Below are 129136 nucleotides of genomic sequence, written 5' to 3'. Positions count from 1 at the left end.
CCGAGGCGATCTGCGTCTGAAACGCTAACACACTCGACATGCTGCTCACCTCCTACAAGCCCTTAATAAACCCGTTATTAACCTCTAACGAGCGCTTACAGGAGCTTCTGTTTTCTACACCAAATAATAAACGGGCTGGCCATGTGACGTCATCAACACTGAAAGGACCCCTCAGGACCCCTAACTAGAAAATAAAACACACACACAAGGGTCACGGTGTTTAATTAAACACCTGGAGCTTAATAAATCTTCTCCACACTAAGTACTCAATAATAAAAATGAAAATAAATAATTTTATTATCATACGAAAAAAATCAAGTCATTTCATTCAGGCGCTTAAGTATGACACCTGCGTTGTACCACATGACCACAGCTTCGGGCACCACGTGCCTGATTTCAGCCAATAATAACACTCTAAGTGGAGACGTCACACGAGCAGTTCGGTACAGGAACAGCTTCAGTTATCACACCGTAACATCCACTTCCGCTACATCCTGCACCCCAAGGACCCCTTTGGTGGCTTTCGTATCCGCCTGATTTTAAATAAAAAAAACCACCAACGTTTTAAAATGTAGCGGTTTCCGCTATAAAGACTAAACAAGAGACTATAAAGGGACAATAAAGGGTGTTTTCTCGCAGGGACTACTGACTGGTTGGTTGGTTACTTCAACTGTTTTGATCTTTTTTAACCATCTGAGCTGGTCAGCTCTCTGTGCTCTGTGTACACTGCCATACTGTTTTTTTTTTTTAATTAAAAAAATCAATAATTCACTCAAGCCATTTGTCAAATCAAGTTTTTTTTAATCCAATGTCGTAAAACAGGCTGAAATTAAAAATATTATATATTGTGAACCTCAAACATTTCAAAAGAGCTATAATTAACAAAATGCAATACAGTAAAAAAAATAAATAAATAAAACACTAATGATGTAAAACATCGATATATCGATTAGTGATCGGCGCTTTTTTTTCTCGATGTGGCTTTGAAACATTGATGGTTTAAAATTAAACTTAAATTTGTGTAATTTGCGTTTGCTAGCTTATTGCCTGGTGTAATAGCTTTGAAAGGCCACAAGGGGGAGACAAAACACAGCCTGTAGTTATAAGTGCGCACCATCACTCCTCTGACGCGTAATACAGCGCCGTCTAGTGGCTTTTCCTGATATGACACCATCTGTGTGGTTTTAATAGTGTACATGGACAACTGCTCTATGGAGTTAAGAATGTGCAGCAGCAGCCAGTATTTATATTTGGAAAATTACCGATAAAATCAGTAATCACTGGGAAAATTTCCCAGTTATCGATACAATACCAGGCTTATAAAACACTGATAAATAATTAAGAAAACATTAGCTAGATACAATCTAATACAGATAACTAGAAAGCTTTGTTTTATCAGTTAGCCATCACTTAGAGACTTATTGTATCTCATGGTTCAGTTGATCTATAAAATTATTGACAGTATGTAAGTAAAGTCAGTAACTTGGTACAGAGCTAAGGCAATTTATTTAGGACAGTGATATACAAACCTTTATCGCTGTGTCAGGTCAACCCTGTGTGACACACCTGAAGTGTTCTGATTCAGTACAGTTAGTACTTATAATCCAGCAGCTGCGTCAGCCAGATTCAACTGGTCATCGCACAAATTTTTGATGGGAATCACACACACACACACACACACAAACACACACACAAGAGCGGATTCATTCGAAAAAATTAGCATGTAATATCTGCTAACATTAACCACACCTTGGAAGTCGTAGCAGTGGGCACATGACAGCAAATTTGGCGACGATTCTAATTCTGTTATTTTAACTGTTAAAACTAGGCTGTGTTTAACTATCTAATTCTGGAATATCAGGTTTCTAACAGGGAAAAAAAAATCCACCAAAACAAAGGGTTGTAACAACAACAACCCAGCCTTTATGTTATTCAAAAGTTGGGTTAACATAATGTGAAACAGCCCAACAAAATGACCCAACCCGCTCAACACAGCAACTGGGTTATGTAAATAACCCAACACTTTTTAGAGTGCATGAAATTTTAAAGGTTTATAGTTACATTTACTGTTGTGGAACGTCCAAGAAACAAGTTAGTTCTTGCTTTCGATAAACAGTCATTCCCTCACCAGCCTCGCTCTTTTCTCTCGCTCTTTTAATGTCGTGGCAAATACTTCTGCAAATCAGAATAAGAAAAATGAGTTACAAAGACAAGGGGTTCTGGATGCCAAAAATCTATAGACTTTATTGAATCAGACAACAAAGCCGAGATGGTCTGCAGAGCATCTGATTTACATAATTGTGGCCCATGCTTTTATACAGTTCTAAAACAATAATCTCATCGGATGGAGTTTTCTCTTTTTTCTTTTAACCTGCCTCTCACCCCAATCATTTCACTGTCCCCTTATCTTAGTTTTAACCGCGGCGAGAGTTCAGTCAGTTTATTTTTTCAAAAACAACATTAGCCTTCACCTTAAAAAACAACATCTTCAAGGTCACAGCAGTCCGTTCTCACAGAAACATCCCTGCAGGACCACAGGCCTAGAGTCACCCTTCTAATGCACCAGAAATGGTTCAGTGTAGTATATAAATGAAGCTCTGAAAGTTAATACATGAGGTGATTTAAGGTCACTTTTCAATACTGTTGCATAGATACTGATTGATATAATACTGATTAACAAATGATATTGATATAGATAACAGGAAATTCTCCATATTAACAATGCAGATTGCTTTAAAAAATATATATAAATAATAAATTTATAAATAATAATGAAAATTATTCTAATTGTACATAGAACGGGAACAAGACACAGGTGAAAGCAATGAAACCAATTACAACAAAGAAAACTAAGGTTGGGCGACATCTAGTGGGGAAAAAAGACATAACACAACAAAAAACACAGAAAAAGGATCAAAACTCTGACACTCTAGGTTGGATCATTGTAATGCCTTACTGTCTGGATGTTCCAGTAGATGCATAAACAAGCTCCAGTTAGTCCAGAATGCAGCAGCCAGAGTCCTTACTAGAACCAGAAGATATGACCACATCACCCCTATCTTATCCACACTGCATTGGCTTCCAATCAAATTTCGTATTGATTATAAAATACTACTTTTGAACTATAAAGCACTGAATGGTCTCGTGCTGCCGTACATGAGCGAAATTTGGTTTTTTATGATCGGCCACGCCTACTCAGATCAAAAGGTGCAGGCTATTTGTTGGTACCTCGAATAGTGCGTGCTACAGCTGGGGGTAGAGCTTTCTCTTACAAAGCCCCAAAGTTATGGAACAGCCTTCCACTTAGTGTTCGGGGCTCAGACACAGTCTCAGTGTTTAAGTCTCGGCTGAAAACATATTTGTTTAGTCAAGCCTTTTGTGAATAGTTTTTTCTTAGGTACAGGGGCAGATCTGGAGGGTTCACAGGCATAGAGTGTTGTGGTGAACTGGGATGTTTGGATGCTGTCGCCCCCCCCCACTCTCACGCGTTCACTCAGGTTTGTTGAAGGTGGAGTGGCTGGCTGCTTTATGTCCCAGGACTCCCTCATGTCTGTGTTAGCTTCTGGCTCTCCCTTTTAGTTATGCTGTCATAGCTAGTCTAGCCAGAGTCCCTGCTTGCACTCTTGACAATTAGCATACCTAATAATCTGTGTCCCCCCAAACCCCCACCCCCATTTGATAACTTCAACAAAATAGACTTCATGTGAAAGCTGTGATGAATTTCCTGGTTACACGATCGCACTATTTGTTCATGTAGTACACAGTTATAGAAGGTAGCAGAGGGAAAAGGTGATTACTGGGGTTCGAAGTGTCCTTTATTATATTTCTGGCCCGTCATATGCATCTGGTACTGTAGATGTCCTCAAGAGATGGCAGCTGTGCACCGGTGATTTTCTGTGCCGAGTCGATGACTCTCTGCAGAGCTTTTTTGTCAGCCACCGTGCATCCAGCAAACCACACCAGAATTCCATTGGAAAGTATGCTTTCAACTGAGCAGTGGTAGAAGGACACAAGCAGCTGCCGGGTCAGGTTAGTTTTCCTCAGCGTCCTCAAAAAGTACAGCCGTTGCTTTGCTTTCTTCACCAGGGATGTTGTGTTTGCAGTCCACGTGAGGTCATGAGTAATGTGAATGCCAAGAAATTTAAAGGTGGTCACCCTCTCCACCATTTCTCCTCCAATGTACAGGGGGACTGGTTCATCCTTCTGTTTCTGAAAATTGATAATAAGCTCCTTTGTTTTGGAGGTGTTGAGTGCCAAATTGTTGATGATGCACCAATCTGAGAGTAGATCCACCTCCTTCCTGTAAGCAGATTCGTCACCGTTTGATATTAGCCCCACGACAATTGTGTCGTCCGCAAATTTAATTATTGAGTTTGAGATGTGGGTTGGAATGCAGTTGTGGGTATAAAGTGAGTAGAAAATAGAGTAAAGGACTCTAGCCTTGTGGAGCTCCAGTGCTGAGAGTCAAGGTGGAGGAATGATGGTTCCCCAGTCTGACAGACTGTGTGCGGTCTGTAAGAAAGTCCTTGATCCAGAGACATATGTAATCGCTGATTCCCAGGTTAAGCAGTTTGGTGACCATCCTGCTGGGGATGATAGTATTAAATGCAGAGCTAAAGTCCACAAACAGCATTCTTACATATGTTCCTGGATGCTCCAAATGATTCAGCGCAATATGGAGAACTGTATTGATGGCGTCATCAGTTGACCTGTTTGCTCTATAAGCAAACTGATGTTGATCCAAAGATGGAGGAATGCTTTAATGTGCTTGAGTATGACCCTCTCAAGGCACTTCCTCACAGTGGAGGTGAGAGCCACAGGTCTGTAATCATTAAGGCTGCTGATATCTGTTCTTTTGGGGATAGGCACAATTGTGGCAGACTTAAGGCAGTTGGGAACAGTGCATGTTGATAGGGAGAGGTTAAGGATGTCACAAAAAACCTCTGCCAACTGATGTGCGCAGTCTCTTAGTGCCCTCCCTGGAATGCCGTCTGGACCAGCCGCCTTCCTAGGATTGACCCTGCGGAGCACATTCCTAACCTCAGCTGTGCTGACAGAAGGTGCTAGTTTGTCAGTGGATGGTAACAGTGCAGACTCAGTCTCATCCATATTGACTTCAAAGCAGGCAAAGAAGTGATTTAGTTCCTCTGAGAGTGAGTCGCTGGTGCTGGTGATGCTTAGACCTGTGCTGCCTTTGTAATTAGTGAGGTGCTCGATGCCCTGCCATACTCGCCATGGGTCCCCACTCCTGAAGTGGCTTTCAATTTTCTGTCTGTAGGCTGCTTTTGCCTTTTTGATGCTCTTCTTCAAGTTGGGCCTGGCTGTGCTGTACAGTTCAGCATTATCAGACCTGAAGGCTAAGTCACGGTCTCTCAGTCGGAGCTTAACATCATGTGTCATCCATGGTTTGTTGTTTGGATAACATTTAATTTTTTTTTCAATCGTGACACCATCAATACAGAACTGTTGGTAGGACAGGACAGTAAATGTGTAGTCTCCTACGTTCTGTTGTGCAAATAGGTCCCAGTTGGTGCATTCAAAAAGATCTTGAAGTTGCGTGGAAGCCCCCTCAGGCCAAGTCTTAATTGTTAAAACAGATGGCTTTGTTTTCTTGATAAGAGCTTTGTATGCAGGAGTGAGAAAGAGGGACAGATGATCAGACTGACCAGTGTTGGGGAGGGTTATTACTTTGTATCCATCCTTTATGATGCAATAGATATGATCCAAGACATTATGTCCTCTTGTGGGGCACGTAATGTGCTGGTGAAATTTGGGAAGTATAGTTTTTAGATTTGCTTGATTAAAGTCTCCTGCTATAATGACAATGCCATCAGAGTAGCAGGTCTGCAATTTATTGATGGTTGCCAACAAAACTTCCAGTGCCTGTTTGGTGTTGGCACTTGGTGGAATATACACAGCCATAACATTTATGGCATTTGGCAGACGCCCTTATCCAGAGCAACTTACATGTATTGCATTTATACAACTAAGCAGTTGAGGGTTAAGGGCCTTGCTCAAGGGCTCAGCAGTGGCAGCTTGGTGGTGCTGGGAATTGAACTCATAACCTTCTGATCAATAGCCCAACATCTTAACCACTGGGCTACCACTGCCCTAATCACAATAACAACAGTGAACTCCCGTGGCAGGTAAAAAGGCCGGCATCTAAGTGTTAGATACTCTAAATGCGGCGAACAATGTCTGTCCATAACGGTAGCATTTCTACACCACTCGTTATTAGAGTAGATGATCAGCCCCCCGCCTTTGCTCTTACCGGAGAAGTCGTTCCTGTCGGCTCGGTGCGCTGTGCGGCCTGCTAGCGTGGTAGCATCATCTGGGATCCCCGAGTGGAGCCATGTCTCTGATATAATTATTAGGGACCAATCTTTTACTGTTTTCTTCGCCGATATGATCAGTTCCAGTTCTTCCGTTTTGTTGTTTAGTGACCTGACATTTGTGAGGAAGATGCTAGGCAGCGCTGGCTTAAGGGGCGCTCTCTTTAGCCTTGCTCAATGGCCCGCCCGACAGCCCCGCTTTTGCCTGCGTTCCCTGCGCCACCTTCTGCGTTTTCTGGACGGTATGATGATCCACGGAGACCCCGCTGGACGAATGATCTCCTCCGGAAATTGTTCATTGTCAAAAAGATAATTCTTGTTAAAGTCCAACTCGGAGCACGACACTCCGATATTTAAGAAAACATCTCGGTTGTATGTAGAGTTGCTGATCAACATACAGACACATGTAACAAACAAAACAAACAAAAAACACCGAGAGCGCAAAGCTGCTGCGTACATGCGCGTACATGTGCGCTGCCATAGTCTGCCATATTAGTATTATATCAAAAATGTGACCACCACTATTACGTTATGATTAACCCCTACTGAATTTAGAATGGACACAACCGCTGTTCTCAGAGGGTCTTCTGGGTTATCAAAATTAATATTAAAGTCTCCAACAATTAATGCTTTGTCTAAAGAAACCAGGTGGAATCCGCAAATTCACAAAGGAATTCAGAATATGGCCTTGGGGGTCTGGAAATAATAATAATTAGTGGAATTGACTGGGTAGACTTTTTTTTGTTATTATAAATAACTGTGACACCTCGTCCTCTGCCAGTTAGATAGGGCTGATGTATATAACTGTATCCAGGAGGACTAGCTCCATTTAATGCTACATATTTATTTGGTTTAATCCACGTTTCTGTTAAACACAGTATATTAAACTCCTGATCAGTAATAGTTTCATTAACAATAAGCACTTAGATGTAAGAGATCTAGTAAGTGAGTGAGTGAAGTGACATGTGGTGACCCATGCTCGGAATTTGTGCTCTGCATTTAACCCATCCAAGTGCACACACACACAGTAGTGACCACACACCCAGAGCAGTGGGCAGCTCCATAAGCCTAGCAGCGTATTTACTTCCTGTGAACACTGAGGAAATCACATCTCCCACCCAACATCCTCACCATGTTCTACAGAGGGACTATCGAGAGCATCCTGAGCAGCTACATCACTGCCTGGTTTGGGAATTGCACCATTGCGGATTGCAAGACCCTTCAGCGGATAGTGAGGACATCTGAGAAGATCATCGGGGTCTCTCTTCCCTCCATTGCAGACATTTTACCTCGCGCTGCATCCACAAAGCCACCAGCATTGTGGATGACCTCACACACCCCTCTCACACACTCTTCACCCTCCTGCTGTCTGGCAATAGGTACCAAAGCATTCGGGCCTCATGACCAGACTGTGCAACAGTTTCTTTCCCCAAGCCATCATACTCCTCAATACTCAGAAACTGGACTGAAAGAACACACACACATACACATACACACATAACTGTACATCCTCCAGCCTCCTTGCAGTTTATTGCACATTACATTATGCTGCTACAAATATTTGTTATACTGTACATATCTTATATTCTCTACTAGGCTGCTACTTCTTATGTTTACACCTATTTCAGCAACTTATATTGTACTCTTTGCACTATTGTCACTGGATTCACTTTCTAATAGAACTGTGTACTGGTCGGCGCTGCACTGGGACTTACTGAGCCCATTGTCTATCCCAGTAGTCATTGTACTGTCTTCTGCACATGTTTGCACTGGTGCATTTTATGTATAAATTTATGTAGTCCCTTGTAGTTCTGTGCTGTTCTGTGTTTGTCCTATGTAGCCCCTTGGTCCCGGAGGAACGTTGTTTTGTTTAACGATGTACTAACTGGCTGTATATGGTTGAAATGACAATAAACGTCTCCAGGTTACGTATGTTACCATGGTTCCCCGAAGGAACAAGACGCTGTGTCCAAACGCAATGGGAACGCCTTCAGCGTGACCATGCTCTGAATCACATGTGTAATCAGTCCAATGGATGGGCGAGACATCACGGGCGGGGTGAAGTAGCGACCAGGAAGCTTAAAAGCACATGCGGTGGATACAGCGGCAGCTTCGAGAATGAAGCAAGCGCTCACAGGGATGCCGGAAGTATGGCACTGAGACGCAGCATCTCGTTCCCTTGGGGAACCATGGTTACATACGTAACCTGGAGACGTTCCCCTTCAGGAACTCGAGCTGCATCGAAAGGCTATGGGAACGAGTATGCCCATGCCACCAGACTTACAAATCCCTGCCAAGTGTGGAAGAGCACAGCTAGGGTGAGAGAACAAAACAGCACAGAGTGGCTCACATGTCGAGGCCATAGAACCCGACGAAAGTCAGGGGCACGGACCAACCCACAGCGTTGCAGATGTCCCGCATAGGGACACCTGCCAGAAAGGCCTTGGAGGCCGCCACACTTCTAGTGGAGTGAGCCTTGACTCCTGAGGGTGAGGGGAGATCAGAGGACTCATAGGCCAGACAGATGGCATCCACGACCCACCAGGCAGCTCTGAGGACGTATGCGTCCAGTGCTCACACTGGACACATACAGTTAAGCCGCTGCTGGTCGGGCTCCCGAAAGGGGGGAGGACAGAAGGCCTGGAGTACGACAGGCCGTGGTGTAGAGGAGGGAAATTTTAGGTGTGTATCCCACTCGAGGGTAGAGAAACGCTTTGGCCAGACCGGGCGCAAAGTCTAAAAGAGAAGGCCACTGAGAGGGTCTGTAGATCCCCAACTCTCTCGAGAGAAAAGAAAAGAGGACAGAAAGCCTCCAGCAACACAGCCAGGTCCCACGGAGGGGCACGAGATGGTACTGGAGGCCTCAGCCTCAGCGCACTGCGGAGGAAACGTAACTAGGGGGTGCCTGCCCATAGACTGACCACCGTGAGGGGCGTGATAGGCCGCAAAGGCCGCCACGTGGACCTTCAAGGTGGAGAGGGTCAACTCTGCAGAACCTGCAGGAACTCCAGCACTGTACCAACTGGGCAGTTAACTGGGTCGAGCTGGCGGTCTCCGCACCAAGAAGTGAAAAATTTCCACTCAGGGCGTAGAGTTTCCTCGTTAAGGGAGCTTTGGATTGGAGAATGGTCTCAACAACATTGGTTGAGAGACTGGAAGCTACGAGTTGTGCCCCCCCAGAGGTCACACCCACAGCCTCCACAACTCTGGGCAGGGGTGGAAGCCCGCCTGTGAGAGGAGGTCCCTCCTGACGGGGATCTCCCGTGGAACACAGTCGAGGAGGGAAATCGGGTCCGAGAACCATACTCAGCCCGGCCAGAAAGGGGCTACTAAGAACAGAAGGACCCCGTCCTGGCGCACTCTCTCCAGAGCTCCCGGGAGCAGAGCAATCAGGGGAAAGGCGTACAGACGAAGCCTCTGCCAGGTCTGTACATGGCATCCAGTCCGAGAGGAGCTGGATGAGAGAGAGAGAACCAGAAGGGACAGTGCAATATCTCCTGAGTCACAAACAGATCCACCTGAGCCCGGCCAAACACTCTCCATATCTGCTTCACCATCTCAGTGTGAAGTCTCCATTCCCCAGGCCTCAGCCCCTGCCTCGACAACATTTCTGCTCCCATATTGAGATGCCCAGGAATGTAAACTGCTCCCAACAGGAGGAGTTTCCCCTGGGACCACACAAGGTTCTGGTGCGCCAGCCTGTAAAGGGGGGCGCTAATGCAGACCTCCCCATGACAACCACCTCTGTGTTGTCGGTGCACACCAACACATGGCGAACTCTTAGATCCGGAAGAAAGTGTTTCAAAGCTAGAAACACGGCCATCATCCCCAGGCAGTTAATGTGCCACGTGAGATGGCGGCTGCTCCATGGACTGCGGGCTGAGCGGCCACTCATGACCGCTTCCCAACCAGTGAGAGATGCGTCTGTCACTAGCATTACGCGGCGACAAGGAGCTCCAGCACCGGGCCCTGAGACAAGAACCAAGGTTTCCTCCACATGTCTAAGGCACGTAGACATCGATGCGTGACCTTGATCATGCGAAGTGGGTTTCTCCTCGGGGAGAACCCCTTGGTCTTGAGCCACCACTGTAGGAGTCTCATGTACAGCAGGCCAAAAAGTATCACGTTGGATGCAGCTGCCATCAAACCCAGCAGTTTCTGGAACTGCTTTGCAGTGAGTGACTGGCCTTCTCTCACTCTCGTGACTGCTGTGAGGATCGACCAATCCGAGCAGGAGACAGACGTGCCTGCATCGTGGTCGAATCCCACACCACGCCCAGATAAGTGGTTCTCTGTACTGGAGAAAGCACACTTTTCTTGGCGTTTAGTCTTAACCCCAGCTCTTCATGTGGGCGAGAACGACTCGATCTCGATGCCGAACCGCCGCCTGCTCCAATTGAGCTAATATTCAATTCAATTCAATTCAATTTTATTTGTATAGCGCTTTTAACAATGGACATTGTCACAAAGCAGCTTTACAGATATAAATGGATCCACAAAAATATATTGTAAATATTTGAATTTATCACCGTGAATCAATGAAAATGAGCAAGCCAGTGTATTATTGTGTACTATAAGGACAAATAGTGCAATTGTGCAACCAATAAATTCATCACAGTTTTTGTAAGAAGTCCGGCTGGTTGAAAATCTATCCACTGTCCACTGATGGAGTCCTGAGTATGAAGTTGCTCGTGGCAACTGCAGCCCCAAAGCCACTACAGCAATCGCAGTCCCAAGCCATTACAGTACAGCTCCCCATATGTGATCCCCAAGCCATCTCCACAGCCCACAGGTGGCACCATCCCCAGCAATCCAAACAGTTCTTCAGGCAGTCCATATGGGGCCACCCCCAGCAGCAGCGAGCGAACTCAACCGATGAGAACTCCAACCAGAAGTAGGGCATCAGGATGGGTCAAGCAGCGAGGAGGAGCTCAAGGGGTCAGGATCACTGGCATCACTGGCATCTCAGGAGTAGCGTGTGTAGCTCGACAGAGAGTGAGGGAGAGAGAGAGATGGAGAGAAAGGAAGAGATTGTTAGGTGAGCTTTTGTCCTCTAATGGTTAAGCACGATGTACTTTGCATGCAGAGTGCAAGCAGGGACTCCGGCAAGACTAGCTATGACAGCATAACTAAAAGGGAGAGCCAGAAGCTAACACAGACATGAAGGCACCCTGGGACATAAGGCAGCCAGCCACTCCACCGTCGACAAACCTGAGTGAACGCGTAAGAGTGGGGGGGGGGGGGGGGGGGCGACAGCATCCAAACATCCCAGTTCACCACAACACTCTATGCCTGTGAAACCCTCCAGACCTGCCCCTGTACCTAAGAAAATTATTCACAAAAGGCTTGACTAAACAAATATGTTTTCAGCCAAGACTTAAACACTGAGACTGTGTCTGAGCCTCGAACACTAAGTGGAAGGCTGTTCCATAACTGTGGGGCTTTGTAAGAGAAAGCTCTACCCCAGCTGTTGCCCGCACTATTCGAGGTACCAACAAATAGCCTGCACCTTTTGATCTGAGTAGGCGTGACGGATCATAAAAGACCAAAAGTTCGCTCAGGTACTGTGGCGCGAGACCATTTAGTGCTTTATAGGTCAATAGTAGTATTTTATAATCAATACGAAATTTGATTGGGAGCCAATGCAGTGTGGATAAGATAGGGGTGATGTGGTCATATCTTCTGGTTCTAGTAAGGACTCTGGCTGCTGCATTCTGGACTAACTGGAGCTTGTTTATGCATCCACTGGAACATCCTGACAGTAAGGCATTATGAACTAATTTTTCTGCATCGTGTAGTGACAATATATTTCTTATTTTAGCAATATTTCTGAGATGAACGAAAGCAATCCTAGTTATATTATCTACATGAGCTTCAAAAGAAAGACTAGAGTCGATAATCACACCAAGGTCTTTTACTGCTGCACATGATGAAACAGAAAGGCCATCCAGAGTTATTATGTAATCAGAAAGCTTACTTCTAGCTGCATGTGGTCCTAGTACAAGTACTTCTGTCTTGTCAGAATTAAGTAAGAGAAAGTTAATAAGCATCCAGTTTCTCAGTCAGTCACAGTCAGTCATATTTATTTATAAAGCACATTTAAAAACAACAGCTGTTGGCCAAAGTGCTGTACAAAATTCAAGCATATACCAAAAATACAAAAGTAAACATAGAACACAGCAACAGATAGTACACTACAGTTATGCCACTGCGCTTACTTATGACCATATGCAACAGTAAATAAATAAGTTTTAAGAAAAGACTTAAAATCAGCACATGTTGGTGCAGTTCTTATATAGGGGGGCAAATTATTCCAGAGCTGTGGAGCGGCCACTGAAAAGGCACGATCTCCTTTTGATTTCAAGCGTGACCTTGGAACAGTCAACTGAAGACTATTAGTTGATCGAAGTTCCCTGGAGGCATTACAGTGGAACAGAAGGAGATCGGAGATATATGAAGGAGCCAGTCCATGCAAACCCTTATAAACAAACAACAATGTTTTAAAATGGATACGATATTTAACTGGGAGCCAGTGGAGAGAGATCAACACTGGTGAAATATGTTCCCTCTTCCTTGTTCCAGTTAACAATCTAGCAGCAGCGTTTTGAACAAGTTGAAGACGTGACAATAGAGACTGTGAAACACCCAAGTATAATACATTACAATAATCTAATCTGGATGAAATAAAAGCATGTATTACAGACTCCATGTCTCTTAATGTTAAGAATGACTTCATCTTTGCAATATTCTTTAGCTGATAAAAACAACTTCTAACCACAGCATTGATCTGTTTGTCAAAAGTCAAAGCAGAGTCAAAAGTAATGCCTAAATTTCTAACATGTGAATGAAGATTACTAGATAGAGGTCCCAGTTTACTGGCTACAACCTCTGTAAAAGCAGGGGAGCCAAAAATTAAGACCTCAGTCTTAGACTCATTTAACTGGAGGAAGTTGGCAGACATCCACTGTTTAACATCTCTCAGACAATCAGACAGACACTGTAAACTGGAGACATCCTTAGGATGCAAGGGAACATAACACTGAGTATCATCTGCGTAACAGTGGTATGAGACATTGTGCTTCTTGAATATAGCATACAAAGGAAGCATGTATAAAGAAAATAAAACAGGACCCAGAATTGAGCCCTGTGGAACCCCATACAAAACTGGTGCACAAGATGATGAATATTTGCCAGTCTCTACCGAGAAAGTTCGATCATTTAAATAAGATACAAACCAATTTAAAGCATGACCTTGTATCCCAATTTGCTCCAAGCGATTTAAAAGAATGCCATGATCAAGAGTGTCAAATGCCGCACTAAGATCCAGCAAAATTAAAACTGCACAGTTGCCGGAATCGACAATCAACAATAAGTCATTTAATACTTTTAGCAATGCAGATTCTGTACTGTGTTGAGGTCTGAAACCAGACTGATATTTATCGAAATTACCATTTTCCTGTAGAAAAGAAGAGAGCTGATTAAACACAACCTTCTCCAAGACTTTTGATAAAAACGGTAATTTAGAGATGGGGCGGTAATTATTTAAAACTGTTGGATCAAGATTTGGTTTTTTGAGTAGCGGCTGCACAGTGGCATGCTTAAAATAAGATGGGACTATTCCACTGATTAAACTGCTATTAATTATAGACAATAAACTAGGACTAATAATGTCGAGTGTCTCTAATAAAAGACGAGGAGGAACAACATCCAATGAACAAAATGTGGGCTTCATTTTATGAATAATTTGCACCAGGTAACTGTGAGACACTGGAGTAAATTCATATAAATATGTAGGAGTTGATGTGGACTGAGGGAAGTCCAAAGAGGAAGGAACAATACATGATCTTATAACATCAATCTTGTCAGTAAAAAACTTAAGAAAGTTTTCACAGGCCATAGGAGACGGATCAGGATATAAATTAGACATAGGATTTAGCACACTATTAATAGTATTAAATAATATTTTTGGACTATGAGCGTTTTTAGCAATGAGATCAGAGAAATAATTCGCCTTTACAATCTTAACAGTTTTTTGATATTGAATCATACACTCTTTAACGCAATCATATGATATTTGTAATTTATCCCTCTTCCACTTCCTTTCCGCTTTTCTCCATTTCTGTCTAATCGCCCTAGTTTCATCATTAAACCAAGGATGTAAACAACTTCTAGGTTTTTTCAATTTAAAAGGGGCAACAGCATCAAGTATATTTAAACATAGCCCATTAAACTTATAGACTAACTCGTCAGGATTAGCTCCAAGACAGTTAGACTCTATTTCATGAGTTGTAGGGGAAATAATATACGCATCTAAAAATTTTCCAGATGTAGATGAGTTAAAAGAGCGAGAATACTGGCCTACCGAGGCACGGTGTGGTACCGAACTAGGAACGACTATGTTAAAAATAATAAACTTATGATTAGACAGAAAAAATTCTTTGGTACCTACATCATTGACTAAAAGGCCATAAGATAGGATTAAATCAAGTGTGTGCCCTTGGTTATGAGTGGGACCAACAACCGATTGTATAAGATTGAAGGTGTCAATAATTTGTAGAAACTCTTTAACCATAGGCTTCGAAGGACAACAAACATGTATGTTAAAATCACCCAGTATCAAAAGCCTATCTGCATTCGGCACAACAGAGGATAAAAAGTCTGAAAACTCACTTATAAAATCCTTATTGTACTTGGGAGGTCTATAAACAAGTATACACAACAGTGGATTACAGCCGTCCATCTTAAATAACTGAACTTCAAAACTAGAAAACAATTCTGAGGCAAGTAGACGGCATTTTAAATTATTTCTATAAATAGTAGCTAATCCCCCACCACGACCGACTGACCTTGTCGTGTTAAAAAAGTTATAATCTTTAGGACAAACTTCAGAGAGTGGACCAAGCTCACCAGCATTTAGCCACGTCTCAGTCATAAACAAGAGGTCCAACTCATGAGATAAAATTTGTTCATTAATTGCAAATGTCTTGTTTGAGATCGATCTTACATTTAGCAACGCCATCCTCACTTCAGTGAAGTCCGTTTCATGATGAGTGGATTGATGGTAATATGGAATAGGATTGTGATGATGCTCCGACGACGAGGAATAATCCAATGAACGAAGGTTCCGGGGATTTACTCCTCTTCTACAGACCCGTAGTCTAGAAGAAGTACTCCTTGACGAGAGCACTGATCCTAGTTGTTCCGGATAAACAGACACGGCACCACGCTTGAGAGACCATGAATACGAAAACCGGCCATGGTCACAGCTGGAAGCCAGACTCCGAGAGTCCGCATGACTCGGGCCTCCAAGCGACGATGCGCGGAGGTACCTCCTCACGCGTACCAACACACCACCGCGTGTTCCCCGTTTCCGATAACGTTTCTTCCTCTGATGATATTCGCAGTCCGGTAAGCGACATATTTCAGATGGCAACATAGACAGGAACGGGGGATCAGGAAACTTGTACCCTCCGTGATTTGAATCAGAAACAGTTTCTACGATCCTTCGTAGATTAAGAAGAAACGAACGATCGTAAGCAAGCACTGTGGTAACTTTTTGTGCAGATGTGGACACAAACAGGACAAATATACTCAGTAAAGAGAACACAAACACCAGGCGACGGCTTGCCAAACTCCACACTGGCGCCATCTTGCTCCACTAATTAGTTTCTAATGTCTTTTACACATTCCTCAACTTTATTAAGCTGGTGTGTGTCATCTGGCTTTGCTGAAACATACAACTGTGTGTCATCAGCGTAACAGTGGAAGCTAATACCATGCTTACGGATAATTTTGCCCAGAGGTAGCATATATAGAGAAAAGAGCAGCGGGCCTAAAACAGAGCCTTGCGGGACACCAAACTTTACCTTAGCATGAGAAGAGAAGTCACCATTTACGTTTACAAACTGATAACGATCAGTCAAATAAGACCTGAGCCAGGAAAGGGCTGTTCCCTTAATGCCTACTACATTTTCTAGTCTATTGAGGAGAATAGCATGATCAATGGTATCAAAAGCTGCACTAAGGTCAAGCAGCACCAGCAAGGAGACACAACCCTGATCAGAGGCCAGTAGTAAGTCATTTACAACTTTTACCAGTGCTGTATCTGTGCTATGATGATATGTGCTATGATCAACCAATCGTTGATATAATTCAGTATACGGATGTCCTGGAGTCGCAGAGGAGCCAGAGCAGCATCCACACCTTTCGTGAAAGTCCGGGGTGAGAGTGCCAGGCCGAAAGGAAGAATTTGATATTGGTAAGCTTCGCCCCCAAAAGCAAACCTCAGAAACTTCATGTGTTGGGGAAGGACGGATTTTGGAAGTATGCGTCTTTTGATCAATCATGAGACACGACTTGTTTAATTGTGAGCATCCTGAACTTCAGTCGCATGACTGAGCGGTTCAATTGACGCAGATCTAAACTGGGACGCAACCCTCCATCCTTCGTTGGAACGATGAAGTACCAGCTGTAGAACCTGGACTCTCTTTTGTGAGGAGGGACCACCTCGATGGCCTCCTTCCTCAAGAGAGTGTTTACTTCTTGTTCCATTACCAGATCCTGCTTGGGGCCCACAGAGTGGGAAGAACCCCGGAAAAACAAGGCACTGGAGAACCCAATTGGATTAGGTAGCCTCTCTCTACAATATGCAGGACCCATTGAGACACATTTGGCAGAAGTTCCCACGCTGCCAAATAGTCTACTAAGGGAATCAGTCTCTCAAGCCTGACCTCTGGTGTAATGAGAGCGGCTAGCTCAGTGCCCTGAAGCGGCGGACCGGCAGGGGACGACCAAACTAGCTGCTCTGGAGACCTCCAAAGTGGTAGCGAGCCTCTAAGTACCGCTATGTTCCCGGGCGGAAACTGAGAGAAACGCTCGCCGGAGACTGCTGCGCCCTGAAGCACCATGGGTGGCAGGGTTGGCAGATCGATCTCCTGAGGGCACTGAGGAGAGATGGGCACTGTATGATGAGATGTACACCACTCTTCCCCAGAGGGGCCTGCCCTCATAACTCCTGGGCCACTAGCGTCAGCACTTCTAGGCCGAGGTCTATTTAGACAGAAGACCGGTCCGCAGAGCCGGTTTCACCTTAGAAGACCCCGGCCTTGTTTTTGTGCCTCCTGGTATGAGGCACTGGTACACGGAGGGGGCTGCTCCCGCCCGGCAGCCCCAAGAGCTAGAGAGCAGCGGGGGAGGAACCGCCGGCTTGTCTGAGCTCGGAATGATGAAGTACCGGCTGTAGAACCTGGACTCTCTGTCATGAAGAGGGACCACCTCAATGGCCTCCTTCCTCAGGAGAGTGTTTACTTCTTGTTCCATTACCAGAGCCTGCTCAGAAAAGTAGGAAGAACCCCGCAAAAATGAGGCGCTGGAGAACCGAATTCGGTAGCCTCTCTCTACAGTATGCAGGACCCATTGAAACACATTTGGCATAAGTTCCACGCTGCCAAATAGTCTACTAAGGGAATCAGTCTCTCGAGACTGACCTCTGGTGTAATGAGAGCAGCTAGCTCGGTGCCCTGAAGCAGCGGACCGGCAGGGGACGGCCGAACTATCTGCTCTGGGAACCTCTGAAGAGGTAGCGAGCCTCCCAGTACTGCTACATTCATGGGCGGAAACTGAGAGAAGCGCTTGCCAGAGACCGCTGCGCCCTGAAGCACCATGGGTGGCAGGGTTGGCAGAACGATCTCCTGAGTCTAGAAAGGCCTCTCCCAAGAAAGAAATGTAGGTTCTGGCGTGGAGGTGGCGGCTCCTCAAAGAGAGCCTTCCGGGAGCGAAGCACACACAGTGGCAAACGCACGCAATGCGGGCTCCGCTCCTAAGCAGACAATGCACAGACCGTGTGTATCCCCACCCGTAATATAGCGCTAGCAGGGAGAAACACCCCGCCTAAAATGCTGCCTGTTCTCGCCTCATGTTTTGCCTTTTTGCGAGCTTTAGTCTTGCCGCGGCAAAAACGAAACCACATAAAAGGACCAGTGGATCTGGCGGATGAGGAAGAAGAAAGGGACTCGCCTGTCTCCATTCCCTCCACCAAATCCATTTGCGAACCCCACAAGTGTAACCGCCGCTCTGCCTCGGCAGAAGCGGGGCCAGCACCGCGAGGAACGCTGGTGAAGGCTCCCTCCTCAAAGAGAGCCTTCCAGGAGCGAAGCACACGCAGAGGCAAACGCTCGCAATGTGGGCAGCCGGCTCCCTCGAGAGCCGGCTCTGCGTGCTTTGCTCCTAAGCAGACAAAGGCATAAAGCTGCCCGCTCTCGCCCTCATGTTTTGTCTTTTTGACATAATGCTTTGAGAGACAAACAATACAAAATCAGACTGACACACACAGAGCGCTTGCTGAATGACAGAAAGCTGCCGCTGTATCCACCGCTCGTGCTTTTAAGCTTCCTGGTCACTACGTCACCCCGCCCGTGACGTCTCACCCATCCATTGGACTGATTACACATGTGATTCAGAGCATGGTCACACTGAAGGCATTCCCATAGCGTTTGGACGCAGCTTGAGTTCCTGAAGGGGAACTCCACTTGACCTGACTTCATAAACACACACTCAACAGTTAATTGTTATTCCACAGATACATATGTACATTGCACACTTATATATACATGTAGAACTCCAGCATATATACATACACACTGATCTATTTTATTGCTCTATTATTTCTATTTTTTAACTCATATATATTTTTTTAAATTTTATACCACTGCTGATGTATAGGTATTTATGGAAATTCTTTTCTTTTCTTTTCTTTACTTCCACTCATCCAATTGCACACTTGTTTGGGTTTGCTATTAGTGCTGCCCATCTCAATGATCTCAGGACAGCCCTCAGATTCTGAATGTGTCACTACCAATCATTACTATAAATAATAATGTCATCCAGATAGGCGTAGGCTGAATGCAGATGGAGGATTCTGTCCATGAGTCCTTCAAACATCACTGGGGCTCCAAACAACCCAAAAGGAAGGGTCAGGAATTGGTGTAAACCAAATGCAGTGGAAAAAGGCCATTTTCTCACAAGATATGGGAGTCAAGGGGATCTGCCAGTATCCCTTTGTCAAATCCATTATTGAGCCACACCTAACTGATCGAGCAGTTTGTCGATGCATTGGATACATGTCAAATTTAGACACAGCGTTGACTTTTCTAAAGTTCATACAGAACCGGACCGAAGCGTCTGCCTTGGAAACAAGGACCACCAGACTGGACCAGTCACTGTGGGACTCCTCAATTACCTTGAGTTTGGTCTTGAGCTCCTGCACCACCTGTACCACTTGTTTTTTGTGTTAACCATTTTTTTTCATGTTGCTGATTTCCATTTTTATATAGAATTTTCTGTATGTATAGTTTATAATGTCCCTTATATTTCAGACCTCATTTGACATTTTACTTATGGGCCTCTTCGTTCCTTCAACCAGTGGGTCTTGTCCATGTTTAAAATTGATTATGATTCTGCATTTCATACATTGCCACTTGAAAGGTCAGTTAAGAAGAAAATGAAGAATGCATTCAGTTGAAGTAACTAATTATTTTAATAATATGAGGAGAATAGTGCTTCAAAGGCGTTGATATGACATAGCATAACAAGAAGCACATAATATAACATATGGCACAGTGGTTACTTGATATACTGATAAAGTGCATATGTAAATAAATACAGTTTTACAGAAATAACATATATCCCTCTATTTGAAATGAAATGTAGAGTACTGATTTTTTATTTGAGTAATAATTTAATAAATTAACATAAAATACGATTAGAAAATAAATTAGAAAAATAAATAAAAAATTTCATGATATTGCATATTCTTAAATTATGTTGTATTTCATTAATTTCATATATATCCTGTATAGGTCCAGCAATACAGGTACAGGATGTAATACATGGTAGAAAGCTTTAAATGATTAGAGATACTTCAAAGAATTAACATGTTTACAGATTTAATTTTCACTAAATTATCTCTATGTAGTATGGAAGAGTATTTCTGCTTTTGTACATCAAGACAGACACTGTAAATTGATAACTATAGTTGAGAATGTATTGCATGTTGTGCTTTAGAAGAGGCTGCTGTGAGTTTGATACTGAACATTGTATGACCGTCGCCTACGCCAGCGTCTTCTAATTCCTGCACAGCATCCACAAAGAATACACTGCAGGAAAAATAAAATTAAGAAAGCGAGGTTAATAAAAATACAAACACTTTGGATGGTCACTTTGGCTATAATGAGTATATTTAAATTTTGAATAATGCACTATACCACTAACTGACTAAAACACTAGAGTATACTCACACAGAGTAGAATCCAACATGGCAGAAGAATGAGGACTATACCACAGGGGATAACGAAGCCCAGGATCCATGCAGCCCCTGTGTACGTGCTGTTTCCAGGTTTTGTGGTGGGCTGAATAGTCACAAGAGGAGGAAATGTATAGTACACCAGACCACTTTCTTTGAGTATTTCATAAAGAAAGTTACTTGGTGACTGAATATCACTCTCTCTGAAGACATATACTTCATTAGCCATGATCACATTTCCAGTGAGATTACACCTAAAAGGAATAAAAAAACAAAATAAAATTAACCATGACCTTAAAATAATATTATTTCTCACTATCTATATACTTTAAATATTGCTAATGGAATAAAGGAGGGGGATCACTACATACGTGAAGTTTGCCTGTGGGAAGGTAAACTGTGTGCTCTGTGGCCTAGTCAGGATTGTATTCATCTGAAATTTAAAAAATGTTAATTAAACAAATTATAGCAGCGACAGCATCATTATTTTTATACCAAATGTGGAAAAAAACTAATTGAATTGAAATTTCAATTTGGGATTAAAAGTAATTTTATGACCCAGTACAATAAATCTAGCTCACCAGGATGTTGATTTCTTCTTGTATTAAGCCATAGGTGTGGTTGTTAAAATTTGCATCACATTGAGCAGATGCATTAACATCGCTGATCCTGAATGCCATTTCCAAAGTGAATGAGTTGCTGCCCGTTTCTAAAAGAGAGATGGGTGGAGTTAGGAAACACATGATGAAGAAATGCTGGAAGATTATTACTTCCAATATTGAATTAGTCATATATACTTGGTTAAATATTTTTAAAGAGGGGTCTTCTTAGACCATGGAGAACATATGTTTTTAATCAGAGATAAGAGAAGTCTAATCAGGAAGGAGACTCACTTGTATAGGTTATGTTCTGTACGATGACAGGTTCATTCAGTTTCTGTATTGCAATATCACGCTCTCTTCTGATCTTTGATTCCAGCTTTTCACTAGCGGCTTTGAGAACCGCAGCCTCGGTAGGTACATTGATCAAGTTAGTGAATACCAATCTAATATAAATGTACACAGTTAGGAGTCTGAAACAAGAGAGAACATAAAAAGTTACTGAGAGAATAAAGAGAACAGAGAAAATATCCTGTTTCAGTAAGGTTAAACAAATTAAGCACACAACAATTTTAGATTTGTTGAAAAGACTAATATGTATATTTGACATTGTGTAAATGTGACATGGTAACTCCTGCACTGAAACAGTTCTACATATGTTTTACCGTGTGTAAAACAGAGCTGCATCAGATTTATAGAAGCAAATTGATCTTACGTAAGAATGAAAGAAATTACACTTACCTTGTGTTGGCAGATCCTGTAGTGTTTGCCACAGTGTTTATTATTGGTGGATCTTTTACAGATGGACCTAGAAATGATCAAGTGTTATTGAAAGGTGAAGTTAACAGAAGATGCATAGATTTACAACCAGGTAGGACCAAATATGATGAAATGTGTTGTGGGGTAACATACCACTGTCTTTCCCAAGTGCTCCATATTGGAAATTATATTCCATATAACCAATAACTTGACTTCCTGAGCTCCTGTTTAGAAGAGGAGAAAGCAATGTCAGGATACAAATTACTGGAAAATATAGCAAAAATTTGAGAATAGAAATATCTCATACTTCAACTTACAAGAAGTTTGAGGTGTTGGGTGCAAAAGTTTTTGCATCAGTTCCATTTAGAAGTGTGTTTACCTGGAGAGAAAAAATGACATGACATTGATTTGTGAGGTAGGTTTTAAGGATCTATTACACATGTAACTTCTGTTTGAAGGAAAATATTCTGCTATGCCCTTGGTGATGTACACTCACAGGGTTGAGCTGAGTCTATGACGATTTACGTTAAGGAAAGAAAGGGGTTAAAGGTGAAAATAAGTAGTGATGGGAGGAACGCTATCTGCTATGCACATGGTGATGTACACTCACAGCGTTATTGATGATGCTCTGCACTTGGGTGTAGGTGTCGTTCCTGAGGTTAGGGTTCTTGGGAATGCTGACGTTGCTGATGCTGAATGTAATGTTAACTGCATAGGAGGTGTTTGAAATTTCTGTGGAAGAAATCAAATGTGAATCAACGTGATTGAATGTGTTTCAGATTCCATTAGAAAGGGACAAAGAATTGTTAAAGTGGATTGTGCAATACAAAAGGAAAACATACTGTCATAGGTGCAGTTCTGCACTGTTACAGTCTCAGTGAGGTTTACAGGTGTAGAAATCAGAAGAGCTGCAATAGCACTGGGAACAGGACTGGAGTCGTTGAAAACCAGCCTGACGTAGACCACTGCTGATCCATTGCTAGAGAAACACAGCATCATGTTGTATATCAGTAAAAATTCAGAATTTAGAAATGCATCACAGATGGTAATGGAAATGTAAATCTTGCTTAAACATCCATGAAAGAAATTACTCGTACGTCGTGGACGGAGATCCTGGAGAAGTCTGCACCGGAGTCGTAGTTGGATTAACCTTTGCAGATGTGTCTACAACAGAACAATTTTTAGTGAGAGGGTAAATTAATGGAACATAAATATGTTGAGAATCCCTAACCCTAACCCTAACCCTAGAAAGGTTATCAAATTGTGGTGTAACCTACCATTGACAGGCTGATTGATGACGTTTAGTAAATTGTATTCCATGTAACCATTAACTTGATCTTCTGAACTCCTATAAGGAGGAGAAAGCAATATTGTCATGATACAAATGACTTGACAATAAGAATTTCACAGAGTAAATTCAGAACTGCAATCTTCTGCAGGAACTTACGTGAAGTTGGAGGTAGTGGGTTCAACTGGATCTGCACCAGATTTATTTAGAAGTGCGTTTACCTGGGGAGAAAAATCAAGATATTTTAATGTTAATATTAACTGTCCTGACAAATGTAATTGCACAGCATCAGGCTTCCTACAACGAGCAACTGACTGTTCAGTCAGTATTTAATCTTTTGCTGAAAACTGAAAAAGCTTTCAACTTGCATCTGTGAAGACATGAAAGAATTCTTCTTCTCATTATAATTAATATTATGAGTCATTTCCCACACCACAGCTGAGTCTATGACGATTTACGTTAAGGAAAGAAAGGGGTTAAAGATGAAAATAAGTAGTGATGGGAGGAACGCTATCTGCTATGCACATGGTGATGTACACTCACAGCGTTATTGATGATGCTCTGCACTTGGGTGTAGGTGTCGTTCCTGAGGTTAGGGTTCTTGGGAATGCTGACGTTGCTGATGCTGAATGTAATGTTAACTGCATAGGAGGTGTTTGAAATTTCTGTGGAACAAATCAAATGTGAATCAACGTGATTGAATGTGTTTCAGATTCCATTAGAAAGGGACAAAGAATTGTTAAAGTGGATTGTGCAATACAAAAGGAAAACATACTGTCATAGGTGCAGTTCTGCACTGTTACAGTCTCAGTGAGGTTTACAGGTGTAGAAATCAGAAGAGCTGCAATAGCACTGGGAACAGGACTGGAGTCGTTGAAAACCAGCCTGACGTAGACCACTGCTGATCCATTGCTAGAGAAACACAGCATCATGTTGTATATCAGTAAAAATTCAGAATTTAGAAATGCATCACAGATGGTAATGGAAATGTAAATCTTGCTTAAACATCCATGAAAGAAATTACTCGTACGTTGTGGACGGAGATCCTGGAGAAGTCTGCACCGGAGTCGTAGTTGGATTAACCTTTGCAGATGTGTCTACAACAGAACAATTTTTAGTGAGAGGGTAAATTAATGGAACATAAATATGTTGAGAATCCCTAACCCTTACCCTAACCCTAGAAAGGTTATCAAATTGTGGTGTAACCTACCATTGACAGGCTGATTGATGATGTTTAGTAAATTGTATTCCATGTAACCATTAACTTGATCTTCTGAACTCCTATAATGAGGAGAAAGCAATATTGTCATGATACAAATGACTTGACAATAAGAATTTCACAGAGTAAATTCAGAACTGCAATCTTCTGCAGGAACTTACGTGAAGTTGGAGGTAGTGGGTTCAACTGGATCTGCACCAGATTTATTTAGAAGTGCGTTTACCTGGGGAGAAAAATCAAGATATTTTAATGTTAATATTAACTGTCCTGACAAATGTAATTGCACAGCATCAGGCTTCCTACAACGAGCAACTGACTGTTCAGTCAGTATTTAATCTTTTGCTGAAAACTGAAAAAGCTTTCAACTTGCATCTGTAAACACATGAAAGAATTCTTCTTCTTATTATAATTAATATTATGAGTCATTTCCCACACCACAGCTGAGTCTATGACGATTTACGTTAAGGAAAGAAAGGGGTTAAAGATGAAAATAAGTAGTGATGGGAGGAACGCTATCTGCTATGCACATGGTGATGTACACTCACAGCGTTATTGATGATGCTCTGCACTTGGGTGTAGGTGTCGTTCCTGAGGTTAGGGTTCTTGGGAATGCTGACGTTGCTGATGCTGAATGTAATGTTAACTGCATAGGAGGTGTTTGAAATTTCTGTGGAAGAAATCAAATGTGAATCAACGTGATTGAATGTGTTTCAGATTCCATTAGAAAGGGACAAAGAATTGTTAAAGTGGATTGTGCAATACAAAAGGAAAACATACTGTCATAGGTGCAGTTCTGCACTGTTACAGTCTCAGTGAGGTTTACAGGTGTAGAAATCAGAAGAGCTGCAATAGCACTGGGAACAGGACTGGAGTCGTTGAAAACCAGCCTGACGTAGACCACTGCTGATCCATTGCTAGAGAAACACAGCATCATGTTGTATATCAGTAAAAATTCAGAATTTAGAAATGCATCACAGATGGTAATGGAAATGTAAATCTTGCTTAAACATCCATGAAAGAAATTACTCGTACGTTGTGGACGGAGATCCTGGAGAAGTCTGCACCGGAGTCGTAGTTGGATTAACCTTTGCAGATGTGTCTACAACAGAACAATTTTTAGTGAGAGGGTAAATTAATGGAACATAAATATGTTGAGAATCCCTAACCCTAACCCTAACCCTAGAAAGGTTATCAAATTGTGGTGTAACCTACCATTGACAGGCTGATTGATGACGTTTAGTAAATTGTATTCCATGTAACCATTAACTTGATCTTCTGAACTCCTATAAGGAGGAGAAAGCAATATTGTCATGATACAAATGACTTGACAATAAGAATTTCACAGAGTAAATTCAGAACTGCAATCTTCTGCAGGAACTTACGTGAAGTTGGAGGTAGTGGGTTCAATAGGATCTGCACCAGATTTATTTAGAAGTGCGTTTACCTGGGGAGAAAAATCACGATATTTTAATGTTAATATTAACTGTCCTGACAAATGTAATTGCACAGCATCAGGCTTCCTACAACGAGCAACTGACTGTTCAGTCAGTATTTAATCTTTTGCTGAAAACTGAAAAAGCTTTCAACTTGCATCTGTGAAGACATGAAAGAATTCTTCTTCTAATTATAATTAATATTATGAGTCATTTCCCACACCACAGCTGAGTCTATGACGATTTACGTTAAGGAAAGAAAGGGGTTAAAGATGAAAATAAGTAGTGATGGGAGGAACGCTATCTGCTATGCACATGGTGATGTACACTCACAGCGTTATTGATGATGCTCTGCACTTGGGTGTAGGTGTCGTTCCTGAGGTTAGGGTTCTTGGGAATGCTGACGTTGCTGATGCTGAATGTAATGTTAACTGCATAGGAGGTGTTTGAAATTTCTGTGGAACAAATCAAATGTGAATCAACGTGATTGAATGTGTTTCAGATTCCATTAGAAAGGGACAAAGAATTGTTAAAGTGGATTGTGCAATACAAAAGGAAAACATACTGTCATAGGTGCAGTTCTGCACTGTTACAGTCTCAGTGAGGTTTACAGGTGTAGAAATCAGAAGAGCTGCAATAGCACTGGGAACAGGACTGGAGTTGTTGAAAACCAGCCTGACGTAGACCACTGCTGATCCATTGCTAGAGAAACACAGCATCATGTTGTATATCAGTAAAAATTCAGAATTTAGAAATGCATCACAGATGGTAATGGAAATGTAAATCTTGCTTAAACATCCATGAAAGAAATTACTCGTACGTTGTGGACGGAGATCCTGGAGAAGTCTGCACCGGAGTCGTAGTTGGATTAACCTTTGCAGATGTGTCTACAACAGAACAATTTTTAGTGAGAGGGTAAATTAATGGAACATAAATATGTTGAGAATCCCTAACCCTTACCCTAACCCTAGAAAGGTTATCAAATTGTGGTGTAACCTACCATTGACAGGCTGATTGATGACGTTTAGTAAATTGTATTCCATGTAACCATTAACTTGATCCTTTGAACTCCTATAAGGAGGAGAAAGCAATATTGTCATGATACAAATGACTTGACAATAAGAATTTCACAGAGTAAATTCAGAACTGCAATCTTCTGCAGGAACTTACGTGAAGTTGGAGGTAGTGGGTTCAACTGGATCTGCACCAGATTTATTTAGAAGTGCGTTTACCTGGGGAGAAAAATCAAGATATTTTAATGTTAATATTAACTGTCCTGACAAATGTAATTGCACAGCATCAGGCTTCCTACAACGAGCAACTGACTGTTCAGTCAGTATTTAATCTTTTGCTGAAAACTGAAAAAGCTTTCAACTTGCATCTGTAAACACATGAAAGAATTCTTCTTCTTATTATAATTAATATTATGAGTCATTTCCCACACCACAGCTGAGTCTATGACGATTTACGTTAAGGAAAGAAAGGGGTTAAAGATGAAAATAAGTAGTGATGGGAGGAACGCTATCTGCTATGCACATGGTGATGTACACTCACAGCGTTATTGATGATGCTCTGCACTTGGGTGTAGGAGTCGTTCCTGAGGTTAGGGTTCTTGGGAATGCTGACGTTGCTGATGCTGAATGTAATGTTAACTGCATAGGAGGTGTTTGAAATTTCTGTGGAAGAAATCAAATGTGAATCAACGTGATTGAATGTGTTTCAGATTCCATTAGAAAGGGACAAAGAATTGTTAAAGTGGATTGTGCAATACAAAAGGAAAACATACTGTCATAGGTGCAGTTCTGCACTGTTACAGTCTCAGTGAGGTTTACAGGTGTAGAAATCAGAAGAGCTGCAATAGCACTGGGAACAGGACTGGAGTCGTTGAAAACCAGCCTGACGTAGACCACTGCTGATCCATTGCTAGAGAAACACAGCATCATGTTGTATATCAGTAAAAATTCAGAATTTAGAAATGCATCACAGATGGTAATGGAAATGTAAATCTTGCTTAAACATCCATGAAAGAAATTACTCGTACGTTGTGGACGGAGATCCTGGAGAAGTCTGCACCGGAGTCGTAGTTGGATTAACCTTTGCAGATGTGTCTACAACAGAACAATTTTTAGTGAGAGGGTAAATTAATGGAACATAAATATGTTGAGAATCCCTAACCCTAACCCTAACCCTAGAAAGGTTATCAAATTGTGGTGTAACCTACCATTGACAGGCTGATTGATGACGTTTAGTAAATTGTATTCCATGTAACCATTAACTTTATCTTCTGAACTCCTATAAGGAGGAGAAAGCAATATTGTCATGATACAAATGACTTGACAATAAGAATTTCACAGAGTAAATTCAGAACTGCAATCTTCTGCAGGAACTTACGTGAAGTTGGAGGTAGTGGGTTCAACTGGATCTGCACCAGATTTATTTAGAAGTGCGTTTACCTGGGGAGAAAAATCAAGATATTTTAATGTTAATATTAACTGTCCTGACAAATGTAATTGCACAGCATCAGGCTTCCTACAACGAGCAACTGACTGTTCAGTCAGTATTTAATCTTTTGCTGAACACTGAAAAAGCTTTCAACTTGCATCTGTGAAGACATGAAAGAATTCTTCTTCTAATTATAATTAATATTATGAGTCATTTCCCACACCACAGCTGAGTCTATGACGATTTACGTTAAGGAAAGAAAGGGGTTAAAGATGAAAATAAGTAGTGATGGGAGGAACGCTATCTGCTATGCACATGGTGATGTACACTCACAGCGTTATTGATGATGCTCTGCACTTGGGTGTAGGTGTCGTTCCTGAGGTTAGGGTTCTTGGGAATGCTGACGTTGCTGATGCTGAATGTAATGTTAACTGCATAGGAGGTGTTTGAAATTTCTGTGGAAGAAATCAAATGTGAATCAACGTGATTGAATGTGTTTCAGATTCCATTAGAAAGGGACAAAGAATTGTTAAAGTGGATTGTGCAATACAAAAGGAAAACATACTGTCATAGGTGCAGTTCTGCACTGTTACAGTCTCAGTGAGGTTTACAGGTGTAGAAATCAGAAGAGCTGCAATAGCACTGGTAACAGGACTGGAGTCGTTGAAAACCAGCCTGACGTAGACCACTGCTGATCCATTGCTAGAGAAACACAGCATCATGTTGTATATCAGTAAAAATTCAGAATTTAGAAATGCATCACAGATGGTAATGGAAATGTAAATCTTGCTTAAACATCCATGAAAGAAATTACTCGTACGTTGTGGTCGGAGATCCTGGAGAAGTCTGCACCGGAGTCGTAGTTGGATTAACCTTTGCAGATGTGTCTACAACAGAACAATTTTTAGTGAGAGGGTAAATTAATGGAACATAAATATGTTGAGAATCCCTAACCCTAACCCTAACCCTAGAAAGGTTATCAAATTGTGGTGTAACCTACCATTGACAGGCTGATTGATGACGTTTAGTAAATTGTATTCCATGTAACCATTAACTTTATCTTCTGAACTCCTATAAGGAGGAGAAAGCAATATTGTCATGATACAAATGACTTGACAATAAGAATTTCACAGAGTAAATTCAGAACTGCAATCTTCTGCAGGAACTTACGTGAAGTTGGAGGTAGTGGGTTCAACTGGATCTGCACCAGATTTATTTAGAAGTGCGTTTACCTGGGGAGAAAAATCACGATATTTTAATGTTAATATTAACTGTCCTGACAAATGTAATTGCACAGCATCAGGCTTCCTACAACGAGCAACTGACTGTTCAGTCAGTATTTAATCTTTTCCTGAACACTGAAAAAGCTTTCAACTTGCATCTGTAAACACATGAAAGAATTCTTCTTCTCATTATAATTAATATTATGAGTCATTTCCCACACCACAGCTGAGTCTATGACGATTTACGTTAAGGAAAGAAAGGGGTTAAAGATGAAAATAAGTAGTGATGGGAGGAACGCTATCTGCTATGCACATGGTGATGTACACTCACAGCGTTATTGATGATGCTCTGCACTTGGGTGTAGGTGTCGTTCCTGAGGTTAGGGTTCTTGGGAATGCTGACGTTGCTGATGCTGAATGTAATGTTAACTGCATAGGAGGTGTTTGAAATTTCTGTGGAACAAATCAAATGTGAATCAACGTGATTGAATGTGTTTCAGATTCCATTAGAAAGGGACAAAGAATTGTTAAAGTGGATTGTGCAATACAAAAGGAAAACATACTGTCATAGGTGCAGTTCTGCACTGTTACAGTCTCAGTGAGGTTTACAGGTGTAGAAATCAGAAGAGCTGCAATAGCACTGGGAACAGGACTGGAGTCGTTGAAAACCAGCCTGACGTAGACCACTGCTGATCCATTGCTAGAGAAACACAGCATCATGTTGTATATCAGTAAAAATTCAGAATTTAGAAATGCATCACAGATGGTAATGGAAATGTAAATCTTGCTTAAACATCCATGAAAGAAATTACTCGTACGTTGTGGACGGAGATCCTGGAGAAGTCTGCACCGGAGTCGTAGTTGGATTAACCTTTGCAGATGTGTCTACAACAGAACAATTTTTAGTGAGAGGGTAAATTAATGGAACATAAATATGTTGAGAATCCCTAACCCTAACCCTTACCCTAGAAAGGTTATCAAATTGTGGTGTAACCTACCATTGACAGGCTGATTGATGACGTTTAGTAAATTGTATTCCATGTAACCATTAACTTGATCCTTTGAACTCCTATAATGAGGAGAAAGCAATATTGTCATGATACAAATGACTTGACAATAAGAATTTCACAGAGTAAATTCAGAACTGCAATCTTCTGCAGGAACTTACGTGAAGTTGGAGGTAGTGGGTTCAACTGGATCTGCACCAGATTTATTTAGAAGTGCGTTTACCTGGGGAGAAAAATCACGATATTTTAATGTTAATATTAACTGTCCTGACAAATGTAATTGCACAGCATCAGGCTTCCTACAACGAGCAACTGACTGTTCAGTCAGTATTTAATCTTTTGCTGAAAACTGAAAAAGCTTTCAACTTGCATCTGTGAAGACATGAAAGAATTCTTCTTCTCATTATAATTAATATTATGAGTCATTTCCCACACCACAGCTGAGTCTATGACGATTTACGTTAAGGAAAGAAAGGGGTTAAAGATGAAAATAAGTAGTGATGGGAGGAACGCTATCTGCTATGCACATGGTGATGTACACTCACAGCGTTATTGATGATGCTCTGCACTTGGGTGTAGGTGTCGTTCCTGAGGTTAGGGTTCTTGGGAATGCTGACGTTGCTGATGCTGAATGTAATGTTAACTGCATAGGAGGTGTTTGAAATTTCTGTGGAAGAAATCAAATGTGAATCAACGTGATTGAATGTGTTTCAGATTCCATTAGAAAGGGACAAAGAATTGTTAAAGTGGATTGTGCAATACAAAAGGAAAACATACTGTCATAGGTGCAGTTCTGCACTGTTACAGTCTCAGTGAGGTTTACAGGTGTAGAAATCAGAAGAGCTGCAATAGCACTGGGAACAGGACTGGAGTCGTTGAAAACCAGCCTGACGTAGACCACTGCTGATCCATTGCTAGAGAAACACAGCATCATGTTGTATATCAGTAAAAATTCAGAATTTAGAAATGCATCACAGATGGTAATGGAAATGTAAATCTTGCTTAAACATCCATGAAAGAAATTACTCGTACGTTGTGGACGGAGATCCTGGAGAAGTCTGCACTGGAGTCGTAGTTGGATTAACCTTTGCAGATGTGTCTACAACAGAACAATTTTTAGTGAGAGGGTAAATTAATGGAACATAAATATGTTGAGAATCCCTAACCCTAACCCTAGAAAGGTTATCAAATTGTGGTGTAACCTACCATTGACAGGCTGATTGATGACGTTTAGTAAATTGTATTCCATGTAACCATTAACTTGATCTTCTGAACTCCTATAAGGAGGAGAAAGCAATATTGTCATGATACAAATGACTTGACAATAAGAATTTCACAGAGTAAATTCAGAACTGCAATCTTCTGCAGGAACTTACGTGAAGTTGGAGGTAGTGGGTTCAACTGGATCTGCACCAGATTTATTTAGAAGTGCGTTTACCTGGGGAGAAAAATCAAGATATTTTAATGTTAATATTAACTGTCCTGACAAATGTAATTGCACAGCATCAGGCTTCCTACAACGAGCAACTGACTGTTCAGTCAGTATTTAATCTTTTCCTGAACACTGAAAAAGCTTTCAACTTGCATCTGTGAAGACATGAAAGAATTCTTCTTCTAATTATAATTAATATTATGAGTCATTTCCCACACCACAACTGAGTCTATGACGATTTACATTAAGGAAAGAAAGGGGTTAAAGATGAAAATAAGTAGTGATGGGAGGAACGCTATCTGCTATGCACATGGTGATGTACACTCACAGCGTTATTGATGATGCTCTGCACTTGGGTGTAGGTGTCGTTCCTGAGGTTAGGGTTCTTGGGAATGCTGACGTTGCTGATGCTGAATGTAATGTTAACTGCATAGGAGGTGTTTGAAATTTCTGTGGAACAAATCAAATGTGAATCAACGTGATTGAATGTGTTTCAGATTCCATTAGAAAGGGACAAAGAATTGTTAAAGTGGATTGTGCAATACAAAAGGAAAACATACTGTCATAGGTGCAGTTCTGCACTGTTACAGTCTCAGTGAGGTTTACAGGTGTAGAAATCAGAAGAGCTGCAATAGCACTGGGAACAGGACTGGAGTCGTTGAAAACCAGCCTGACGTAGACCACTGCTGATCCATTGCTAGAGAAACACAGCATCATGTTGTATATCAGTAAAAATTCAGAATTTAGAAATGCATCACAGATGGTAATGGAAATGTAAATCTTGCTTAAACATCCATGAAAGAAATTACTCGTACGTTGTGGTCGGAGATCCTGGAGAAGTCTGCACCGGAGTCGTAGTTGGATTAACCTTTGCAGATGTGTCTACAACAGAACAATTTTTAGTGAGAGGGTAAATTAATGGAACATAAATATGTTGAGAATCCCTAACCCTAACCCTAACCCTAGAAAGGTTATCAAATTGTGGTGTAACCTACCATTGACAGGCTGATTGATGACGTTTAGTAAATTGTATTCCATGTAACCATTAACTTGATCCTTTGAACTCCTATAATGAGGAGAAAGCAATATTGTCATGATACAAATGACTTGACAATAAGAATTTCACAGAGTAAATTCAGACCTGCAATCTTCTGCAGGAACTTACGTGAAGTTGGAGGTAGTGGGTTCAATAGGATCTGCACCAGATTTATTTAGAAGTGCGTTTACCTGGGGAGAAAAATCACGATATTTTAATGTTAATATTAACTGTCCTGACAAATGTAATTGCACAGCATCAGGCTTCCTACAACGAGCAACTGACTGTTCAGTCAGTATTTAATCTTTTGCTGAAAACTGAATAAGCTTTCAACTTGCATCTGTAAACACATGAAAGAATTCTTCTTATTATTATAATTAATATTATGAGTCATTTCCCACACCACAGCTGAGTCTATGACGATTTACGTTAAGGAAAGAAAGGGGTTAAAGGTGAAAATAAGTAGTGATGGGAGGAACGCTATCTGCTATGCACATGGTGATGTACACTCACAGCGTTATTGATGATGCTCTGCACTTGGGTGTAGGTGTCGTTCCTGAGGTTAGGGTTCTTGGGAATGCTGACGTTGCTGATGCTGAATGTAATGTTAACTGCATAGGAGGTGTTTGAAATTTCTGTGGAACAAATCAAATGTGAATCAACGTGATTGAATGTGTTTCAGATTCCATTAGAAAGGGACAAAGAATTGTTAAAGTGGATTGTGCAATACAAAAGGAAAACATACTGTCATAGGTGCAGTTCTGCACTGTTACAGTCTCAGTGAGGTTTACAGGTGTAGAAATCAGAAGAGCTGCAATAGCACTGGGAACAGGACTGGAGTCGTTGAAAACCAGCCTGACGTAGACCACTGCTGATCCATTGCTAGAGAAACACAGCATCATGTTGTATATCAGTAAAAATTCAGAATTTAGAAATGCATCACAGATGGTAATGGAAATGTAAATCTTGCTTAAACATCCATGAAAGAAATTACTCGTACGTTGTGGACGGAGATCCTGGAGAAGTCTGCACCGGAGTCGTAGTTGGATTAACCTTTGCAGATGTGTCTACAACAGAACAATTTTTAGTGAGAGGGTAAATTAATGGAACATAAATATGTTGAGAATCCCTAACCCTAACCCTAACCCTAGAAAGGTTATCAAATTGTGGTGTAACCTACCATTGACAGGCTGATTGATGACGTTTAGTAAATTGTATTCCATGTAACCATTAACTTGATCTTCTGAACTCCTATAAGGAGGAGAAAGCAATATTGTCATGATACAAATGACTTGACAATAAGAATTTCACAGAGTAAATTCAGAACTGCAATCTTCTGCAGGAACTTACGTGAAGTTGGAGGTAGTGGGTTCAACTGGATCTGCACCAGATTTATTTAGAAGTGCGTTTACCTGGGGAGAAAAATCAAGATATTTTAATGTTAATATTAACTGTCCTGACAAATGTAATTGCACAGCATCAGGCTTCCTACAACGAGCAACTGACTGTTCAGTCAGTATTTAATCTTTTGCTGAAAACTGAAAAAGCTTTCAACTTGCATCTGTGAAGACATGAAAGAATTCTTCTTCTAATTATAATTAATATTATGAGTCATTTCCCACACCACAACTGAGTCTATGACGATTTACATTAAGGAAAGAAAGGGGTTAAAGATGAAAATAAGTAGTGATGGGAGGAACGCTATCTGCTATGCACATGGTGATGTACACTCACAGCGTTATTGATGATGCTCTGCACTTGGGTGTAGGTGTCGTTCCTGAGGTTAGGGTTCTTGGGAATGCTGACGTTGCTGATGCTGAATGTAATGTTAACTGCATAGGAGGTGTTTGAAATTTCTGTGGAAGAAATCAAATGTGAATCAACGTGATTGAATGTGTTTCAGATTCCATTAGAAAGGGACAAAGAATTGTTAAAGTGGATTGTGCAATACAAAAGGAAAACATACTGTCATAGGTGCAGTTCTGCACTGTTACAGTCTCAGTGAGGTTTACAGGTGTAGAAATCAGAAGAGCTGCAATAGCACTGGGAACAGGACTGGAGTCGTTGAAAACCAGCCTGACGTAGACCACTGCTGATCCATTGCTAGAGAAACACAGCATCATGTTGTATATCAGTAAAAATTCAGAATTTAGAAATGCATCACAGATGGTAATGGAAATGTAAATCTTGCTTAAACATCCATGAAAGAAATTACTCGTATGTTGTGGACGGAGATCCTGGAGAAGTCTGCACCGGAGTCGTAGTTGGATTAACCTTTGCAGATGTGTCTACAACAGAACAATTTTTAGTGAGAGGGTAAATTAATGGAACATAAATATGTTGAGAATCCCTAACCCTAACCCTAACCCTAGAAAGGTTATCAAATTGTGGTGTAACCTACCATTGACAGGCTGATTGATGACGTTTAGTAAATTGTATTCCATGTAACCATTAACTTTATCTTCTGAACTCCTATAAGGAGGAGAAAGCAATATTGTCATGATACAAATGACTTGACAATAAGAATTTCACAGAGTAAATTCAGAACTGCAATCTTCTGCAGGAACTTACGTGAAGTTGGAGGTAGTGGGTTCAACTGGATCTGCACCAGATTTATTTAGAAGTGCGTTTACCTGGGGAGAAAAATCACGATATTTTAATGTTAATATTAACTGTCCTGACAAATGTAATTGCACAGCATCAGGCTTCCTACAACGAGCAACTGACTGTTCAGTCAGTATTTAATCTTTTGCTGAAAACTGAAAAAGCTTTCAACTTGCATCTGTGAAGACATGAAAGAATTCTTCTTCTCATTATAATTAATATTATGAGTCATTTCCCACACCACAGAAGAGTCTACGACGATTTACGTTAAGGAAAGAAAGGGGTTAAAGATGAAAATAAGTAGTGATGGGAGGAACGCTATCTGCTATGCACATGGTGATGTACACTCACAGCGTTATTGATGATGCTCTGCACTTGGGTGTAGGTGTCGTTCCTGAGGTTAGGGTTCTTGGGAATGCTGACGTTGCTGATGCTGAATGTAATGTTAACTGCATAGGAGGTGTTTGAAATTTCTGTGGAACAAATCAAATGTGAATCAACGTGATTGAATGTGTTTCAGATTCCATTAGAAAGGGACAAAGAATTGTTAAAGTGGATTGTGCAATACAAAAGGAAAACATACTGTCATAGGTGCAGTTCTGCACTGTTACAGTCTCAGTGAGGTTTACAGGTGTAGAAATCAGAAGAGCTGCAATAGCACTGGGAACAGGACTGGAGTCGTTGAAAACCAGCCTGACGTAGACCACTGCTGATCCATTGCTAGAGAAACACAGCATCATGTTGTATATCAGTAAAAATTCAGAATTTAGAAATGCATCACAGATGGTAATGGAAATGTAAATCTTGCTTAAACATCCATGAAAGAAATTACTCGTACGTTGTGGACGGAGATCCTGGAGAAGTCTGCACCGGAGTCGTAGTTGGATTAACCTTTGCAGATGTGTCTACAACAGAACAATTTTTAGTGAGAGGGTAAATTAATGGAACATAAATATGTTGAGAATCCCTAACCCTAACCCTAACCCTAGAAAGGTTATCAAATTGTGGTGTAACCTACCATTGACAGGCTGATTGATGACGTTTAGTAAATTGTATTCCATGTAACCATTAACTTGATCCTTTGAACTCCTATAAGGAGGAGAAAGCAATATTGTCATGATACAAATGACTTCACAATAAGAATTTCACAGAGTAAATTCAGAACTGCAATCTTCTGCAGGAACTTACGTGAAGTTGGAGGTAGTGGGTTCAACTGGATCTGCACCAGATTTATTTAGAAGTGCGTTTACCTGGGGAGAAAAATCAAGATATTTTAATGTTAATATTAACTGTCCTGACAAATGTAATTGCACAGCATCAGGCTTCCTACAACGAGCAACTGACTGTTCAGTCAGTATTTAATCTTTTGCTGAACACTGAAAAAGCTTTCAACTTGCATCTGTGAAGACATGAAAGAATTCTTCTTCTAATTATAATTAATATTATGAGTCATTTCCCACACCACAGCTGAGTCTATGACGATTTACATTAAGGAAAGAAAGGGGTTAAAGATGAAAATAAGTAGTGATGGGAGGAACGCTATCTGCTATGCACATGGTGATGTACACTCACAGCGTTATTGATGATGCTCTGCACTTGGGTGTAGGTGTCGTTCCTGAGGTTAGGGTTCTTGGGAATGCTGACGTTGCTGATGCTGAATGTAATGTTAACTGCATAGGAGGTGTTTGAAATTTCTGTGGAAGAAATCAAATGTGAATCAACGTGATTGAATGTGTTTCAGATTCCATTAGAAAGGGACAAAGAATTGTTAAAGTGGATTGTGCAATACAAAAGGAAAACATACTGTCATAGGTGCAGTTCTGCACTGTTACAGTCTCAGTGAGGTTTACAGGTGTAGAAATCAGAAGAGCTGCAATAGCACTGGGAACAGGACTGGAGTCGTTGAAAACCAGCCTGACGTAGACCACTGCTGATCCATTGCTAGAGAAACACAGCATCATGTTGTATATCAGTAAAAATTCAGAATTTAGAAATGCATCACAGATGGTAATGGAAATGTAAATCTTGCTTAAACATCCATGAAAGAAATTACTCGTACGTTGTGGACGGAGATCCTGGAGAACTCTGCACCGGAGTCGTAGTTGGATTAACCTTTGCAGATGTGTCTACAACAGAACAATTTTTAGTGAGAGGGTAAATTAATGGAACATAAATATGTTGAGAATCCCTAACCCTAACCCTAACCCTAGAAAGGTTATCAAATTGTGGTGTAACCTACCATTGACAGGCTGATTGATGACGTTTAGTAAATTGTATTCCATGTAACCATTAACTTGATCCTTTGAACTCCTATAAGGAGGAGAAAGCAATATTGTCATGATACAAATGACTTGACAATAAGAATTTCACAGAGTAAATTCAGAACTGCAATCTTCTGCAGGAACTTACGTGAAGTTGGAGGTAGTGGGTTCAACTGGATCTGCACCAGATTTATTTAGAAGTGCATTTACCTGGGGAGAAAAATCAAGATATTTTAATGTTAATATTAACTGTCCTGACAAATGTAATTGCACAGCATCAGGCTTCCTACAACGAACAACTGACTGTTCAGTCAGTATTTAATCTTTTGCTGAAAACTGAAAAAGCTTTCAACTTGCATCTGTGAAGACATGAAAGAATTCTTCTTCTCATTATAATTAATATTATGAGTCATTTCCCACACCACAGCTGAGTCTATGACGATTTACGTTAAGGAAAGAAAGGGGTTAAAGATGAAAATAAGTAGTGATGGGAGGAACGCTATCTGCTATGCACATGGTGATGTACACTCACAGCGTTATTGATGATGCTCTGCACTTGGGTGTAGGTGTCGTTCCTGAGGTTAGGGTTCTTGGGAATGCTGACGTTGCTGATGCTGAATGTAATGTTAACTGCATAGGAGGTGTTTGAAATTTCTGTGGAAGAAATCAAATGTGAATCAACGTGATTGAATGTGTTTCAGATTCCATTAGAAAGGGACAAAGAATTGTTAAAGTGGATTGTGCAATACAAAAGGAAAACATACTGTCATAGGTGCAGTTCTGCACTGTTACAGTCTCAGTGAGGTTTACAGGTGTAGAAATCAGAAGAGCTGCAATAGCACTGGGAACAGGACTGGAGTCGTTGAAAACCAGCCTGACGTAGACCACTGCTGATCCATTGCTAGAGAAACACAGCATCATGTTGTATATCAGTAAAAATTCAGAATTTAGAAATGCATCACAGATGGTAATGGAAATGTAAATCTTGCTTAAACATCCATGAAAGAAATTACTCGTACGTTGTGGACGGAGATCCTGGAGAAGTCTGCACCGGAGTCGTAGTTGGATTAACCTTTGCAGATGTGTCTACAACAGAACAATTTTTAGTGAGAGGGTAAATTAATGGAACATAAATATGTTGAGAATCCCTAACCCTAACCCTAACCCTAGAAAGGTTATCAAATTGTGGTGTAACCTACCATTGACAGGCTGATTGATGACGTTTAGTAAATTGTATTCCATGTAACCATTAACTTGATCCTTTGAACTCCTATAATGAGGAGAAAGCAATATTGTCATGATACAAATGACTTGACAATAAGAATTTCACAGAGTAAATTCAGAACTGCAATCTTCTGCAGGAACTTACGTGAAGTTGGAGGTAGTGGGTTCAATAGGATCTGCACCAGATTTATTTAGAAGTGCGTTTACCTGGGGAGAAAAATCAAGATATTTTAATGTTAATATTAACTGTCCTGACAAATGTAATTGCAGAGCATCAGGCTTCCTACAACGAGCAACTGACTGTTCAGTCAGTATTTAATCTTTTGCTGAAAACTGAAAAAGCTTTCAACTTGCATCTGTGAAGACATGAAAGAATTCTTCTTCTCATTATAATTAATATTATGAGTCATTTCCCACACCACAGCTGAGTCTATGACGATTTACATTAAGGAAAGAAAGGGGTTAATGATGAAAATAAGTAGTGATGGGAGGAACGCTATCTGCTATGCACATGGTGATGTACACTCACAGCGTTATTGATGATGCTCTGCACTTGGGTGTAGGTGTCATTCCTGAGGTTAGGGTTCTTGGGAATGCTGACGTTGCTGATGCTGAATGTAATGTTAACTGCATAGGAGGTGTTTGAAATTTCTGTGGAAGAAATCAAATGTGAATCAACGTGATTCAATGTGTTTCAGATTCCATTAGAAAGGGACAAAGAATTGTTAAAGTGGATTGTGCAATACAAAAGGAAAACATACTGTCATAGGTGCAGTTCTGCACTGTTACAGTCACAGTGAGGTTTACAGGTGTAGAAATCAGAAGAGCTGCAATAGCACTGGGAACAGGACTGGAGTCGTTGAAAACCAGCCTGACGTAGACCACTGCTGATCCATTGCTAGAGAAACACAGCATCATGTTGTATATCAGTAAAAATTCAGAATTTAGAAATGCATCACAGATGGTAATGGAAATGTAAATCTTGCTTAAACATCCATGAAAGAAATTACTCGTACGTTGTGGACGGAGATCCTGGAGAAGTCTGCACCGGAGTCGTAGTTGGATTAACCTTTGCAGATGTGTCTACAACAGAACAATTTTTAGTGAGAGGGTAAATTAATGGAACATAAATATGTTGAGAATCCCTAACCCTAACCCTAACCCTAGAAAGGTTATCAAATTGTGGTGTAACCTACCATTGACAGGCTGATTGATGACGTTTAGTAAATTGTATTCCATGTAACCATTAACTTGATCCTTTGAACTCCTATAATGAGGAGAAAGCAATATTGTCATGATACAAATGACTTGACAATAAGAATTTCACAGAGTAAATTCAGAACTGCAATCTTCTGCAGGAACTTACGTGAAGTTGGAGGTAGTGGGTTCAATAGGATCTGCACCAGATTTATTTAGAAGTGCGTTTACCTGGGGAGAAAAATCAAGATATTTTAATGTTAATATTAACTGTCCTGACAAATGTAATTGCACAGCATCAGGCTTCCTACAACGAGCAACTGACTGTTCAGTCAGTATTTAATCTTTTGCTGAAAACTGAAAAAGCTTTCAACTTGCATCTGTGAAGACATGAAAGAATTCTTCTTCTAATTATAATTAATATTATGAGTCATTTCCCACACCACAGCTGAGTCTATGACGATTTACATTAAGGAAAGAAAGGGGTTAAAGATGAAAATAAGTAGTGATGGGAGGAACGCTATCTGCTATGCACATGGTGATGTACACTCACAGCGTTATTGATGATGCTCTGCACTTGGGTGTAGGTGTCGTTCCTGAGGTTAGGGTTCTTGGGAATGCTGACGTTGCTGATGCTGAATGTAATGTTAACTGCATAGGAGGTGTTTGAAATTTCTGTGGAAGAAATCAAATGTGAATCAACGTGATTGAATGTGTTTCAGATTCCATTAGAAAGGGACAAAGAATTGTTAAAGTGGATTGTGCAATACAAAAGGAAAACATACTGTCATAGGTGCAGTTCTGCACTGTTACAGTCTCAGTGAGGTTTACAGGTGTAGAAATCAGAAGAGCTGCAATAGCACTGGGAACAGGACTGGAGTCGTTGAAAACCAGCCTGACGTAGACCACTGCTGATCCATTGCTAGAGAAACACAGCATCATGTTGTATATCAGTAAAAATTCAGAATTTAGAAATGCATCACAGATGGTAATGGAAATGTAAATCTTGCTTAAACATCCATGAAAGAAATTACTCGTACGTTGTGGTCGGAGATCCTGGAGAAGTCTGCACCGGAGTCGTAGTTGGATTAACCTTTGCAGATGTGTCTACAACAGAACAATTTTTAGTGAGAGGGTAAATTAATGGAACATAAATATGTTGAGAATCCCTAACCCTAACCCTAACCCTAGAAAGGTTATCAAATTGTGGTGTAACCTACCATTGACAGGCTGATTGATGACGTTTAGTAAATTGTATTCCATGTAACCATTAACTTGATCCTTTGAACTCCTATAATGAGGAGAAAGCAATATTGTCATGATACAAATGACTTGACAATAAGAATTTCACAGAGTAAATTCAGACCTGCAATCTTCTGCAGGAACTTACGTGAAGTTGGAGGTAGTGGGTTCAATAGGATCTGCACCAGATTTATTTAGAAGTGCGTTTACCTGGGGAGAAAAATCACGATATTTTAATGTTAATATTAACTGTCCTGACAAATGTAATTGCACAGCATCAGGCTTCCTACAACGAGCAACTGACTGTTCAGTCAGTATTTAATCTTTTGCTGAAAACTGAAAAAGCTTTCAACTTGCATCTGTAAACACATGAAAGAATTCTTCTTATTATTATAATTAATATTATGAGTCATTTCCCACACCACAGCTGAGTCTATGACGATTTACGTTAAGGAAAGAAAGGGGTTAAAGGTGAAAATAAGTAGTGATGGGAGGAACGCTATCTGCTATGCACATGGTGATGTACACTCACAGCGTTATTGATGATGCTCTGCACTTGGGTGTAGGTGTCGTTCCTGAGGTTAGGGTTCTTGGGAATGCTGACGTTGCTGATGCTGAATGTAATGTTAACTGCATAGGAGGTGTTTGAAATTTCTGTGGAACAAATCAAATGTGAATCAACGTGATTGAATGTGTTTCAGATTCCATTAGAAAGGGACAAAGAATTGTTAAAGTGGATTGTGCAATACAAAAGGAAAACATACTGTCATAGGTGCAGTTCTGCACTGTTACAGTCTCAGTGAGGTTTACAGGTGTAGAAATCAGAAGAGCTGCAATAGCACTGGGAACAGGACTGGAGTCGTTGAAAACCAGCCTGACGTAGACCACTGCTGATCCATTGCTAGAGAAACACAGCATCATGTTGTATATCAGTAAAAATTCAGAATTTAGAAATGCATCACAGATGGTAATGGAAATGTAAATCTTGCTTAAACATCCATGAAAGAAATTACTCGTACGTTGTGGACGGAGATCCTGGAGAAGTCTGCACCGGAGTCGTAGTTGGATTAACCTTTGCAGATGTGTCTACAACAGAACAATTTTTAGTGAGAGGGTAAATTAATGGAACATAAATATGTTGAGAATCCCTAACCCTAACCCTAACCCTAGAAAGGTTATCAAATTGTGGTGTAACCTACCATTGACAGGCTGATTGATGACGTTTAGTAAATTGTATTCCATGTAACCATTAACTTGATCTTCTGAACTCCTATAAGGAGGAGAAAGCAATATTGTCATGATACAAATGACTTGACAATAAGAATTTCACAGAGTAAATTCAGAACTGCAATCTTCTGCAGGAACTTACGTGAAGTTGGAGGTAGTGGGTTCAACTGGATCTGCACCAGATTTATTTAGAAGTGCGTTTACCTGGGGAGAAAAATCAAGATATTTTAATGTTAATATTAACTGTCCTGACAAATGTAATTGCACAGCATCAGGCTTCCTACAACGAGCAACTGACTGTTCAGTCAGTATTTAATCTTTTGCTGAAAACTGAAAAAGCTTTCAACTTGCATCTGTGAAGACATGAAAGAATTCTTCTTCTAATTATAATTAATATTATGAGTCATTTCCCACACCACAACTGAGTCTATGACGATTTACATTAAGGAAAGAAAGGGGTTAAAGATGAAAATAAGTAGTGATGGGAGGAACGCTATCTGCTATGCACATGGTGATGTACACTCACAGCGTTATTGATGATGCTCTGCACTTGGGTGTAGGTGTCGTTCCTGAGGTTAGGGTTCTTGGGAATGCTGACGTTGCTGATGCTGAATGTAATGTTAACTGCATAGGAGGTGTTTGAAATTTCTGTGGAAGAAATCAAATGTGAATCAACGTGATTGAATGTGTTTCAGATTCCATTAGAAAGGGACAAAGAATTGTTAAAGTGGATTGTGCAATACAAAAGGAAAACATACTGTCATAGGTGCAGTTCTGCACTGTTACAGTCTCAGTGAGGTTTACAGGTGTAGAAATCAGAAGAGCTGCAATAGCACTGGGAACAGGACTGGAGTCGTTGAAAACCAGCCTGACGTAGACCACTGCTGATCCATTGCTAGAGAAACACAGCATCATGTTGTATATCAGTAAAAATTCAGAATTTAGAAATGCATCACAGATGGTAATGGAAATGTAAATCTTGCTTAAACATCCATGAAAGAAATTACTCGTACGTTGTGGACGGAGATCCTGGAGAAGTCTGCACCGGAGTCGTAGTTGGATTAACCTTTGCAGATGTGTCTACAACAGAACAATTTTTAGTGAGAGGGTAAATTAATGGAACATAAATATGTTGAGAATCCCTAACCCTAACCCTAACCCTAGAAAGGTTATCAAATTGTGGTGTAACCTACCATTGACAGGCTGATTGATGACGTTTAGTAAATTGTATTCCATGTAACCATTAACTTTATCTTCTGAACTCCTATAAGGAGGAGAAAGCAATATTGTCATGATACAAATGACTTGACAATAAGAATTTCACAGAGTAAATTCAGAACTGCAATCTTCTGCAGGAACTTACGTGAAGTTGGAGGTAGTGGGTTCAACTGGATCTGCACCAGATTTATTTAGAAGTGCGTTTACCTGGGGAGAAAAATCACGATATTTTAATGTTAATATTAACTGTCCTGACAAATGTAATTGCACAGCATCAGGCTTCCTACAACGAACAACTGACTGTTCAGTCAGTATTTAATCTTTTGCTGAAAACTGAAAAAGCTTTCAACTTGCATCTGTGAAGACATGAAAGAATTCTTCTTCTCATTATAATTAATATTATGAGTCATTTCCCACACCACAACTGAGTCTATGACGATTTACATTAAGGAAAGAAAGGGGTTAAAGATGAAAATAAGTAGTGATGGGAGGAACGCTATCTGCTATGCACATGGTGATGTACACTCACAGCGTTATTGATGATGCTCTGCACTTGGGTGTAGGTGTCGTTCCTGAGGTTAGGGTTCTTGGGAATGCTGACGTTGCTGATGCTGAATGTAATGTTAACTGCATAGGAGGTGTTTGAAATTTCTGTGGAAGAAATCAAATGTGAATCAACGTGATTGAATGTGTTTCAGATTCCATTAGAAAGGGACAAAGAATTGTTAAAGTGGATTGTGCAATACAAAAGGAAAACATACTGTCATAGGTGCAGTTCTGCACTGTTACAGTCACAGTGAGGTTTACAGGTGTAGAAATCAGAAGAGCTGCAATAGCACTGGGAACAGGACTGGAGTCGTTGAAAACCAGCCTGACGTAGACCACTGCTGATCCATTGCTAGAGAAACACAGCATCATGTTGTATATCAGTAAAAATTCAGAATTTAGAAATGCATCACAGATGGTAATGGAAATGTAAATCTTGCTTAAACATCCATGAAAGAAATTACTCGTACGTTGTGGACGGAGATCCTGGAGAAGTCTGCACTGGAGTCGTAGTTGGATTAACCTTTGCAGATGTGTCTACAACAGAACAATTTTTAGTGAGAGGGTAAATTAATGGAACATAAATATGTTGAGAATCCCTAACCCTAACCCTAACCCTAACCCTAGAAAGGTTATCAAATTGTGGTGTAACCTACCATTGACAGGCTGATTGATGACGTTTAGTAAATTGTATTCCATGTAACCATTAACTTGATCCTTTGAACTCCTATAAGGAGGAGAAAGCAATATTGTCATGATACAAATGACTTCACAATAAGAATTTCACAGAGTAAATTCAGAACTGCAATCTTCTGCAGGAACTTACGTGAAGTTGGAGGTAGTGGGTTCAACTGGATCTGCACCAGATTTATTTAGAAGTGCGTTTACCTGGGGAGAAAAATCAAGATATTTACATGTTAATATTAACTGTCCTGACAAATGTAATTGCACAGCATCAGGCTTCCTACAACGAACAACTGACTGTTCAGTCAGTATTTAATCTTTTGCTGAAAACTGAAAAAGCTTTCAACTTGCATCTGTGAAGACATGAAAGAATTCTTCTTCTCATTATAATTAATATTATGAGTCATTTCCCACACCACAACTGAGTCTATGACGATTTACATTAAGGAAAGAAAGGGGTTAAAGATGAAAATAAGTAGTGATGGGAGGAACGCTATCTGCTATGCACATGGTGATGTACACTCACAGCGTTATTGATGATGCTCTGCACTTGGGTGTAGGTGTCGTTCCTGAGGTTAGGGTTCTTGGGAATGCTGACGTTGCTGATGCTGAATGTAATGTTAACTGCATAGGAGGTGTTTGAAATTTCTGTGGAAGAAATCAAATGTGAATCAACGTGATTGAATGTGTTTCAGATTCCATTAGAAAGGGACAAAGAATTGTTAAAGTGGATTGTGCAATACAAAAGGAAAACATACTGTCATAGGTGCAGTTCTGCACTGTTACAGTCACAGTGAGGTTTACAGGTGTAGAAATCAGAAGAGCTGCAATAGCACTGGGAACAGGACTGGAGTCGTTGAAAACCAGCCTGACGTAGACCACTGCTGATCCATTGCTAGAGAAACACAGCATCATGTTGTATATCAGTAAAAATTCAGAATTTAGAAATGCATCACAGATGGTAATGGAAATGTAAATCTTGCTTAAACATCCATGAAAGAAATTACTCGTACGTTGTGGACGGAGATCCTGGAGAAGTCTGCACTGGAGTCGTAGTTGGATTAACCTTTGCAGATGTGTCTACAACAGAACAATTTTTAGTGAGAGGGTAAATTAATGGAACATAAATATGTTGAGAATCCCTAACCCTAACCCTAACCCTAACCCTAGAAAGGTTATCAAATTGTGGTGTAACCTACCATTGACAGGCTGATTGATGACGTTTAGTAAATTGTATTCCATGTAACCATTAACTTGATCCTTTGAACTCCTATAAGGAGGAGAAAGCAATATTGTCATGATACAAATGACTTCACAATAAGAATTTCACAGAGTAAATTCAGAACTGCAATCTTCTGCAGGAACTTACGTGAAGTTGGAGGTAGTGGGTTCAACTGGATCTGCACCAGATTTATTTAGAAGTGCGTTTACCTGGGGAGAAAAATCAAGATATTTACATGTTAATATTAACTGTCCTGACAAATGTAATTGCACAGCATCAGGCTTCCTACAACGAGCAACTGACTGTTCAGTCAGTATTTAATCTTTTGCTGAACACTGAAAAAGCTTTCAACTTGCATCTGTGAAGACATGAAAGAATTCTTCTTATTATTATAATTAATATTATGAGTCATTTCCCACACCACAGAAGAGTCTACGACGATTTACGTTAAGGAAAGAAAGGGGTTAAAGATGAAAATAAGTAGTGATGGGAGGAACGCTATCTGCTATGCACATGGTGATGTACACTCACAGCGTTATTGATGATGCTCTGCACTTGGGTGTAGGTGTCGTTCCTGAGGTTAGGGTTCTTGGGAATGCTGACGTTGCTGATGCTGAATGTAATGTTAACTGCATAGGAGGTGTTTGAAATTTCTGTGGAACAAATCAAATGTGAATCAACGTGATTGAATGTGTTTCAGATTCCATTAGAAAGGGACAAAGAATTGTTAAAGTGGATTGTGCAATACAAAAGGAAAACATACTGTCATAGGTGCAGTTCTGCACTGTTACAGTCTCAGTGAGGTTTACAGGTGTAGAAATCAGAAGAGCTGCAATAGCACTGGGAACAGGACTGGAGTCGTTGAAAACCAGCCTGACGTAGACCACTGCTGATCCATTGCTAGAGAAACACAGCATCATGTTGTATATCAGTAAAAATTCAGAATTTAGAAATGCATCACAGATGGTAATGGAAATGTAAATCTTGCTTAAACATCCATGAAAGAAATTACTCGTACGTTGTGGACGGAGATCCTGGAGAAGTCTGCACCGGAGTCGTAGTTGGATTAACCTTTGCAGATGTGTCTACAACAGAACAATTTTTAGTGAGAGGGTAAATTAATGGAACATAAATATGTTGAGAATCCCTAACCCTAACCCTAACCCTAGAAAGGTTATCAAATTGTGGTGTAACCTACCATTGACAGGCTGATTGATGACGTTTAGTAAATTGTATTCCATGTAACCATTAACTTGATCCTTTGAACTCCTATAAGGAGGAGAAAGCAATATTGTCATGATACAAATGACTTCACAATAAGAATTTCACAGAGTAAATTCAGAACTGCAATCTTCTGCAGGAACTTACGTGAAGTTGGAGGTAGTGGGTTCAACTGGATCTGCACCAGATTTATTTAGAAGTGCGTTTACCTGGGGAGAAAAATCAAGATATTTTAATGTTAATATTAACTGTCCTGACAAATGTAATTGCACAGCATCAGGCTTCCTACAACGAGCAACTGACTGTTCAGTCAGTATTTAATCTTTTGCTGAACACTGAAAAAGCTTTCAACTTGCATCTGTGAACACATGAAAGAATTCTTCTTCTCATTATAATTAATATTATGAGTCATTTCCCACACCACAGCTGAGTCTATGACGATTTACATTAAGGAAAGAAAGGGGTTAAAGATGAAAATAAGTAGTGATGGGAGGAACGCTATCTGCTATGCACATGGTGATGTACACTCACAGCGTTATTGATGATGCTCTGCACTTGGGTGTAGGTGTCGTTCCTGAGGTTAGGGTTCTTGGGAATGCTGACGTTGCTGATGCTGAATGTAATGTTAACTGCATAGGAGGTGTTTGAAATTTCTGTGGAAGAAATCAAATGTGAATCAACGTGATTGAATGTGTTTCAGATTCCATTAGAAAGGGACAAAGAATTGTTAAAGTGGATTGTGCAATACAAAAGGAAAACATACTGTCATAGGTGCAGTTCTGCACTGTTACAGTCTCAGTGAGGTTTACAGGTGTAGAAATCAGAAGAGCTGCAATAGCACTGGGAACAGGACTGGAGTCGTTGAAAACCAGCCTGACGTAGACCACTGCTGATCCATTGCTAGAGAAACACAGCATCATGTTGTATATCAGTAAAAATTCAGAATTTAGAAATGCATCACAGATGGTAATGGAAATGTAAATCTTGCTTAAACATCCATGAAAGAAATTACTCGTACGTTGTGGACGGAGATCCTGGAGAAGTCTGCACCGGAGTCGTAGTTGGATTAACCTTTGCAGATGTGTCTACAACAGAACAATTTTTAGTGAGAGGGTAAATTAATGGAACATAAATATGTTGAGAATCCCTAACCCTAACCCTAACCCTAGAAAGGTTATCAAATTGTGGTGTAACCTACCATTGACAGGCTGATTGATGACGTTTAGTAAATTGTATTCCATGTAACCATTAACTTGATCCTTTGAACTCCTATAAGGAGGAGAAAGCAATATTGTCATGATACAAATGACTTGACAATAAGAATTTCACAGAGTAAATTCAGAACTGCAATCTTCTGCAGGAACTTACGTGAAGTTGGAGGTAGTGGGTTCAACTGGATCTGCACCAGATTTATTTAGAAGTGCATTTACCTGGGGAGAAAAATCAAGATATTTTAATGTTAATATTAACTGTCCTGACAAATGTAATTGCACAGCATCAGGCTTCCTACAACGAACAACTGACTGTTCAGTCAGTATTTAATCTTTTGCTGAAAACTGAAAAAGCTTTCAACTTGCATCTGTGAAGACATGAAAGAATTCTTCTTCTCATTATAATTAATATTATGAGTCATTTCCCACACCACAGCTGAGTCTATGACGATTTACGTTAAGGAAAGAAAGGGGTTAAAGATGAAAATAAGTAGTGATGGGAGGAACGCTATCTGCTATGCACATGGTGATGTACACTCACAGCGTTATTGATGATGCTCTGCACTTGGGTGTAGGTGTCGTTCCTGAGGTTAGGGTTCTTGGGAATGCTGACGTTGCTGATGCTGAATGTAATGTTAACTGCATAGGAGGTGTTTGAAATTTCTGTGGAAGAAATCAAATGTGAATCAACGTGATTGAATGTGTTTCAGATTCCATTAGAAAGGGACAAAGAATTGTTAAAGTGGATTGTGCAATACAAAAGGAAAACATACTGTCATAGGTGCAGTTCTGCACTGTTACAGTCTCAGTGAGGTTTACAGGTGTAGAAATCAGAAGAGCTGCAATAGCACTGGGAACAGGACTGGAGTCGTTGAAAACCAGCCTGACGTAGACCACTGCTGATCCATTGCTAGAGAAACACAGCATCATGTTGTATATCAGTAAAAATTCAGAATTTAGAAATGCATCACAGATGGTAATGGAAATGTAAATCTTGCTTAAACATCCATGAAAGAAATTACTCGTACGTTGTGGACGGAGATCCTGGAGAAGTCTGCACCGGAGTCGTAGTTGGATTAACCTTTGCAGATGTGTCTACAACAGAACAATTTTTAGTGAGAGGGTAAATTAATGGAACATAAATATGTTGAGAATCCCTAACCCTAACCCTAACCCTAGAAAGGTTATCAAATTGTGGTGTAACCTACCATTGACAGGCTGATTGATGACGTTTAGTAAATTGTATTCCATGTAACCATTAACTTGATCCTTTGAACTCCTATAATGAGGAGAAAGCAATATTGTCATGATACAAATGACTTGACAATAAGAATTTCACAGAGTAAATTCAGAACTGCAATCTTCTGCAGGAACTTACGTGAAGTTGGAGGTAGTGGGTTCAATAGGATCTGCACCAGATTTATTTAGAAGTGCGTTTACCTGGGGAGAAAAATCAAGATATTTTAATGTTAATATTAACTGTCCTGACAAATGTAATTGCAGAGCATCAGGCTTCCTACAACGAGCAACTGACTGTTCAGTCAGTATTTAATCTTTTGCTGAAAACTGAAAAAGCTTTCAACTTGCATCTGTGAAGACATGAAAGAATTCTTCTTCTCATTATAATTAATATTATGAGTCATTTCCCACACCACAGCTGAGTCTATGACGATTTACATTAAGGAAAGAAAGGGGTTAATGATGAAAATAAGTAGTGATGGGAGGAACGCTATCTGCTATGCACATGGTGATGTACACTCACAGCGTTATTGATGATGCTCTGCACTTGGGTGTAGGTGTCATTCCTGAGGTTAGGGTTCTTGGGAATGCTGACGTTGCTGATGCTGAATGTAATGTTAACTGCATAGGAGGTGTTTGAAATTTCTGTGGAAGAAATCAAATGTGAATCAACGTGATTGAATGTGTTTCAGATTCCATTAGAAAGGGACAAAGAATTGTTAAAGTGGATTGTGCAATACAAAAGGAAAACATACTGTCATAGGTGCAGTTCTGCACTGTTACAGTCACAGTGAGGTTTACAGGTGTAGAAATCAGAAGAGCTGCAATAGCACTGGGAACAGGACTGGAGTCGTTGAAAACCAGCCTGACGTAGACCACTGCTGATCCATTGCTAGAGAAACACAGCATCATGTTGTATATCAGTAAAAATTCAGAATTTAGAAATGCATCACAGATGGTAATGGAAATGTAAATCTTGCTTAAACATCCATGAAAGAAATTACTCGTACGTTGTGGACGGAGATCCTGGAGAAGTCTGCACCGGAGTCGTAGTTGGATTAACCTTTGCAGATGTGTCTACAACAGAACAATTTTTAGTGAGAGGGTAAATTAATGGAACATAAATATGTTGAGAATCCCTAACCCTAACCCTAACCCTAGAAAGGTTATCAAATTGTGGTGTAACCTACCATTGACAGGCTGATTGATGACGTTTAGTAAATTGTATTCCATGTAACCATTAACTTGATCCTTTGAACTCCTATAATGAGGAGAAAGCAATATTGTCATGATACAAATGACTTGACAATAAGAATTTCACAGAGTAAATTCAGAACTGCAATCTTCTGCAGGAACTTACGTGAAGTTGGAGGTAGTGGGTTCAATAGGATCTGCACCAGATTTATTTAGAAGTGCGTTTACCTGGGGAGAAAAATCAAGATATTTTAATGTTAATATTAACTGTCCTGACAAATGTAATTGCACAGCATCAGGCTTCCTACAACGAGCAACTGACTGTTCAGTCAGTATTTAATCTTTTGCTGAACACTGAAAAAGCTTTCAACTTGCATCTGTGAAGACATGAAAGAATTCTTCTTCTAATTATAATTAATATTATGAGTCATTTCCCACACCACAGCTGAGTCTATGACGATTTACATTAAGGAAAGAAAGGGGTTAAAGATGAAAATAAGTAGTGATGGGAGGAACGCTATCTGCTATGCACATGGTGATGTACACTCACAGCGTTATTGATGATGCTCTGCACTTGGGTGTAGGTGTCGTTCCTGAGGTTAGGGTTCTTGGGAATGCTGACGTTGCTGATGCTGAATGTAATGTTAACTGCATAGGAGGTGTTTGAAATTTCTGTGGAAGAAATCAAATGTGAATCAACGTGATTGAATGTGTTTCAGATTCCATTAGAAAGGGACAAAGAATTGTTAAAGTGGATTGTGCAATACAAAAGGAAAACATACTGTCATAGGTGCAGTTCTGCACTGTTACAGTCTCAGTGAGGTTTACAGGTGTAGAAATCAGAAGAGCTGCAATAGCACTGGGAACAGGACTGGAGTCGTTGAAAACCAGCCTGACGTAGACCACTGCTGATCCATTGCTAGAGAAACACAGCATCATGTTGTATATCAGTAAAAATTCAGAATTTAGAAATGCATCACAGATGGTAATGGAAATGTAAATCTTGCTTAAACATCCATGAAAGAAATTACTCGTACGTTGTGGACGGAGATCCTGGAGAAGTCTGCACCGGAGTCGTAGTTGGATTAACCTTTGCAGATGTGTCTACAACAGAACAATTTTTAGTGAGAGGGTAAATTAATGGAACATAAATATGTTGAGAATCCCTAACCCTAACCCTAACCCTAGAAAGGTTATCAAATTGTGGTGTAACCTACCATTGACAGGCTGATTGATGACGTTTAGTAAATTGTATTCCATGTAACCATTAACTTGATCCTTTGAACTCCTATAAGGAGGAGAAAGCAATATTGTCATGATACAAATGACTTGACAATAAGAATTTCACAGAGTAAATTCAGAACTGCAATCTTCTGCAGGAACTTACGTGAAGTTGGAGGTAGTGGGTTCAACTGGATCTGCACCAGATTTATTTAGAAGTGCATTTACCTGGGGAGAAAAATCAAGATATTTTAATGTTAATATTAACTGTCCTGACAAATGTAATTGCACAGCATCAGGCTTCCTACAACGAGCAACTGACTGTTCAGTCAGTATTTAATCTTTTGCTGAAAACTGAAAAAGCTTTCAACTTGCATCTGTGAAGACATGAAAGAATTATTCTTCTCATTATAATTAATATTATGAGTCATTTCCCACACCACAGCTGAGTCTATGACGATTTACGTTAAGGAAAGAAAGGGGTTAAAGATGAAAATAAGTAGTGATGGGAGGAACGCTATCTGCTATGCACATGGTGATGTACACTCACAGCGTTATTGATGATGCTCTGCACTTGGGTGTAGGTGTCGTTCCTGAGGTTAGGGTTCTTGGGAATGCTGACGTTGCTGATGCTGAATGTAATGTTAACTGCATAGGAGGTGTTTGAAATTTCTGTGGAAGAAATCAAATGTGAATCAACGTGATTGAATGTGTTTCAGATTCCATTAGAAAGGGACAAAGAATTGTTAAAGTGGATTGTGCAATACAAAAGGAAAACATACTGTCATAGGTGCAGTTCTGCACTGTTACAGTCTCAGTGAGGTTTACAGGTGTAGAAATCAGAAGAGCTGCAATAGCACTGGGAACAGGACTGGAGTCGTTGAAAACCAGCCTGACGTAGACCACTGCTGATCCATTGCTAGAGAAACACAGCATCATGTTGTATATCAGTAAAAATTCAGAATTTAGAAATGCATCACAGATGGTAATGGAAATGTAAATCTTGCTTAAACATCCATGAAAGAAATTACTCGTACGTTGTGGACGGAGATCCTGGAGAAGTCTGCACCGGAGTCGTAGTTGGATTAACCTTTGCAGATGTGTCTACAACAGAACAATTTTTAGTGAGAGGGTAAATTAATGGAACATAAATATGTTGAGAATCCCTAACCCTAACCCTAACCCTAGAAAGGTTATCAAATTGTGGTGTAACCTACCATTGACAGGCTGATTGATGACGTTTAGTAAATTGTATTCCATGTAACCATTAACTTGATCCTTTGAACTCCTATAATGAGGAGAAAGCAATATTGTCATGATACAAATGACTTGACAATAAGAATTTCACAGAGTAAATTCAGAACTGCAATCTTCTGCAGGAACTTACGTGAAGTTGGAGGTAGTGGGTTCAATAGGATCTGCACCAGATTTATTTAGAAGTGCGTTTACCTGGGGAGAAAAATCAAGATATTTTAATGTTAATATTAACTGTCCTGACAAATGTAATTGCACAGCATCAGGCTTCCTACAACGAGCAACTGACTGTTCAGTCAGTATTTAATCTTTTGCTGAAAACTGAAAAAGCTTTCAACTTGCATCTGTGAAGACATGAAAGAATTCTTCTTCTCATTATAATTAATATTATGAGTCATTTCCCACACCACAGCTGAGTCTATGACGATTTACATTAAGGAAAGAAAGGGGTTAATGATGAAAATAAGTAGTGATGGGAGGAACGCTATCTGCTATGCACATGGTGATGTACACTCACAGCGTTATTGATGATGCTCTGCACTTGGGTGTAGGTGTCATTCCTGAGGTTAGGGTTCTTGGGAATGCTGACGTTGCTGATGCTGAATGTAATGTTAACTGCATAGGAGGTGTTTGAAATTTCTGTGGAAGAAATCAAATGTGAATCAACGTGATTCAATGTGTTTCAGATTCCATTAGAAAGGGACAAAGAATTGTTAAAGTGGATTGTGCAATACAAAAGGAAAACATACTGTCATAGGTGCAGTTCTGCACTGTTACAGTCTCAGTGAGGTTTACAGGTGTAGAAATCAGAAGAGCTGCAATAGCACTGGGAACAGGACTGGAGTCGTTGAAAACCAGCCTGACGTAGACCACTGCTGATCCATTGCTAGAGAAACACAGCATCATGTTGTATATCAGTAAAAATTCAGAATTTAGAAATGCATCACAGATGGTAATGGAAATGTAAATCTTGCTTAAACATCCATGAAAGAAATTACTCGTACGTTGTGGACGGAGATCCTGGAGAAGTCTGCACCGGAGTCGTAGTTGGATTAACCTTTGCAGATGTGTCTACAACAGAACAATTTTTAGTGAGAGGGTAAATTAATGGAACATAAATATGTTGAGAATCCCTAACCCTAACCCTAACCCTAGAAAGGTTATCAAATTGTGGTGTAACCTACCATTGACAGGCTGATTGATGACGTTTAGTAAATTGTATTCCATGTAACCATTAACTTGATCCTTTGAACTCCTATAAGGAGGAGAAAGCAATATTGTCATGATACAAATGACTTGACAATAAGAATTTCACAGAGTAAATTCAGAACTGCAATCTTCTGCAGGAACTTACGTGAAGTTGGAGGTAGTGGGTTCAACTGGATCTGCACCAGATTTATTTAGAAGTGCATTTACCTGGGGAGAAAAATCAAGATATTTTAATGTTAATATTAACTGTCCTGACAAATGTAATTGCACAGCATCAGGCTTCCTACAACGAACAACTGACTGTTCAGTCAGTATTTAATCTTTTGCTGAAAACTGAAAAAGCTTTCAACTTGCATCTGTGAAGACATGAAAGAATTCTTCTTCTCATTATAATTAATATTATGAGTCATTTCCCACACCACAGCTGAGTCTATGACGATTTACGTTAAGGAAAGAAAGGGGTTAAAGATGAAAATAAGTAGTGATGGGAGGAACGCTATCTGCTATGCACATGGTGATGTACACTCACAGCGTTATTGATGATGCTCTGCACTTGGGTGTAGGTGTCGTTCCTGAGGTTAGGGTTCTTGGGAATGCTGACGTTGCTGATGCTGAATGTAATGTTAACTGCATAGGAGGTGTTTGAAATTTCTGTGGAAGAAATCAAATGTGAATCAACGTGATTGAATGTGTTTCAGATTCCATTAGAAAGGGACAAAGAATTGTTAAAGTGGATTGTGCAATACAAAAGGAAAACATACTGTCATAGGTGCAGTTCTGCACTGTTACAGTCTCAGTGAGGTTTACAGGTGTAGAAATCAGAAGAGCTGCAATAGCACTGGGAACAGGACTGGAGTCGTTGAAAACCAGCCTGACGTAGACCACTGCTGATCCATTGCTAGAGAAACACAGCATCATGTTGTATATCAGTAAAAATTCAGAATTTAGAAATGCATCACAGATGGTAATGGAAATGTAAATCTTGCTTAAACATCCATGAAAGAAATTACTCGTACGTTGTGGACGGAGATCCTGGAGAAGTCTGCACCGGAGTCGTAGTTGGATTAACCTTTGCAGATGTGTCTACAACAGAACAATTTTTAGTGAGAGGGTAAATTAATGGAACATAAATATGTTGAGAATCCCTAACCCTAACCCTAACCCTAGAAAGGTTATCAAATTGTGGTGTAACCTACCATTGACAGGCTGATTGATGACGTTTAGTAAATTGTATTCCATGTAACCATTAACTTGATCCTTTGAACTCCTATAATGAGGAGAAAGCAATATTGTCATGATACAAATGACTTGACAATAAGAATTTCACAGAGTAAATTCAGAACTGCAATCTTCTGCAGGAACTTACGTGAAGTTGGAGGTAGTGGGTTCAATAGGATCTGCACCAGATTTATTTAGAAGTGCGTTTACCTGGGGAGAAAAATCAAGATATTTTAATGTTAATATTAACTGTCCTGACAAATGTAATTGCAGAGCATCAGGCTTCCTACAACGAGCAACTGACTGTTCAGTCAGTATTTAATCTTTTGCTGAAAACTGAAAAAGCTTTCAACTTGCATCTGTGAAGACATGAAAGAATTCTTCTTCTCATTATAATTAATATTATGAGTCATTTCCCACACCACAGCTGAGTCTATGACGATTTACATTAAGGAAAGAAAGGGGTTAATGATGAAAATAAGTAGTGATGGGAGGAACGCTATCTGCTATGCACATGGTGATGTACACTCACAGCGTTATTGATGATGCTCTGCACTTGGGTGTAGGTGTCATTCCTGAGGTTAGGGTTCTTGGGAATGCTGACGTTGCTGATGCTGAATGTAATGTTAACTGCATAGGAGGTGTTTGAAATTTCTGTGGAAGAAATCAAATGTGAATCAACGTGATTCAATGTGTTTCAGATTCCATTAGAAAGGGACAAAGAATTGTTAAAGTGGATTGTGCAATACAAAAGGAAAACATACTGTCATAGGTGCAGTTCTGCACTGTTACAGTCACAGTGAGGTTTACAGGTGTAGAAATCAGAAGAGCTGCAATAGCACTGGGAACAGGACTGGAGTCGTTGAAAACCAGCCTGACGTAGACCACTGCTGATCCATTGCTAGAGAAACACAGCATCATGTTGTATATCAGTAAAAATTCAGAATTTAGAAATGCATCACAGATGGTAATGGAAATGTAAATCTTGCTTAAACATCCATGAAAGAAATTACTCGTACGTTGTGGACGGAGATCCTGGAGAAGTCTGCACCGGAGTCGTAGTTGGATTAACCTTTGCAGATGTGTCTACAACAGAACAATTTTTAGTGAGAGGGTAAATTAATGGAACATAAATATGTTGAGAATCCCTAACCCTAACCCTAACCCTAGAAAGGTTATCAAATTGTGGTGTAACCTACCATTGACAGGCTGATTGATGACGTTTAGTAAATTGTATTCCATGTAACCATTAACTTGATCCTTTGAACTCCTATAATGAGGAGAAAGCAATATTGTCATGATACAAATGACTTGACAATAAGAATTTCACAGAGTAAATTCAGAACTGCAATCTTCTGCAGGAACTTACGTGAAGTTGGAGGTAGTGGGTTCAATAGGATCTGCACCAGATTTATTTAGAAGTGCGTTTACCTGGGGAGAAAAATCAAGATATTTTAATGTTAATATTAACTGTCCTGACAAATGTAATTGCACAGCATCAGGCTTCCTACAACGAGCAACTGACTGTTCAGTCAGTATTTAATCTTTTGCTGAACACTGAAAAAGCTTTCAACTTGCATCTGTGAAGACATGAAAGAATTCTTCTTCTAATTATAATTAATATTATGAGTCATTTCCCACACCACAGCTGAGTCTATGACGATTTACATTAAGGAAAGAAAGGGGTTAAAGATGAAAATAAGTAGTGATGGGAGGAACGCTATCTGCTATGCACATGGTGATGTACACTCACAGCGTTATTGATGATGCTCTGCACTTGGGTGTAGGTGTCGTTCCTGAGGTTAGGGTTCTTGGGAATGCTGACGTTGCTGATGCTGAATGTAATGTTAACTGCATAGGAGGTGTTTGAAATTTCTGTGGAAGAAATCAAATGTGAATCAACGTGATTGAATGTGTTTCAGATTCCATTAGAAAGGGACAAAGAATTGTTAAAGTGGATTGTGCAATACAAAAGGAAAACATACTGTCATAGGTGCAGTTCTGCACTGTTACAGTCTCAGTGAGGTTTACAGGTGTAGAAATCAGAAGAGCTGCAATAGCACTGGGAACAGGACTGGAGTCGTTGAAAACCAGCCTGACGTAGACCACTGCTGATCCATTGCTAGAGAAACACAGCATCATGTTGTATATCAGTAAAAATTCAGAATTTAGAAATGCATCACAGATGGTAATGGAAATGTAAATCTTGCTTAAACATCCATGAAAGAAATTACTCGTACGTTGTGGACGGAGATCCTGGAGAAGTCTGCACCGGAGTCGTAGTTGGATTAACCTTTGCAGATGTGTCTACAACAGAACAATTTTTAGTGAGAGGGTAAATTAATGGAACATAAATATGTTGAGAATCCCTAACCCTAACCCTAACCCTAGAAAGGTTATCAAATTGTGGTGTAACCTACCATTGACAGGCTGATTGATGACGTTTAGTAAATTGTATTCCATGTAACCATTAACTTGATCCTTTGAACTCCTATAAGGAGGAGAAAGCAATATTGTCATGATACAAATGACTTGACAATAAGAATTTCACAGAGTAAATTCAGAACTGCAATCTTCTGCAGGAACTTACGTGAAGTTGGAGGTAGTGGGTTCAACTGGATCTGCACCAGATTTATTTAGAAGTGCATTTACCTGGGGAGAAAAATCAAGATATTTTAATGTTAATATTAACTGTCCTGACAAATGTAATTGCACAGCATCAGGCTTCCTACAACGAGCAACTGACTGTTCAGTCAGTATTTAATCTTTTGCTGAAAACTGAAAAAGCTTTCAACTTGCATCTGTGAAGACATGAAAGAATTCTTCTTCTCATTATAATTAATATTATGAGTCATTTCCCACACCACAGCTGAGTCTATGACGATTTACGTTAAGGAAAGAAAGGGGTTAAAGATGAAAATAAGTAGTGATGGGAGGAACGCTATCTGCTATGCACATGGTGATGTACACTCACAGCGTTATTGATGATGCTCTGCACTTGGGTGTAGGTGTCGTTCCTGAGGTTAGGGTTCTTGGGAATGCTGACGTTGCTGATGCTGAATGTAATGTTAACTGCATAGGAGGTGTTTGAAATTTCTGTGGAAGAAATCAAATGTGAATCAACGTGATTGAATGTGTTTCAGATTCCATTAGAAAGGGACAAAGAATTGTTAAAGTGGATTGTGCAATACAAAAGGAAAACATACTGTCATAGGTGCAGTTCTGCACTGTTACAGTCTCAGTGAGGTTTACAGGTGTAGAAATCAGAAGAGCTGCAATAGCACTGGGAACAGGACTGGAGTCGTTGAAAACCAGCCTGACGTAGACCACTGCTGATCCATTGCTAGAGAAACACAGCATCATGTTGTATATCAGTAAAAATTCAGAATTTAGAAATGCATCACAGATGGTAATGGAAATGTAAATCTTGCTTAAACATCCATGAAAGAAATTACTCGTACGTTGTGGACGGAGATCCTGGAGAAGTCTGCACCGGAGTCGTAGTTGGATTAACCTTTGCAGATGTGTCTACAACAGAACAATTTTTAGTGAGAGGGTAAATTAATGGAACATAAATATGTTGAGAATCCCTAACCCTAACCCTAACCCTAGAAAGGTTATCAAATTGTGGTGTAACCTACCATTGACAGGCTGATTGATGACGTTTAGTAAATTGTATTCCATGTAACCATTAACTTGATCCTTTGAACTCCTATAATGAGGAGAAAGCAATATTGTCATGATACAAATGACTTGACAATAAGAATTTCACAGAGTAAATTCAGAACTGCAATCTTCTGCAGGAACTTACGTGAAGTTGGAGGTAGTGGGTTCAATAGGATCTGCACCAGATTTATTTAGAAGTGCGTTTACCTGGGGAGAAAAATCAAGATATTTTAATGTTAATATTAACTGTCCTGACAAATGTAATTGCAGAGCATCAGGCTTCCTACAACGAGCAACTGACTGTTCAGTCAGTATTTAATCTTTTGCTGAAAACTGAAAAAGCTTTCAACTTGCATCTGTGAAGACATGAAAGAATTCTTCTTCTCATTATAATTAATATTATGAGTCATTTCCCACACCACAGCTGAGTCTATGACGATTTACATTAAGGAAAGAAAGGGGTTAATGATGAAAATAAGTAGTGATGGGAGGAACGCTATCTGCTATGCACATGGTGATGTACACTCACAGCGTTATTGATGATGCTCTGCACTTGGGTGTAGGTGTCATTCCTGAGGTTAGGGTTCTTGGGAATGCTGACGTTGCTGATGCTGAATGTAATGTTAACTGCATAGGAGGTGTTTGAAATTTCTGTGGAAGAAATCAAATGTGAATCAACGTGATTCAATGTGTTTCAGATTCCATTAGAAAGGGACAAAGAATTGTTAAAGTGGATTGTGCAATACAAAAGGAAAACATACTGTCATAGGTGCAGTTCTGCACTGTTACAGTCACAGTGAGGTTTACAGGTGTAGAAATCAGAAGAGCTGCAATAGCACTGGGAACAGGACTGGAGTCGTTGAAAACCAGCCTGACGTAGACCACTGCTGATCCATTGCTAGAGAAACACAGCATCATGTTGTATATCAGTAAAAATTCAGAATTTAGAAATGCATCACAGATGGTAATGGAAATGTAAATCTTGCTTAAACATCCATGAAAGAAATTACTCGTACGTTGTGGACGGAGATCCTGGAGAAGTCTGCACCGGAGTCGTAGTTGGATTAACCTTTGCAGATGTGTCTACAACAGAACAATTTTTAGTGAGAGGGTAAATTAATGGAACATAAATATGTTGAGAATCCCTAACCCTAACCCTAACCCTAGAAAGGTTATCAAATTGTGGTGTAACCTACCATTGACAGGCTGATTGATGACGTTTAGTAAATTGTATTCCATGTAACCATTAACTTGATCCTTTGAACTCCTATAAGGAGGAGAAAGCAATATTGTCATGATACAAATGACTTGACAATAAGAATTTCACAGAGTAAATTCAGAACTGCAATCTTCTGCAGGAACTTACGTGAAGTTGGAGGTAGTGGGTTCAACTGGATCTGCACCAGATTTATTTAGAAGTGCATTTACCTGGGGAGAAAAATCAAGATATTTTAATGTTAATATTAACTGTCCTGACAAATGTAATTGCACAGCATCAGGCTTCCTACAACGAGCAACTGACTGTTCAGTCAGTATTTAATCTTTTGCTGAAAACTGAAAAAGCTTTCAACTTGCATCTGTGAAGACATGAAAGAATTCTTCTTCTCATTATAATTAATATTATGAGTCATTTCCCACACCACAGCTGAGTCTATGACGATTTACGTTAAGGAAAGAAAGGGGTTAAAGATGAAAATAAGTAGTGATGGGAGGAACGCTATCTGCTATGCACATGGTGATGTACACTCACAGCGTTATTGATGATGCTCTGCACTTGGGTGTAGGTGTCGTTCCTGAGGTTAGGGTTCTTGGGAATGCTGACGTTGCTGATGCTGAATGTAATGTTAACTGCATAGGAGGTGTTTGAAATTTCTGTGGAACAAATCAAATGTGAATCAACGTGATTGAATGTGTTTCAGATTCCATTAGAAAGGGACAAAGAATTGTTAAAGTGGATTGTGCAATACAAAAGGAAAACATACTGTCATAGGTGCAGTTCTGCACTGTTACAGTCTCAGTGAGGTTTACAGGTGTAGAAATCAGAAGAGCTGCAATAGCACTGGGAACAGGACTGGAGTCGTTGAAAACCAGCCTGACGTAGACCACTGCTGATCCATTGCTAGAGAAACACAGCATCATGTTGTATATCAGTAAAAATTCAGAATTTAGAAATGCATCACAGATGGTAATGGAAATGTAAATCTTGCTTAAACATCCATGAAAGAAATTACTCGTACGTTGTGGACGGAGATCCTGGAGAAGTCTGCACCGGAGTCATAGTTGGATTAACCTTTGCAGATGTGTCTACAACAGAACAATTTTTAGTGAGAGGGTAAATTAATGGAACATAAATATGTTGAGAATCCCTAACCCTAACCCTAACCCTAGAAAGGTTATCAAATTGTGGTGTAACCTACCATTGACAGGCTGATTGATGACGTTTAGTAAATTGTATTCCATGTAACCATTAACTTGATCCTTTGAACTCCTATAAGGAGGAGAAAGCAATATTGTCATGATACAAATGACTTGACAATAAGAATTTCACAGAGTAAATTCAGAACTGCAATCTTCTGCAGGAACTTACGTGAAGTTGGAGGTAGTGGGTTCAACTGGATCTGCACCAGATTTATTTAGAAGTGCATTTACCTGGGGAGAAAAATCAAGATATTTTAATGTTAATATTAACTGTCCTGACAAATGTAATTGCACAGCATCAGGCTTCCTACAACGAGCAACTGACTGTTCAGTCAGTATTTAATCTTTTGCTGAAAACTGAAAAAGCTTTCAACTTGCATCTGTGAAGACATGAAAGAATTCTTCTTCTCATTATAATTAATATTACGAGTCATTTCCCACACCACAGCTGAGTCTATGACGATTTACGTTAAGGAAAGAAAGGGGTTAAAGATGAAAATAAGTAGTGATGGGAGGAACGCTATCTGCTATGCACATGGTGATGTACACTCACAGCGTTATTGATGATGCTCTGCACTTGGGTGTAGGTGTCGTTCCTGAGGTTAGGGTTCTTGGGAATGCTGACGTTGCTGATGCTGAATGTAATGTTAACTGCATAGGAGGTGTTTGAAATTTCTGTGGAAGAAATCAAATGTGAATCAACATGATTGAATGTGTTTCTGATTCCATTAGAAAGGGACAAAGAATTGTTAAAGTGGATTGTGCAATACAAAAGGAAAACATACTGTCATAGGTGCAGTTCTGCACTGTTACAGTCACAGTGAGGTTTACAGGTGTAGAAATCAGAAGAGCTGCAATAGCACTGGGAACAGGACTGGAGTCGTTGAAAACCAGCCTGACGTAGACCACTGCTGATCCATTGCTAGAGAAACACAGCATCATGTTGTATATCAGTAAAAATTCAGAATTTAGAAATGCATCACAGATGGTAATGGAAATGTAAATCTTGCTTAAACATCCATGAAAGAAATTACTCGTACGTTGTGGACGGAGATCCTGGAGAACTCTGCACCGGAGTCATAGTTGGATTAACCTTTGCAGATGTGTCTACAAAAGAACAATTTTTAGTGAGAGGGTAAATTAATCGAACATAAATATGTTGAGAATCCCTAACCCTAACCCTAACCCTAGAAAGGTTATCAAATTGTGGTGTAACCTACCATTGACAGGCTGATTGATGATGTTTAGTAAATTGTATTCCATGTAACCATTAACTTGATCCTTTGAACTCCTATAAGGAGGAGAAAGCAATATTGTCATGATACAAATGACTTGACAATAAGAATTTCACAGAGTAAATTCAGAACTGCAATCTTCTGCAGGAACTTACGTGAAGTTGGAGGTAGTGGGTTCAACTGGATCTGCACCAGATTTATTTAGAAGTGCGTTTACCTGGGGAGAAAAATCAAGATATTTTAATGTTAATATTAACTGTCCTGACAAATGTAATTGCAAAGCATCAGGCTTCCTACAACGAGCAACTGACTGTTCAGTCAGTATTTAATCTTTTGCTGAAAACTGAATAAGCTTTCAACTTGCATCTGTGAAGACATGAAAGAATTCTTCTTCTCATTATAATTAATATTATGAGTCATTTCCCACACCACAGCTGAGTCTATGACGATTTACGTTAAGGAAAGAAAGGGGTTAAAGATGAAAATAAGTAGTGATGGGAGGAACGGTATCTGCTATGCACATGGTGATGTACACTCACAGCGTTATTGATGATGCTCTGCACTTGGGTGTAGGTGTCGTTCCTGAGGTTAGGGTTCTTGGGAATGCTGACGTTGCTGATGCTGAATGTAATGTTAACTGCATAGGAGGTGTTTGAAATTTCTGTGGAAGAAATCAAATGTGAATCAACGTGATTCAATGTGTTTCAGATTCCATTAGAAAGGGACAAAGAATTGTTAAAGTGGATTGTGCAATACAAAAGGAAAACATACTGTCATAGGTGCAGTTCTGCACTGTTACAGTCTCAGTGAGGTTTACAGGTGTAGAAATCAGAAGAGCTGCAATAGCACTGGGAACAGGACTGGAGTTGTTGAAAACCAGCCTGACGTAGACCACTGCTGATCCATTGCTAGAGAAACACAGCATCATGTTGTATATCAGTAAAAATTCAGAATTTAGAAATGCATCACAGATGGTAATGGAAATGTAAATCTTGCTTAAACATCCATGAAAGAAATTACTCGTACGTTGTGGACGGAGATCCTGGAGAAGTCTGCACCGGAGTCGTAGTTGGATTAACCTTTGCAGATGTGTCTACAACAAAACAATTTTTAGTGAGAGGGTAAATTAATGGAACATAAATATGTTGAGAATCCCTAACCCTAACCCTAACCCTAGAAAGGTTATCAAATTGTGGTGTAACCTACCATTGACAGGCTGATTGATGACGTTTAGTAAATTGTATTCCATGTAACCATTAACTTTATCTTCTGAACTCCTATAAGGAGGAGAAAGCAATATTGTCATGATACAAATGACTTGACAATAAGAATTTCACAGAGTAAATTCAGAACTGCAATCTTCTGCAGGAACTTACGTGAAGTTGGAGGTAGTGGGTTCAACTGGATCTGCACCAGATTTATTTAGAAGTGCGTTTACCTGGGGAGAAAAATCAAGATATTTTAATGTTAATATTAACTGTCCTGACAAATGTAATTGCACAGCATCAGGCTTCCTACAACGAGCAACTGACTGTTCAGTCAGTATTTAATCTTTTGCTGAACACTGAAAAAGCTTTCAAATTGCATCTGTAACCACATGAAAGAATTCTTCTTCTCATTATAATTAATATTATGAGTCATTTCCCACACCACAGCTGAGTCTATGACGATTTACGTTAAGGAAAGAAAGGGGTTAAAGATGAAAATAAGTAGTGATGGGAGGAACACTATCTGCTATGCACATGGTGATGTACACTCACAGCGTTATTGATGATGCTCTGCACTTGGGTGTAGGTGTCGTTCCTGAGGTTAGGGTTCTTGGGAATGCTGACGTTGCTGATGCTGAATGTAATGTTAACTGCATAGGAGGTGTTTGAAATTTCTGTGGAAGAAATCAAATGTGAATCAACGTGATTGAATGTGTTTCAGATTCCATTAGAAAGGGACAAAGAATTGTTAAAGTGGATTGTGCAATACAAAAGGAAAACATACTGTCATAGGTGCAGTTCTGCACTGTTACAGTCACAGTGAGGTTTACAGGTGTAGAAATCAGAAGAGCTGCAATAGCACTGGGAACAGGACTGGAGTTGTTGAAAACCAGCCTGACGTAGACCACTGCTGATCCATTGCTAGAGAAACACAGCATCATGTTGTATATCAGTAAAAATTCAGAATTTAGAAATGCATCACAGATGGTAATGGAAATGTAAATCTTGCTTAAACATCCATGAAAGAAATTACTCGTACGTTGTGGACGGAGATCCTGGAGAAGTCTGCACCGGAGTCGTAGTTGGATTAACCTCTGCAGATGTGTCTACAAAAGAACAATTTTTAGTGAGAGGGTAAATTAATGGAACATAAATATGTTGAGAATCCCTAACCCTAACCCTAACCCTAGAAAGGTTATCAAATTGTGGTGTAACCTACCATTGACAGGCTGATTGATGACGTTTAGTAAATTGTATTCCATGTAACCATTAACTTGATCCTTTGAACTCCTATAAGGAGGAGAAAGCAATATTGTCATGATACAAATGACTTGACAATAAGAATTTCACAGAGTAAATTCAGAACTGCAATCTTCTGCAGGAACTTACGTGAAGTTGGAGGTAGTGGGTTCAACTGGATCTGCACCAGATTTATTTAGAAGTGCGTTTACCTGGGGAGAAAAATCAAGATATTTTAATGTTAATATTAACTGTCCTGACAAATGTAATTGCACAGCATCAGGCTTCCTACAACGAGCAACTGACTGTTCAGTCAGTATTTAATCTTTTGCTGAAAACTGAAAAAGCTTTCAACTTGCATCTGTGAAGACATGAAAGAATTCTTCTTCTCATTATAATTAATATTATGAGTCATTTCCCACACCACAGCTGAGTCTATGACGATTTACGTTAAGGAAAGAAAGGGGTTAAAGATGAAAATAAGTAGTGATGGGAGGAACGCTATCTGCTATGCACATGGTGATGTACACTCACAGCGTTATTGATGATGCTCTGCACTTGGGTGTAGGTGTCGTTCCTGAGGTTAGGGTTCTTGGGAATGCTGACGTTGCTGATGCTGAATGTAATGTTAACTGCATAGGAGGTGTTTGAAATTTCTGTGGAACAAATCAAATGTGAATCAACATGATTGAATGTGTTTCTGATTCCATTAGAAAGGGACAAAGAATTGTTAAAGTGGATTGTGCAATACAAAAGGAAAACATACTGTCATAGGTGCAGTTCTGCACTGTTACAGTCTCAGTGAGGTTTACAGGTGTAGAAATCAGAAGAGCTGCAATAGCACTGGGAACAGGACTGGAGTCGTTGAAAACCAGCCTGACGTAGACCACTGCTGATCCATTGCTAGAGAAACACAGCATCATGTTGTATATCAGTAAAAATTCAGAATTTAGAAATGCATCACAGATGGTAATGGAAATGTAAATCTTGCTTAAACATCCATGAAAGAAATTACTCGTACGTTGTGGACGGAGATCCTGGAGAAGTCTGCACCGGAGTCGTAGTTGGATTAACCTTTGCAGATGTGTCTACAACAGAACAATTTTTAGTGAGAGGGTAAATTAATGGAACATAAATATGTTGAGAATCCCTAACCCTAACCCTAACCCTAGAAAGGTTATCAAATTGTGGTGTAACCTACCATTGACAGGCTGATTGATGACGTTTAGTAAATTGTATTCCATGTAACCATTAACTTGATCCTTTGAACTCCTATAATGAGGAGAAAGCAATATTGTCATGATACAAATGACTTGACAATAAGAATTTCACAGAGTAAATTCAGAACTGCAATCTTCTGCATGAACTTACGTGAAGTTGGAGGTAGTGGGTTCAATAGGATCTGCACCACGATCATTTAGAAGTGCATTTACCTGGGGAGAAAAATCAAGATATTTAAATGTTAATATTAACTGTCCTGACAAATGTAATTGCACAGCATCAGGCTTCCTACAACGAGCAACTGACTGTTCAGTCAGTATTTAATCTTTTGCTGAAAACTGAAAAAGCTTTCAACTTGCATCTGTAAACACATGAAAGAATTCTTCTTCTCATTATAATTAATATTATGAGTCATTTCCCACACCACAGCTGAGTCTATGACGATTTACGTTAAGGAAAGAAAGGGGTTAAAGATGAAAATAAGTAGTGATGGGAGGAACGCTATCTGCTATGCACATGGTGATGTACACTCACAGCGTTATTGATGATGCTCTGCACTTGGGTGTAGGTGTCGTTCCTGAGGTTAGGGTTCTTGGGAATGCTGACGTTGCTGATGCTGAATGTAATGTTAACTGCATAGGAGGTGTTTGAAATTTCTGTGGAAGAAATCAAATGTGAATCAACGTGATTGAATGTGTTTCTGATTCCATTAGAAAAGGAGAAAGAATCGTTCAGATTTAAATGTATTGTGTGATAAGAAAGGAGAACGTACCCTCATATGTGTAGTTCAGCACTTTTACAGGCTTCGCAAGGTTTGTGAGAGGAGAGCTCAACAGAGCTTCCATAATAATCAGGAGCAAATTCTCATTGCGGTTATTGAGTTTAGACTCAATCAGCAATTTGATAATCGTTGGGACGGCACTCTCTTTGGAAACAGGAGAGGACGAATTGAACACCAGCCTGGTTTCTACCACAGCTGTTCCACTGCTACAGGAGGAAAAGCATCATGTTGATTGTTTTTCAATGTAATTTCATGGATATTTACTCAGCATTATTAAATTTGTCAGAAATTTGTCATACATAATCGTGAGTTCATCGAGGAAGCTGGCTGGTTGTTTGGTATCTGATTCTTGGAAAGTGTAGTTCATGTGTCCATCAATCTTATCTCCTGAACTCCTGTAAAGGGAATACATCAATGTTGTCATGATAAACATGCTGTAAGCTAGCCAGTAACTACAGCAAGTAATTTTAAGAGAAATATTTCCTGCTTGGACTTACGTGAAGTTGACATTGTTGGGTTCAAATGGATCTGCATCAGGCCTATTCAGGAGTGTGTTTAGCTAAAGACAAGAACAAGGATTTGTCAGTATAGCTGTGACAACACATCCACTTGCACACCTTTAGCTATTCCACAATTAATTGTGCATTCAACTTTCAGTGTGTTGGCCTTAAGTGTAAAAGATTTCATCTATTGCACACTTGAATACATAAGGCATATTTTTTTGAGCAACAAGACATCATTAAAGTGCCCTGCGATGGCCTGGCTTCCCATTCAGGGTGTTGTCTCGCTTCATGCCCAGTGTTGTGGATATAGGCTCTGGATTCCACTGCAACCCCAACCAGGATAGACCACTTACTGAAGATCAATGAATGAATGAATGTGTTTAAAATCAATTTTCATAAGTGATTCCCCAAATTTCTGTTGAGTCTATGTTGGTATTTGTAAACATGCCATTTGGGTTCATGGATACGCTGTACTAACCAAGTCCTGATTAATGGACTATGTTATGCAGGCATTGTGTACACTCACAGCATCATTGATGATACTCTCCACTTGGTCGTAGGTGTCGTTCCTGAGGTTAGGGTTCTCTGGCATGCTGATGTTACTGATGTTGAATATGAAACTGATTGCATAGGAGGTGGCCGATTTATCTGTTTAAAAAGCAAATGTTATTTTGAGCTTTACAGAGATTAAAAAGACAGGACCAAGATTTGGACATTTGTGGCTGTATCGTGCACTTAGAAAGGAAAACATACTCTCGTAGGTGTAGTTCAGCACTGTTACAGAGTCAGTGAGGTTTGTGTGTCGAGAGTTCAGCAGATCTGCGATAGCACTGAGGACCAAACTCTCACTGGGAACAGGAGAGGACGAGTTGAACACCAGCCTGGTTTCAACCTTAGCTGATCCAGTTGTGGCTGTAGCAGGGGGTGCCTGATTATGAAGTACGAGGAGCTTAAGAAGAAACACACTAGGTGAATTGATATCACCCTCCTTATAGATGTAAGTTTGATTTGCCTCTATTACTGTAGCGTTACTCCTGAAATGAATGAAGAAACAAATTCACATAAATTAATACAGTCTAACCTTATTTCCAATTTTTCTAAGAATGCAAATGTGTGTAAAAAACAAAGGAATATTCAGAGTCATCCCTTACGTGTAGTTTGCTTGTGAGAAGTTAACTGATGCCACAGTTGGGGAATTCAAAATTGTGTTCATCTGGATATAAGTGAAAACATTTATTTAATATCTTACAGCAACTTATAGCAATAGCAATATTTATTTGTTAATGTAATGTAAAGTCATTGTGTGACCCAGAACAATATCTTTCACTAACCAGATTGTTGATTTTGTGCTGTATTAAGTCATATGTTGCACTCCTCTGGTCAGTCATCACAGACATGCTCACACTGCTGATTTTGAATGCAAAGTCTATATTATATGAGTTGTTTCCCGTTTCTAAAAGGAGAGATTGATTAAATTTTATTGATTAAAGTCATGAGTTAGTTTTATTAGTTTAGTATTGAATTATTTACATGAATATGTTTTTAATTAGAGATCATGGAATACTAATCGGAAAAGAGTCTTACTCTGATAGGTGATGTTCTTTATGCTGATAGGTTCATTCAGTGTTTGTGTTTCAAGAGCTCTCACTGTTCTGATGTTTGCATGCAGGAGAGCATTAGCAGCACTGACAACATCAGCCTCAGTAGGTACATGGGTCAAGTTCTCAAATATAACTTTAATATAAATGTATACAGATCCAATTCTGAAAGAGGAGAGAACAAAAGAAGTTATTACTAAAATACATAGAGGTTGAGGAGCTGATCAATAGAACAGAGAGCTACTGATGTTTTAGTAACATGAGAATATATTTGTAGAATAGAACAATATCTTTATTTGTCATTGAGTAAATGTATAAATGTAAGAAATTCAATTTCTTAACTATCAGTTCTATAATTTGCCTTGTGTGAACCATAGTTCAATCAGATTTAGAGGAATAAATCATTAGGTAGATTGTCAGTGAAAATATTAACTCAGTGTGTCTGGTATTAACCACATCCGAACCACAAAATATTAGTTTTTTTTTAATGACCAACATGTAGACCTTAATTAAATATAGACTGGAGAACTGACACATACACTGTAGAAGGAGGTGTTGCAGAGGGCGCCGGTGGATTGCTTTTTGTACAAGCTGTTGAAGATGAATCTAGAAGAAAATGTTTACCATGACAAACAATAAATACAAATGGACCATCACAGGCATTGCAATGGACCAGTAATGAGGAATGATGTGTGATGTAACCTACAGTTCTGTTTCCCAAGCTCATCGAGGAAGCTGACTGGTGTTATTTTAGTTCCATCTTGGAAAATGTATTCCATGTAACCATTAATTAGTTTTCCTGAGCAGCTGTTAACAACAATAGAAAGCAATTTTGTTATGATACTAATACAAATACAGTAAGTGTTACAGTGTAAAATACATACTCCTTGAACTTACACATTGAGTTTGAATCTCGAATCTTTGAGAGGTCTCACATTAGGATGATTTAGAAGTTTATTAATCTGAAGGAAAAACAAAGTTTTTTTTAATTTAAAACTTCTACACCATTCCAACGTATTCCAAAGTTAGCAAAAGTATATATATATATATATATATATATATATATATATGGACATTTTTACATAAGTAAATAAATGAATGAATAAATTAATTAATTAAATTAAATAAATAATATTTTTTAATTGATGACCCAGTTACTGTTGTGTCTGTGGTACATGAATCAAAGGCAACAATATTAAAACAAATATGTTGAACATGCTGATGGTTATGTGTACTCACTGCTCTGTTTATAGTTGTCTTGACTTCTTGTAAGATGCTGTTTGTGCAGGCAGAGTTCCCGTGTATTTTGATACTACTAATGTTAAAAGTGATGTTGACAGCATAGGAATTGTCTGAAATTTCTGTGGAAGAAAGTAAGCTGTCAAGTTCAGAAAGACAAGACAATAATTTGTACAATTAGAGGTATATTATGCAATAGAATGAAACCTTACTCTCATAGGTGTAGTTTGTCACTGTTACAGAGTCAGGAAGTGTTGCGCTTCGATAGTTCAACAGAGTTCTGATGACACTGTTGACCAAACTCTCACAGGGAATGCCAGATGAGTTGCTGATCACCAGTCTGGTTTGAACCACAGCTGATGCAGTTGTGGGGGTGACACACTGATGCCCAGGCTTTTTGCCAAGAGTAGCAGGAAGAGTAGTAGCAGGAGTAGTTGCAGTGAATGGTGCTTGACCATTGACTATGAGTAGCTGAATAAGGAGTCCACTTGGTGTCTTGTTATCATTCCCGTTAAACACATACACTTGAAAGGCCTCAATTGTGGTAGAGCTACCACTGAAATTTAAAAAAAACAAATTTAACAGAATAATCATCTGTCTGTTTTTTGTTTGTATAGAAAAAGTAACAGAGGAGGCTGAGTTATCACTTACCTGAAATTTGCTTGTGGGTAGGTAAAGTGTCCAGGATTTGAGATATTTAAGATTTCACTCAGCTGAATATAAGTGTCAAATGTTACTTAAATAACTTTTCACATTAAAAAAAAATATTAATTTATAGGTAAAAAAAAAAAAAAGTCATTTTGTGACCAGAAGAGTATATTTTACTCACCAGGCTGTTCATTTTGTTTTGTATTGTGTTGTATGTTTCATTAATCTGATCAGTGTTTTCAGGAATGTTCACATTGCTAATCCTGAATGCAAAGTCTATACTGTAGGAGTTGTTGCTTGTTTCTAGAAAGGAAGGATTATAAAAGATGGGGTTATAAAAAAGAGCATGAGCAAAAACTATAACCTCATTAATTCATTTATTTAAGTAGTTTTTGACAAACATCAACTTGATATAATATATGAAAGATGGGCACTAATGGAACATGAAAATTCATTTGTTCATTCATATTCAGTAAGAGCTTAAAGCTGGTCAGGGTGGCAGTCTATCCCAGGAACACTGGGTGCGAAGCAGGAATACTCCCTGAACGGGATGCCAGTCCATCACAGGTCAACACACAGAAATTCACACTCTTGTTCACACCTAGGGACAATTTAGCTTAGCCAGTTCACCTACTTGCATGGTTTTGGGAGATGTGAGGAAACCAGAGAACCCAGAGGTAACCCACAGCGATATAAGGAGAATATGCAAACACAACACAAACAGTAACCTGAGCTCAGGATGGCAATGGGGACCCTGGAGCTGTGAGGTGGCAATGCTACCCATTGTGCCACTATGCCGCAGGAGCAAGGAAAAATAGATTTTTACTACAGATTAGGAAAAAACTTACTCTCATAGGTGATGCTCTGTATGCTGTTTGGGTTCCATTCAGCATTAACAACTTTAAGAACCTCATCCTCACTTGGTACAGTGGTCAAGTCCCTAAACTCAATTTTAATGTGAATCACAATAGTACTGGGTCTGAAACAGGAGAGAACATGAGAAGTGATTATCAAAATACATAAAGAAGTACTCGTGTATAAGTAATCCCTAATAAAATGATTTAGTATTACACTGTTTTACAAAAGCAATTCAAAATGCATTCTATAATATGCATTCTATCCATTAAATACACCATATGACCAAAAGTATGTGCACCCCTGACCATCACACTCATATGTGGTTCTTCCCCAAACTGTTTCCACAAAGCAGGAAGCACACAGTTGTATAGAACGTCTCTGGGTGCTGTAGCTTTACAGTTTCCCTTCAGTGGAACTAAGAGACTCAAACCTGTTCCAGCATGACAATGCCCCTGTGCACAAAGTGAGCTCCATGAAGACATGGTGTGTTATGGTTGGAGTGGAAGAACTCGAGTGTCCTGCACAGAGCCCTGACCTCAACCCCACTGAACACCTTTGGGATGAACTGGAACACCGACTGAACCCCAGACCTCCTCGACATCCCAACCTCAGCGCCTGACCTCACTAATGCTCTTGTAGCTGAATGAACACAAATCCCCACAGCCTCGCTCCAACATCTAGTGGAAAGCTTCCCAGAAGAGTGGAGCTCATTATAACAGCAAACACATGGGGAATAAATCTGGAATGGGACGTTCAACAAGCACATATGGGTGTGATGGTCAGGGGTGCACATACTTTTGCCCACATAGTGTATATATTTCAGAGGTTGAGCATACGTGATTTCATTTCTTGAAGTTGTTGGAGGAACTGTTGTCTTTTTGCCTGCTTCTCCAGGTAAATGTGTGTTTCTTGATGGCCTAACTAGTGTGTGGCTGGTCACCACCGGATTTCTTGTAGTTGTTGCAGAAGCTATTGTAGGCGAAATCGCAAGAAAGCAGTATTAATTATCGGTATGATTACTGGAATAATTATTTAATTTCAACCAACCACTGTCCATTCATAAGGCAAGAATCTGGTGTAACATACCACTGAGTTCATTCATCAAGCTGATTGGTAGTTTCCTATTCCCACATCCAAAGCTGTACTCTATATCAATTTCCAAATTCCTGTAAGGAGAGCAGCAAAATGTAAACATGTCAATCATACAATTTACTGTACAGTATGATTCAATAAATCAATGCCTTTTTGGACTTACATGACGAAGGAGCTATGGTGTTCAAATGGTTCTGCTCCAGGTTCATTCAATAACCTGTTTAGCTAAAGATGAAAATATATATATATATATTTTTAAAAAAAAAATCCTACTAGTAGCTATCATAGCACAGGTATTTCAGCTTTAACTCTTCACTGTACATTCAGTCTTCATTGTGTTGGCTACAAACTATAAATCCCATTTAAAAGATGTTTCTTATTTAAAACATATATAAAACATAATTTTTTTTTTACTGGAAATGTTAACTTGGAATAATCACAGAAATACATATTGAACAATCCCTTGGGTGGTGTACATTTTTAAAATTGTATTTAATAAAAATTGTATTAATTATTTCAGTTAAAATTGTAGTAAATAAAAATGTTATTTTTTTATTTAGTATATAGACTTCAGTTAAACAAACCAAGCAACAACCCCCCCCCCCCCCTTGAAAAAAAAAAAAAAGATTTTGAATAATACACATGACTGAGGGGACACATATTTTTTTACCCACTAATCAGATCTCCACTTTATTTTCTGTGTAAATTTAAGGCACCACAGCTGCTCAGAGACTCTTTTTACAAGTCCTTCCTCTAACTTTCTTTTACTGTGTTTTGGCCAAACTAGTGAAATACAGTTAACTTTAGCTAACCATCTAGCTGACCATTGTGGAGGCTTCATTACTGGCTCCTTTTTTTAACAGAGTAAATGGCAAAGATGCTAACATCCTATGCAGTGAAGTGTGTCTGAAAATCAAAAGCGAGAGTTTCACAATATGTAGACACTCTCGCTTTTGATTTTCAGACACACCTCACTGGTTTGCAGCAAGCAATCTTTCAGGGAAAATGAAAATATATGACTTTTCTTTTGATTAACCAAAAACATATTTAAACATCCTTCTGGTGTTATGAATTTTAAATCCATTTGCCTGATTAATTTCACAAATCACTGATGAGTCTTTTTTTTTTTTATCTTTTAAAAAGTATCTCATGTTTATTAAATACAGTGGATCAAATTCTTACACAGGTGGTCATGTTTACTTACTGTGTTGTCGATGGATGCAAGGATTTGCTTGTAGACATTTTTCCTAAGGTCACGGTTCTCTGGCATGATGGTACTGACACTGATTATGAAGAAAACTTCATAGGAGTTGGCTGAAGTTTCTGTGGAACAAATCAAATATAATTTTCTTTTTTTCTTTCATATGGTTGACACATCTATAGGTATCATATGGAAGGGACACGGAATTAGATGTTTTCAGCTGCATGGTGTCATTAGAAGGGAGAACATACTGTTGTAGGCGAAGCCCAGAACCTTCACAGTATCTGGGATGTTGGCAGATCGAGAGTTCAGCAGATTTGCAATAGCATTTAAGACCAAACCCTCACTTGGAACAGGAAATGTGCAGTCGAACACCAGCTTTACAGTGGCCGTAGGTGAAATAGGTCTGGAGAGACAAAGGATTATAATGATTGTTTTCCAATGATGATTAATAATCATCTACTTCAATGAGCTATTAAATACGCAACAGATGTTGAGCATACTTTGAGGGAGTAGTTTTCGTTGTTGTATTTATTAGTTCAGCAGTGAAAATTGATATCGGTGAAGTAGTAGTTCTTGGAGTCACTGTTGTTCTTTTGCTTGTTGCTTGTGATGAGCTCTTGGTCGAGACTTTTCTGGAAGGCACTGCTGTTGTAACTTTTGCAGTACTGAATGATGCTTTAGTTGCTTTAATTTTTTTTGTATCTGTGTTATCAGGAGAAGTAGATCCAGCTCTTCTGACATTTGCAATGTGTGTAACTGCAGATCGTTGTGAAGTTTCTGTATTGGCTTCTTTCAATACATTTTTATTTTGTGTGAAATCATTGTTCATCCTTGTTTTTTCCATGTTAGATGATTCAGGATTCTGCCATTCTTTTGCCCTGCAATTAATCAATATTAAACATGGGATATTAATGTTAAAGGAAATATTGAGATAGTGTATTGATATACTTTAACCAATGACATTTGCTAGCTCACTTCCCAAAGTCTTCATTTCAAGAAATAATTTAATTTTTCTTGATCCACAATGACCATTACATTCAACCAGACACACTCAATGGAGAAAAAATAGTGTACTTACGCTTGGGCACCAGTCCAGGTAAGCACCCCCCATATACACACTGTCACAAATGATAAATATTTAAAATAATTTAAAATATACTTTAATGCATAGATTATATATGCTTTTATTGGCTTTAGGTTTTAAAAGAGTCTAAAAGATGTCAGTTGTATCCCAATTAAGCTCATACATAGAAATTATGGCTTGATCTAGTAATAATCATACAGTATGTAATCATTATATAATCATATTGCAAAATCTATATCCTAGAATGTGTATAATGTAGTTTCCAAACATTATCTCATACCAATTAATTATATGTACTGCTGTAGGAAAAGATGCCTTAATGAATACTATAAATTTACTTATATGAACAAAGCATAGGTTAACAGCTTTGTCTGGTTTTTTGTTGGGCACTGAGACAAAACTTGATTTTCACATAAAATTTCACAAAAAACTAATCTATCCAGCAGAAATAATTAGGAAATTAACCACCAAGCTTAAATGCTGACTCCACTCAAATTATAAAAATGGAAGTGAGTAATTTTTAATTTTTTAAAATTTTTATTTTAAATGAACATTTTAGTGTAGTTGCAGAAATATTCCAAAGATTTTAAAGTGAATAAAATATCAATTTTACTTACATATGGTGAGGAGTGTGGTTTTTCTGGTGCCATGATTTTTGGAGAAGGCAAACCTATTGATATACAGTGATTATTTAATTGACTGAATATGTTATTGAACTTTCTGACATTTCATTAATTAAATCACTGAAGGTTAACCAAAGTCTACTGTATATTTTCTCACACAGATTGAAATTTCCGATCATTATGCTTTACTGGATAATGAAATTAAAATATGTAGATAATGTATATTATAGATTTTCATTTTTGTAGTTTTCCATGAAATACTAGAGCAAGCTGGTTTAATTTAAAATTAATGATTTAAGCAAACAAGAAGTCAATAGTCTAAAAATGTTGCCATAGTTTTTCTTTCTCATTTTCTCATTAAAACACAATTCCATCAGAGAATACAAAGATTGTGAATCTTAATTTGCTTCTAAATTTGTTTCTATCACTGTCAAATATAGAGATGGAAACAAATGTTGTGTAGCAGGCAGCACCTGCCACTCTGCATTGAATAATCTGTGATTTTGATGTGCTTTGTATGGACAAATAAATACCACATATTAATTAAAACATCAGAATTAACAGTGAAAAAAATCTAAAAGATATCAGCAGTGTTACCTTAGTTTATTCTTCAAAGTCATAACCATCCAGTCTCAAGCGATAATTTGTCCACTGTAACACACTCAGTGATTTGTCTTAAAGATAACAGACTCTGTCTTGGAAGGTGATTTATCAAAACTGCAAATTGACGCTTCAAGGAGTGGTGTAACGTCAATAGGAGGTGGCCCCTCCCTCACTTGTGTTATGGAAAAACATAAGCCATCTTTGGTCACCTGAACAATAACAGGTGTATATCCAGATAGTGAAGATTATGACGAAGACAGTGTGAAGTATGTGGTTATATATTAAGAGAACACCACAACCCAGTAATTAATTTGATGCCCTACTGAACAATTTATTGGGCAATGAATTAAGTTGTGCATACTGCAATGGGATCTCAACTTATTTGTGAAAGATTTAGAAATTAGAACAAAGTTCTAGATAGTCCCTAATATCTAAATATTTTATTAGAAATACCCTTCCTATTTAGTCCAGTTTGTGTGGCATTTGTCATGCTGATAACATGGGAGATATACCAAGAAACTCTGCAGTTATAGAAATTGAATAATCTCAAAAATAGCACCACTATTTATCTTCCCTTCTCCATCTCGCAAACCTGTTGCCATTCCTCAAGTATATCTTCGGGGGGAGAGCAGTAGAATCCTGCATATTGACAATTGACTGAAACGCAGAAAAGCAGAAAAATGAATTAGCCATTACATGTCATGAATCAAAGATATGACTATAACTTTTTCCCCATATTAGATTTCAGACACACTGAATATGTGTGTTAGGGCAATGGGATAAAAAATGCTTAATTGAATTTAAGCTTATGTTATCTATTATATTGCGGGTTATGGTGTGCATTCCACTGGGGTGAACTGTACGAATTTTTAAATCACTAATATTATTGCTTTTCTTCGTTTTGTTACTGTTTTATTGTTCTGAATGCATTGGTTTTCAGTTATTTTTGTAAGGTAGAAACACTGGTTATGTTTCCTTTGAGGTAAACAGGTGCTGTAAGGTGTGTATATTGAAAAGATCAAATTTAATGGATCTAATTACAGTACGCTTAAATGAGGCTGTTGACGGTTTGGGAGGAGAAACTTTTGTTACACCCAAATGTGAGTTATTTTTCTGTGAGTGTATTCGTACAATAAAACGACTAACGTCATTTCTGAATAAATTTAACACAATTTATCATCTTATTTACATGACAAAGGTATATACAGGTAAAAGTAAGGTGATTCTTTTACACAATAAAGTCTTCCTGTTTTATTCCCATAGTTTGTCTTATAACCATAGTTAATATCAAAGTCAGTATCTTCTTTGTAAGATCCCTCATATTTCTCTCACCTATAAAGCTGATACCATACTTGATTATTAATTAGCAGTTTATCTCAAGTACAAATTGTAAATATAGTAGGTTTTATATGAATTTTATGTCTTGATGACTTATGAAGAAGCATATTGAGCATCTCTATCAGTGCTATAGGCATTACTCTGGGATTTAACTCATTTAAGAAATATGTTTATGAATAATAGAAAGAGCTGGTTGTGGGGTTATACAGAGTAGGCAGAATTTAAAGTATTTTTTTTCAGAAGCTGTTTGTTTTTTTTTTTAAATCCTTCTTTTTAAAAATTCTTTTAAGTATTGTTTATTATTCTTTTAGGGTTCAGCAATATATTCAGCTAGTAGTAGAGCCTACATGATGAAGAAGAAAAAAAAAACAAATGGTCAAATCTATCTCAGGAAAAAAGCAAAATAAATAAAAACGCAATTAGATAAAAAAAAAAGAAGTCAAGAGAAACCGTTCCAATACCTGTCACGTCAGTGTCAGGGGAGAATATGCAGTAGCACTCCCATAATTATAATGACTCCCCACCCTCTCTAGGAATTGCTCACTGGCAGTCTTACAAATAATTGGATAATTAACATAATACTATGGAAAAATGAAAAGCATGCACCACCACCCAAAAGATCTTGCGTCAATATTTCTTTGAATAAATAAAACATTTAAACAGTTGAATAAGTAACATATGCAATCTTTCAAATGACAAAGATGATCCTGTTGGTACTTGCTAAAATAGGATTAAGGTAGGTAAACATTCACATCTGAAACAAAAAAATCTGTTGGAAGCTGATCAGGAAGTGCCAGTGTACTGTTCAGTTATTATTTCACCATGAGTGCTTTTGCACCAGCCTTGTATTATCAAATGTAGAAAGACACACTAATAATAAACACCAATAATTTCATCTCCTCATATCCTGTTCTGCTTCACTCTTTGATTTTAAATGTTAATAGGTAATAGCATCTGCTAAATGAATAAATGTTTAATTTATTCATTTAGAATGTATTAATTTCACTCTTGTGGGTGAAGGAGCAGTGCCCCAGGCCCGAGCCACCCAGAGCACGTACTAGTACTACAGTGGGAATTGAAGAGAAATGGATGAAGAATGATACAAAATGGGTTGAGATGATATTATGGGTTGTTTGTTATTAGTGCGTCTTTCTACGTTCGATAAGGAGGATCAATGTAAATTATAAATTATGTAATAATAATAGTAATCCAGCACCATTCAGTGATGTTTGTGCACGTAGCTGCATACGGCAAATTATATAAACAATTTGAAATTATGCACGTTTACTTCATATTCTTTCTTATAGAGCATGTTTGATTTAGTTTAGCCCCAAATGTTAATTAATACATTAACTAAGAAACATATAGTAATGTACTTAAGGTGGTCATTATTCACGTATGAATTCGTAAGACTCACATTGTAGTTAAGGTTAGCTCTTCATTCGTTCATGATTAGTGCATGCCTTAACTTATCATTAGTTCACATTTAAATAAGTATTAATTTAGGTATTAGTGCATGATTATTCATGCACTGTTATTGTAAAGTGTTACCGAAACATTTGTTTTAGAACATTGCTTTATTGTTTTTTTTAATTGTTTTACTTATTTGATTCTTTTTTTTACCATGCTTTTTCAAAAAGATTTTTTTTGGACTGTCATAATCCTATTGCATAATGTCATTGATTAGAATCTGCACGATGGTATCAATATTCATAGTTCACAGATTCAGAAGAGCATGGCAATTAATACAGGTGTCAGTGTATCAGTAAAAGGCCATAACATATACATAACCACATCTCTTTTTTTAGTAGGCTATTGGAAACAGTCTATCTATCTATATGTGAGGTAGCAGAGACAGTTGCAGTTATAAAAGTGTTTTTATTAAAAAAAAACAGACAGGCAAACCAATCCAGAATGTGAGATGAAAATCATGGTTGAGACAAGCAAGAGGTCAGGCGATTAGCAAACAGGATAACCAGAACAAAACCCAAAACCAAAAAAACTAGAACGACAATACCAGGTAAGAGTAGATGGTAAACAAAGGCTTAGCATGCCAGGTGAATTCAAAAATGTCACAACACTTTACAATGAATGAATGGCCAGAATCTGTATATAGGGTGTGTTGGTGATGGAAACCAGGTGCATACAATCAGTAAATGGGTGTGCGAACACATCAGCACAAACGCACCATGCACGTTAGATAAGAAAACTTCGATCCTTCCAGCAAGCTCAAAAGTACTTTGAAGAGTATCCAAAATGTGCATACACAGTCTTGATATCGTCTATACCGTTTGTGGCTCTGTTATGATCTCTGTTTAATACAAATGCATAGTTGTCAGTTGTAAGGTGGGTCCTCCATGGCTTGGACCTGTTTGTCCAGCACGTCCCACAGATACTCGATCGGACTGAGATCTGGGGAATTTGGAGGCCAAGTCAACACCTTGAACTCTTTGTCATGTTCCTCGAACCATTCCTGAACAGTTTTTGCAGTGTGGCAGGGAGCATTATCCTGCTGAAAGAGATCACTGCCATTAGGGAATACCGTTGCCATGAAGGGGTGTAACTCGGTCTGCAACAATGTTTAGGTAGGTGGTACGTGTCAAAATAGCATCCACATGAAGGCCAGGACCCAAAGTTTCCCAGCAGAACATTGCCCAGAGCATCACACTGCCTCCACCAGCTTGCTTTCTTCTTGGTGCCATCTCTTCCCCAGGTAAGTGAAGCACACGCACCCGGCCTTCCACATGATGTAAAAGAAAACTCCATGGTCCAGTTCTGATGCTCACATGCCCATTGTAGGAGCTTTCGGTGGTGGACAGGGTCAGCATGGGCTCTCTGACCGGTCTGCAGCTACGCAGCCCCATACGCAGCAAGCTGCACTGCACTGTGTGTTCTGACACCTTTCTATCAGAGCAGCTTTAACTTTTTCAGCAATTTGCGCTACAGTAGCTCTTCTGTGGGATCGGACAGACTAGCCTTCGCTTCCCACGTGCATCAGTGAGCCTTGGGGGCCCATGACCCTGTTGTCAGTTACCAGTTATCCTTCCTTGGACAACTTTTGGTAGGTATTAACCATATTATACCAGGAACACCCCACAAGACCTGATGCTTTGGAGATGCTCTGACCCAGTTGTCTAGCGATCACAATTTGGCTCTTTTCAAAGTTACTCAGATCCTTACGCTTGCCCATTTTTCCCGCTTCCAACAGAACAACTTTGAGAACTGACTGTTCACTTGCTGCCTACCAGGTGCCATTGTAATGAGATAATCAATGTTATTCACTTCACCTGTCAGTCATTTTAATGTTATGGCTAATTATTACAGTATACAGGTGGAGAAGACTAAAGACAAAAAGTACTACAGTACTGAGTAAAAGTAATAGAAATGCTGTAAAGCAAAGATTAAATAATGAAATGAAATATTTCTACATAAAGAAAATACTCGAAAGAGCAGTAAACAGTAATAAAGTGAAGTGAGGCCAAGTATGGTGACCCATACTAGGAACTTGTGCTCTGCATTTAACCCATCCAAGTGTGCACACACACACACACACACACACACACACACACCCGGAGCAGTGGGCAGCCTTTTTTTGCTGCGGCGCCCGGGGAGCAGTTGGGGGTTCGGCGCCTTGCTCAAGGGTCTCACCTGAGTCGTGGTATTGAGGGTGGAAGAGAGCGCTGGTCATTCACTCCCCCCACCTACAATCCCTGCCAGACCCGAGACTCGAACCCACAACCTTCAGGTTGCAAGTCCGACTCTCTATCCATTAGGCCACGACTGCCCCAACAACCAACAACCAACAACCAACAACCAACAACCAACAACCAACAATACAAAGTCAATATTTGATGTGACAATGTTTTGCTTTAAAAAAATCATTAGTCCCAAGTAAATTAGTGCAGTTTTATAAGGAAATTAGCATTCAGTTTTACTGAGAATCATGGAGAATCTGCCACAGCTCTGCTGGAGACTTTGACTGTTACAATGCCTTCTTTTTTAGCATGCAAAACCCATCAGGCTTCATTATGTTTTTTTGTCTGAAAAGTGGTCTGTTATATAATACGTTGCTTTGATCTGAAGCTAAGACTGTTAGATCTTTTACATATACAGTGCTTATTGTTAATGAAATTATTACTGATCAGGTGTTTAATGTACTGTGTTTAACAGAAATGTGGATTAAACCAAATGAATATGTAGCATTAAATGAAGCTAGTCCTCCCGGGTACAGTTACATACATCAGCACCGTCTAACTGGCAGAGCAGGAGGTGTCGCAGTCATCTATAATGATAATCTAGAAGTCACACAAAAACCTAGTCATAAATTCAACACGTTTGAAGTTCTTTACACTAACATAACATACGTAACCACAAAAAATAAGTCTACCCAGACGATTCCACTAATTACTATTTAAAGACCCCCAGGGCCATATTTGGAATTCCCTTGTGAATTTGCAGAGTTCATCTCTAACCTGGTTGTTTCTTTAGAAAAAGCATTACTTGTTGGAGACTTTAATATTCATTTTGATAATCCAGAAGACCCTCTGAGAACAGCAGTTGTGTCCATTCTAGATTCTGTAGGGGTTAATCAGAATGTAATAGGACCCACCCATAGTGGTGGTCACACTCTCGATTTAATACTAACATTCGGATTAAATATTGAAAATATAGTCTCATGTCCACAGTCTGAAGCTATCTCAGATCATTACCTCATCTCATTTAAAATGTGTATTATTCATAATATATGCACCTCACCACACTACCACATCAAAAGTACATTCACATCAGCTACTGCACAGAGTTTTATCAGTAATCTCCCAGATTTATCAACCATGATTGGATCACCGTCTGATCCCAAAGAACTTGACGAGGCAACTGAATGCTTAGAATCAATGTTCTACTACACGCTAGGTAAAGTAGCTCCACTTAAAAGAAAAATAATTAGAGAGAAAAACTGGCACCCTGGTGTAACGATCACACACATATCTTAAAACAGACCAATCGAAAATTAGAAAGTAAACTACAGATTAAACGGTAGTATTACAAACAGCATGGAAGGAGAGCCTTCTGAGCTATAGAAAAGCTCTTAGTGCTGCTAGATCAATGTATCTTTCCATGTTAATAGAAGAGAACAAATATAATCCTAGATTCTTATTTCTGTAGCAAAATACAATAATAACTTGGAATAAGACCACAACAGAAGCATGCACATCAATATGTAGTATTGAGGACTTCAGGCCATTAATTTAAAGCCAGACAGTTTAATAACTAACCCTGTAAATAATAATATAACCATATCAGATCAGTGATTAGAATGTTTTAGTCCCCTCGAGAGACCAAACTAATTTCACTAATTTCCTAATGTTTCTTCAAACAGATAATACCAGAAGCAAAAATAATCTCTAGAAATAATCAATTCTTCCCTTAGCACTGTACAATGTACCTAAATCTTTTAAACTAGCAGTTATCAAACCCCTGATTAAAAAACCTGACCTCACCTCCTGTCAACTGTCTAACTAAAGGCCAATATCAACCCCCCTTTATCTCCAAGATAAGATCCTAGAATAGGTTGTAGCACAGCAGTTATGCTCACACTTACATAGGAATAACATTCATGAAAACTATCAGTCAGGATTTAGGCCTCATCATAGCACAGAGACAGCGCTGGTTAAAGTTGTAAATGACCTACTACTGGGTTGTGTCTCCTTGCTTGTGCTGCTTGACCTTAGTGCAGCTTTTGATACCATTGATCATGCTATTCTCCTCGATAGACTAGAAAATGTAGTAGGCATTAAGGGAACAGCCCTTTCCTGGCTCAGGTCTTATTTGACTGATCGTTATCAGTTTGTAAACGTAAATGGTGACTTCTCTACACATACTAAGGTAAAGTTTGGTGTTCCGCAAAGCTCTGTTGTAGGCCCACTGCTCGTTTCTTTATATATGCTACCTCTGGGCAAAATTATTTGCAAATATATAGCTTCCACTGTTATGCTGATGACACATAGTTGTATGTTTCAGCAAAGCCAGATGACAGACACCAGCTTAATAAAGTTGAGGAATGTGTAAAGGACATTAGACACTGGATGCTTATTAACTTCCTTCTACATAATTCTGACAAGACAGAAGTACTTGTACTAGGACCACATGCAGCTAGAAGTAATGCTGGGACTTCTTGGCTAGGCAGGTGGTGTTGAGAGTCCAGGAGAGGTTCTCCTTCATGTGCACACTAAGAAGCTTTTGACTCTCTCCCCAGTTGTTCCGTTGATGTACAGTGGTGAGTTGTCTGCTTGGGTCCCCCAGGAGTCAACAATCATCTCTTTAATCTTAATGACATTAAGAGTTAAGTTGTTTTCTCTAATCCATTCTGCGAGCTGGTTCGCCTTCTCTCTGTATGCTGACTCATCATTGTTGTTGATGAGGCCCACAACCGTAGTGTCAACACTAAACTTGATGATTGATTTGAACTGCACTTTGTAGCACAGTCATGAGTCAGCAGGGTAAACAGCAGTGAACTGAGCACACAGCCCTGAGCACCGCCTGTGTTCAGTGTGGTGGTGCTGGAGGTGGAGTTGCTACTCCTGATGGACTAGGGTATGCCAGTGAAAAAGTCCAGAACGCAGTTGCAGAGGGAGGTGTAGGCTCAGCTTTATTATCAGTTTCAGGGGATGACTGTGATAAATGCTGAACTGAAGTCTATGAACAGCAACCTTACATAGAGAAAAGTGGATAGTAGCAGCTATGGCGTGCTCTGTTGAGCGTTTGGGATGGTAGGCATACTGAAATGGCTTCAGGGTGGTGGACTGCTCTTTATGTGTTTCATGACTAGCTGCTTAAAGCACTTCATAATGATAGGTGTTAATGCAACAGTCCGGTAGTCATTCAGGCAGGACACAGATGATTTCTTTGGCACAGGATGATTGTGGTTGTCTTGAAGCACACAAGGACAACTGCTTGGTACAGGGAAATGTTGCAGATGTCTGTGAAGAAGTTGATCAGCACATTCCCTGAGCACCTGGCCAGTTGTGTTGTCAGGACCTGCAGCTTTCCGTGGTTTAAATCCAGACAGAGTTTTCCAGATATCTACTGCATACAGACAGAGTACTTGGTTGGTGGGAGTTGGGGTGGTCTTCCCCTCTTGCATGCTGTTCTGTGCTTTGAACCATGCATAGAAATCATTCAGTGCATGTGGGTGCAAGGCGTCACCATCACAGACAAATGGTGTAGGTTTGTAGTCTGTGATGGCCTGAATGCCACATGCGCTTTGTGTCCTTGCAGTTTAGGAAGTGATTGTGGAATCTCTCTGCGCATTTGCACTTTGCCTCTTTGCCGTTGATAGCCAGGGACAGATTGGCCCTTGCTGTGCAGAGGGCTGCCTTGTTGTAAGACCTGAAAGCAGTTTCTCGGGTTTACAGCAGTGAGTGCACTTCAGCAGTCATCCACGGTTTCTGGGTTGCACATGTGGTGATGGTCTTTAGGAAGTCACGTCATCTATTGCCTTGCTGATGTAGCCAGCCACTGATGCTGTGTATTCCTCCAAGTCTGTCGTGTTGTAGTATGTAGCAGCCTCTCTGAACATATTCGAGTCTGTGTATTCAAAGCAGTCCTGAAGTTTCAGAACCGGTTTGGGACATTTCAGGAGTGGTCTGTATGCTGGAATTAGCATAACAGAGATGTGGTCTGAGCAGCTGAGGTAGGCGCAGGGCACAGCCTTGTAAGCACCATAAATGTTCATGCAAACAAGGTCTAAAGTGTTTATACCAGGGGTTGTGAAATCAACATGCTGGTGGAATTTTGGCAGCACTGATTTCAGATTTAATGGTTAAAGTCGCCAGTGACAATGAGAAATCTGTTGGGGTGTGCTGTCTGTAAGTTACTGACAGCCCCGTAGAGTTCACTTAGTGCTTCCCTTGTGTCAGCGCCAGGTGGAATGTACTGCTGGGAGTCTTACAAGACAGTGCAGCTATCCTGTCGGTGCAATCTGCAGTTAGCCCGGCTAGGTGAGTGGCTACATCCGGAATGCTGCCGTTGAGCCATGTTTCTACAGCAGTCCCTGACTTCACGCTGGGTAGTTAGCTGTAGTCTGAGTAAGTCCAGTTTATTGTCAAGGAAGAGTACATTGGGGAGGACAATGGATGGTAGAGCCAGGCTGCTAGGGTTAGCCTTTAGCCTAGCATGGATGCCGACTTTCTTGGATGCCATGATTCCGCTGCTTCACACACAGTTTCCGGTGCCCTCTAACCCAGCCAGCGGCATCAGGCAATACTGCAGTCCCACGGCCTGGTTTGCATAGCAGCCTGAGGTTGCATAGCTCTTCCCACAGTCCATCATTTATTTCTCCTGAGCTTTGTTTTCCAATGTTCAGCAAAAGTTGGCAATGATAGACATGTTCACCAGTGCTTCCATTGTACATCTCTTGTAAAAGTTTCCCAATTGGTGTAGACTACACAAAACGTGCACCATATTTGTGGAACCGTAGTGGCCACTGCATGCTACTGCTTCAACATCTTGGCCATTGTTTTGGCCTATAAAGCACTATTGACCTATAAAGCTCTGAATTGTCTTGTGCCACAGTACCTGAGTGAACTTTTGTCTTTTATGATCCACCATGCCTACTTGGTGAAAAGGTGTGGGCTCTTTGTTGGTACCTTGGATAGTGAAGGCTACAGCAGGGGATAGAGCTTTCTCTTACAAAGCCCCACAGTTATGGAACAGCCTTCCATTTAGTGTTCGGGGCTCAGACACAGTCTCAGTGTTTAAGTCTAGGCTGAAAACATATTTGTTTAGTCAAGACTTTTGTGTATAGTTTTTTCTTAGGTAAAGGAGCAGGTTTCTCACTCTCTCTGTCGAGCTACACATGCTACTCCTGAGATACCAATGATCCTGACCACTTCTCCTCTCTGGACCTGCCTAATCCATCCCAAAACCCTACTTCTGTTTGTGTCACAACCACAGGAATGAGGGTAACCCAGAAGCAGAATACAGACAGGAAGCTGGTTAAACCTGTTTTATTGATAGCTTGAGGAGGTGGAAGTGTGTGGAAAGAGAGCTTGTCAGTGTCACTCGAGATTGGGATTTGAACTCCGATTGGAAGTGTGAGAGGCAGATGCTCAGTCGAAGCTGAGGATGGACCCACATGGACAGCCTAAAGATCACCATGAGATTACTGTGGATTTTACCACTTAGAAGCCATAAAGATGACTGTGGATGTTTTTCCTTGGATAGCCTTAGGACTGGAATTGCTATGAACAGTTTTGCACTCAAGTCTCCATCATCGAACATTTGATTGCTTCAACAAAATAGACATTAAGTTAAAACTATAATGAATTCAGTAATGACTCATATTCTCATATGCTCATATTCATAATTTGTTCATAAGCTCATCGGTTCCTCATTACACAATTGGAATTTTTGACTATATAGCATACAGTTTTAGAAGGGAAATTATTCACAATTGCACTATCCGGTGTCACCCAGATGAGGATGGGTTCCCTTCTCTGGTTCCTCTCAAGGTTTTTTCCTCATGTCATCTCAGGGAGTTTTTCCCCGCCACCATCGCCTCTGGCTTGCTCATTAGGGATAAATTTATCAATTTAAAATTCATATCCGGAATTTATATGTTTCTGTATCCATTGTTAAAAGCAATATGCAAATAAAATTGAATTTAATTGCATACAAACATTTTTCTGCAATATTTAATTTGAAAAGTACGACCCTAACCCTGACTCTATATTTAGGCAGGCTTTCATACCAGCCAAATAGGAGGCACACTTGATACTTGATTAAAGAACAACTTGAACTGACTAAACAAGTGGAATCAGGTGTGACTCCTGCTAGGGTGGAATGCAAACCTGGAGCATAAGGATAAGATTGAAGAGCCCTTTAAGTGATCCAGGTGGATTCGTTTGCCCAGTAGGCAAACTGGTGAGGGTTGTGGGCGGTTGGTATGATGATCTTTATTTTTGTACTGACCAGTCTCTCCAGATTCTTTGTGATTGGAGTAAGTGCCACTGGTCTGTAGTCATTTAAGTCATTCATTTTCTTGCCCTGGATTGCTTTGGTAAGAGGATAATGGTGAATATTCTGAAGCATGTGAGGACACACAGTGAAAGTTTGAAGATATCTCACCTCATGTTTGTGTAATGTTATTACTATGTCAGCTTTGGTGGCGCTGCCTTCGTTGTTGGTGCAGTGTTGTGATTGTCCAACTGGGCAAAGAACAGGTCGAGCTCTTCTCCAGGTTGGCATCACTGCTGGGATGACTGAGATTTATGTTGGTGTAATCTGTGATAGATGGGATACTTTCCCACCTGTGCTAGGGATCATTGTTGTTATAGAAACAATCATAATACCATACTGTGCTTGACATGCAAACTGACTCCAGTCTGTGCATTCAAAACAGTCTTTAAGCTGTGAGATGGCTCCTTCTTAACCATATTTTTACTGTCTTGAACATTGGTTTCTTCTTGGTGTTGATTAGAAACAGAGATAATTGGTTGGACAGTCCAAGATGGGGACAGGAATAAGCTCTGTATGCTTCCTTGATGTTGATATAAACCTTTGCAAGCATTTTTTTTGCCCCGGTTGGACACATTTTGGTGAAATTTATTTCACGTTTTGGTGGAATTTAGGTAATGCTGTCTTGAGGTTTGCCTGGTTGAAATCACCCTACAACAAAGACGTTGTCCAGGTGTGTGGTTTGTTGTTGGTTAGTAGTGTCATGTAGCTGTGCTAAGGCTAGCTTAGCATTAGCTTTCAGTGGAATATAGAATGCTATTATAACAACACTGGTAAATGCTTGCAGTAGGCAGGATGTTCTGCACTTTATCATGAAGTACTCCAGGTCAGGAGAGCAATGAATATTGATACATTTAGTGTTTGTACACTAGTCATTATTTATATATATACATAGACCACCACCAAATTTCTAACTGGGGTCCGCCGTCTAATCACCTCTCTCGCTTGAGGCATTAGTGCTCCTTTGGGGCCTGTAGCTTTCAAAAACACAAAATGAAAAAACCCAGGGAGAGCTAAGAGCCACTGCGCCTGTGTGTGCTGCGATCCTGTTCAGTGTATGAAGCCCTTTGGGGCAGGAATAAGGAGGTTTCTTCTTTACAACACCATAAAAATAATCTAAAAGGAAACTGCTTACCAAATGGATTGAAGCATCTAGTCCTATGTGCATGAATTACTAGCATAATGATATGTTTTTGTTGTAAACTATAAAGCACTTCTGTAAGTGCGAAAGTGCTCAGACGGAATTAAAACTGGTTAGTTGTCTGATCAAAAAGTGGGAACAGTAGGGAAAGAAAATTTAAGACAGAAAAGAAAGGAGAGCAGACTTGGGCAAGAGTATGACCTTTAATATGGGTGGTAAAATGTAGCTTTCAAGTGAAGTAAAAACAAAATGTGAAATAACTTTCTAAATTACAATATAGGTTATTTAGATATACAGTATATTCAGATTGGCAATAATGGAGAGAAAATGAAACAGCAGTTCAGCAATTCAGTTTCAGAGGAATCATGGATTTGACTTGGATGGGTGCGGAGCAAGGCAATAAGGGAGCAGGATCATTTCCATACAAGATTCTTCTTTGCCATCTGTGATCTATTCAAGATAGAGTAAACCCTTCATGGTCCCTCCAGTTTCCCAATGGACCAGTTATTCTCTTCATAATGATAATACTGTATTAAATTACAATTAAATTACAAGGCTCTAAAACAGTGATGTCACTTCATTATGCCTGTAAAATTTCACTGCTAAGTTCTGTTTTACATAAAAAGTAGTCACCAAAGTTAATGAAGCTAAAGAATGCAGTTTTGTAAGTGAATAATAATAAGGTGAGTATTACCTTCTTACCCTTATGATTACCTTATATTATACAGTATAGTATATCTCTACAAACATTGTAGTATTACGCATGAGAAAATAGTCCACTCTGTTCTTTTATTTATTTAATTAAAATGAAAATAAACATTTTTATGCAATATTTCTTGTGCCTTGTTGACATGGTTGTAAACAAGCTATCAACCATTAGCTTGTGCTTAAGATGCACCAGGGGGTTATCTGGTGAATAATTTGGTGAACCAAAGAATCAGATAGTTGCTTTTCACCATCTTCATGTTCAGCTATGCCTTGATAGCGACAAGTACCTTAAGCATTAAAAATGAGCACTGAGCAGATGGATCAGCTTTTCTTTAGTTGTACCTGACCTGATCAGACAGACAGCAAATTGCAGCTTCCACTGAACTCAGGCTGCACCTTGTTGTACAACTGAGGTCATTATAGCAGCTTACCATTATTATACACAAAACCAAATCCTAAAGAATAATTTTTACATTACATTGTACATTTACAATTATTATTTTACTATTACTTAATCACTATATTATTATTGTAAGTGTTTTTCCAAATCAAGTATGCTATGTAATGAACATCTGACTTACATTAGGCATAAATATGCAAGGCACAGGGTTCAACATAAGAGATATTTAACAATATATACATTTCTGGGTGCCAAAACACTTGCCAAACTGTAGGAATAATGAAAAATGTATCGGACAGATGTGTAAATGTTTTGGAAATACCTATAAATGACAACAGTAAGGATCTATTTATGAAGTCTGTGTCAACAATGCCAAGCATAACTATGTATGAAATGTGCTATACAAATGAATCCTTTAGAATACAGAGTCATAATCTTTTTCCTTGTGCACGTCAGATTTTTCTATTCACACTGTCTGCAACTTTCGTAATCATTGTTTATTCTTTGGAGCCTGGAGCGTCGTTTCTGCGCTTTTTCACTGGGTAAGAAATTCTAGCATGAAAATTGTTCTAATTAAAAATTAGATTATTATAAACATGCATGACCACTGCATACAATCAAAGTTAATTAGCTTGAGGAAATAAGCATAGCTAAATGAAGTCTGTGCAAAGACAATATATTAAAGCTCATTAGGTTCATTTATTTAAATTCAGTGACCTTTTAATTCTACTTGTATGGCCTCCATCACCTAACATTTAAATATATGAAGTGAGAAAAGGATGATGTGAGAGAGACTTTCTGTTTTATACAGACTTTATAAATTCAATTCAATTTTATTTGTATTGCACTTTTTGTGTTTTGTTTCAAGATTCAAGATTCAAGAGGTTTATTGTCATATGCACAGTGAAAACACAAAGGTTTAGACCATACAATGAAATTCTTACTTTGCACGTCTCCCTAAGAAAGAAGAAGAAGAAAAAAAATATACACATAAAATATTATATATATATATATATATATATATATATATATATATATATATATATATATATATGTATACAGACCCTGATGTAGCACTTACTACATATACAGTCAGGTCCATAAATATTGGGACAGTCACACAGTTTTGGTAATTTTGCCTCTGTACACCACCACAGTGGATTTGAAATGAAGCAGTCAAGATGTGACTGAAGCGTAGACTTTCAGCTTTAATTCAAGGGGTTTAACAAAAATATTGCATTAACCGTTTAGGAATTACAGCCATTTTTTACAGAGTTCCTCCATTTTCACAGGCTCAAAAGTAATGGGACAAACTAATATAATCATAGATGTTAGGATTATTTTTAATTACTTGGAGGTAAATCCTTTGCAGTCAATGACTACCTGAAGTCTGGACCCCATGGACATCACCAAATGCTGAGTTTCCTCCCTTGAGATGATTTGCCAGGTCTTTACTGCAGCCATCTTCAGTTGCTGCTTGTTTGTGGGTCTTTCTGCCTTCAGATTTGTCTTCAGTAAGTGAAAAGCAGCTCAGTTGGGTTGAGGTCAGGTGACTGACTCGGCCATTTAAGAACATTTAATTTCCAAGCTCTTGGGCTGCTTTCACAGTATGTTTTGGGTTGTTATCCATCTGTACTGTGAAGCGCTGTCCTATCAGTTTTGCAGCATTTGACTGAATCTGAGCAGAAAGTATAGCTCTGTACACTTCAGAATTCATCCTGCTACTTCTATCAACAGTCACATTATCAATAAACCCCAGTGACCCAGTTCCATTGGCAGCCAAACATGCCCATGCCATAACACTGCCTCCACATGTTTGACGGATGATGTGGTATGCTTTGGATCATGAGCCCTTCCTTTCCTTCTCCATACTTTTCTCTTCCCATCATTCTGGTACAAGTTAATCTTGCATCAGAACTGGTCAGGCTTTTTTTAGAGGTTTTTTAGCAAAGTCTAATCTGGCCTTTGTGTTCTTGAGTGTTACCAGCAGTTTGCATCTTGAGGTAAACCGTCTGTATTTACATTCATGAAGGTGGCTCTTGATTGTAGACTTTGACAATGATAGGCCTACCTCCTCCAGAGTGTTCCTGACTTGGCTAGATGTTGTGAAGGGGTTGTTCTTCAATAAGAAAAGAATTCTGCAATCATCCACTTTAGTTGTTTTCTGTGGTCTCCCAGGCCTTTTGGTGTTGCTGAGCTCGCCAGTGCATTCCTTCTTTTTAAGAATGTACCAAATTGTTGATTTGGCCCTCCTAAAGTTTCTGCTATCTCTCTGATAGGTCTGTTTTGGTTTTTCAGCCTAATGATGGCCTCCTTCACTTGCATCAACACCTCTTTGGACGGCATATTGAGAGTTCCCATGAACAGCTACCAAATGCAAATTCAACACTTGAGATCAGCTCCAGACCTTTTATCTCCTTAATTTATCATGATATAAGGAGGAAACAGGCCACAGCTGGCCATGAAACTGCTTATCAGTCAATTGTCCCATTACTTTTGAGCCTGTGAAAATGGAGGAACTCTGTAAAAAATGGCTGTAATTCCTAAACGGTTAATGCAATATTTTTGTTAAACCCCTTGAATTAAAGCTGAAAGTCTACGCTTTAGTCACATCTTGACTGCTTCATTTCAAATCCACTGTGGTGGTGTACAGAGGCAAAATTACCAAAACTGTGTCACTGTCCCAATATGTATGGACCTGACTGTAAGTTTGTTGGACCAGTACTAGGTTCGAAGGAAGAGCAGTTACTAATGGCTAAATAAACAAGAAACACCACAGACCAAGAATAAGTTTAAATGCCGGCTTGTTTATCAAAAGAATTACTCAGGGGTAGGGGTAACTATAATTTGGTACCAGATAGACATTCACACAAACATAACATAAAATACACAAACCTTTGCATAGAAATGCATAGTTTCAGTTCAAACCTTTCCCCTTTTTTTATAAAGAAAACAAATATGAATTTCTTATTATCCCATCCACTTAACCTATTTGGTTACAATGTCTAATTGTTATCTGAGCTCAATTTTAATTTAAATTTTTATCTATTGCAGGTTTTTATTTAGTTCCTACTTTTAAATATTAAGCTATTTTGGTTTACCTGTTTATTTCTCTTTTAAAACAACATAGGCCTACTTTAGAATCATGAAATTAGCATTTGTATTAGGCTACTTTCCTACTGGCAAATTTTAGGCTTTTTCACCTCAACCCTTGAGCTACAGTCAGCATCTCGACATCAAAACAGCTGGAAAGTAACACTTCAAAATGCAATATCAAATCCAGTCACAATTCAATAATTCAACATGTAACATACAACATTGTAGTGAATGAAGTCACAATTATCAAAATCTTGAAGTTCTATTCAATCAGTCCGTTAGCAGGGAGTACGCGGTAGCCTTGCTAGCGACTGCACCAGGCACTCCATACAGTGTTCATATGATCCAAGGGAAAATTCAGTTTAAGTGAGGACACGCTTACCGCGATGCGGAGATTCACTGTCAGCTCAACGAAAGTCGGTAAGCAATCGGCTTACTGTTCAGAGTCCACGCTCTCAGTAAGCAGAAGATTTCTCCCAATGTAACTCATGGTCTAGGTTCTTCAAGCGGGTGAGTCGCCATCAAACATCCACATCCATGTGCTCGACGCATGGGCTTCAGCAGTTTGCGATTCTTCCCGGAAAATTAGTCAGCTTAACAAGATAATGTTTAAAATAACCACAGTCTATCAACATAGACAGAATGCTAAATAAAACACTTCAAAACACAAAATAATTATCAGCAATACTCAATGTTTCTTTCTTTCGATCTGCTCAAGGATTTAACACGCCATGCAACCCTTCATCTCTTGTTTTTTCTCAGCTCTGTCGGCCGCTTCTTTTTCTAAAAAAAAAACATTAGCAGCTTTCCGATTGGCTGACAGATATGCAATTCCTTAAAGTAACAGAACTATTAAACCAAACTGACAAATAATTTACCATCTGATGAAATACTGTTTTTATCCTATTTATCTAGTTTAAGGTTGCTTTTAATCACTACTATGATTTTTTTCTTAAATGATGAAATTCTGCTCAATATTTTTCTTATGTAATCACTATATGTTAATTTATGGCTATCTACACCTAGGTTACACCCTCCCCGCTTAAATCTATGCAAGTCCCTTTGCATAAATTAAAAGATTACACTACTTGAGGCTCGGGTAGTGGAGTTAAGCTAGGTTCTACAAGGGAATTAGTGATGGCTGAACTTAAACTTTGGAATAAGTTTTGGACAATCGTCACTAAGGGATTCCCTAACTCAGGATATGTCAGTTTTTTGGGGGGGTCTCTTCGTCTTGAGGGCCTTCGCACCTCACTCTGGGTTTCATTTTCATCTTGGTCATTTCTTCATTAATCTCTGTGTTATTCTGATGTGTGGTTTCACTACTTTCTAGAATTTCAGAATCATTAAGTTCCTGTGTGCTTTCTCCATCCTGAACTTCAGGTAAGTTTCCAGCATCAGCTATAACTGTTTCAGATTCTGTTTCTTCCACAGGTCTGTCTCTTTCAGGTCGGTCACTCGTAGTCATGGGTTTCACCTCAGATGCGTGTTGTGAAGGTGAAGGTGAGCTTTCAAGTAAGGCTTGACCTGCTTCCCCTGGAGCACCACTAGAAACTACAGGATCCAGACAGGTAGGCTCAACAGAAGTTTCTTCTCTGGGAGGCACAGGCACAACAAATTCCTGGGTGGACCTTCCGGTTCTGAACACTGGATCTTGAAAAGAGTAGACAAAGTAATCTTCTTCATCAAAGTTAAACTCTGACTGTCGCTCATCAGGGTCAGGGTGTGGACGCTGATGGGTACTGGGCCTTTGAGGTTTTGCCACAGCAGAAGGTTCTTCTTCAGGGACTGACAAGAACCCACAGGGTAGCAAGAGGTCCCTGTGCAGCGTTCTGAGAGGACCGTCTTTATTCTCTGGCTTGACAGTGTACACTGGGAGGTCTCCCTTCCTGCTCACAACGACATGCACAGTTTCCTCCCACTTGTCAGCTAACTTGTGTTTCCCTCTTAGGCGTACACTTCTGACTAGTACCCGGTCACCCACATCTAAGGTAGATTCCGTAACACGTCTGTCAAACCTGACTTTGTTCCTTACAGCTGCTTTAGCAGCATTCTTCCTAGCAAGCTGATAACTCTCCTGAAGGTGGTCTTTCAGAGCTCGTACATACTGGGAGTGAGACTTCTGTTTACTCTGGTTCAATGGAACATTAAAAGCAAGATCAGTAGGCAACCTAGGCTGCCACCCAAACATTAACTCGTAGGGTGTAAACCCAGTTGTCTCATGTTTAGTGCAATTATAAGCGTGCACTAACGGCTTCACAAAGTCTTGCCAGTGTGTTTTTTCCTGAGCTTTGAGTGTACCCAGCATGCTTAAAATTGTCCTATTAAATCTCTCAACAGAGTTTCCCCTGGGATGATATGGTGTCGTCCTAACTTTGTGCATGCCAGCGAGATCACAAAGTTCTTTAATCGTTTTCGACTAGAAGTCTGGGCCCTGGTCGCTGTGTAATTTTTCAGGGAAGCCATAGTGTACTATGAAATTTTCCCAAAGACACTTGGCTACTGTTCGAGCTTTCTGGTTCGGAGTTGGAATTGCTACAGCATATTTAGTGAAGAAATCAGTTATCACAAGCACATCCTTGGTGTTACTTCGGTCTGGTTCAATTGAGAGAAAGTCCATGCAAACTAACTCTAAAGGTCTGGATACCTGAATGTTCGCTAAAGGCGCTGCCTTCTCTGGCAGTGCTTTTCGACAAACACAGCGGCTGCAACTCTTTATCCATTTCTCGACATCATTTGCCATTCTTGGCCAGAAAAATCTGGAGCGGGTAAGATCAAGGGTCCGGTCAAAACCTAAATGACCCATGTCGTTATGAAGGCTCGTCATAACCATGTTTCTGAACTTCTCAGGCAAGACTATTTGGTAGTGAGTTTCATTGCCAATCTGTCTTTTTCTGTAGAGCATTTTATCCCTCACCTCAAGTTTGTTCATCTCTCGCAGGTAGATGGGAAGATCAGACAGCTCTTTCTTGACAGCTGGAGTAGGGGTCTTCCCTGTCTCCATCAGATGGAGGATTTCACAGATGGCAGGATCTGCTCTCTGTTGCTGTCTTAAATCTCCCTCTGACACACTGGGAATGACAGGGAAACCATTGCAGCTCTCCAAACTGTCTGGAATAGCTGTAGTTGACATAGCAAGAGATGCAACAAGAGGGATCGCGGGAACCCTTTCGCAGGTGTTCACCGGAAAGCAGACTAGATGCTTCTCACAAACTGCACTAACAGTTTTAGAGGAGAGACGAGTGAACTTATCAGACTCAGGTAAGTGATGGTGTATAAACTGACGAATTCTCTCCTCTTCTTTCTGAGACAATAAGTCATTGACAGGTTCAGCATGGGGGCGCCGTGAGAGGCCATCAGCGTCGAGATTGCGTTTTCCTGCTCGGTACTGAAGCTGAAATCTGAAGGTGGAAAGGGCAGACAGCCAGCGATAGCTAGTCGCATCCAACTTGGCTGTAGTGAGCAGGTAAGTTAATGGATTACTATCTGTAACCACTGTGAAAGAGACACCATACAGGTAATCGGCAAACTTCTCTGATACAGCCCATTTGAGCGCCAGGAATTCAAGTTTGTGGGCTGGGTAACGGGATTCACTCTTCGATAGTCCACGACTAGCGTAGGCTATAACGCGCATAACTCCCTCTTGCTCCTGGTAGAGCGCTGCCCCTAGCCCAATTGTGCTTGCATCTGTATGCAATACATATGGTAGCTTTGGGTTGGTGAATCCTAATACAGGGGCAGTAGTGAGCTTGTCAATGATGGTTTCAAAAGCCTTTTGACAGATATCTGTCCACCTTTTTCCAAACGGTCCTCTCGGCTTGAAGTACTCACCACTGTTCCCTCTGGGCTCATTACTTTTTCTAAGTGGCGGGTACCCAGCAGTGAGGTCGTTCAGCAGCTTTACTATCTTTGAATAATCCTGGATAAACCGCCGGTAATATCCAGCGAATCCTAAAAATGAGCGTAACTCTTTCAGGTTCTTTGGGCTAGGCCAGGTCTTTAGGGCCTCAATTTTTTCTGGGTCTGTTTCGACGCCGTTTTGTGACACTATGTGTCCTAAGTACCTAACTGACGTTTGGAAAAATTTACATTTCTCCAAGGACAGCTTCAAGCCATAATCCTTTAAACGGTTAAGGACATGAAGAAGGCGGGTCTCATGTTCTTCAACAGTGTCTGAGAAGACTATCAGATCATCTAAAAATACGATGACTTCCTTCAGGTTGATATTCCCCATGCACCTTTCCATTAGCCTTTGGAAAGTACTGGGAGCGTTTGTCACACCCTGAGGCATTCTATTAAACTCCCAAAAGCCCAAAGGACATACAAAGGCTGTTTTCGGTTTATTGGCTTCCTCCACTTCAATCTGATAGTAGCCTGACTTTAGATCCAGAACGGAGAACCATTTTGAACCTGAGTGCAGAAAAAGCTTCTTCCAGATTAGGTAGCGCGTATGCATCCTTGATGGTTTGGAGATTTAGCTTACGATAATCGATGCAAAGTCTCACTTCTCCGTTCTTCTCTCTAACCACCACTATGGGTGAGGAGAAGGGCGACTCTGACTCACGGATTACTCCTGCCTCACTTAGTTCTTGTAGGTGTCTCCGCACTGCGTCAAGATCTTGTGGACGAATCGGTCGTGGTCGGTGCTTAAAGGGGGTCTCATCACTCAGTCTAATCTGATGCTTGACTTTATCTGTCCGACCAAAGTCTGAATCATGTAGAGCGAACACTTCGGGCATAGCACACAGCTTCTTCTCTATTCTCTCCTTCCATTCAGCTGAAAGTGGAGAGCCATCAAAGTTTAAGTTCAGCTTTACTTTGTCAGTAGACTCTGAGAGACTGTCAGAACATGCTGGTTGATCAGGTCTTTGCTTACGTGAAACTACTATAATTGGTAGTTTTCTAGGGAGATCATCAGAAATTGCCAGTAAGCAGCTTGTGGCTAGCATGCCTCCAGGCAAGGAAGACAATGAAGGGGGTTCGATCACGATCCACCGGTCTAAAGCTGGGCTGTTGACATGTGCCAGCCCTTCTATAAACACAGCTTTGTCCAGCAGGGACAACCCTTGGTTCCTTTCCTGGCAGCATAACTAGACCCAAGCTACTGTCTTCTTTCTGCTTGTTTCTCTGCTGCATTACTTTCAGGACAACTCTGTAACCATATGGAAGGGCTTGAAGGTCTGTGTTCGCATTGCAGCAGTTCTCATACACTAAGTCCAAGGTGTTGGTGCCAATCAAGAGTTTGGATTGTTCATTTGATCTTGTGTTTGGGACCACTAATGCAAGGGTGGACACAGGGATTTCAGAGCCAAAACAGGATTTTGGAAAGGTGATGTCAACCTCTACAAAACCTAAATAAGGTACCGTGTGACCGTTCGCAGCCTCTACCTCCAACAGTTCATTCAAGGGGTGGATCTTCAAGTGAGAGAGGTTGCTCTCATAAAACGATTGTGACACCGTAGTTACTTGAGATCCTGTGTCAAGTAGGCAGTTACAAGACTGTCCATCAATGAGTATCTGAGCAGTGTATTTAGCTCCAATCAATCCCTTTGGAACTCTTACATCACTAGATCTTGTGGATAAAGATTTTCTACTTTTCCAGTCTTTAATGTTAGAGGGGGGACTGCCATCACTGTTTTCAGCTGTTATTTGTCCCACAATGAGGGCTGACTTCAGTTTAAATGTTGAGAAGAGGGTGAATCATTCTGACTGTCCCAAAGAGACTGTTTCTCTTTCAGCTGCGTCTTCTTTGCAGCTACTAATGACGGGTTCGGCTCATTATCACACAGAGAGGCAATATGGCCGTCTTCGCCACACTGAAAACAGTACCGTGGCCTTGGTCTGTTACTAGGCTTCTGGTCTGCAACTGAGGGACTGCCAGGCTCTTTGGTCTTTGGTGAATGCTTCGCACCAAGCTTTGATGCATTAGTCTTTATCTTTGGTGGTGCTTTTCTGCCTGTGAGCTGGCTCTGAAGTTTGGCAACTTGTTTTTTTAAATCAATGACAACAGCATCACTGGATGGCTCATTTGACTCAGCTTTCTGTGTCTTTAGCTGAGTGAGTTGACTCTGCAGCTCGGTGACTAGCTTTCTCATTTCAGTGATGTCATTCCCCACTGATGGGTTACTTTCAATTGAGCTGACAGCTAACACGTGTGTACTGGCTTTCTGCTTCACTGCGCCAAGGTACTTCTTCTTACGAGATTCTTTTGCACTCTGCTTATCTTCTTCAACACGAAGCTGCAACAGTAACTCAGTGAAAGGAGGGGGGTTGTCTCTCTTACGCTCAAGCTGGAGGTCAGCTATCAGTGGATTGTCCCAGCACCCACGACAGAATTGACGCAGCAGATGCCGATCAACTTCATCTGCAGACACGCCTCCTCTTTTCAGGGCTTTGGTAAGAACTGTCAGAAGTCTGTGTAAATACTGGGAGGGCTTTTCCCCCGGATCTTGAAGCGTGCTAAGAAACACAGCAAAAAGCTCATCCCCGTCTTCCATAATTCCAAATGCTGAGTCTAAAAGCTCAAGGTAGGCAGCTGGCAAGGCATGTCGGCCTAAGGACTTCACCACATTAGCTGCTGGTGGCACTAAACTGTCCAATATCTTTCTAGAGCGCTGCAAGTCAGACAGGGCTGGATCCTTGAGAACGAGTTCAACACTGTTTCGCCATGTGTCAAAGTCTGTTTCATGACTTGGGCAAGGGGCTTTGCCAGAAAACTGTCTAAGTCTAAAGGATGCATTCATCGATGACACTGGTGCTTCACTTCTCACCACATGCTCCACTACCATTCTTTGCACTTCTGGTGGACTAGCATCGCTCATAATAGTACCAGGAACTTTATTCTTAGCACTGCCGAGTACGATAGGCTCTGTGGCACTCTGTGAGGATTCAGCTTGCACCACTGTCATAGCAGAAGAGACATATTCAGCTGTTTGCAGGGTCACTGCTGGTTGTGCTGTGTTACTTTGAGTCTCTGTGTTGAAGAGCTCATCCACAGGCCCCACCTCAACGGTTGCTGCTCTACTGCATTTTGACAACTGTTCTTGCAGAATGTCTTCGAAAGCTTTTCCACTTAGTTTTGCAATCTTTTGCAGTTCGCTTAGAAAGCTCCAGGTAGCGCTCTCAGCCACAGTGGGAACATACTCGTTTGACAGTGCTTTGATTTGGTAAGTGACTTTGCTTGGGCTCTCATAGCTATGAGGAAGCACAGGCTTTAGGGCACTAAGTGCAGCTCCACTCTCATACTCTACAATTACATTCTTGTGATACGGAGAATAGGGGTCATCTACTCTAATAATTCTTGCTATACGCCCATATTTGCTCAGGAAGTCAGTGACTTCATCATCTATTGCGGTTTCAGTAAGCCCACTAATAATGACCGAGTTGGGCACTTTAACAGCTTCTCTATCAACTACCTCCATATTGGCCGGATTGTCCTATTTAAGGTCTGGGTGATAAATTGAGTCTGTTTGTCTAGAAATTTGCTTTTAACACAAAACTGCTCCTGGCTGGCTCGCCAAAATTTGTGTAGCACTTACTACATATAAGTTTGTTGGACCAGTACTAGGTTCGAAGGAAGAGCAGTTACTAATGGCTAAATAAACAAGAAACACCACAGACCAAGAATAAGTTTAAATGCCGGCTTGTTTATCAAAAGAATTACTCAGGGGTAGGGGTAACTATAATTTGGTACCAGATAGACATTCACACAAACATAACATAAAATACACAAACCTTTGCATAGAAATGCATAGTTTCAGTTCAAACCTTTCCCCTTTTTTTATAAAGAAAACAAATATGAATTTCTTATTATCCCATCCACTTAACCTATTTGGTTACAATGTCTAATTGTTATCTGAGCTCAATTTTAATTTAAATTTTTATCTATTGCAGGTTTTTATTTAGTTCCTACTTTTAAATATTAAGCTATTTTGGTTTACCTGTTTATTTCTCTTTTAAATCAACATAGGCCTACTTTAGAATCATGAAATTAGCATTTGTATTAGGCTACTTTCCTACTGGCAAATTTTAGGCTTTTTCACCTCAACCCTTGAGCTACAGTCAGCATCTCGACATCAAAACAGCTGGAAAGTAACACTTCAAAATGCAATATCAAATCCAGTCACAATTCAATAATTCAACATGTAACATACAACATTGTAGTGAATGAAGTCACAATTATCAAAATCTTGAAGTTCTATTCAATCAGTCCGTTAGCAGGGAGTACGCGGTAGCCTTGCTAGCGACTGCACCAGGCACTCCATACAGTGTTCATATGATCCAAGGGAAAATTCAGTTTAAGTGAGGACACGCTTACCGCGATGCGGAGATTCACTGTCAGCTCAACGAAAGTCGGTAAGCAATCGGCTTACTGTTCAGAGTCCACGCTCTCAGTAAGCAGAAGATTTCTCCCAATGTAACTCACGGTCTAGGTTCTTCAAGCGGGTGACTCGCCATCAAACATCCACGTCCATGTGCTCGACACATGGGCTTCAGCAGTTCGCGATTCTTCCCGGAAAATTAGTCAACTTAACAAGATAATGTTTAAAATAACCACAGTCTATCAACATAGACAGAACGCTAAATAAAACACTTCAAAAAACAAAATAATTATCAGCAATACTCAATGTTTCTTTCTTTCGATCTGCTCAAGGATTTAACACGCCATGCAACCCTTCATCTCTTGTTTTTTCTCAGCTCTGTCGGCCGCTTCTTTTTCTAAAAAAAAACATTAGCAGCTTTCCGATTGGCTGACAGATATGCAATTCCTTAAAGTAACAGAACTATTAAACCAAACTGACAAATAATTTACCATCTGATGAAATACTGTTTTTATCCTATTTATCTAGTTTAAGGTTGCTTTTAATCACTACTATGATTTTTTTCTTAAATGATGAAATTCTGCTCAATATTTTTCTTACGTAATCACTATATGTTAATTTATGGCTATCTACACCTAGGTTACACTGAGCTGGTAAGTAAGGTGCTCTGTGCATTGTGTGACAACAGGATAACAGTCAGTAGTGGTGATGGGGAGTGAGGTGAGTCTTTTTGTCCTTGATTTCACACTCCTGTAGTGTCTCCCAGATGGCAGAAGTGTGAAAAGACTGTGCTGTGGATGTGTATTGTCCCTGATGATGTTGTGGGCCCTCCTGATGACCCTGGTGGTGTAAATATGGGAAGTGATGGGAAGGCTAATCCACAGATGAACTGTGCAGTTTTTAATGACATGCTGGATAGCTTTCCTGTCCTGAACAGTGCAGCTTTCATGCCACACTGTGATTGAGCTGGTGATCACACTTTCATCTGTACATCTGTAGAAGTGGCTGAGGAATTCGGTTGACATGCCAAATTTCCTCGGCCTTCTTAAGAAGTACAGTTGCTGCTGGGATCTTCTCAGGAGCTGCTGAGTGTTGTGAGACCAGGTGAAGTCCTTGCTAATGTCAATTCCAAGGAATTTAAAGGTTTTCACCCTCTCCACCTCTGTCTCACCGATGTAGACTGGGGTGTGCTGCTCCTTCCTCCTCCTCCTAGGATCAATAATCATCTTCTTGGTCTTGTCCATATTTAAGTAGAGATTATTTTCCTGACACCAGGCTATCAGTCCTGCTACCTCCCTTCTGTATGATGTTTCCTCTCCACCAGTGATCAATCCGATGACTGTGGTGTCATCTGCAAATTTTATTATCCTGGTGTTGGTCTGGGAGGCCATGCAGTCATAGTTGAAGAGGGTGAACAGCAGTAGGCTCAGGACACAGCCTTGGGGGGTCCCTGTGCTAACAGTTCTGATGCCTGAGTCTGTCTGTCAGGAAGTTCAGCACCCAGTTACAGAGGGAGCGTGTCAGTCTGAGGGCGGGGAGCTTTTTGGAGAGCCTGTGTGGTATGACTGTGTTGAATGCTGAACTGTTGTTAATGAATAGCATTCTCACGTATGTGTCCTTACCCTCCAAGTGTGTGAGGGCTGTGTGGATGGAATCGTTGACAGCATCGTCAGTGGACCTGTTTTGTTGATATGTGAATTGAAATGGGTCCAAGGTGGCTGGGATTGTCCTTTTTATATGGGTCATGACTATCCTTTCAAAACACTTCATCACAGTTGGGGTGAGTGCAACAGGACTATAGTCATTCAGGCAGGTCACAGTGTTCTTCTTTGGGAGGGGCACGATGGTGGTGGACTTGAAGCAGGAGGGCACGAGGCCTGAGCGAGGGACACATTGTAGATGTCCGTGAGCACATCAGCCAGCTCCGACAAGCAAACCCTGAGGTTCCCTGCCTGGTGATGTTATCTGGGCCGGCTGCCTTCCATGGGTTCATTCTCTTCAGAATGATTTTGGAATGGAATTTTTGGAATGATTTAAGGTTCAGGCTGTCTTAACATGCGCTGTTGAACACAGACGCCTGCTGCTGAACAGAGGTGGGCTGTAGTTGCTATATTTATCTTGCTACCTGATGGAGTTGTAGGGCCCATGTTTTAAATTTGGCACACTTTCAAAATATGTAAAAATTAAAATATGTTTTGGCATTTTTGCATACCTTCCAGATATGTCACATATATGGTAATATTTTTGGTAAAAATACATTTTGCTCTTTTAACTGATTCTACTGTTAATAAATGTTTAAATATTTGACAAGTATGTTTATTTCACTAGCTTTAATAATTTGACGATACTAGTGTACTAGTGTATTGCTGTGGCCATGTACAACACATCCTTCTGAGTTTCTGACTGAGTTTCAAAACTCTAAATTTTCAAAAAATGAAAATGTTTTATTAACTGATTTCAATGTAATTTTAGTTGGGAAGCCCAACATGAAATTTGTTGTCACCATAACTTTACTTACCAAGTTGTGGCAATGTAGAATTTTAAGTTATATTTATTTATGCACAAGAAATTCAAATGGCAGAAACTTCAGAGTTTAGCTTAGGCAACTTTTGAGGATTGTTATACCAATGTAAAATTCTATTTGTATTGAACGAATCAGCCTTGAAGTTGAGCTAAGTTAAAAAAAGATGATGAGATCAGCTAATTAATTATTTTAAGCTGGAGTCACATTAATTTATTACAGGGTACTAGTAAGTTACAGACCTCACTACTATTCTATTATTAGAAGCTAACTAGAAAATATATTAGATTGGAAAAAGCTGTCTCTTCAGATATTGGTGAGAAAAGATTTAGCTGTTAATGCCTGACTGCTACCATGTTCTTTGGTTGTAGGCTTATGCTCATAAGGCTTGAGAATTTACTGTACTAATACCCATCATTGGCTGAAAATTGCTAGATCAGTCTTCAAAGAATTGAGTCCTGCAGATGGTTTATCCAATCTACATTTTTTGTGCACTGTGATTTTTATAAATAAAATTGCTCTATTTTATCCATAACAGTTACTCCTTTGGCAGATAAAGTTATAATCACCTGTGTGCTAGACGAGATGCAGTCTGTGATTCTGTAAGCTCAGTGTCCTTCTTAGAAATTGTGAAAGCTTTCATATACTCTTCTGTAATTTACACAGCTTGCATTTCCGCATTGTGGCATGATGGTGAAAAATGCTGGGGCCACACCTCCAGGGCCTCATGCTAAAGAATGTGACTTATCTTGCTTTGTTGGAGGATGTCACATGTTGTGTCATTTAGAGAATGGGAGCAGAGCAATTTCTATTTATCAGAAGATAAGCTTACTCACTCCCAATACGCATAGCAATACATTTCTGCTGTTAGCTGGAGAAGGAAACAAGGTACACAAGTGCAATGTTTTTGGCTAAAGGCACATTCCAAAGTGAAATTTGTAATAAAAGCAGGTATTTCCAAACTTTTGTTGAGTAGGATGATCATTTGTCCAATGCCCCTACACCCATGCCTCTTCAACCATGTTCTGGTATATTGGTTATATTAGCAGAAATGTTATCAGGTTTTTAATACACCCTGATAGACCCAGGCAATACCATTACTCACAGCTAGAACCTAAGCAACTGGAAACTGGTATAGCAGGTCTTCCCTATCTACATACCTCAAAGGTCTGTGCCATTATTTTAGTTTAGTCATATAATTATGCAATTTTCTCTTTTTTGGTATTGGAATGTTGCTGACAGCATATGAGTCATTATACGAAACGGGTGCCATTTCAACTTTGCAATTTTCAAAATTTTCATTAAGAACAAACTTTCTTTAAAAAAGACTACAACTTGAAAGACATGTTAACCCTTCAAAAAACATATTTTCCCACCTCAGGCACAAACTCCTTATTAATATTATAGTTTTTCTTCAGGCAAGAGCGCCTTTCTTGTACCACCCCATTACGGACAATATGTATGCCATTAGAGTAGTAAAACAAGAAATAGATTTTAAAAAATTTATGTTTTCCTAATAGTAAAATGTCCCTTTTGTGGAAAAGATCAATAGAGAGTCTGTAATTTAATTATTTTTTTTTATTCTTAGATTTTTAATCTTGAAAAATGAATTTGACTTTCAATGGCCTCACTTTTTGTAGTGAAAAAACAAATTCACTTAAAAAATACAAATAAAGTTGCATTTATTTCATTAGTCCACACAATAAGAACATCATTCAACATTAATTTATGTAACATTTCATTTTCTTTCTATAAACTTTTAACAAAATGACCCTGTGACGGGGTAGTAAGTGATGTGACAGGGTGGTTCACTGTGACGGGGTGGTATGGACAAAGTGTTTCTCTATATGAACAGCTGATTTTAAACTGGGGGAGGGGAGACATTAAAATAGGAGATGTAATGGAAAACTTGCTCATGCTCTGAAAAACTGAAATGAGCATCATAACAGTGACTGGGAGAGTCGCATCCACACACCCTTCTGGATTTCCATGTGGCGGGATGTCACAGGCTGTGGTGCTTGAATGATTTCGAGCACATCATCAAAGAGATACCACAGGAAGTCATCTCTTGGAGGCCAGAAGAACCTGTTGGCCCCAACACAGTGCATACATTTTACAAGGGCATGTGTTTCATCTGTATCCATGATGATCCCAGGATAAAGGTCGTTGTCATATTTAATCACACACCACTTTCCAATTAGATTTCCACTTTCCCAATCAATTGCTTCTGTTGGCACCTTTTGGGCTGTCTTGTTAAAAGTGAAATGCTGTGTGTTGAAGCACTGACATCTCAGCTGCTTTTGCGTGGAGCACATGCAACTAACTTCCCGGTAAAGGATTTCTCCTGGAGTGAATGTGACCACTTGGTGGGTTTTCATTGTGGATGGCACTGGTGGAATCTGGCCTGGCATCCTTTCCATTGCCTGCTCCACTGCTTCGGATGCTACATAAAACAACTTAACAGTTGTAGATGTTTCTGTGAGGGCCTTATATAGCTCATGGGCATTGGGTATGTCACGGCCGTTGGTCACCAGCTTGTCCGCTGTTCTTTTCAAGGTTCCCCCAACACCGTCAGGGGCCCCCTTGCCATGGCTTGCCTCAAAAAAGTTCCATGTTCCCCCTTTCAGACCTCGTCTTGCGAGCTCTGTGCTGAAAAGGTAGAAATTTCCTTTCTGTTTGTATTGGGTACACGGTCCATCACTCAGAAAGTGTAGAACAGATACATGTGGGTATGTGGCTTGTAGATAATTCAGCACTGGATTCATGTGTTCCCATATAGCTGGGGGGCTTTTGTGTTTGGAGGGTGACACTGTGCTAAAACAGATGGGCTCTTTTTCACCACCTATGTACAAAACACCAGTGTGCAGAGTAGCTTGTAGGTGTGAGGAACCAAAGTGGACAGCTTGAACCTCTGAGCTGTATTTGCATGTGTAGTTTTCAGAGAAGTCGATGTGGATCACTGCCTCCTCTTTTGACAGGTTCTTTTTCAACTCTCTGCAGTAGGAGTACTGTTGATTTATGTTGAATGTGTGTCTTTTGAATTTATGAAGAAGATTGTGGAATAACTCCACAAGATTGTCTTGTGTGTCCTCCATTGTTTTCTTCACTGTGATCTTGACAGTGGTAGGACCCTCCCTCACATCTTCCCTTGGTTTCTCTGCTGTGGCCCATTGAGTGAATGCAACCTTTGCTGAGCCATCAAATCTGGAGAGCTGAACAGTCTTGCCTTTGCATTCCTCACACTCATCATACATGCACATTTTCCTGGAGGTGTCGCAGGTTATCATTTTAGTCAAACTCTCGAGATCCGAAGTATCTATGAGCCTCAAATTATGCAACTTCTCAACAACAAATCTGAGATTTTCATGGATCTTGCACAGACATGTGTTCCGTTCAGAGAGATTGGGATGTACAACCCAAAAAGGGCGAAGCTTACAAAAAAGGGAGTATGATATGTTGTTTGTGTTTTCAGTGAGAAATTTTTTGTGAAGATTTTTCATTGTGTCAACCAGAAACCTTTTCTGCTTCTTCAACTTGTTCTTGGTAATTGTTTGTTTTCTTCCAGTCGTTATCCGACTGTTGTCATCTCGGGTGAAGAAGGATTTGACTTTGGACTTGAAAGCAGCAGTGAACCTGTTTGTGGGATTTCTTTTGGTGGAACAGAGGTCTTCACTCTGAACACTGCGACGCTTCTTTGAAAATCCAAGGGCATTTTCGGCAAATCCTTGTAGCCTGTACTTCTTCACAATCTTCCCCGCTGTTACCTTTGCTATTAGTTGTTTTTCTTTTTCTTTTCTTGCTTTACAGTACTTATTCTTAATGTCTTCAATCAAAGCTTCATGAAAGAGTAGTGTTTTTTTTATTTTGGAGCTAACTCTGCCTGTCTTAGTTAATTCTTTTATTTTTGAATGAGGAGAGTCATTCTTCTTTAAGCGCTTATATCTTTTTCTGTATTTGTCAGTGCGTTTTCTTTCCTTCTCTAGCGATTTTTTTAGTTTTTCAATTTCTTTGCGCAGTGTATCCCTGTTCCTCCTGGAAATTCGCTTTCCTTCTTTATGTTGCCTGAAACAAAACAAAAATCTACTGGTAACTTAGGGGTTCAAGTCATGTGCACCATATGTAAAAACAATTACTCATCAATGATAGGCCTGCTTCTTATTCGCTACATGTGTCCATTCATTTATAATCCTAACTGCACACTACCCTGACCTTGAAGATCCTAACTGCTGCTTTAACTGCTGGACAGGATCTGGACTCAGAGGAAAGGTGTCCAGACTGTGCTTCCTAACCTCTGCTTTCTCTTTTCTGTTCTTGTTCTGTTTCCTCCACTTTTTACGCAGCTGACGCTTCCCTCGCTCACTTAGATCACTTATCTTCTTTTTTTTCCCTTGCTCTACATCACGTTTCCATCTCTGACGCTCACTCTCTAGATATTTTTGCCTCCTCTCAGGATCAGCATTCCGACGTGCACGGTATCGCCGTTGTCTCTCAGCAGCGCTTAATGGAGCCATGATGGAGACAGATCTATCTGCAATTATGTTATAAAATGTAACATTATTCATTAAACACAGATAGTGAGTGAGTGAGTGAAAGAGATAGTGAGAAAGTGACATAGTGAGTGAGTGAGATAGTGAGTGAAAGAGATGAGTGAGTAATACGTGTGTGAGTGATATAGTGAGTGAGTGAATGAACCAAACAGGGTTAAGTTAACAGAAAATACTGATTAAAAATTGATTATATTAGAATTCTTAGTTTCACACATCCTCACATTCAAACAGGAAGCAGAACCACCCCATCACCTCCATTACCACCCTGTCACAATAAAAAATGTGACAGGGTGGTATGTGACGGGGTGGTAAATTTCATCCCAAAATGGCCGCAGATCTCCCATGTGGTCAAGTTCCTCACCTAGCATACATGCATTCAATCTGAAATTTAATTTTATTTGCATTAATAATGTAAAAAAATTAATAAAAAACAGTTTTTCCTATCTACTTTGCGTGACGGGGTGGTTGGTTTAAGCTTGACGGACCCTGCATAACATGAAAAAGCAACAAATAAACAACGTAAAAGAATGTCAGTACTTGCCTGCTTTTGTTCTTGGTGGCTGCAAGGCTCAAATGATGTCACTTCTGCTTTGTGATGTCATTTAAAGCAACAGTACATTAATTATAGATAAAACAAGTTAGTGTGACGGGGTGGTAAGTTAAACTGAGGGACACACACAAATCATAAAATATTTACAAAAAAAATAAGGTTTATTTCAAATAAATATATCTTATGTAAACAGGGACACACATATAATCCTGAAAATAATAAAAGTTTGAAAAAATATATAACTTATTTGGTGATATTTTAGATAAAAATGTCATGTTGGTCAACACGGACATGTGAAATTGGCTATGTACTAATGAAAAATGATTAAAAAATAGTATGTTACTCTTTAAGAATAGTGTTTTATCGTATATCATGTTAACAAGAACACTTGACTTAATAACTTTAAGCTTTGGAAACACACTTTAGGACATTTTTGCGCCTTAAGCATCTCATCAAACGTTGCGGACCCAAATGGCACCCGTTGGGTAGAATGACTCATATAATAATTTAACTAATATCCAGTGATGACCCTCATCCACACACAAAGGTGAAATATAAAAGCCGGAATGGCTTGCAGCTCTACAGGTTTTGTTCAGGGCGTGTCTGCCACAAGTAGAATATCTCATGCTCTGTCTTGGTCTTTATCCTTTTCACAGATAAAATGTAATAAATAAGCATGCACATTTCAGAATTAGACTACACCTCAGACATTGGCAAAAAAAATTTAACCTAAGGGCAATTGACATTTGGAATAATTTTGAAAAATTAGCCAAATAATGATATGCTTCACTTATAAACCAGTTTATAGCAATATTGCACATGCAGCTTTTGGACTGATATCAGTGACAGTTTTGTTTGACATACAATATACAGCCAAAACTATGTGAAAACCTGACCATCACACCCATATGTGTTTCTTCCCAAAACTATTGCCACAAAGTCTGAAGCAGACAATTGTATAGAATGTCTCTGGAACTAAGAGGCCCACACCTGTTCCAGCATGACAATGCCCCTGTGCACAAAGCAAGCTCCATGAAGACATGCTGTGTTACGGTTGGAGTGGAAGAACTCGAGTGTCCTGCACAGAGCCAGATGCTTGTAAAAGTGTGATGTACTTGCTCCAGTTTAGCTCATGTTTGCCGAATCTGGAATTCTGACATGTAGGCCAAGCAACAAAACAGATCTAGTTCATGTGGCATGACTGTAATGTGCAAAAATTGTTCTGAACTGATTAGCATGCACAGGTACACTCATGCAAAATCTGAGCAACAATGTAACACCGGGCCAATAATAAAAAAAGGAGTGTCTGTAATATTCATAACTTCAGTTTCTCTTTTGAAAAGTACAAAATGTTCACTAATCCAATTTCACACACCCATTATTTTTGGCAAAGATTTTGAAAAATCAGATCTGAATTTGTTGATTTATACTCACCAGATATTGCTGAGAAATTCAAATTTTTACCTTCATTAAGACACTCATCAACTTTGATATTCTTCTAAATAATAATGTGCTTTTGAATAAAAAAAGATTATTAACTTTTTTTCAATAGTTCATCATCCATTTTGCATTGATATTTCATTGAAATTTAAATCATGATTAGGTTTTTTTTTTAAATTATTCATTTGTTAATGCAGATTTTTTCTGCAATTTTGTCATGTGGCTGAAAAAAGAGCCCAGCAACTATTAGTTACAGGCATTAGTCAAAAACAACACCATATATTTAACTCCATAATGAGAACTGATCATGTAGTGGTAGGAGGAAATGAACAGTGAAAAGTCTGAAAGTGTCTGTCTCAGCTCCTGTTGCAATATCTTTTTCAGCTTTGGTCTTTCATCCTGCCTCAGCTTCACTCATAGTTTCTTCTCTTCCTGCCTCAGGCCCTCTCTGTGCTTGCCTCGTTATTATTCACTGTCTCTGCTGCATCTCTTCTGATTCCAAGTTTCATTCTGAAACATGCCTATACATGCAATTTAAGCTCTGTGCATGTGGCAACACACAAAGTGAGCTTCTCCCCCTCACATATTTGCATTTGAGGGACGATTGAACAAAAGAGGGGAGTCAGTGCAAAAAAGTTGTAGGTGTAGCAAAAGCAGGTGTAAATAACTGTGTGTTTTAATAATGCTTGTAAATTGTGTGGTTTTTGTCCTCCAGATCTGGCAACCCTGTTTATAACTCATACGTTCAAGGCCTTACTCAATAGTGGCAGCTTAGTGGCGCTGGGGCTTGAATTTATGACTGCAGTAGCCCAGAGCCTTAACCACTGATCCACCACTTTGGACCAGCAAATTTGGGGTATAAAAGTAGTCCTTATGCTGTTTGTCACATTAGTCTTTTGAATCACCCAGTGACATCAGAATTCTAGACTAAACTTTTTCATAGTAGTAAAGGAAAATCGCATTATTTGTGGTTCCTGTCTGTAGTGGTAAAAAACATGTTCCAAATTTCCAATTTTGTCCCTTGTTTCTTGGCCACTATGGGAGGTGTTGATGCAATAATCCGACGCGTGCAATGTAGCATGAATAGATCCAGAAAGGCTTGTTGAGGTTCCAAACAATAACTGAAGTTTATTAAATCAAAATTAAGTTGAATTGCAACATAAAACAAACAAACAACTTAAAGGCTAATTGCAGGCTTGTTACACCATGCCATCTTAGCTCCATGCGCACAGTCGAAAGACTGTATGCTCTCGCACCAGCGCCCCCCTCCTGTCAGGGGTGGCATAGCCTTTTAAACATTTTTCCCTTCACACCTATAGAGGGCACACACTCAGAGAAATAAACATTAACAATATAGCAGCAAACTAGTATTTAAATGAACACATAGAAAAATTAAATAAGATAGTAAGCATGGCTCCTACACTGTCTAAGACCTTTCATGGGACCTCATGTTCTAACTACCACATTTGGTGGCTTCAGTAAACAACAGACAGTGAGAAGGCTTTCATAAGAAGGACTCTGTTTAGACAGGTCTAACAATAACACACTGCCTGATGTGGCATTAGGAAAGAATTCAGCCCAGCTGATCTGTACTTGTTAGAGCTTCATTAATAAAACCCAATGTCACAGTGTCCTCTGCTGCTGAGATCCTCAGTGTGATGCAATGCTGTTTGTTGGTCCAAAAATAATCCAAAAGATAGTTGGAAAAAAGATTTTTTTTTTTATCTTTTGGATTATTAATGTGGTTAACTGATTCAGTTAACCACATTACATTGCATGGTTTATTCTTTTGATGTTTATATAAAGGATGGTATACCTTCAAATAAACATCAAAAGAATAAACCATGCAATGTAATGTGGTTAACTGAATCAGTGATACTTCTTACAAAATACACAAATTTTAACCTAACCCCACTTATTAGAACTTTACATATCATTACTTACTTACTATCATTACTATCATCAATACCTGAAAAACATATTAACAGTTTGTACATTCCCTTAAACTACTCAACATTATATGGAAGCCTTTCTACACTGCAGAACTTAAGCAGTATATTGAATATGCTCTAAATTAAAAATGACAAAAATAACAATATGTTTAGACACAGTTACCAGCCATTAAATTATATAAAAAAAACCACACATTACATATTCTAGACTCCTGCAGAAAAAATACCAAGATGTCTATTAGTCCTTAAACCTTTCTATTTTTTCCCAAATCCTATTAAAAATGCTTAATTTTTCTCTTATTGTAAATCTTCCAGTCTTTCCAAATCTCAAAAGTAGGGACAGATTCACAACAGGATGGGATCAGGCTCCATCTCAATAGAATATTTCTAGGAAAGAAATCTAAATATTTTTTCCCAAAATGAAATCACTCACTGCTGCTGTGGATGGACCCACATGGACGCTCTGAAGATCAGTGGGATTGCTGGGGATGGTGCCACTTGGGGGCCATGGAAGTGGCTTGGGGATCTCATATGGGGAGTTGTACTGTGACGGCTTGAGACTGTGACTGCTGTGATGGCTTTGGGGTTGTGGTTGCTGTGAGCAGTTTTGCACTCAAATCTCCAACAGTGAACAGTGGATAGGTTCAACAAAACAGACTTCTTGTGTAAACTGTAATCAATTTACTGGCTATACAATTGCACTATTTGTCCTTGTAGTACACAGTTATAGAAGCGCCATACAAATAAAAATTGAATTGAATTGAAAATACAGGCGAAAAAAAAAACAGCACTGTAGCAGAAATACTTGCTTCTACTCCAATTTGGTCCACAGTTTATGTGTATACTGCCATCTAGTGTATGGAAATTCACACTGTATTAGTGGATATATGGTATGAGCAGCTCCAGTTTTAGGTGTATAACGCCATCTTCGGTATGGATATTTGCAGTACACTTGCTTTTTCCCTCATCCAGTGATGCCTGCTCATTTCAGCAATGGCACTATCTGCCTATTGGCATGTTTTTGGGAGGTGGAGAAGACCAGAGAACTTGGAGGAAACCTACCCACACATGTGGAGAACATGTGAAACTCCGAAAAGACAGTAACCTCAGATAACCCTAACCCAGGACCCTGGAGCTGTGCGGAGACAACACTACCCACTGTAACCACTGTTACACCATGAAATAAAAAGAGTATATAAATTTAGGAAAACATGCAATGAAGGATATTTTAAACTTTAAGAAATTGTAAAACACTATTGTCATTATTGTCACACTGATTTTGAAAATAATTGATGCATCCACAATTAATATTCAGATAATCCGCAAGTCCCCTGGAGAGATTAATGCCACTTCTTTGTCTAATAATGTTGGAAACAATTGTAGAGGATCTTGGATCCTCCACCATGCACAAGACTTCTTCATATTCTCAGTTTTGTGCATGTGGATGTCCTATTTGATTCACACCACAGGATTTTTAAAACCAGGAGACTGAAATGGTCATTGAATTGATCACTGGTTTTGTGTCCTATATCTACGGCCAAGCCTTATCCTCCTGGCAGAGACAACAGATTTTGGGATAAAATATCCTGATACTTAAAAGAATTCATGATATCATCATTCTTCACCAAGCCATAAAACTAGCACCCTGGTACCATGATCACTCATGCACCTTAAAATGGATGACTTGAAAATTATAACATAAATGGCATCAAACTAAAGTGGTAGTATTCAAAACTGCATGGAAGGAGAGCCTCCTGAGCTATAGAAAAGATCTTAGCAATGCTAGATCAACATATCTCTCCACTCTATTTGAAGATAACAAAAATAATCCTAGATTCTTATTTAATACTGTAGCAATGTTAACTAGGAATCAGTTCACCACAGAAGCAAGCCCATCAATGTGCATGAATTTTTTCATCAGCTTGTGTACTAGATCACTTACCTACATGTTTCTTCAAACAAATACTACCAAAAGGAACCGAACCTCTTCTAAATAATAATAATAATCAGTTCTTTCCTTAGCACTGGCTATGTACCTAAATCCTTCAAACTAGCAGTTATCAAACCCCTGATTAAAAAACTCAACCCCTGTCAGTTGTCCAACTGTAAGCCAATATCAACCCTCCCCTTTATTTCCAAGATCCTAGAAAAGGTCGTAGCACAACAGTTATGCTCATACTTACATAGGAATAACATTCATGAAATTTAGGATTTCAGGATTTAGGCCTCATGATAGCACAGAGACAGCGCTGGTTAAAGTGGTAAATGACTTACTACTGGCCTCTGATCAGGGTTGTGTCTCCTTGCTTTTGCTGCTTGACCTTAGTGCAGCTTTTGATACCATTGATCATGCGATTCTCCTCGATAGACTAGAAAATGTAGTAGGCATTAAGGGAACAGCCCTTTCCTGGCTCAGGTCTTATTTGACTGATCGTTATCAGTTTGTAGATTTAAATGGTGACTTTGTGACTTCTCTACACATACTAAGGTAAAGTTTGGTGTTCCGCAAGGCTCTATTTTAGATCCACTGCTCTTTTCTTTATATATGCTACCTCTGGATAAAATTATTCATAAACATAAATTCTGATTGTGAAGTGAAGTGACTTGTGGCCAAGTATGGTGACCCATACTTGGAATTTGCGCTCTGCATTTAACCCATCCAAGTGCACACACACAGTAGTGAACACACACTCAGAGCAGTGGGCAGCCTTTTTTGCTGCGGCGCCCGGGGAGCAGTTGGGGGTTCGGTGCCTTGCTCAAGGGTCTCACCTCAGTCGTGGTATTGAGGGTGGGAGAGAGCGCTGGTCATTCACTCCCCCCACCTACAATCCCTGTCGGACCTGAGACTTGAACCCACAACCTTCAGGTTCACCTTCGGGTTGCAAGTCTGACTCTCTAACCACAGTTGTATGTTTCAGCAAAGCCAGATGACAGACACCAGCTTAATAAAGTTGAGGAATGTGTAAAGGACATTAGACACTGGATGCTTATTAACTTCCTTCTACTTAATTCTGTTATGGAGCACAGTTATGGAACAGCCTGCCAATTAGTGTTCAAGGCACAGATACAGTCTCAGTGTTTAAGTCTAAGCTGAAAAAATATTTGTTTTGTCAAGCCTTTTGTTAATAGTTTTCTATCTTAGTTAAAGGTGCAGATCTGGAGGGCTCTTGGGTATAGAGTGTTTTGTTAAACTGGGATGTTTAGACAAGTTCACTAAGGTTTGTGATGATGGAGTGGTTCATATATTCATAAGTTCCTGTTCACATAGAATACAGTTAAAAATGGGAAATGATTTATAATCGCACTATCCAGTGTCACCGAGATGAGGATGGGTTCCATTTTGAGTCTGGTTCCTCTTAAGGTTTCTTCCTCATATCATCTCAGTGAGATTTTCTTCACCACTGTCACCTTTGCCTTGCTCATTAAGGATAACTTTATAAATTTAAAATTTATATCCAGATTTTATATTTTATTTTTGTAAAGCTTTTTTGTGACAATGTCCTTTGCTAAAAGTTCTATACAAATAAAATTGAATTGAATTGAATTGCTTGTGGTGGTGGAATGTAGGTAGCTGTGATGATAACCGATAGAAAGGACAATATTTGATGGTCGTATTTTGACTGGGCATCGGTGGTTGATGTGCTCGTGTCCTCAACTTGTTATGAATGCCGACCTGTTTCCCCTGATGTTTTTTCCTCTTGGGAGTGTGTCATCTATTGTTATGGCTGGTTTTGTGACGCCGCAGGATTTCCCCAAGCAAAGCTGAGTAAACATCTGAGAATTGAAGGTCTGTAATATGGTATGTAGATTTTAAACCTATATTTATCAGCATCTGGCAATCATATACATAAAAAGATTTCATGTAAAATGACAAAAAACACTAAAAATAGGCACAGTCTAGCGGGAGTGAGCAGGATGGCATCTAGATGTGGCCACACAATCTTGGATACAAGACGTGCATTGTTATTTTTTAAACAGTAAAGGCAACTGGTAATACAAATAATGCTAAATAAAGACAAAAAACATGCCCTTATATGATGCAATTAGAATTGGTTTCATCTTTTTATACTGAACCTGTTGAAAAACACACAAACATATTCATTCACATGTAACCCAACTCTATTCCATCACCTTTTTGCGTCATAGGCAAAACTCATGTGAGCTTCTTTGATCTCTACAATGTGAGTCTTTGATTGTGCTTGTTGAGTTTGCCAGTGAGATTATACTGCCAGTGATGTTAATACAAATTTGTTATTTCCATCCAAAGTCTTTTATTTCCTTGGTTCCAAAACTACAAAATATCTTTATACTACAATTTCACTCAAACCACTAATTCATCAAAGAACCCTACAAACACAAGCCAGAGTTTTCATTTATTTTGAATCAGTTTACAGAGCAATCACATGGTTGTGTGCCGAAACAAAGTTTCTGATGTCATTAGTCACATGTGTATGGCAGATAATCAAACACTATTGCAATATTAAGAAGTAAAGTGTCTTGTTTTCTTGACACAAGCTTCAGAGCTTCAGTATCAAAGGTGACATCACTAGTTTTTTGCATTACGTCATGGGTACCCAACTTGTTTTCCCTGTAATGAACCTGATTCAAATAATCAGCTAATTAATAGCTCTTTGTAGTGGCAGTGTAAGAGTAGGAAAACGTCCAGAACAGGGAGTTCACCAGGAACAGGTTTGCGAACATGTGTGTGACTCTTGCCTGTTGGGATTGTGTTTGAACTATGTCTGGATTTGGTTAATAAAGTCCTTCAGTAAATGGAGCCTCAACCACCTCCTGAGTACTGTATGTTACAATAGTAGAGTAACATCTAAATAATTTTTTATTTTTTATTTTTACATGTTCTTGTGAAAAATACTAATAACTCTGATTGACTGTATGTGCTAAATGGTTCCCTGATTGCTGAAGCCAGAACCAGAACTACTGTCCCGCTATGAGGTTGCATTTTACTTTGATTTTTTTTTCATATTCCCCAATCTCAGATACGATCAGTTCTAACTCAGCTTCTTTGCACATTATATATATATATATATATATATATATATATATATATATATATGTATATAAAATTTTTTATTTTATGCAGAATAAATTGAATAGGATAGGATTAAGGATTAATTAGGATAAATTTAATTAATTATGTGTGAAGTTTAAATAAAATAGAATGAAATGGATAAAATATATAGATAGAAAAAGAAACTATATACTAAAATAGATTCTGATGTTTACAAGTCATATTTTTGTTGTTATTTTACAATCTGTTTCTAAGAGAGTCCATTTTGTGTTGTGTATTGTAAGTTATACAAGGACCGTCTTCTGTTGTAGCGCCTCCTTAAACCAGCACAGCAGCCACACAGGAGACACTGAGAGAAATAGAGAGAAAGTTAAAAAAAGAGACAAGGAGGAATACAGGAGAGATTCTGATTAGCTATTCATGTTCCTGTAATTGTTGTAAAATAAAAATAACATCTTTAATCAAAAATAAATAACTTTAGTCAGTGCCTGCAACTGATGCAAATATAGATAACTATAAAAATATATAAAGATTACTTATTATTATTATTATTATTATTTATTATAATTATTTATATTCTTTCCCAAATATCACACTAAATTTAGAGTTTAGAAGAGATTTAATTGACACTTACACAGAGCAGAATCCAGCACGGTATGAGAATAATGACTATACTGCAGGGGATAATGATGGCCAGGATCCATGCAACATTTCCCCCAGAGGTGGTGTTGTGTGCTTGGACTGTGGGCCTCAGGACTACATGGACAGGGGGGGTTGTTTGAGCAGCAGGAGTGGTGAAGTTCAACAGGCCGCTAATGTTGAGTATTGCAGAAAGAAATCCACTTGGTGTCCACTTGGTTTCACCTTCCACAAAGACGTATTCTGAATCAGCCACAACGACTGTACCATTAAACCTGGAGGAAAAGAGTTTCCACAACTGAGATCCACCTGTTGCATGAACATTGGTGATTCTACTTTACAAAATGTGATTATAGAGACACAGACAACCATAGGCTAAAGTATTCCAAGTGTCAAGGTGACAACATCAAAGCAAAATTGAAAGTATAGTCATTAATAAAATCATCACTTATGTGATGTCTGGGTACATCTATCAGAGATCACCCTCTCTGCATGGTGCTGTGATAAAATTTAATGCAGGTTAACACTGCTGAGTTGTATGTTGTGTAATATTATATAAATGTAAGATATTGTGTAAGTGTTATCTTGCAAATGGGGTCAGGTTTCTTAGGACACTTTTTCTCATTGACCTTGTCTGTTAAAGAGGTGCTGCTCTCCTGTCTAGAAATCTGGTGAACAATGTTAGGGTATCTAGTCCTTGACTTGCCAGGACCCAAGCAAACATAATAAAGCAACTAATATCCTAGCTGCCTTGAGACATCACATATGTTCCAACATAGAGACACAGTGTCTGTCTCACATAATGACAAAATATAATGGGAAACATCTAAATGTAAGACTCACAGATCATAGTTCAGATGTATCTTGTCACTAACAGCATCAATTTTTGCTGGAACCGTGAACACGATCTTCAGGCAAGAACTAAAAATCATGTCACATGACTGATCCTATGACACACAACCCTCCACCCCTTATCACAAAGTCCAGACTGTTGATTAGACACACTTGTTCACAAACACACACAATGCTTTAAATAACCCAGACATTCACCTGATGATTTTGCAGTCTCGCTCCTGCCATTTGAGGGTGATGTTACTAAGCCTTGTTTATACTGTGCCTTATGTTCCCGGGTTTGAGTTTGTTTGCCTAGTTATAGAGTTTGAGTTAGCTTAGCCCAGTCCAGTCCAGATGGCCTGATTTATTGTGTTCTACATTTCTGAGTATCGATCTGCCCTTTAGTTTTTATTTACCTGTGATTTACACAATAAATCTACACTTCCATCCAACATGCTTGTAAGAAAACCTCTAAATTCTTCCACAATATTAAGGTATTTGATATATTAAGTCCACTGCCTCTTTTACTAAACTATTCTGGTGAAAGTTGGTTGCACACTCATGACCATTTGCTTATTTAAGACTAGACATATTCCACCACTTCGACTATTCAATGTCATGAGGCAGTGGTAGCTCAGTGGTTAAGACGTTAGACTACGGCTTGGAAGATAGTGAGTTGAAATCCCAGCACCACCAAGCTGCCACTGCTGTGCCAGTGAGCAAGGCCCTTAACCCTCAACTGCTCACTTGTATAAATGAAATAAAATGTAAGTTGCCCTGGATAAGGGCATCTGCTAAAAACACATAAATGAAATGAAACTTTCCAGTTCAATGTAATGGCTCCAGCACAGAGATATTTCTTTAATGTTAACTCTTGTATTTCCTTCTTTAAAGGCAATGTTCAAATTTTCTATTTTTGACATATTTTGTGAAGCAGCACTGGACTTAAGATGCAGAAAGAAGGCACTTACGTGTAGTTTGCTCGTGGGAAGACAAATGGAGCAGCACCTTTCGCATTCAGAATAGTGTTCAGCTAAAAAATGGTGGTAAAAGTGTTGTAATTGAATATGGTCAAAGTAATTTTTTTTTATTTTACTGTGTAAAGTAATTTTGGGACAGAGAACAATGGTTTACACATACCAGGATGTTAATGGTGTTTTGGATTAAATTAAATGTTTGATTCATCAGCTGGATGTCCTTGGAGATGTTCACATCACTGATTTGGAACACAAAGCTGATAATGTATGAGTTGTTGTCAGTTTCTGAAAGGTAGATAATGAACAAAATTATATCCAGTACATTTCATTTAATGTATTTTAATTTCATTTTAATTGTAGATTATTGAAAAGGAGACTCACTCTGATAGGTGACGTTCCGTATGCTCACTGGTTCGTTCAGTTTTTGTGTTGTAAGATCTTGCACTGTTCTGATCTTTGCGTCCAGCAGAGCATTAGCAGCTTTGAGAACCTCAGCCTCAGTAGGGACTCTGGACAAGTTCTTAAAAACTAGACGAATGTGTATAAGGACATTCCCCAATCTGAAGAGGGAGAAAAGATAAGATATAATTAATGAAACACATAAAGAATGAGAGGAGTAGTTAGCCACTTATTAGGTAAATAAAGGCCATTGAAGATTGAGAGATAAACACAAAATAAAAATTCTGTAATTAATTATAAATGAATAAGCAGACATTAAACACAGATGGTGAGAACACAGAGTAAAATGCAAATTTGGGAAATTAATATCAGGACACTTACATAGGTGTGCTCTGTGCTTTAAGCTCATTTATGAAGGCTGCTGGTGTTTTGGTGTCTCCATCTTGGAAGTGGTACTCCATGTCACCTTTAACCTGGTTTTTTGAACTCCTGTTAATAGTTGAAGAAAAGTCCAAACATCACAATACAAATTACTGTATAATGAGAATTACAGAACATATTTTTCCAAAGGAGAAATGAATACAGCTGTGAACTTACGTGAAAAAAATGTCATGAGGTTGGAATGATTCTGCACCAGGTTTATTTAGAAGTGTGTTTAGCTGGAGACAGAAAGATAAATAATTGTTTTAATGTGAGATACAAGAACATTCCATGGTACAGTTTGTGTAATGATTTTTTCTCTTACAGTTAAAAACTGTTTCAAAGGTTTTTAGTTGAAGGAAATAGATATCATGTTATATTTTAAATCCGATTTTCAGAAATAATTTTAGGTGTAAATGTTATTTGGATTTAAATTTTAATACAACATATGTATAAAGATGTGTTGTGCTACAGTAAATTTTGTACAGGGGAATGTGTTTGTAACAGTCACTACCCGTACTTTTCCTACCAACCACCAACTCCATTTATGTAGCATGTTTCATGTATGCCATTGTGAAGCCTCACAACTATCTCTGTTGTGCTTTTCTGACCCTTTTCAATTCCCCCATGCTTCCCATGCTTGATTACCCTTTAATGATCCTGCTGTTTTTTCTGCATCCTCTTTCTTGTGTTTTGACCTTTGCCTGATTACCCACTGTGAGTCTGCCCTGCCTCAGATAACCCTGGATTTACTGTGTTGACTTTTAGACTGTTTGATTATTGCATCTGTTTCTATTAAACTCTGCAGTGGGATCCAACGCCATCTCTGGACAGTTGTTAGAATGTCATTATGCACACGATCATGTACACTCACTGCTTTGTTGATGATGCTCTCCACTTCATTGTAGGTTTTGTTCCTGAGGCCAGGGTTCTCTGGCATGCTGATGTTACTGATGTTGAATGTGAAAATGACTGCATAGGAGGTGTCTGAAATTTCTGTGGAACAAATAAATTGTGCTTTAGAATGGCTGATAAAGACTTCATGGTGATGAGACAATAATTTATAAAGTATGTAATTGTGTTATTAGTAAAGAAAACATACTCTTATAGGTGAAGTTCAGCACTTTTACAGAGTCAGTGAGGTTTGTGAGTCGAGCATTCAGAAGAGACTGAATTGCACTGAGGACCAAACTCTCAGTGGGAACAGGAGAGGAGGAACTGAAGACCATCATGATCTGAACCACAGCTGAACCAGATCTGAAAAGACAAAGCATTATGCTGATTATTTTTCACAAACAAGGTTAAATTTGAATTCTCTATTTCATGCACATGTTGGAAATTAACATACATTACTGAGGGAGTTGCTGGTGAAGTCAAAATAACAGGTTTTGTAGTTGCTGGAGAAACTGTTGTAGACGACACTGCAAGAAAAACAATTTTTTAACAAGTACAGTCCATGAAACCTGAGCCAACTGTCAAGGACTATGTAGACAGGGGGTTCTGTTTGAGCAGAAGGAGTGTTGAAGGTTGACAGACCTCTAATGTTGAGTATTTCAGAAAGAAATCCACTTGGTGTCCACTTGGTGTCACCTTCCACAAAGACGTATTCAAAATTAGCCACAATTTCGTTACCATTAAGCCTGGAGGAAAAGAAAAAAAAAACTGAGTGTCCCATTTTGCTTTTCAGTTCCGGGAAAAAAACAAAACAACTGAAGTCATGTGGACCATGGCTTTGACAGACAAAGTTCTTTGACTGTGAATTATTTAAATTTTACACCTTTGAGCTGTCTGTCACTGGTAAAACACCTCTGGTCAGTGATGCATTCTTCCAGAAAAATCTTAACATGCTCTTTCTTGGCAAAGAGTACTATTACTCACTGTCATGATACCCTCCAGTTTAGTGTAATGGCTTCAGCACAGACAGATTTCCTAAATCACATGTCTTCTATTTCCTTCTTTGAAGACAGTGTTCAAAGTGACTATTTTTACCTACCTTGTAAAAATTCCAGCATTGGGCTTGAGTTGCAGAAAGAAGTCACTTACGTGTAGTTTGCTCGTGGGAAGACAAATGGAGTAGCACCTTTTGCATTCAAAATATCATTCAGCTAAATAAAAGGGTAAAAATGTTATAATTGAACATTGTCAAAGTATTTTTTTATTTTACTGTGTAAAGTAATTTTGGGACAGAGAACAATGGCTTACACGTACCAGGCTGTTGATGGTGTTTTGGATTAAATCATATGTTTCGTTCCTCAGCTGAATGTCTTTGGAGATGGTCACATTGCTGATTTGGAATCCAAAGCTAATAATGTATGAGTTGTTTTCAATTTCTAGAAGGAAGATAAACAAAATTATATCCAAAAGACCTTCAGAGAAAATACATTAAATTACAAGTTATGGGTAGATTAATATAAAGCAGACTCACTCTGATAGGTGACATTCTGTATGCTCACAGGGTCGTTCAGTTTTTTTGTTGTAAGATCTCGTGCTCTTCTGATCTTTGGGTCCAGCAGAGCATTCGCAGCTTTGAGAACCTCAGCCTCACTAGGTACTCTGGTGAAGTTCTTAAATAGTAGATGAATGTTTATCAGGACATTCCCCAATCTGAAGCAGGAGAAAAGATAAGATATAATTAATAAAATGCATCAAGAATAAGAGGGATATAAAGAAGTGTAGCTATCCACTCATTAAGTATATAATTGCTGATGCAGAGTGAAAGATTAAAAACAAAATAACAAAATCTGTGATTCAATTATAATTAATGACAGATTTTGTTATTTTGTTCTTAATCTTTCACTGTGCATCATTCAACCCACTTTGTGAGAACACACTGATGAAAAATGCAAACTTGTGAAATTAATATCAGGACACTTACACAGGTCTAAGCTCATTTATGAAGGCTGCTGGTGTTTTGGTGTCTCCATCGTGGAAGTGGTACTCCATGTAACCATTAACCTGGTTTCCTGAACTCCTGTTTACCATAGAAAAAATACAAACATCACAATACAACTTACTTTACAATAAGAATTAAAGTATTTTCCAAAAGAAGAAATGAATACTGCTGTGAACTTACGTGAAGGAAGGGATCTGGGGTTCAAATTTTTCTGCACCAGGTTCATTTAGAAGTGTGTTTATCTGTAGATGGAATGATTATTTATCAGATCATGTGAAATGTAATGTGAGATATAAGATCATTCCATTGTACAGTTTGTGTAAGCACTTATATGTTATGACTAAAAATGATTTCACCATGGTACACCACGTGCTTAAATATATGTTGGACTAGAATAAAATAAAGTTTGAACACAGGAAATTAACAGCCACTATCTGAGCTTCTCCCACTGACCACAGGAGGTCACCCTCACCTGAATTCTGTACTGGTTTGCACACCTGATGCTAATTTGCCCTCATTTATATCCTTATCTATGTAACACATTTGATGTTTGCCACTGTGAAGTCTCTCCACTATTGCTGTGGTGCATTACTGACCATTTATGATATCTGTTTGCAGTCCCATGTTTCAACCCTGTTCTAGATTTCTGTTTTTTGATCCTGTGCTGTGGAAGGTTTTTTTTTTAATTTATTTTTTAATGAGAGACAGATTAGTTTAACAGCGCTGTACATTAAATCTCTAAACATTTTACAGCTCGACTTGGAAACCTAACAGACAGGGATGTTTGGCTCTCACGTGCCATCTAATTAATGTTGCTATTAATCCTTTAAGCTAATTCAGGAAAGCTGTACATAAGATGAAAATGCTGCTTGCACTTCCGCTGCTTCTGCACCTGTACGCAAAGTAATATGTCCATTATAAACCAGACCCCTCTGCATTACGTCAGACTTCATAACATCACCCCGGTGTGTGTCATTTTCCTATAACAGCACAACACTTCCCACTAGACTGGGAAGTCAATGCAAAGAATATTCCTTTGGTTTATAGTCACTTACCTCATGCACACATATGTTAATAACATAATAAAATATTCAAATGTTACAGTAGACCTATATAATAAATTTTAAATAAAAAAAAAAAATACAGGCTGGTGAAGGATTGGGGTAACTGAAAATTCACAATGTCCAGCTGGTGCCATTTGCCCAAAAAGAACCCCTGCGTTAGAGTGCTGATATGCACAGGGTCATGTACACTCACAGCGCTGTTGATGATGCTCCGCACTTGGTTGTAGGTGTCATTCCTGAGGTTTGGGTTCTTTGCCATGCTGATGTTCCTGACGTTCCATGTGAAGATGACTGCATAGGAGGTGTCTGAAATTTCTGTGGAACAAATCAAATGTCTATTAGAATTGCTTATAAAATTACAGATTATATACTGATGGGACACTGATGTGAGAAGTTGTAGTGGTATGATGTCATTAGTAAAGAAAACATACTCTGATAGGTGAAGTTCAGCACTTTTACAGAGTCAGTGAGGTTTGTGAGTCGAGCATTCAGAAGAGTCTGGGTTGCACTGAGGACCAAACTCTCAGTGGGAACAGGAGAGGAGGAATTGAAGACCATCCTGGTCTGAACCACAGCTGAACCAGATCTGAAAAGACAAAGCATTATGGTGACGGTTTTTCACTATCCAGATGAAAATTAAATTCTCCATTAAATACACATGTTTGAAATGATCAGTTATTAATTATACATAAATAAACAGACATTATACACAGAGGGTGAGAACACACTGATTAAATGCAAACTTGTGAAATTAATATCAGGACACTTACATAGGTGTGCTCTGTGCTTTAAGTTCATTCAGGAAGGCTGCTGGTGTTTTAGTGTCTCCATCTTGGAAGTGGTACTCCATGTCACCATTAACCTGGTTTCCTGAACTCCTGTTATCAGTAGAAGAAAGCACAAATGTCACAATACAATTCACTTTACAGTAAGAATTACCGAAAGGTATTTTCAGAGGGGAAAGAATACAGCTGTGAACTTACGTGAAGAAAGAGCTCTGGGGTTCAAATGGTTCTGCACCAGCTTCATTTAGAAGAGTGTTTAGCTGCAGATGGGAAGATAATCAGGTTTTATGTGAGATGTAGGAACAATTCGTTGTACAGTTTGTCTAAACTTTCTCCTGTTACAGTTGAAAATTATTTTATAAGTTTTCTATTGAAGAATATAGACATTGTGTAGTATTTTAAAGTAGATTTTTAGAATGAATTTAAGGTATAAATGTTAGATTAATTTTGGGCTTTGGAAATACACCACATTTTTAAAGACAGGTTGTACTACAATAAATTTTGAACACAGGAAAGCAACAGCCACTACCTGTACTTCTCCCACTGACCACATGAGGTCAGGCTAATCCTATAATATGAGCTGCATTGCACACCTGATGGTGAATGCCTTCATTTATGTCCTAATTTATGGAGCATATTTGATGTCTGCCATTGCGAAGTCTTGCTACTAATCCCATTGGATATTCCTGACCCTTTTCAGCTCCCCCATTGCAGTACTATATATGATTACTGTTTTATGATCCTGCTCTGCTGTTTTGTCTGCATTTGCTTTCTTGTGTTTTGACCTTTGCCTGATTACTGCACTGTGAGTCTGCCTCTGATAACCCTGGATTTACTGTGTTGACTTTTAGACTATTTTATTTTTGCAACAGTTTTTATTGAACTCAGTAAAATGTAATGTGATCCAACACCATCTCTGGACATTCTTTAGAATGTTGTTATGCATTTGATCATGTACACTCACAGCGTTGTTGATGATGCTCTTCACTTGCTTGTAGGTGTCATTCCTGAGGCCAGGGTTCTCTGGCATGCTGATGTTACTGATGTTGAATGTGAATTTCACTGCATAGGAGGTGTCTGAAATTTCTGTGGAACAAATAAATTATGCTTTAGAATGGCTGATAAAGACTCGACGGTGATGAGACAATAATTTGTAAAGTATGTAATTGTGTTATTAGTAAAGAAAACATACTCTCATAGGTGAAGTTCAGCACTTTTACAGAGTGAGTGAGGTTTGCATGTAGAGCACTCAGAAGTTTTTGGGTTGCATTGATGACTAAACTCTCAGTGGGAACAGGAGAGGAGGAATTGAAGACCATCCTGGCCTGAACCACAGCTGAACCAGATCTGAAGAAATAAAGCAATATAATTTTTTTTTTCCAATCAGTACTCAGCATGAATATGTAATTCTTTATAATTTATATACATGTCAGAAAGTAACATACATTACTGAAAGTGTTGATGTAGAAGTTGCAGTTACTGTGGCTGGGTTTGTAGTGCTTGATTCTGTGGTTAATGGAGTTGCAGTTGGGAATGAAATTGCAGTGGTTTCAACTGCCTTTCTAGTGGTTACAATTGTAGTTGCTGGAGTAGTTGATGAAGCAGTTATTTTCAGAGTTACTGGTTCTATGGTTGTTGTAGCCTGTGTAGTGGACACAGTGTTAGTGATCACTTCTGTTGCTCTTGTAGTTGAGGGTACAATTGTAGATGTGATTATTGGACTTGTCTCTATAGTTGTTAGTTCCTTGATTTTAGTGTTTGGAGCTAAAGTAATAGTAGAAGCAGTTGTTCTTGGTCTTGCTGGTACGGTACTTGTTACCAGTTCTGTTTTTAACACAGTCTTAGAGGTCAGTTCTGTTGCTGTTGATAGTAGAGTTTGTTGTGTAGATAGTGGAGTTTCCACTGTAGTTGTTGATGCTTTATTTGGATTGCTTTGAGCTTGAGTAGTTGTAGACACAGTCAATTCTTTTGTTGTTGGTTCAGTGGTTGTTGTAGCCTGTGTTGTGGGTAAGCTGCTGGTGGTGGTTGTTGGTGCTGTGGTTGTTGTACCTTGCGTTGTGTATGCAGTGGTAGTGTTCAGTTCAGTTGCTGGTGTTCCAGTTGATGGCACAGTTGTAGCTGTGACCGTTTCCACTGTCATTGTTGTTTCCTGAATTGTACTTGTTTCAGCTGAGGTCAATGTTGATGCAGTTTTTTCTGCTGTTGTTGGTGCTGTTGTTGTTGTACCTTGTGTTGTGTATACAGTGAAAGTAGTGAGTTCTGTTATTTGTTTTGCAGTTGATGGCACAGTTGTAGCTGGGACTGCATTCACTGTCGTTGTTGTTTCCTGAATTGTACTCGTTGGAGCTGTGGTCATTGTAGATGCAGTTGTTTCTGCTGTTGTTGGTCCTTTAGTTGGTGTACCTTGTGTTGTGTATACAGTGGTAGTGTTCAGTTCAGTTGCTGGTGTTGCGGTTGATGGCACAGTTGTATTTGTGACCGCATTCACTGTCATTGTTCCTTCCTGAATTGTACTTGTTGGAGCTGTGGTCATTGTTGATGCAGTTGTTTCTGCTGTTGTTTGGGCTGTGGTTTTTGTACCTTGTGT

General features: G+C 39.4%; 3 protein-coding genes across 3 annotated transcripts; all 3 read right to left on the bottom strand.

The window, feature by feature from the left end:
* Nucleotides 1-19847: 19847 nt before the first annotated feature.
* LOC113525487 (mucin-17) lies at nt 19848-77588 on the bottom strand. The gene is made up of 214 exons (XM_053232338.1): nt 77476-77588; nt 76873-76925; nt 76250-76289; nt 75672-76049; nt 75420-75574; nt 75172-75290; nt 74131-74192; nt 73962-74041; nt 73712-73844; nt 72866-72996; nt 72199-72320; nt 72021-72082; nt 71582-71925; nt 71370-71491; nt 71028-71092; nt 70837-70937; nt 70670-70736; nt 70117-70295; nt 69864-69985; nt 69684-69745; nt 69286-69566; nt 69059-69180; nt 68527-68588; nt 68329-68424; nt 68021-68235; nt 67783-67904; nt 67399-67460; nt 67229-67299; nt 67049-67115; nt 66794-66930; nt 66562-66659; nt 66178-66239; nt 66008-66078; nt 65828-65894; nt 65573-65709; nt 65341-65438; nt 64957-65018; nt 64787-64857; nt 64607-64673; nt 64352-64488; nt 64120-64217; nt 63736-63797; nt 63566-63636; nt 63386-63452; nt 63131-63267; nt 62899-62996; nt 62515-62576; nt 62345-62415; nt 62165-62231; nt 61910-62046; nt 61678-61775; nt 61294-61355; nt 61124-61194; nt 60944-61010; nt 60689-60825; nt 60457-60554; nt 60073-60134; nt 59903-59973; nt 59723-59789; nt 59468-59604; nt 59236-59333; nt 58852-58913; nt 58682-58752; nt 58502-58568; nt 58247-58383; nt 58015-58112; nt 57631-57692; nt 57461-57531; nt 57281-57347; nt 57026-57162; nt 56794-56891; nt 56410-56471; nt 56240-56310; nt 56060-56126; nt 55805-55941; nt 55573-55670; nt 55189-55250; nt 55019-55089; nt 54839-54905; nt 54584-54720; nt 54352-54449; nt 53968-54029; nt 53798-53868; nt 53618-53684; nt 53363-53499; nt 53131-53228; nt 52747-52808; nt 52577-52647; nt 52397-52463; nt 52142-52278; nt 51910-52031; nt 51526-51587; nt 51356-51426; nt 51170-51242; nt 50921-51057; nt 50689-50810; nt 50305-50366; nt 50135-50205; nt 49949-50021; nt 49700-49836; nt 49468-49589; nt 49084-49145; nt 48914-48984; nt 48728-48800; nt 48479-48615; nt 48241-48368; nt 47863-47924; nt 47693-47763; nt 47507-47579; nt 47258-47394; nt 47026-47147; nt 46642-46703; nt 46472-46542; nt 46280-46352; nt 46031-46167; nt 45799-45920; nt 45415-45476; nt 45245-45315; nt 45053-45125; nt 44804-44940; nt 44572-44693; nt 44188-44249; nt 44018-44088; nt 43832-43904; nt 43583-43719; nt 43351-43472; nt 42967-43028; nt 42797-42867; nt 42611-42683; nt 42362-42498; nt 42130-42251; nt 41746-41807; nt 41576-41646; nt 41390-41462; nt 41141-41277; nt 40909-41030; nt 40525-40586; nt 40355-40425; nt 40169-40241; nt 39920-40056; nt 39688-39809; nt 39304-39365; nt 39134-39204; nt 38948-39020; nt 38699-38835; nt 38461-38588; nt 38083-38144; nt 37913-37983; nt 37727-37799; nt 37478-37614; nt 37240-37367; nt 36862-36923; nt 36692-36762; nt 36506-36578; nt 36257-36393; nt 36025-36146; nt 35641-35702; nt 35471-35541; nt 35285-35357; nt 35036-35172; nt 34798-34925; nt 34420-34481; nt 34250-34320; nt 34064-34136; nt 33815-33951; nt 33583-33704; nt 33199-33260; nt 33029-33099; nt 32843-32915; nt 32594-32730; nt 32356-32483; nt 31978-32039; nt 31808-31878; nt 31628-31700; nt 31379-31515; nt 31147-31268; nt 30763-30824; nt 30593-30663; nt 30407-30479; nt 30158-30294; nt 29926-30047; nt 29542-29603; nt 29372-29442; nt 29186-29258; nt 27716-27852; nt 27484-27605; nt 27100-27161; nt 26930-27000; nt 26750-26816; nt 26495-26631; nt 26263-26360; nt 25879-25940; nt 25709-25779; nt 25529-25595; nt 25274-25410; nt 25042-25139; nt 24658-24719; nt 24488-24558; nt 24308-24374; nt 24053-24189; nt 23821-23942; nt 23437-23498; nt 23267-23337; nt 23087-23153; nt 22832-22968; nt 22600-22721; nt 22307-22368; nt 22143-22213; nt 21972-22038; nt 21525-21703; nt 21213-21340; nt 21003-21064; nt 20627-20885; nt 19848-20485 (listed from the first exon to the last, which is right to left on the bottom strand). Exons 1-214 carry the CDS (start codon nt 77502-77504, stop codon nt 20390-20392), a joined length of 20580 nt encoding a protein of 6859 aa, XP_053088313.1. The 5' UTR covers nt 77505-77588; the 3' UTR covers nt 19848-20389.
* Nucleotides 77589-106272: 28684 nt separating this feature from the next.
* Nucleotides 106273-110136, bottom strand: LOC117598467 (uncharacterized). Its single transcript, XM_053232712.1, has 2 exons — nt 110109-110136; nt 106273-109082 (listed from the first exon to the last, which is right to left on the bottom strand). Exon 2 carries the CDS (start codon nt 108518-108520, stop codon nt 106961-106963), a length of 1560 nt encoding a protein of 519 aa, XP_053088687.1. The 5' UTR covers nt 108521-109082; nt 110109-110136; the 3' UTR covers nt 106273-106960.
* An 8507-nt stretch (nt 110137-118643) lies between these two features.
* On the bottom strand, nt 118644-126045 carry LOC113525482 (uncharacterized). Its single transcript, XM_034302588.2, has 17 exons — nt 125958-126045; nt 124881-124942; nt 124683-124778; nt 124233-124411; nt 124016-124137; nt 123851-123912; nt 123344-123447; nt 123156-123228; nt 122910-123064; nt 122682-122803; nt 121985-122046; nt 121769-121876; nt 121370-121548; nt 121152-121273; nt 120983-121044; nt 119173-119452; nt 118644-118887 (listed from the first exon to the last, which is right to left on the bottom strand). Exons 1-17 carry the CDS (start codon nt 126021-126023, stop codon nt 118789-118791), a joined length of 1953 nt encoding a protein of 650 aa, XP_034158479.2. The 5' UTR covers nt 126024-126045; the 3' UTR covers nt 118644-118788.
* Between the last annotated feature and the right edge of the window lie 3091 nt (nt 126046-129136).

Source organism: Pangasianodon hypophthalmus, chromosome 3, assembly GCF_027358585.1.
Source record: "Pangasianodon hypophthalmus isolate fPanHyp1 chromosome 3, fPanHyp1.pri, whole genome shotgun sequence".
Lineage (NCBI taxonomy): Eukaryota > Metazoa > Chordata > Actinopteri > Siluriformes > Pangasiidae > Pangasianodon > Pangasianodon hypophthalmus.
The sequence above is the reverse complement of the archived record's forward strand: the minus strand, read 5'-3'. Positions and strand labels throughout refer to the sequence as shown.

Bases quoted from the DNA above. Each gene is read 5' to 3' on its own strand.
- LOC113525487 (XM_053232338.1), bottom strand. From the start codon at position 77,504: ATGGTTATGACTTTGAAGAATAAACTAAG. The intron at 59,790-59,902 runs GTAGGTTACACC...GTTCTGTTGTAG, and splicing joins CATCAATCAGCCTGTCAATG to ACACATCTGCAAAGGTTAAT. The intron at 53,500-53,617 runs GTACGAGTAATT...GTGTTTCTCTAG, and splicing joins CCAGGATCTCCGTCCACAAC to CAATGGATCAGCAGTGGTCT.
- LOC117598467 (XM_053232712.1), bottom strand. From the start codon at position 108,520: ATGAAAAATCTTCACAAAAAATTTCTCACTGAAAACACAAACAACATA.
- LOC113525482 (XM_034302588.2), bottom strand. From the start codon at position 126,023: ATGGCAAAGAACCCAAACCTCAGGAATGACACCTACAACCAAGTGCGG. The intron at 124,943-125,957 runs GTGAGTGTACAT...TTCCATCTACAG, and splicing joins GGAGCATCATCAACAGCGCT to ATAAACACACTTCTAAATGA. The intron at 124,779-124,880 runs GTAAGTTCACAG...TATGGTAAACAG, and splicing joins CCCCAGATCCCTTCCTTCAC to GAGTTCAGGAAACCAGGTTA.